The 144179-nt window shown below is 40.7% G+C and overlaps 3 protein-coding genes and 1 long non-coding RNA gene across 4 annotated transcripts in view; 2 read left to right on the top strand and 2 right to left on the bottom strand.

Moving 5' to 3' along the window:
* Positions 1-7408, top strand: part of PDK4 (pyruvate dehydrogenase kinase 4) — a 13474-nt gene extending 6066 nt beyond the window's left edge. Inside the window, exons 7-11 of the mRNA NM_001101883.1 lie at positions 598-674; positions 2669-2767; positions 2954-3064; positions 3347-3460; positions 4939-7408. Of these exons, the coding sequence (NP_001095353.1) occupies positions 598-674; positions 2669-2767; positions 2954-3064; positions 3347-3460; positions 4939-5082 (545 nt within the window). The 3' untranslated portion in view covers positions 5083-7408. The remainder of the gene's footprint in view (positions 1-597; positions 675-2668; positions 2768-2953; positions 3065-3346; positions 3461-4938) is intronic.
* A 21944-nt stretch (positions 7409-29352) lies between these two features.
* LOC132345180 (uncharacterized) lies at positions 29353-30380 on the top strand. The gene is made up of 2 exons (XR_009494373.1): positions 29353-29478; positions 30227-30380. It is a non-coding gene; the product is annotated as an uncharacterized lncRNA (long non-coding RNA).
* Positions 30381-35683: 5303 nt separating this feature from the next.
* Positions 35684-36488, bottom strand: LOC613363 (histone H2B type 1-C/E/F/G/I). Its single transcript, XM_002686662.6, has one exon. The coding sequence runs from the start codon at positions 36444-36446 to the stop codon at positions 36003-36005; it is 444 nt and encodes a 147-aa protein (XP_002686708.4). The 5' UTR covers positions 36447-36488; the 3' UTR covers positions 35684-36002.
* Positions 36489-61570: 25082 nt separating this feature from the next.
* ASB4 (ankyrin repeat and SOCS box containing 4) lies at positions 61571-138700 on the bottom strand. Its single transcript, NM_001192864.3, has 5 exons — positions 138503-138700; positions 127137-127436; positions 81365-81855; positions 62939-63052; positions 61571-61759 (listed from the first exon to the last, which is right to left on the bottom strand). Exons 1-5 carry the CDS (start codon positions 138687-138689, stop codon positions 61571-61573), a joined length of 1281 nt encoding a protein of 426 aa, NP_001179793.1. The 5' UTR covers positions 138690-138700.
* Between the last annotated feature and the right edge of the window lie 5479 nt (positions 138701-144179).

The raw sequence follows: 144179 nt of genomic DNA, 5'->3' as shown, positions 1-144179 counted from the left end.
AGAATAATACTTTTATTTTTCTTTTCAGAGTATTATGAGGTTTTTGTTTCTGTTTTCTGTAGCCTCTTGGTGAAATTTAAGCATAGTTAGCCTATGGGATTTTATGTTTAATTCACAAAAATCGAGAATAACCAGATGGGTTATTTTCCCATGCATTAAAAATATGAAAATTATAGCTGCTGCTGCTAGCATCAATTTTGATGTTATTGTAGACTTTTACATTTATTTTTCTTATTTCTTAAAATGCATATAATTTTAACTCTGCAAGTGTTCAATACACAAGTTTTGAAAGTAGAAATAACTAATCCATGTAATCTAATTTAGAGCATCCTCATTTTACATTTATCTGGCTTTATGTATTTGTACAGAAATGCAAACATTAAATCATAGAGCACTAAGAAGCAACTGTAATAACATTTTGAAAATAAGCCAGCTGTGTTTACTGTTTGAAAGGGAAGGTTCTAAGGTAGGATTTTAGAGGAGGATGGGGAGTATCCCAATTCTGTTCAAATCTAAAATATTAATCAAATAGATATGACAATATATTTTAATGAAATATTTGTTTCCCAATTCTAAATGAGCTTAATTTTTTTCTAGTAAAATTTCCAGGCCAACCAATTCATATTGTGTATGTTCCATCTCACCTTCACCATATGCTCTTTGAATTATTCAAGGTAAGACACTTCACAATAATTGCATTTTTAAAAAAAGTTCACTGGTTACATTTTTATTTCATTTATCATCCTCTACTGAACAGGAGCCTCACTCTCTTCTCCCAAGCATGCTTCTGTGTTCTAACAGAAAGAAGCTACAGTTAATGTTTGAAAGGGTACATGCAGTTCCTCGTAGCATCAACATGTATTTGAGAATGTACAATATGACCCACTATGTCACGCTCCCTGTTCCCATTATATTCAGGTGTCCAACAGAGCACTAGTTATTCATGCATTCATTAAGGAAGGTCATAGGGTGAATGCTTCAGTGACCGAGGCCTGTTTACCCACCCCTATGGCCGGTCCAACTCCAAATCCAGAAATTCAGGTCCAGAATTACTGGAGGTGGCAGGGCCCCCGTCTATGACTAGAATATATTCGGAGGACAGTCAGCTCTTTCAGTGATCTACTTTAATGTGAATGTACATCACCTGGGAGTTTTGCTAAAATTCAGATGCTGTGGGTCTGGGATTGGGCCTGAGATTCCGAATTTCTAATAATCTGACAGTTGATGCTGCTGGTCCACGGTCCACACTTTTCATAGCAGGACAGTACGGTGTGTGTGTGCTAAGTCACTTCAGTCCTGTCCGACTCTTTGTGATTTTATGGACTGCAGCCCACCAGGCTCCTCTGTCCATGGGATTCTCCAGGCCAGAATACTGGAGTGGGTTACCATACCCTCCTCCAAGGGATCTTCCCAATGCAAGGTTCGAACCTGCGTCTCTGGCATCTCCTGCATTGTCAGGCAGGTTCTTTACCACTAGAGCCACCTGGAAGCCCAAACAGTAGGACAGTGCTTCTCAGACTTTAGTCTGCATTACAGTTACCACAGGCCTTGTTAAATATGGGTTCTTCTGCCTATCTCAGAGATTCTGATACCCTGGACCTGAGAATGTGCGTTTCTAACAAGCTCTTAGAGGATGTGGCTGTTATAGGTCTGCGATAGTCAGGTACTAAGGATCAAATCCTGTCCCAGGTTCTAAGCCCACACTAAAACTCTATCCTTACACCAAAAGATAGAAAAACACTTGAAGCTTTGTGACGGTTCCTGAGTCTCCTGGCCTGGAGAGGAGGAAGCCTTAAAAAAAAGAAATGTGAAATCTGCCTCTGATATAACTCAGAGAACCCACTATTTCCTAACTTATTCTAATACTAGTGCAATGAGGTATTGATTGTACTACAAGCATGTGATCTATTTTATTTCACTTCAGCTAATGATTAGAACTTAACATTGTTATATAGAAACCTGAAAGCAGATAACCCAACAGAAGGGTAGGAGAAAAATGGGTAAAATAAACCAAACTTTGTATGAAATTCATCTAGCTGTCTGAAAACTTATTTGGGTTTCTTTCTGTTTAAAGGACAAAGACTCTTTTTTGTTGATTTGATTTACTTTTAAATTGAATGGTTCAACTCATAATAGTTATTTTGCCATCATAGGTAAAAGTTAAGATGATAATCAAATGCAAATTGAAATTTAATTTAGAATTATTTACTATCCTTTAACATAGTAACAGCATTTTCCCATCAAATTTTATAAAAGCCAATAAATTGGTTCAATGATTCACTGTTTATTTGTTATGTAATAGTCTTTGGTGCTAAGATGTAAAATGTAATGGAAAGTCAGAAAAGAAAGAGCCAGGAAATGGACTATAAAAACCAATTTCTACATTTAAATTAAGCTTACAAATAAGAACTTGACAGCTAGCAGAATTGTTTTTCCATTAGACATTACTCCCAAGAGCTATATTACATGATAAATGAATATTTTTCATTATACATCCTGCATGACACATTCATAAATGGCTATTCACAGAGCTATTTTACTCCTAACTTAAAAAAGTAAAATAAGAACTTTGAATTACCCTCTGTGCTTTCATTTTAAACATAAAAACAATTATTTATTGTCCCTCATCCTTCTGCCATTGAATACCTTGTGGTTTTGTTTTCTTTAGAATGCAATGAGGGCCACAGTTGAACACCAGCAAAACTGGCCTTCTCTGACACCAATTCAGGTGATTGTTGTCTTGGGGAAAGAAGATCTTACAATTAAGGTAACTATTCTGTTTTGTCTTTTGAGTCCTTCTTAAGAGAATTTTTAAAAAGGAGTCAATAATAATAAAGCTCTCTGCTTTGAGCTACAGATCAAAGTCATGTACACCAGGTGAAGACAAGACATTTTTGTATAGACAAATATACATTGTTTTTAGCATATAGCTCTGATGACTTGTTTGTTTAAGATTTCAGACAGAGGAGGTGGTGTTCCCCTGAGAGTCATTGACCGTCTCTTCAGTTACACGTACTCCACTGCACCAACGCCTGTGATGGATAATTCCCGGAATGCTCCGCTGGTAAGACCAACTAAATGGCTAAGTTCACCCCAGCCACCTAGTTCTAAATGTAGAGGAAGGATTACAAGGATGTATTTAGGCAAGTTAATCAGTTTAGTTAAACTGGGCATGGGGGATATGAGAAGGAATGATAAAGCCAACTAAGAAACAGTTATCCAAGGGGTTTCCGATTGGAAGCAGAAGATATGTGTCTAAGTTCTAGGACATCAGTATCAGGGAATACATTTTGTATTTCTATGATTGTGTTCACTTCTTTGTCAGTAACTGATCTTTCCCTTCCAGGCTGGTTTTGGTTACGGCTTACCAATTTCTCGTCTCTACGCCAAGTACTTTCAAGGAGATCTAAATCTCTACTCTTTGCCAGGATACGGAACTGATGCTATCATCTACTTAAAGGTAAACTTTAAATCCAATATTAAAAAAAAATTATATTTCTGAAAAGATTGCTTCTGAGTTCTATGGTCCATGGTGAATACCCCAAACTGAGTGAGCACAAATATTGACCACAAGCCATTACATTTTATGTTTGGTATGTGTAAATATACTGGTTAATATTTAGTATGGTAATATGCCAAAAAGGAAGTGAGGCAACCCTACCTGCCTCAATGAAGCAAAATGGTTTCCCAAGAAACGCAGTAGTTTCTGAGTGAGGAGATGCTCACGTGAATTTTTCAAGGCAGCTTGACATCTGTGAGAATAGCTGTAGTTTTGTTTTACTTAGGTTTGTGGGAAATGCATATACGCTAATAATGTTTCAGCCTAGAAGACAAGATACTCAAGACCTTAAGCTGACCTTATTAGAAATCCAGGGGGAGGAAAGCTGACAGCTAAGAAGCTGTCAATGGGGTGCCTGGCACTTCCTGTTTAAACTTTAAAACTCAGTACATGTTTTTTCCATTTGTGATACAGCCTCAATTTATTTGTTAAGGTCACTGTCCTGATTCTGGTTAATCATTTGCCAACTAGTTCAAATGAAAATACATTCACAGTCATTAGCAACTAAAACATTAAGCTTCCAGGCTCCTGTTTTGCTCAAGGGAAGTATTTACTACATGGTCATAGGACACCTGAAATAGTTAATGTATTCATTTCTTAAACAGTAAAAATGTCTTCAATGTATTGAAAAAGATTAATGTATTATAGATCTACAGTATCAGACTTTAATAGATCAATAGTATCAGGTTAGGACTCTCACTTTATTACATATACAGACATTTTGTCTGGAAAACCTATTTGTCTATTTTTATTCAACTCTATGAGAAGGAAATGGCAACCCACTCCAGTATTCTTGCCTGGAGAATCCCAGGGACGGAGGAGCCTGGTGGGCTGCCGTCTATGGGGTCGCACAGAGTCAGACACGACTGAAGCGACTTAGCAGCAGCAGCAGCATGACACTAGCAATATCCAGATAAGGGGCATGTGTAACTACTGAACACAAATACTGTTCCCTAATTTATTTTGTTGTTCAGTCGCTAAGTCGTGTCTGGCTCTTTGTGACCCCATGGACTGCAGCACGCCAGGCTTCCCTGTCCTTCACTTATCTCCCAGAGTTTGCTCAAACTCATATCCACTGTGTCAGTGATGCTATCTAACCATCTCATCCTCTGCCACCCTCTTCTCCTCTTGCCCTCTTAATTTATAATTGTATATATACTGTTTCAGCCCCTATAGGGTATAGATAATATTTATTTTTCAATTTTCTTTCATATAGTGCCTACCATACCATGGACTCTTGGTGTGCTTTTATTACTAAATTAATTAAAAGAGTGTATTTGAATGTTTGAATGCTTACCTCTGAGTTTCTTTTGAACAATAACTTTGGGTACAAATTACGCAACGAATAATTTCTCTGGTTTGATTTTTCCCTCTTTCAGGCTCTGTCTTCTGAGTCCATAGAAAAACTCCCAGTCTTTAACAAATCAGCCTTCAAACATTATCAGACGAGCAGCGAGGCTGGAGACTGGTGTATCCCAAGCAAGGAACCAAAGAACCTGGCGAAGGAAAAAGTGGCTGCGTGAGGAGGGACTCGCGGACACGCTAAGGGATCAAAGTGGGTCTGTGCCAGGGCTGCTTCCTGAACGTTTGCCCATGAACTCTCATTTCCTCAAAAACAAGCAACAGCAACAAAAACTCCTTGATCCGAACACTGATGTGACCGGAAGAGAGTTCCTTTCTGTGACCCAGGCGAGCACAGTGCAGGACCGCAGGACTAACGGCTGGCCAGCTCTTTATTCTTCTAACTTAGAATAAAGCATGAGTTTGTATCAAATCCTGAAGAAGGAATAAGCCTGTTTACCATCAACAAAAAGGGGAATGAGGGAGAAGGGAAGATGAAGGCTAGCAGTTTCAACCGACTGATACTTTAGGCCACTGATTGATGTCATCAGATATTGGTATTTACGGCAGTACTTTCCTGCCACTCAAAGGATGAGGGCTTATTTTATACTGTATGATTAGAAATGTATGTAAACATGTATTTCATGCATTTCTAGACATGAAAAGTCAGTGACTAAAATAACATTTACTTTGAATGAGGACACATGAGCCAACACGCTTTATTCAAAGTTGCAGCCAAGGCCTGGGTCTATATAAAAACTTGGAAGAAAGCCCCTTCTGATAAATACAGTGCCTTTACTATGTTGCTTTTCCTGTTCACACCTCAGATAAGAGGTGAGCACTTATTGCAAGGTGCATATGTCTTGGTTGAATTTAAAATGTGCACTGAATTCTGGATGTTGGCAGTTGGAGGGGGAGAAGAATTGCCAAAGTGATAGCAAAACCTCACCTTTCTTTGAAACAGAAGTAGATTGGAAAAACCAGTATTAGGGAAAGATATCAGGCATTCAGAATCTAACTCAGTAGGAAGGGCTGTTCTCCACCCTGCAGTGGTGGAAATCCAAAGGCATCTATTTTCTAGGCTTAAAGAGATATATATTTTTATATATTTAATTATGTTCTCTACACTCCACCATTAACATCTGATAAAAATTTGTAATTAACAAATGGTTCAAGAACATTGGAATTTAAATACTTCCTGGAGTATTTTTAACAAATAGCCTGCGGGTAAGAGGTTTTCACGCTGTGGATGGGTGCTCTCATTTCTAAATTGTTGTGAATGAGAGCTAATGCATGAAAGCCGTAAAGCGTACGCATATGGCACTTTGGGGGAGTTCAGGTGGAATGTGCAGGTGGACAGGGCAGTCTAGCACATTCCTCTCGGAGACGAAACGAAGAAACACAAGGAAAGAAGGAAGGAAAGAAGAAAGATGGAAAAGGAGGATGGAGGGAAGGCGAAGGCAAGCATCTTGCTATATTCCCCATAAATTATTTCAAGAAATGACCCATATTATCATGGATAAATTATTGACGAGGATGAATTGGTGTTTTTCAAAACAGTATGGTTTCTTTCAGTGGTTTTTTCACTCTTACAAGATAATAGGCTTTTACAAGATAATAGACTCTTTTGTGAAACCGGAATATTAAAAAAAAAAAAAAAACCAGCTAGCATTTTCTGTTTTATAAAATAATGAGTACCATCTATATGTTGGATTTAACATTTGTGTTTAATTTTCTCATGGCCTAGTGTTGTGGTGCTTCTGGTAGTGGCCACAGAAGGCTCAAACAATTTGCTGTGGATTTCAGATTTTATCATCAGAAGTCCTGGAGGTGATTTTCTTGATTATGGGACTCTGGCTCATGCATTTATTGACTATATACAACTATTTGCAATAGAATATTCGACGTTTCAAAAATCTAAACATTTTTGCATGTAAATATTTGTGTTTACCAAAAGAATTAAAGCAGTTGATTAATAGTTACCCAAATACTGTGAACTGTCTTTAAGACACTAGAGAAAAAGAAATGTTGGTATCTCAGTAACACCAAATGTGTAAATGGAGCTCTATAAAACAGAAATAGTCCATATTGGTATTTGTGAAATCGTGGAAGAGCTTTAGGATCCTAGTGGATGGAAACTGAATGTTCAGGCCCACTTAAATTATTAATGTATAAATTGTGTTTTTGTGTCTAGGTTATGTACAAAGAAATGTGATAATTTTTATAATAAATATTTTTTATTATAATGATAGATGTAATCTTTTAAAGTGCTTTTCTTAAATTAATGGAAAATACTAAGAAGAATTTGAGGTAAAAGTTTTCCTCACTTTACATCAAACTTCATTTATATATTGGTTTTGGAAAAACTTAAAATCTTAATTTTTAAATGAAAGATAAACACCTTATAGCATTCCAGAAATTTCTGATTGTCCTTTGCTTTCTTGGTTATGCCCCAATAACACATAGAAAAATATATGTTTATCTACATGAATAAATTAAATAATCAGTTTTGTAATGCATGTATTCTCTATATTTTTGGGATAAATCTACTTTAAAGTCTCACTTAGTGACTGTACTTGCAAATACAGTAGAGTATCAAAATAATTGCCTAATTTAGGTTCCCAAACAATTTATAGATTAAATATATGAACAATAATACAGTAGCAATATGACCGAAGTACTAAATTAAGTGATGACATGTTTTATCTTTGTTAAGTTCACACTCTTTCTTTACTAATTTAATTCCATTTTATCATTTGACAACCTTCTCTGCTCACCTCCATAATGCCCTTATTGCAGAGTTTGTAACAAAAAGAAGGGAGGGAGTGAAGGAGAGAGGGAGGCAGAAGAAAGGAAAAGAAGAAGGGAGGGAGGGTAAAAAGAAAAGCAATTAGAATAAAATACAATTAGTGGAATGAGTTTGCCATTACCGAATACTAATACCTTATCAGGGTAATCATCAGTTCAGTTGCTCAGTCAAGTCTGACTCTTTGCGACCCCATGGACTACAGCAAGCCATGTCCATCACTAACTCCAGGAGTTTATTAAATAAACTCATGTCCATTCAGTTGGTGACGCCCTCCAACCATCTTGTCCTCCGTTGTCCCCTTCTCCTCCTGTCTTCAATCTTTCCCAGCATCAGGGTCTTTTCCAATGAGTCAGTTCTTCGCATCAGGTGGCCAAAGTATTGGAGTTTCAGCTTCAGCATCAGTCCTTCCAATGAACACTCAGGACTGATCTCCTTTAGGATGGACGGGTTGGATCTCCTTGCAGTCCAAGGGACTCTCAAGAGTCTTCTCCAACACCACAGTTTAAAAGCAACAATTCTTCAGCACTCAGCTTTCTTTATAGTCCAACTCTCACATCCATACATGACCACTGGAAAAACCATAGCCTTGACTAGACAGACTTTTGCTGGCAAAGTAATGTCTCTGCTTTTTAATATGTTGTGCAGGTTGGTCATAACTATTCTTCCAAGAAGTAAGCATTTTTTAATTTCATGGCTGCAGTCACCATCTGCAGTGAGTTTGGAGCCTAAAAAAATAAAGTCTGTCACTGTTTCCACTGTTTCCCCATCTATTTGCCATGAAGTGATGGGACCAGATGTCATGATCTTCGTTTTCTGAATGTTGAGCTTTAAGCCAACTTTTTCACTCTCTTCTTTGACTTTCATCAAGAGGCTCTTTAGTTTTTCTGCACTTTCTGCCATAAGGGTGGTGTCATCTGCATATCTGAAGTTATTGGTATTTCTCCTGGCATTCTTGATTTCAGCTTGTGCTTCATCCAGCCCAGCATTTCTCATGATGTACTCTGCATATAAGTTAAATAAGCAGGGTGACAATATACAGCCCTGATGTACTCCTTTCCCAATTTGGAACCAGTCTGTTGTTCATGTCCAGTTCTAACTGTTGCTTCCTGACCTGCATACAGATTTCTCAAGAGGCAGGTCAGGTGGTCTGGTATTCCCATCTCTTTCAGAATTTCCCACAGTTTGTTGTGATCCACACAGTCAAAGGTGTAGGTGTAGTCAATAAAGCAGAAATAGATGTTTTTCTGGAACACTCTTGCTTTCTTGATGATCCAATGGATGTTGGCAATATGACCTCTGGTTCCTCTGCCTTTTCTAAATTTAGCTTTGAGCATCTGGAAGTTCATGGTTCACATATTGCTGAAGCCTGGCTTGGAGAATTTTGAGCATTACTTTACTAGCGTGTGAGATGAGTGCAATTGTGCGGTAGTTTGAGCATTCTTTGGCATTGCCTTTCTTTGGGATTGGAATGAAAACTGAGCTTTTCCAGTCCTGTGGCCACTGCTGTGTTTTCCAAATTTGCTGGCATATTGAGTGCAGCACTTTCAAAGCATCATCTTTTAGGATTTCAAATAGCTCAACTGGAATTCCACCATCTCCACTAGCTTTGATGCTTCCTAAGGCCCACTTGGCTTTGCATTCCAGGATGTCTGGCTCTAGGTGAGTGATCATACCATTGTGATTATCTGGGTCATGAAGATCTTTTTTGCATAGTTCTATGTATTCTTGCCATTTCTTCTTAATATCTTCTGCTTCTGTTAGGTGCACATAATTTCTGTCCTTTATTGTGCCCATCTTTGCATGAAATGTTCCCTTGGTATCTCTAAGGATAATCATATGTGAATAAAAAAATACCATCAACCTACAGCATTAGATCCTAAAGAACCTACACCTAAGCCCTTTATCATTGACACTTCCCTTCATTTGACTACCTTCATTTCTTCTTCTATCAAGGAAGTACCACACTGTGTTCAAAGAAAGCCTAGGAACACATACACACATGGGATTTAGCTCCCCACCCCAGTATTCTTGGCTGGGAAATCCCATGGACAGAGGGGCCTGGTGGGCCTCAGTCCATATGGTTGCAGGGAGTCGGACATGACCGAGCAACTAACTTTTCCGTTGAATTAAGCTACTTGGGAGGTAGGCTGTTACCATGCCCTGGGCTCAGAGCTCCATCTACATTTCCATAAAAACTGAAAGACTTTAAGTTCCAAAATCTCTGTTTATGCACACGTACATCTTTTTGAATTTTCAAGTTCAACAAAGCGGGCTGAATTTTCATTAAAACTATTTTTATAACATTTCTCCCAAATTTCAAATTTGGTTCAAAATGGTGAGAGCATTTGATCTTAACTATAATAACATGGGCAAGGAGAGATCATTGTGAGCTAATAGCTTAAGCATTGGCCTTAAAATTTATTTATTCTCCTACTACATTTTCACGTACTATATTTACATTTAGATATGTACCAATACTGCAAATGTGCATGGACTCGCCAAATCACGTTGGCCTGTCTTGATGAAAGTATTGAGGAATTTTCGTAAGTTCACAGGAGCTCCTGTAAGAGGTTCCCAAGCCCCCCACCTTGAACAGTTAGAGCAACAGGCTTCTATCTCCATTAACATTCTATCCATACATCTCTTGGGGGGATGTTTCACTTTTCACCTTACATCACAGTTACTTACGTAAAGTGAGTGAAAGTCGCTCAGTCATGTCCAACTCTTTACGACCCCATGGACTATACAGTCCATGGAACTGTCTAGGCCAGAATACTGGAATGGGCAGCCTTTCCCTTCTCCAGGGGATCTTCCCAACCCAGGGATCAAACTCAGGTTTCCCACACTGCAGGCAGATTCTTACCAGCTGAGCCACAAGGGAAGCCCAAGAATACTAGACTGGGTAGCCTATCCCTTCTCCAGAGGATCTTCCCGACTAAGGAATGGAACTGGGGTCCTCTGCACTGCAGGCAGAGACTTTACCAACTGAGCTATGATAGTTACTTAGATACTCAATAAATGTTTCCTGGATAAATACATGAATAAACACATTAAATAACCTCTGTCTTTAGAACAGTATCCCTGCATTTAAAAGTGATTAAACTCTGTGTTAAATGTGGAGAAATAACTCCAGAAAGAATGAAGAGATGGAGCCAAGCAGAAAAACCCAGTGGTGGATGTGACTGGGGATGGAAGTCAAGTCCCATGTTGGAGAGAGCAATATTGCATAGGAACCTGGAAAGGTAGGTCCATTAATCTAGGAAAATTGGAAGTGGTCAAACAGTGTTCACAAGAGTGAACACTGACATTTTAGGAACTGGTGAACTGAAATGGACTGGAATGGGTGAATTTAACTCAGATGACCATTACAGCTACTACTGTGGGCAGGAATCCCTTGGAAGAAATGGAGTAGCCATCATGGTCAACAAAAGAATCTGAAATGCAGTACTTGGATGCAATCTCAAAAATGACAGAATGATCTCTGTTCGTTTCCAAGGCAAACCATTCAATATCACGGTAATCCAAGTCTATGCCCTGATCAGTAATGCTGAAGAAGCTGAAGTTGAAAGGTTCTAAGAAGACCTACAAGACCTTCTAGAACTAACACTCAAAAAAGATGTCCTTTCCATTATAGGGGACTCGAATGAAAAGTAGGAATTCAAGAACACCTGGAATAATAGGCAAATTTGGCCTTGGAGTACAGAATGAAGCAGGCCAAAGGCTAACAGAGTTCTGCCAAGAGAATGCACTGGTCATAGCAAACACCCTCTTCCAACAACACAAGAGAAGACTCTACATATGGACATCACCAGATGGCCAACACTGAAATCAGACTGATTATATTCTTTGCAGGCAAAGATGGAGAAGCTCTATACAGTCAGCAAAAATAAGACTGGGAGCTGACTGTGGCTCAGATCATGAACTCCTTATTGCCAAATTCAACTTAAATTGCAGAAAGTAGGGAAAACCACTAGACCATACAGTTACGACCTAAATCAAATCCCTTACCATTATACAGTGGAAGTGAGAAATAGATTTAAGGGCCTAGATCTGATAGATAGAGTGCCTGATGAACTATGGACGAATGTTTATGACATTGTACAGAAGACGGATCAAGACCATCCCCAAGAAAAAGAAATGCAAAAAAGCAAAATGGCTGTCTGAGAAGAAAAAGGCAAAGGAGAAAAGGAAAGATATACCCATTTGAATGCAGAGTTCCAAAGAACAGCAAGGAGAAATAAGAAAGCCTTCCTCAGTGATCAATGCAAAGAAATAGAGGAAAACAATAGAATGCCTTATGATCCAGCAATCCCACTGCTGGGCATACACACTGAGGAAACCAGAAGGGAAAGAGACACGTGTACCCCAATGTTCATCGCAGCACTGTTTATAATAGCCAGGACATGGAAGCAACCTAAATGCCCATCAGTGGATGAATGGATAAGAAAGCTGTGGTACATATACACAATGGAGTATTACTCAGCCATTAAAAAGAATACATTTGAATCAGTTCTAATGAGATGGATGAAACTGGAACCTATTATACAGAGTGAAGTAAACCAGAAAGAAAAACATCAATACAGTATACTAACGCATATATATGGAATTTAGAAAGATGGCAACAAAAACCCTGTGTACGAGACAGCAAAAGAGACACTGATGTATAGATCAGTCTTATGGACTCTGTGGGAGAGGTAGAGGGTGGGGAGATTTGGGAGAATGGCATTGAAACATGTATAATATCATGTATGAAACGAGTCACCAGTCCAGGTTCGATGCACTATACTGGATGCTTGGGGCTGGTGCACTGGGATGACCCAGAGGGAGGGTATGGGGAGGGAGGAGGGAGGAGGGTTCAGGATGGGGAACACAGGTATACCTGTGGCAGATTCATTTCAATATTTGGCAAAACTAATACAATATTGTAAAGTTTAAAAATAAAATAAAATTTAAAAAAAAGAGAGAGAGAGAGAAAGACTAGAGATCTCTTCAAGAAAATTAGAGCTACCAAGGGAACATTCCATGCAAAGATGGGCTCAATAAAGGACAGAAATGGTATGGACCTAACAGAAGCAGAAGATATTAAGAAGAGCTGGTAAGAATACACAGAAGAACTGTATAAAAAAATCTTCATGACCCAGATAATCACGATGGTGTGATCACTCACCTAGAGCCAGACATCCTAGAATGCGAAGTCAAGTAGGCCTTAGTAAGCATCACTATGAACAAAGCTATTGGAGATGACGGAATTCCAGTTGAGCTATTTCAAATCCTAAAAGATGATGCTGTGAAAGTGCTGCACTCAATATGCCAGCAAATTTGCAAAACTCAGCAGTGGCCACAGGACTGGAAAGTCAGTTTTCATTCCAATCCCAAAGAAAGGCAATGCCAAAGAATGCTCAAAGTACCACACAATTGCGCTCATCTCACACGCTAGTAAAGTAATGCTCAAAATTCTCCAAGCCAGGCTTCAGCAATATGTGAACGGTGATCTTCCAGATGTTCAACCTGGTTTTAGAAAGGCAGAAGAACCAGCGATCAAATTGCCAACATCCGCTGGAGCATCGAAAAAGCAAGAGAGTTCCAGAAAAACATCTATTTCTGCTTTATTGACTACACCTAAGCCTTTGACTGTGTGGATCACAATAAACTGTGGAAAATTCTTCAAGAGATGGGAATACCAGACCACCAGACCTGCCTCTTGAGAAATCTGTATGCAGGTCAGGAAGCAACAGTTGGAACCGGACATGGAACAACAGACTGGTTCCAAATAGGAAAAGGAGTACGTCAAGGCTGTATATTGTCACCCTGCTTATTTAACTTATATGAAGAGTACATCATGAGAAATGCTGGGCTGGATGAGGCACAAGATTGCCAGGAGAAATATTAGTAACCTTAGATATGCAGATGACACCACCCTTATGGCAAAAATCAAAGAACTAAAGAGCTTCTTGATGAAAGTCAAAGAGGAGAGTGAAAAAGTTGGCTTAAAGCTCAACATTCAGAAACCAAAGATCGTGGCATCTGGTCCCATCACTTCATGGCAAATAGATGGGGAAACAGTGGCTGACTTTATTTTTGGGGGCTCCAAAGTTACTACAGATGGTGACTGCAGCCATGAAATTAAAAAATATTCACTCTTTGGAAGAAAAGTTATGACCAACCTAGACAGCATATTAGAAAGCCAGGGACATTACTTTGCCAACAAAGGTCTGTCTAGTCAAGGCTATGGTTTTTCCAGTAGTCATATATGGATGTGAGAGTTAGACTATAAAGAAAACTGATCGCCAAAGAATTGATGCTTTTGAGCTGTGGTGTTGGACAAGACTCTTGAGATTCCCCTGGACAGCAAGGAGATCCAACCAGTCCATCCTAAAGGAGATCAGTCCTGAGTGTTCACTGGAAGGACTGGTGTTGAAGCTGAAACTCCAATACTTTGGCCATTTAATGTGAAGAGCTGACTCATTTGAAAAAACCCTGATGCTGGGAAAGATTGAAGTAAGGAAGAGAAGGGGACGACAAAGGATGAGATGGTTGGATGGCATCACCAACTCAATGGACATGATTTTGGGTAAACCCTGGGAGTTTGTGATGGACAGGGAGGCCTGGTGTGCTGTGCTCCATGGGTCACAAAGAGTTGAACATGACTGAGCGGCTGAACTGAACTGAACATCAAATTTTATAAGCTTTTAAGCTTTAAGTGGTATTTAAAAGTTTTACAACACTGAAGAAATTCTGGAATATTTTTCCAAGCCAGATAAATTGCAACTGATCTTGTTTAATGTAGCTCTCCATTGGAGCCTTCTGGCCATTAAAAATTATCACATATTTCAGAGAAAGTAAATAATGGATAAATTATAACTACTAAGGAAATTTCTTGAGCAAATGGGTTGGTATTTCAGACTTTATTAGTATTCTTCCTTGTTGTTCACCTTGGATGAAAATAATATCACCATCCATATTTCATGGCCTCTTAATGGAAATAAGCAACTATCTTTTAATGAGATTTTTCAGTTCCTACTGAAGTGCAAATAAACATTAAAAGCCACTCAAAACCAACAGAAATGTCAGTAGCCTTGAAAACATGTTGAATCTATTAAATGATGTGAAAATGATGTGAGCTGTCTTAGTGATATATCCAGCAAGGAAATAATAAAGTTTATCAACAAATTATGAGACATCATTTTCATGTTTACTGCCATCGTTCAGTATGAGAGTAGCACAGAAGTGGTTGTCAAATAATGCAATATAGCTAGGAATTATTTATTAGCATATTATTTTCCATAAATGTAAAAGGATACTTTAATATATAAAACAAATAGCTTATTAAATGGCAAAGTCTTGAGTTTTTTTTTTTTAATCAATTCCATTAAAACTATACCTTTTAATATGTGTCTAGCCCCCAAAATGTACTTTGCTATTTGGCAGAATTGCCCTTAACTCAGTCTTTTTTTTTTTTAATTCACTTTTAAGAATAACAAAATATGTTTGAAATTATAAATTTGTGACCTAACAATGAATTAAAAATTTGAATACAAAAATGAAAATTTTATACCATGTTCTTAGGCAATTCTTCTTACCTATTTGAGTCCCAGTTTTCTCATCTACCTGTATGAAATAATAATGAATTCTAGTTGCTTAAGGAAGACACTTCTAATTCTCGAGTCTTGGAGTCTATTCTTGTAACAAGCAAAAACACTTTTGCTGCTTCTTTAATTGCATTTATATGAGATGATGGATGTTCAGTCAACTTATCATGGTAATTATTTCATGATGTATATAGATAAAATCATGATGTTGTACACCTTAAACATATATAGTACTGTATGTCTATTATATATCAATAAAACTGGAAGGGAAAGAACTCTCACAAAGTGAATGAATGAATAATAAAGTTTAAAAATACATTAATAGTGATGAACTCTATTTTTAATTTTTATCTTATATTAGAATATAATTGACTTACAACATTATGTTAGTTTTCAGTGTACAGCAAAGTGAGTCAGTTATACATATACATACAGCTATTCTTTTTCAGATTCTTTTCCATATAGGTTGTTACAGAATATTGAGTAGAATTCCCTGTGGTACACAATAGGTCCTTGTTGACTATTTTATAAACAGTAGTATACTGTTGCCTGGGAAATCCCATGGACTGAGGAGCTTGATAGGCTACAGTCCTATCACGGGGTCACGAACAGTCGGACAAGACTGAGCGACTTCACTTTCACTTTTCCCTTTGATACATTGGAGAAGGAAATGGCAACCCACTCCAGTGTTCTTGCCTGGAGAATCCCAGGGACGGGGGAGCCTCGTGGGCTGCCGTCTATGGGGTCTCACAGAGTTGGACACGACTGAAGCGACTTAGCAGCAGCAGCAGCAGTATGTTTATGCTAATCCCGAACTCCTAATATCCCTATCCCTTTCCCCTTTGGTACCAATAAGTTTGTTATATAAATCTGTTAGTCTGTTTCTGTTTTATAAATAAGTTCATTTGTATCATTTTTAAAATTCCACATATAAGTGATTTACTTCACTTAATATGATAATCTCTAGGTCCATGAGTGAATGAAGTTTTTGAATCTACATTTTCTAATAATTCTTTACTGAACAGCCTGCCTCCAATTTCTCTTCAGTTCAAAGTAGGCTTTTCATAATACTACTGTCAAGCTCAGAATCTTTTGCTACCTTCAAGTGCCTAAGAATCAGATATCTATAATTTCCTATAATCCAACCAATATAACCAATCTTACAATTTATATATTCTGTTACTGAACTGTTTAGTATATTGTCTTCTAAATATGCAACAAACATTTTCCTTTTGATCACTGTAAATGCCCTTCTTTTCTTCTCTGCCTTTTTTCTAAATGCTACTCCTTCTAGACCCAACTCGTACCCCTCTCCATGGACTGAGCATCCCAGTCCAAAGTGCCTTCTCTCCCAACTTCCTCCCCTAAGCTCTCACATGGGCAGGACCATTTCAGTATTTATGATTTAGTTCCTAAGGTTGCCTGTTAAATGTTATAGAGAGGTATAAAACCCAGGAACCCAATTAGATTGTGTTTTCCCTGCAATCCAGGACCATGTATAACACACACCTGTATAAAAACCATGATGTGAAGCCTGTCTCCTGTATTATAGATATAAAAAATATTCCTTGATTAATATATTTATGATGTGTTGGGAAGACAGAGGAAATCAATGAAACAATTCCTGATTGAGCAGATTATTCTACTGATCTAGAACCAAAGCCACCCATCTTAATATCAAGGGCCCTCAGCATTTCTTCTCAACCTGGGAACGATCCATGTTTATTTCCAGATGGATCATGGCTATAATATATACATACAAATTAACTTAAACGTTTTATTTCAGCTTAAAACTAGGTCTGTGTCCCCAGGGAGCTTAGAGTTACAGAAACACAAACACATGGGAAAGTGAATCATGACCAAAGATTTTACTAACAGTTCAAGTCAATAAGAGAGGAGACACCATAATTCCCAACATACATAGCCAGGAATATTCATTAACATTAATTACTATAGAAATTTTAAAAAGGAAAGATGATTTCAGGCCAAAGTGACTAGGTGGAAAGAGGACACTCTTAGGGGGAACAAGTGGGAAGAAGGTGCTTCCCCGATGGCTCAGACAGTAAAGAATCTGCCTGCAATGCAGGAGACCAAGGTTCAATCCCTGGGTCAGGAAGATCCCCTAAAGGAGGAAATGGCAACCCACTGTAGTCTTCCTGCCTGGAGAATTCCATGGACAGAGAAGCCTGGCAGGCTACCGTCCACTGGGTTGCAAAGAGTCGGATATGACTAAATGACTAACACACACAGTGAGAAGAAGACCATGAAAACAGAAAATCCAGGGAGAAGATAGGAAATGTATTGATATATTGGTGCTCAAGTGAATATAGTTTGAATGTCTAGATATTTGTGCCTGGGGCATCAAAGAGCCATTTACTAGGACAGGAAAGGATCAAACCAGTTCTGTTGACTGAAATCTTAAGATCATACATTTCACTGTCAGTTTATTTACAAGATAACAATGCAGTTATACATGGAATCTAGAAAAATGGTATTGATGAACCTATTTGCAGGGCTGGAATAGAGATGCAGACATAGAGGATGGATTTGGGGACACAGCATGGAAGGAAAGGGAGGGAGTGAGACAGGAGCACTGACATATACACACTGCCTTGTGTAAAACAGACGGCTACAGTTAGAACTGGACACGGAATAACAGACTGGTTCCAAATAGGAAAAGGAGTACGTCAAGGCTGCATATTGTCACCCTGCTTATTTACCTTCTATGCAGATTACATCATGAGAAAGGCTGGGCTGGAAGAAGCACAAGCTGGAATCAAGACTGCCGGGAGAAATATCAATAACCTCAGATATGCAGATGACACCACCCTTATGGCAGAAAGTGAACAGGAACTAAAAAGCCTCTTGATGAAAGTGAAAGAGGAGAGTGAAAAAGTTGGCTTAAAGCTCAACATTCAGAAAACGAAGATCATGGCATCCGGTCCCACCACTTCATGGGAAATAGATGGGGAAACAGTGGAAACAGTGTCAGACTTTATTTTTCCGGGCTCCAGAATCACTGCAGATGGTGACTGCAGCCATGAAATTAAAAGGCGCTTACTCCTTGGAAGGAAAGTTATGACCAACCTAGATAGCAAATTCAAAAGCAGAGACATTACTTTGCCAACAAAGGTCCGTCTAGTCAAGGCTATGGTTTTTCCTGTGGTCATGTATGGATGTGAGAGTTGGACTGTGAAGAAGGCTGAGTGCCGAAGAAATGATGCTTTTGAACTGTGGTGTTGGAGAAGACTCTTGAGAGTCCCTTGGATTGCAAGGAGATCCAACCAGTCCATTCTGAAGGAGATCAGCCCTGGGATTTCTTTGGAAGGAATGATGCTAAAGCTGAAACTCCAGTACTTTGGCCACCTCATGCAAAGAGTTGACTCATTGGAAAAGACTGATGCTGGGAGGGATTGGGGGCAAGAGGAGAAGGGGCCGACAGAGGATGAGATGGCCGGATGGCATCACTGACTCGATGGACGTGAGTCTGAATGAACTCTGGGAGTTGGCGATGGACAGGGAGGCCTGGCGTGCTGCGATTCATGGGGTCGCAAAGAGTCGGACACTACTGAGCGACTGATCTGATCTGATCTGACTGGTAATCTGCTGCACAGCACAGGGAGCTCAGCTCTGTGCTCTGTGACAACCTAGAGGGTCCAGATGGGGTGGGAGGGAGCGAGGCTCTTTTGCTCTTGCAAGGGGATGTGTGTATACTTAGAGCTGATTCAGCTATAGCTGATGTATACAATTATAGCTGTATAGTTATTGTACCGCAGAAATCAACATAACATTGTAAAGCAATTATCCCCCAATTAAAAAGACAAAAGATAACAGTAAGACGAGGTACAAGGCAGTAACCAGCATGATATTCTCAAATGAGAAATTAATTTAGTATTTGAATAGCTGAAGAGAGAACCTGTAGTATGATGACCGATGAATGAAAACAGAGGGTTCTTATCCAAGTTTGTCTTACGGGTCAGGCATGAAGGTTCTGGAGCCAAGCTGCCTACACTTCCATGCCAGCTTTGCCACTTAATAGCCACAGGAAGTTACATAACTTTTCTCTACTTTGGTTTTCTGATCTTTGATATGGGGATAATACTATAGCATCTTTCTTATAGGAATGCTGTGAAAATTAAAATTAGCTAATATATTTAAAACATTCGTAACAGTTCTTGGCACATAATAAAATTTACATAGATATTAGCTATTTTATCCATAATGGTTTTCAAGTAATAGATACTGAATCCTTCTATTAAGTTCTGATACAAATGAGTTGATAAAAATAAAAATAATGTTCTTCAGATATGCGTTCATACAGTATGAGCATGCAGTATCACTGATAGTAACAAATTTGCCCCAATATACCCTATTGCCCGGTTATGACGCTGGGATTAGATTTTGGAGGTCAAAGTATGGTCTCTTGACCTGAAATTGCTGAGTGAGGCTAAAATCTGGGTTCAGGTAGAGATCAAACCCAGACCTTGACCTCTTTAGGAATGCTGCCCAACCAAAACCTGGCTGGATGGTGTTGCCATGTGCTAGCTAATGAGATCCATTAACTTTTGTGGGTCCCTTTGAGAGCTCTGCACAAGACTGTCCCTCCCAGAATATGGAGAAGAGACTGGCTCACTGCACATATAAACAAGCACACAGCACTGTGCCCGAAGCACACTCTCAATAATTGTTCATCGAATGGATGAAAAGAAACTTAAACCAAAAAAATAACAATTAGGCTTCAGTTGTTCCCCAGGCAGCCTCTTTCCCCTTCTAAGTATCATGTTTCATCTTGTGAAACCAGAATTCCAAATGATAACAAAAGCAAGCACAAAACACGTTTTTTAAAAAGGTTTTGAAAACAGTTCTCTGGCCTATTGGAAAGTAGAAAATATTTTCTTATATTTTTCCTGGAACGTCTGACAAAAATAGATTTTTGTAACTGAAAATATATCCTGCATTCTGTATAGAGTCAGCTATGAGTCTTATTTTTACCTGGTCCACATAGTTACAAGCAGGATTATACTAATTTGGGAGAAATTATTTTAGGGATAAAACTTTTACCCTAGGAATAAAACTAGGGAGTGAACTTGAAGAAGCAATTTCTTAACCAAAGATAATCTGCTGGTTACAATATTGACTTGGTCTTTCAAACTATTATTCCCATTGGCTGAAAATATTTATTTCATGTATTAGAAGAAAAACTGGTTTCATATTCTTCTTTTTCTCTCTCTGAGTCCTTTTAGACTGAACATTGAAAAATGAAGGTGCCAGTTGCTCAGTTGTGTCTGATTCTTTGAGACCCATGGACTGTAGCCCACCAGGCTCCTCTGTCCATGGGATTCTCCAGGCAAGAATCCTGGAGTGGGCTGTCATTTCCTTCTCCAGGGGATCTTCCCAACCCGGGGATCAAATCCGGGTCTCCTGCATTGAGGGCAGATTCTTTACCATCTGAGCCACCAAGGAGGCCCTGAAAAAACAATCTTTCGTATTTTGCACTCATGATATGACTGGTCAACGATATCAAGAATCCAAATTCCTTTACCATGGTGAATATTTAACTCCCTGAGAAGGTATATTTGTCTATGGTGTGTGTGTGTGTGTGTGTGTGTGTGTGTGTGTGTGTGTACTCAGTCATGTCCAACTCTTTGCAACCCCATGGACTGTAGCCTGCCCCACTCCTCTGTCCATGGAATTTTCCAGGCAATAATATTGGAGTGGGTTCCCATGTCCTACTTCAGTGGATCTTCCCAACATAAGGATTGAGCCTGCTTCTCTTGCATTTCCTGCATTGGCAGGCAGATTCTTTACCACTGCACCAGCTGGGAAGCTTTAAATTGAACAATAAGTAGGCAAAAAAGAAAACTCTATAGAATTGATTATGCAGCAGATATTTTTCTAAGGATTTTACATTAACCAACCCATTTTCCCTCACAACAACTCATCATTAACTCCTTTGCATAAATGCAGTCCTTTTGTCCTCACAGCATCTGTGTATTATTATCCTACTCCATTGACACATAGGAAACTGGGCCATAAAGCAGTCCAGTAAGTTCGCCCCTATTGTGGGACAGAGCTGGAGTTTGATTCAAGGCACTCTACACACCTGAGCCTTCACTCTGGAGAAAACATTTCTTCTTTGAGAAAGAACAGTTTAGCATAGCTAATCTACAAGGCAGAGGGACACTGCCACTGACCTCATCACACAGAGCCTAACTGACCAGCTGTGGGCCACTGGATTTCTTCAGACAATATTATCAGAAGTTCCTACCTACTTGCAGAGACATTAGAAGCTTAAGATGTTAATCCAACTCAGACTTTCAACTGAATGAAACTTAATCATTCTTTAGACATTGAGGCAATGTCTAATTTAGTCAACAAGCAATCAATATTTGTTAAGCACCATATGCTGCCATGCAGGTCAGGAAGCAACAGTTAGAACTGGACATGGAACAACAGATTGGTTCCAAATAGGAAAAGGAGTACATCAAGGCTGTATATGGTCACTGTGCTTCTTTAACTTATATGCAGAGTACATCATGAGAAATGCTGGGCTGGAGGAAGCATAAGCTGGAATCAAGATTGCTGGGAGAAATATCAATAACCTCAGATATGCAGATGACACCATCCTTATGGCAGAAAGTGAGGAAGAACTAAAGAGCCTCTTGATGAAAGTGAAAGAGGAGAGTGAAAAAGCTGGCTTAAAGCTCAACATTCAGAAAACAAAGATCATGGCATCTGGTCCTATCACTTCATGGGAAATAGATGGGGAAACAGTCAGTGTCAGACTTTATTTTTGGGGGCTCCAAAATCACTGCAGATGGTGATTGCAGCCATGAAATTAAAAGATGCTTAGTCCTTGGAAGGAAAGTTATGACCAACCTAGATAGCATATTCAAAAGCAGAGACATTACTTTGGAAACAAAAGTCCGTCTAGTTAAGGCTATGGTTTTTCCAGTGGTCATGTATGGATGTGAGATTTGGACTGTGAAGAAAGCTGAGTGCCGAAGAATTGATGCTTTTGAACTGTGGTGTTGGAGAAGACTCTTGAGAGAGTCCCTTGGGCTGCAAGGAGACCCAACTGGTCCATCCTAAAGGAAATCAGTCCTGAATATTCACTGGAAGGACTGATGCTGAAGCTGAAACTCCAATACTTTGGCCAACTGATGTAAAGAACTGACTCATTGGAAAAGCCCCTGATGCTGGGAAAGATTGAAGGCCCGAGGAGAAAGAGACAACAGAGGATGAGATGGTTGGATGGCATCACTGACTCAATGGGCATGAGTTTGAGTAAACTCCGAAAGTTGGTGATGGACAGGGAGGCCTGCCATGCTGCAGGTCCATGGGGTCGCAAAGAGTCAGACACAACTGAGCGACTGAACTGAACTGAACTGAACATTCTGTCAACCACTGGGAATACTGTAATACATCACAATAATCCCTATGCTCAAGGACATTATAGTCTATTTGTGAACATAGAAATTAGGCTTGTAAATATTGATATGTTTTAATATTTTTATCATCCATATTGTCCTGAGAGTTAGATTCAAGATTTCTGGGACAGGACAAATTATTTATACATATTTATAGTAAAAACTGGGCTTCCCTAGTGGCTCAGTGGCAAAGAATCTGCCAGCCATTGCAGGCGATGCAGGCTGAAGATCCCTTGGAGATGGAAATGACAACCCACTCTGGTATTCTTGCCTGGGAAATCCCCATGGACCGAGGGGCCCGGTGGGCTACAGACCATGGGTCGCAAAGAGTCAGACACAACTTAGCAACTAAAAACACAGTAAAAACCATATCAGCTCCCCTGGCCACAACCCTTCTCCCTTCTAAGGTGATTTTGTAAGAGCAGATGTCACCTTATACTAATTGGGATCTGTGCTATAGATGAAGAACCCAAGGAATCTTGAGAGTTTATCAAGAAGAGGAACAGCTGTACCCCCACCCACCCCGTCCTCCCTTTGTGAGACAGTGAGAAAAAATTTTTCTCCCTAATATACACAAACTCTCCTTCAGGGAAGAATAGGAAGGATCCTGGGTTCTTACCTTCGGAAGGTAAATAAATACCTCTGGGGGAGATATGACAAGTTTTGTCCTAGCAAAGCCCACTAACAATTCCTGGGAAATAAAAATAGGATCTGGATAAAAAAGTCTGACCCCTCTTTTTTTTTTTTTCCCTTTCTTTGTGCTTCATCCAGTGTCACTTACTCATGTAGGGCTGGGTGCAGAGGTCTCAACCTGAGGCTGTACACAGCTCCGCAATTCCAGATGGCAGCAGCAGGCTGTGTGCACAGACCATGCACTCAGCTCTGCTATCTGGAGCCACAACCAACCTGCCAGAACTCCATACCTTCCCCTCTGCTGTGAACCCTATAAGGTAGCCCCACTCCTGACCTGTCCAGGAGAGCATGTGCTCTAGAGTGACAGCTTGCCCCTCTCCATTCTTTGGTCAAACAACAAAGCTTTCCTTTGCTTCTGAATAGAATTCAGTCTCATTCTATTGACTCTAATGATACCAGGCAGCAGGACCCATTGTTGGGGACATTTCTCTGGAGTGGACTCAGTGTAAGCGTCTTATTCCAGAACAACTCCTGGAATGTCTCCAGATCCAGCTTTGATCAGATGCCTTTTTCAGAATCAACTTCTGTAAATATGGAGTTGAAATGTTCTAAGCATCCAAGGCTCAATCATGTGCCTATCTATGGGGCTAGAGGAAGAGGGGTGTGGTGATAATTATTCCAATTTAAGTCATATAGAGGCTTTCCTAATGGCTCAGACAGAAAGAATTTGCCTGTAACGCAGGAGATCCAAGTTCTATCTCTGGGTTGGGAAGATGCCCTGGAGAAGGGAATGGTTACCCACTTCAGTATTCCTACCTGGAGAATTCCATGGACAGAGGACCCTGGCAGGTTATCGTCCATGGGGTCAAAAAGAGTCAGACACAGCTGAGCAACTAACACTTTCACTTTTCAAGCCATGTAGACTGGGAAAGATAACACAAAATGGGTAGAGGTGTTTCCCCAAAGGAAAGGATGGTAGAAACATAGCAGGAAAGGATGAGTCAGAGCACTGGTGGCAAAACTTTCACTAGCGAGGGGGACAAACGTGTCCTCTGTTACAAGAGGGAACCATGCGAGTGGTAGATAGATCATGTTTGGTTGTTAAAGTGGGCCAGGTAGCAAATATTTTAGGCCTTGTGCATTACATACGGCCTCTTTCATATATTTTTCTTGGCTTTTTAAACAAATATTTAGACATGAAAAAAATTTTCTTAACACCTTGAATGGGCTGCAGTTTTCTGATTTCCATGCAGGTAGGGAAAACATGGAGAGTTACAGTCACCTACGGTAGTGAGTTCACCCAACAGGTAAAATAAAAATAAAGAGGCAATGAAAGCTTGGAGTATTTATGAACAAATGACTGAAATCTAGTCCTCTAGATGCTGAAGTCACAAGTAACTCATTATTTATAGATAAATTCGATGAACACATATCTGTCTTAGGAGACCTTCAGAAGAAGTGATTTGGAAAAGTCCAGTTTGTATGAATGTAATGAAGTAAAGAAATGTCCAGTTAGCCAGTGTGTAGGGCTGAGTTCCAGAAGACATAACAAGAGTTTGGGAAAGAAGTGATATTGTCAAAGGAGGTGAGTTCTGTAAAGGTGAGCACACAGTGTTGCCTCAAAGGATGACAAAGAACAATACAGATTTGAAGAAGTACTATTTTAGTTTTGATTATTCCATGAGACTGAGTCTCACAGAATTCAGGCTTGGAGACAGAGGAAGTAGTTACAACATTGGGGAGATCCATTCCTACTCTTCTTGATCCACAGAGATGGTGATGGCTATAGTGGCCTAGTTGCCTTGGCCTACCCAAGAGAAGAGGTATTTTGGCAGGTAAGACTCCTCACACATGGGTGCTTTGCATCAGGTCATTGCTGCAGCTCTCTATGGAGAGGTAAAAAGGGAGCTGCTGAAATTGGATATACGCTCTATCATTGTTCAGGACCATGAAAGATGCAAAGGAAGCTTGAAAATTATAGCAGCCTGTATATTCACAACAAAAATTAGAAAGCACTCTGAAGTAGCATTTAACCAAGCAGCAGACAGCATCAATCTAAATCAGAAGCAAGGATGAGAAAATGGATGTCCAAATGTAGACAATCATTATCCAAAATCATTGAATAAAGAAAATATCCTTTTTCAACAACACAAGAGACGACTTTACACGTGGACATCACCAAATGGTCAATACAGAAATCAAATTGATTACATTCTTTATAGTCAAAGATGGAGAAACTACGCAGTCAGCAAAAACAAGACCTGGAGCTGACTGTAGCTCAGGTCATCAGCTTCTCATAGAAAAATTCAGGCTTGAACTAAAGAAAGCAGGTAAAACCACTAGGCCAGCCAGGTACAATTTAAATCAAATCCCCTATTAATATGCAGTGGAGGTAATGAATAGATTCAAGGGATTAGAACTTGTAAATAGCGTGCCTGAAGAACTACGGATGGAGGTCCATAATATTATACAGGAGACAGTGAACAAAACCATCTCAAAGAAAAAGAAAAGCAAGAAGGCAAAGTGGTTATCTGAGGAGGCCTTACAAATAGCTAAAGAAAGCAGAGAAGCAAAAAGCAAGGGAGAAAGGGAAAAGTATATCCGACTAAACGCAGATTTCCAAAGAACAGCAGAGAGATAAGGCCTTCTTCGATGAACAGAACTAAAAGAAAACAACAGAAGGGGAAGGACTAGTGATCTCTTCAGGAAAATGGGAGATATCAAGGGAACATTTTGCCCAAAGATGGGCACAATAAAGGACAGAAACTGTAGAGACCTAGTAGATGCTGAAGAGATCGAGATGGAAAGAATACACGGAAGAACTATACAAAAAATATGTTAATGAACTGGATTACTACAATGGTGTGGTCAGCCACCCAGAGCCAGACATTCTGGAGAGCAAAGTCAAGTGAAGGAAGCACCGCTGTTAATAAAGCTAGTGTATGCGACGGAATCCCAGTAGAACTATTCAAAACACTAAAGGATGATGCTGTCAAGGTGTTGCATTCATTATGTGAGCAAATCTGGAAGACCCAGCAGTGGCCGCAGGATTGGAAAATGTCAATCCTCATCTCAATTCCCAAGATGGGTAGTACTAAAGAATGTGTTAACCATCAGAAAATCACACACATATGCTATGCTAGTAAGGTCATGCTTAAAATCTGGCATGCTAGGCTTCAGCATTATGTGAACCAAGAATTTCCAGATGTCCAAGCTGGGTTTAGAAAAGGAATAGGAACCAGAGATCAAATTGCCAACCTTCACTGGATCACAGAGAAAGCTAGGGAATTCCAGAAAAACATCTATATCTATTTCATTCACTATGTCAAAGCCTTTGACTGTGTGGATCATAATAAATTGTGGAATGCTCTTAAAAAGATGCAAATACCACACCATCTTACCTGTCTCTTGAGAAACCTGTATTGAGAAACCTGTCAAGAAGCAACAATTAGAACCCTGTATGGAACAACTGACTGGTTCAAGATTGAGAAAGGAGTACGACAGGGCTGTCTGCTGTCACTCTGTTTGTTTAATCTATACGCTGAGCAAATCCTGAGAAATGCCATGGTTGGATGAGTTACAAGCTGGAATCAAGACAGGAAGGAGAAACATCAACAGCTTCAGATATGCAGATAATACCATTCTAATAGCAGAAAGCAAAGAGTAACTAAAGAGCCTCTTGATGAGGGTGAAGGAGGAGAGTGAAAAAGCTGGCTTAAAACTCAAATTTTTAAAAACTAAGATCACTGTATCTGGCCCCATTACTTCATGGCAAATAGAAAGGGAAAAGGTGGAAGTAGTGACAGATTTCCTCTCCTTCGACTCTAAAATCTCTGAGGATGGTGACTGCAGCCATGAAATCAGAAGAAGGTTGCTTTTTGGCAGGAAAGCTATGGCAAACCTAGACAGAAGAGGCTGAAAAGAAGACGCTTTACTCTGCCGACAAAGGTCCGCAGTCAAGGCTGTGGTCTTCCCTGTGGTCACAACAGGTTGTGAGAGCTGGATCATAAAGAAGGCGGAGCACAAAGAATTGATGCCTACGAACTGTGGTGGTGGAGAAGACTCCTACACATTACTTGGACAGTAGAGTTCAAACCAGTCAATCTTAAGGGAAATCAATCCTGAATACTTGTCAGAAGGACTGATGCTGAAGCTGAAACTCCAGTATTCTGGTCAGCTGATGCAAACAGCTGACATTGGAAAAGTCCCTGATGCTGGGTAATATTGAGGGCAGAAGGAGAAGAGGGTATCAGAGGATGAGATGGCTGCATGGCATCACAAAAGTAATGGACGTGAACTTGGGCAAACTTTGGGAGATGGTGACGGACAGGGAGGCCTGGTGTGCTGAAGTCTATGGGGTCAGAAAGAGTTGGACACAACTGGGTGACTGAACAAGAACAACAATATAGATAAAGGTCATAAGAGGTGCTTCCTAGAAGGAAATGGAGCTTTTAAAGAAATTCAGGATCCAGCTAGGAGAAAAAGGTACAAGCAGACAGCAGAAAAGAAGAAAAGTGTTAGTAAAAGTCTGAGGACCAGAATATACATGGAGCACAGGCGGGTGTATGTGTGTGAGCATCTTGTTTATAAACCCATATGTGTTGGAGTTGACAGAGGGAGAGAAAGGCCATAAGACAAAGGTGATGAATTGTATGGTGAGGTAAAATGAAATAAAGATGGGTATACATATCAAAGATCTTGAAAAGTATAACACATGATCTGAAAAATAGTAGGGAGCCATAATCAATTTGACCAAGGAACTGAATGATCAAAGTAGCATTTTATAAAAATTAGTGCTGCCTTTGCATACAGGATAATCTGGAGAGGAGACAGGCAATTTTACAGCTCTGTAAAAGTGCCTTTGAAAGTCAAAACATTTTTAAGTCTTTGTAGAGCTAAACTGAAGAACTCCCAACAAAACATTTTCTTTCTTTCCTCTCAAAGGAATGCTGACATGGCAAGAAAAATAGTTTCACCATGTGTTTGTACTTTCTTTTATAAGGAGTATAAAAGAATTGCTATACTCTTTTAATCTGAGCAGCTCAGTCTACAGAAACTTTAACTTCTATCTAGAAATTTTACTGTGGGAAGCTTTCCTCTCGACATGCATACTAGATATTTTTTCTTGATGCCTTAATAATTCATCTCCAGTTTGGTGATTTTTATCTTAACATGGAGAAATTGATGAGGGCTCCCTGCCTACGAATTCAAATAACTAAAAGTTGAAAGCTAAAATCTTTAAGATTAGAGGAACTATGGTTATTTAGTGAAGACTAGAGAATAACTTAAAAGTTTCCCCTCAGTGGACATAGTTGTATCTTATTACATAGCTTTTAATCTCTTACTAAGGATAAGCAAGAATAAACACATTTGTTTTGAAATATGGTTTCAAGGGGAGCCCAGAAAGAATTTTTTATACAGTGGAGCAGATATTAAGGAACGTGATAGACTTTCCTAGAAGAGTTTTGCTAAGGTTATGGAGGTCCACTTTGAGTTTAGGCAAGACCCAAACATGTTAAAGGCAGAGTTGGCAGAGGTCTAGGGAAATTAGGATCAAAGAAATATTAAAATAAAATACCTTTTGACTTTTACATTTAAAAGAGAAACAAATTTCAGGGAATGAATGGCAGTCTAACAAGGTGGACATTATAAAAACATGTTCTGCAGGGTTAATCCGGGTGTAATAAACCAGTTAAGGAGCATGGAACCTCAATAAAGAAAGATGTGATTATGAAATTTTGAGTATAGGATGTTTTCTTTCACTCAGATTTGTTTTCTAGCTCAGTTCCCACCCATATTAAAAATTGTATTAGAAATACATTTTTATTCCTAAATAAATTAGAAATATATTTTTAAAAGATAATTGTTTAAAAAAATACTACAAGTGCATTGACTTTAACTTTTGTTAAGCACTGGGTTCCATGTTGCCCTGGCTGGAACTCTTCTATCAGAATGGTGAAGGTCTTCCTCCATTCTATGAGTTTCCAGGGTCAGCTATAAGAAAAGACAACAATCTGGGTGGCTTAAGCAATAAAAATTGATTGTCTCGTAGATCTGAAGGCTGGAAGTTCAAAATCAAGGTGTCAGAAAAGTTGGTTCTTTCTGAGGAAGGTGAGGGTAAGTCTGTTCCATGCTAGTCTGGTCCTAGCTTCTCGTAGCCTTGGGGGTTTCTTGGCTTATAGATGCATGATCGCTGTATCTTCAGATTATCTTCCTTCTGTCTCTATGTTCACATTTCCGCTTTGTATAAGGATACAGTCATACTGGATTAGAACCCACCCTATTTACTTTATATTAACCTGATCATCGACAAAGACCTTATTTCCAAGTAAGGGGGCATTCACAGATGCTAGGGTTTAGAACATCAACATCTGTTATGGGAGCACTATTCAATCCATGACACCCACCAGCACTGACCTCACCATTCACCTTAATGCAACTCTGGCACCAAGAGAGTGCCAGTGCTTCTGAGGCGGAGCAAATCTAAGTGTAGGACTGTAAGGTGGACAGAAAACAGAGGAGTTGCTGGCAACAAACTCAAATTCTTTAAAGCATTAGGTGGATTAAAACCATTTGGTGTCTATCTAGGGACTATCAAAGCTTACCAGTTTGAAAAGTCTGTAGCAAATTTTACCTAAAATCTACCAGACATAAAAGACATGGAACGCTAATCTGGTACTTTTCTCAAAATGTTCCTATTTTCCTAACAGGACCTAGCTGTGACTTTTTACATCCTGTATTTAAAACATGATATGAGGAAGTAGGTCTTGAGTCCCCATAACAGTTTGTCTACCTGAGAAAAGAGGGCTATTGCTTTAAAAGAAAATCTTCCTAAAGTTTTACTTTTCTCTTTCATCCCCAAAAGAGAAAGAAGATCACCATGTTCATCAAAACACGCACCTGGGAAGATACTATAATTAAGCCTAAGCTTCAGGAAACAACGAATAACAAGGAAAACATCTCTCTGGCCAGTTTTATACAACCTCATACATTTACATAAAAAAATCTCCAGAACTTAACCAATTTTTTTTTCTTTTCCTTGACTTCTTTCCTTTTCTTTTGCTAGAAAAGAAAGCACTGGGAGTTGACACTCACATTGTAAATAGCAGAGCCAAAGTTTCTGTAAAGCAAGGCTGCAATTTCTCACAGCTAAAAGGGGTAGAGGCCAACAGCAGAATCTAGCTCTTCTAATCCTCTGTGTTGCCTCCCTACATAGTGCCATAAGCCACAGAGGGAAAAACCATTTGCCCTTACAAAGTAATTCTCTGACTCTAGCGCCTGCATGAGTGCTAAGTTGCTTCTGTCATGTACGACTCTGTGTGACCCCTTGGACTGTAGCCCACCAGGCTCCTCTGTCCATGGGATTTTCCAGGCAAGAATACTGGAGTGGGTTGCCATGCCCTCCCCCAGGGGATCTTCCTGACTCAGGGATCTAACCCATGTCTCTAGAATTATGTCTCTAGAATTGGCAGGTGGGTTCTTTACCACTAGCACCGCCTGGGAAGCCCCCTAACTATAGTAAGCCCTCCTTATCTGTACCAGTTAGGAATACTTTCAATCGCAAATAACAACAGACAAGACTAACCAAATCTTAAGCAGACGGGGTTTGGAGGCAGGAGTGGGTCTTGTTTTGTTTTTCCCTTTGTTTTGTTTTTCCATAACCCACACCCTGAAATTGAGTCCAGGACATGAGTGTTGATTCAATCTTGTCAAGAGGAACTGGGCTCTTTCTACTCTTCCTCTCTACCATTCTCAGCAAGTCTTATTTTTATCACATCACGGTTTCAAAATGACACTCATAGCACTAGGCATCTTGTCTTTTAGGTTAAAAGAAGCAATTACAGGGCCCAGCAAGCTACCTTTTCACCTTTGTTGTTTTTATTAGGGAACAAAGGCTTTCCTATAAGCCTCCAACTTTTCCCTTTCTGGTCAGGTCTCAGTCCTGACCTTAGTTATAAATAAGGATGGGAAGGAAATTCAGAATATGGTAAAGGGACACAAGACCATCATGATTTGCTTAGATTCGGGCTAAAAATATCCTGACACTGAAACCAATCATGGTTCTATAAGCAAGAAGGAACAGAGAAAATGCCTCTGGGTCTGCCAGAACAAACGAGGGCATTTAGTAAGACTCTGGGGAGTCTTTAAATGACAATCCATCATTGGAAACTGAAAGAACAACAAAAAAATGAGAAAAACAATTAGCTACAAGAGTAAGTTAAAAAAAAAAAAGGACTGTTTCTCACTCTAAGAAGCTCAAGAAACACCAATGAATAAAACAGAGTCCTCGTGATAACAACAAAAGCTGACTAAATTAATAATCCACACACAATAGCATTGACAGGGACACAAATAAGTATTTGCTGATCCTTAATGGACAGGGAGGCCTGGCGTGCTGCGATTCATGGGGTTGCAAAGTCGGACACGACTGAGCGACTGATCTGATCTGAACTGAATAGACATTTATGGTTTCCCTGGTAGCTCAGACAGTAAAGAATCTGCCTGCAATGCAGGAGACCAAGGTTCGATCCGTGGGTCAGGAAGATCCCCTGGAGTAGGAAACGACAACCCATTCCAGTATTCTTGCCTGAAGAATCCCATGGAAAGAGGAGCCTGGCGGGCCATAGTTCATGGGGTTGTAAAGAGTCAGACACAGTTGAGCGACTTTCACTTCACTTTACTTCAATGGACATTTGCCATTTTAGACATTGGACATATTTAAATGCTGCTAAGTCACTTCAGTCGTGTCCGACTCTATGCGACCCCATAGACGGCAGCCCACCAGGCTCCCCCGTCCCTGGGATTCTCCAGGCAAGAACACTGGAGTGGGTTGCCATTTCCTTCTCCAATGCATGAAGGTGAAAAGTGAAAAGGAAGTCGCTCAGTCGTGTCCGACTCTTAGCGACCCTGTGGACTGCAGCCTACCAGGCTCCTCCGTCCATGGGATTTTCCAGGCAAGAGTACTAGAGTGGGGTGCCATTGCCTTCTCCAATTTAAATGCTAAATGGAATCATTTCAACAACTGGCCTTATGAACAATTCTACAATATCAAAAATGGGACTTTGAAAACTCTAATGTGCTTACAAGTCACATGGGAATATTGTTAAAATGTAGATTCTAATTCAGTAGGCCTGGAAGGGGCCAGAGACTGGATTTCTCACAATTCCCAGATGATGCTAATGGTTCTGGCCCATAGACTATACTTTGGTAAGGATCTGGAAAACAATGCATACCTTTTAAATTATTTCAGCATGATATGAATTTTACTTTTGGTGGTTGTTGTTGTGCAGTCGCTCAATTGTGTCAGTTGAGATTTTTGCAAATAATCATTCTTGCTTTGGGTGAGAAAGTTTTTGTAAGGAAAACATTTTCTGGAATGTTGTTAAAAACCATTTTGAATACTTGGTTACATACATCACTTTTGCTTCTTGCACATTGCTTCAGTCTCAAACAAGCACTAGTCTCAAATGCTTTTTCCTCTTAACATTATTGGGAAAAAACATTTTCTTTGACCACATGGCATGCAGAATCTTAGTTCCCCAGCCAGGGATTGAATTCATGCCCGCTGGCGGGCTAGAGTCCATGGGGTTGCAAAGAGTTGAACACGACTGAAGCAACTTAGCACACACACGAAGAGCTAATGCCCATGAAGAAACACAGAACCTTGAACGTGCTTAAATGAATTTGATTTCTTGGTCATGATCACACATTAAAAGAACCTTAACAAAATGTGCAACAACTTCTCCCTAATTTCATATTTTATCTGGAAGGTATGCTGAAGGTAATAGACCCAGAAGCATCAAATAATTGGCCTACATCTAAAAGGCTTTTGGCTAAAATCTTAAAGTCAGACTTATCAAAATGCTCACAAGACAAAGAGGGCATCAGAGTCCATTTCTAAGGCTTCTCTATCCTAAAAGGCTATATAGAAGAACTATACCAAAAAGATCTTCATGACCCAGATAATCATGATAGTATGATCACTCATCTAGAGCCAGACATCCTGGAATGCAAAGCCAAGTGGGTCTTAGGAAGCATCACTACTAAAAAAGCTAGTGGAGGTGATGGAATTCCAGTTGAGCTATTTCAAATCCTAAAAGATGATGCTGTGAAGGTGCTACACTCAATACACTGGCAAATTTTGGAAAACTCAGCAGTGGCCACAGGGCTGGAAAAGGTCAGTTTTCATTCCAATCCTAAAGAAAGGCAATGCCAAAGAATGCTCAAACTACCACACAATTGCACTCATCTCACACGCTAGTAAAGTAATGCTCAAAATTCTCCAAGCCAGGCTTCAGCAATATGTGAACCATGAACTTCCAGATGTTCAAACTGGGTTTAGAAAAGGCAGAGGAACCAGAGATCAAATTGCCAACATTGTTGAATCATCGAAAAAGCAAGAGACTTCCAGAAAAACATCTACTTCTACTTTATTGACTATGCCAAAGCCTTTGACTGTGTGGATAAGAACAAACTGTGGAAAATTCTGAGAGAGACGGGAATACCAGACCACCTGACCTGCCTCCTGAGAAATCTGCATGCAGGTTGAGAAGCAACAGTTAGAACTGGACATGGAACAAAAGACTGGTTCCTAATCTGGAAAGGAGTACAGCAAGGCTTGTATATTGTCACCCTAATTATTCAGTTTATATGCAGAGTACATCATGAAAAATGCCATGTTGGATGAAGCACAAGCTGGAATCAAGACTGCCAGGAGAAATATCAATAACCTCAGATATGCAGATGACACCACCCTTATGGCAGAAAGTGAAGAACTAAAGAGCTTCTTGATGAGAGTGAAAAAGTTGGCTTAAAGCTCAACATTCAGAAAACTAAGATCATGGCATCCGGTCCCATCACTTCATGGCAAACAGATGGGGAAACAGTGGAAACTGGTTGACTTTATTTGTGGGGGCTCCAAAATCACTGCATATGGTGACTGCAGCCATGAAATTAAAAGATGCTTGCTCTTTAGAAGAAAATTTATGACCAACCTAGACAGCATATTAAAAAGCAGAGCCATTACTTTGCCAACAAAGGTCCGTCTAGTCAAAGCTTTGGTTTTTCCAGTGGTCATGTATGGATGTGAGAGTTGGACTATAAAGAAGGCTGAGCACTGAAGAATTGATGCTTTTGAACTGTGGTGTTGGAGAAGACTCTTGAGAGTCCCTTGGACTGCAAAGAGATCCAACCAGTCCATCCTAAAGGAAATCAGTCCTGAATATTCATTGGAAAGACTGATGCTGAAGCTGAAACTCCAATACTTTGGCCAGCTGATGCAAAGAACTGACTCATTGGAAAAGACCCTGATGCTGGGAGGGATTGGGGGCAGGAGGAGAAGGGGAAGGCAGAGGATGAGATGGCTGGATGGCATCACTGACTTGATGCACATGAGTTTGGGTGAATTCCAGGAGTTGGTGATGGACAGGGAGGCCTGGCATGCTGTGATTCATGGGGTCGCAAAGAGTCAGACATGACTGAGTGACTGAACTGAACTGAACTTCAGTCACTCAGTTGTGTCCGATTCTTTGTGACCCCATGAATCGCAGCATGCCAGGCCTCCCTGTCCATCACCAACTCCCAGAGTTCACCCAGACTCACATCCATCGAGTGAGTGATGCCATCCAGCCATCTCATCCTCTGTCATCCCCTTCTCCTCCTGCCCCCAGTCCCTCCCAGCATCAGAGTCTTTTCCAATGAGTCAACTCTTCACGTGAGGTGGCCAAAGTACTGGAGTCTCAGCTTTAGCATCATTCCTTCCAAAGAAATCCCAGGGCTGATCTCCTTCAGAATGGACTGGTTGGATCTCCTTGCAGTCCAAGGGATTCTCAAGAGTCTTCTCCAACACCACAGTTCAAAAGCATCAATTCTTCAGTGCTCAGCTTTCTTTATAGTCCAACTCTCACATCCATACATGACCACAGGAAAAACAATAGCCTTGACTAGACGAACCTTTGTTGGCAAAGTAATGTCTTTGCTTTTGAATATGCTATCTAGGTTGGTCATAACTTTCCTTCCAAGGAGTAAGTGTCTTTTAATTTCATGGCTGCAGTCAGGGGCGGCGACAAGAGGAGTTACCCTGCGTCTGAGGTCAGGGGCGGCGGCTGGGAGGAGCTACCCCACATCCAAGGAGCCATGGCTGCGCAGGCGCAGGAGGGCCTAGAGGAGCTATCCCAAGTTCAAGGTCAGAAAGGGCGGCGGTGAGGAGATACCCCTCGTCCAAGGTAAGCAGCAGCGGCTGCACTTTGCTGGAGCAGCCGTGAAGAGATACCCCATGTCCAAGGTAAGAGAAACCCAGGTAAGACGGTAGGTGTTGCAAGAAGGCATCAGAGGGCAGACACTGAAACCATACTCACAGAAAACTAGTCAGTCTAATCACACTAGGACCACAGCCTTGTCTAACTCAATGAAACTAAGCCATGCCTGTGGGGCAACCCAAGATGGGCGGGTCATGGTGGAGAGATCTGACAGAATGTGGTCCACTGGAGAAAGTGAAAGTGAAGTCACTCAGTCATGTCCAACTCTTACTGACCCCATGGACTATAGCCCACCAGGCCCTCCGTCCATGGGATTTTCCAGGCAAGAATACTGGAGTGGGGTGCCATTGCCTTCTCCGTTAACATCGGCAAGGCATATTATATTTACTTGGAGCTGGTATAGTTGGTGACAGCCTTAGTGCCCCCGGACACGGCGTGCTTGGCCAGCTCCCCAGGTAGCAGCAAGCGCAGAGCGGTCTGGATCTCCCTGGATGTGATAGTCGAGCGCTTGTTGTAATGCGCCAGGCGCGATGCCTCACCAGCGATGCACTCGAAAATGTCGTTGACAAAGGAGTTCATGATTCTCATGGCCTTGGACGAGATGCCAGTGTCCGGATGGACTTGCTTCAGCACCTTGTACACGTACACGGAGTAGCTTTTCTTTCGGCTGCGCTTGCGCTTCTTGCTGTCCTTCTTCTGGGCCTTGGTCACAGCTTTTTTAGAGCCCTTTTTAGGGGCAGGAGCAGACTTAGCCGGTTCAGGCATGTCTATAATGACAACACCCAACAAATGGCAAAACACTTCAGTATTCTTGCCTTGAGAACCCATGAACAGTATGAAAAGGCAAAATGATAGAATACTGAAAGAGGAACTCCCCACGTCAGTAGGTGCCCAATATGCTACTGGAGATCAGTGGAGAAATATATCCAGAAAGAACGAAGGGATGGAGCCAAAGCAAAAAGAATACCCAGCTGTGGATGTAACTGGTGATAGAAGCAAGGTCTGATGCTGTAAAGAGCAATATTGCATAGGAACCTGGAACGTCAGGTCCATGAATCAAGGCAAATTGGAAGTGGTCAAACAAGAGATGGCAAGAGTGAATGTTGACATTCTAGGAATCAGCGAACTAAAAATGGACTGGAAGTGGCTCGGTCGTGTCCAACTCTTTGCAACCCCATGGACTGCAGCCTACCAGCCTCCTCCATCCATGGGATTTTCCAGGCAAGAATACTGGAGTGGGTTGCCATTTCCTTCTCCAGGAGATCTTCCTGACCCAGAGATTGAACCTGGGTCTCCCACATTGTAGGCAGACGCTTTACCATCTGAGCCACCAAGGAAGCTCTCTTGTTTTGTTTTAATAGAGCATTAAAAAGCTTATAAATTAATTAAGAGAGAAACAGTCTCAGTTTGAGCATCCAGAAGAAATTTCCAAAGCTACACCACACAATCGAGCCAGCTGGAAGCCTTAGGCAGGGCCATGATAGGAAGTCTGATCCTGGCTCCTGTCTACACACTCAATTCCTGCTACAATTGCATCATAAATACTTTAATTGCCATCTCCTTCAGTTCTGAATTCAAGTGCTTCATGACTGCATCTTTTAGACACAACCTGAATCATCTCCAGAACTCTAGCTGCATCAGAATCTGAAAAGTGTTAGTTTTACCCTTCCAGCCTCTGAAATTTAGGAAGGAAGTTGAAAAGATTACTGAATAATTTAAATTATACTATCAATCATAATAAGCAAAACAAACTGGGAAAATCTTAAACTCAGATCAACTCATAAATTCTAGCTTCCTGAAATGTCATCCAAAGGATACCATAAATCATCCATCAGCCTGGGACCTATTCCCCTACACATGCTTATTTTTTCACCATCCATTTTCATCCCTGGACCAGACCAAACTCCTAAGTCTCTTCACATTCACAAGGCCTTGAGCATGCATGGTAAGTCACTTTAGTCATGTCCAACTCTGTGCTACACCATGGACTGTGGCCCACCAGGCTGCTCTGTCCCTGGGATTCTCCAGGTAAGAATACTGGAGTGGATTGCCATGCCCTCCTCCAGGGAATCTTCCCAACCCAGGGATCAAACCTGCGTCTCTTTAGTCTCCTGCATTACTGGTGAATTCTTTATCACTGGGCCACCGCAGAAGCCCCCCACAAAGCATCATCTGTCCCCAACTCGAGTGCTGCTTGATCCAACTTCTGGTTGAGAGCAGGCCAAATGGCTGACTGGCTCGTGCCATTGCAAAAGTTATAAAACCTTGAAGGCTCATCATTTAACCCTAGTTATCAGCCTCACTGCAAATCCTTGAGAGCAAAAGCCAGACTCTGATATGACCTCCATCACTCCTATCATGGCAGAAACCACAACAGCTGTCTGGTGGGAAGACGGGAAAGTTAACACTCTGGCAAACCAGCGATGAGAAAGAGTAGGCAGAAAGGCGTCGGTAATAGACTATTCACCCTTCTCTCCTCCTTTTCTGAGATGCTGTGAATTCATGATGCAGATCACTCTCTGGAGGTGTTCTGCATAACTGAGCAACCATTTGAATGTTCTATAACTAAATCTCCCTGACATTATTTTTTAATTTATTTTTAGCCTTCCTTGTTGTCTCTCTCTGCTTCTCTGGGATTGCATTCCAAAGGAAAGCGAACGCTCATAAGATTAACCTCAGACCCTTTCTCAGGAACCCAAGCTAAGATAACACTTTCGTATACACCAGTCCCTCAGTGTAGAAAGACATTTTCTTCCTGCCAACAACGTTCAACTTTTCAAAACCCGGCTCAAAATATTCCCCTTTAAGGAAACCCATATTTCACTAATCATTTTGTTACTTCTTACCCAACCTCATTTATTCTTAATTTTTTCCTAAATATTTTCTGATTATATACATTTGTGTGTTTCTTCACTTCTTTTGTGCACGTTATCACCGGCAAAGCCCACTGCTGTCCCAGGAAAAAAATAAGATGGCATCTAGGTGCTAAAATAAGGTCTAACCTTCTCTCTTGTGCTTCATCTAGTTTCACGTGCAGAGGTCTCAAACTTGGCGCTTTGGACCCAGAGATCCTGGTGAGAAGTGGCCTCGGGGACATCTCAGCACCTGTGTGGCTCAGGCACAGACCGCTGCGCAAGGCACCGACAGTCAAGATGGCGGCGGCGGGCCTGCGCAGGTCTGAGCCGCACACCTGTGCCGACTGCGGGAGAACTCCGTCCCCTCCCCCGCCGGCAGGAGCCCAGTAACGCAGCCCCGCCCACTGCGGTCTGTCCAGGTGCGCGTGTGTTCTAGAGGCAAGCTGGCACCTCTCCGTTCCTTGATCAGAGTATAGCTTTCATCTGTTCCTCATACAAACTGGGTCTTGTTCTGTTGGCCCCAGTGACACAGAGCAGGACTTCTGTTGGAGACTGACTTGGGAGGATCAATAACAATATCAGGTCTGATTTTCTCCCTTCCTCAAGCTGTTAAAAGCCCGGACTGTCACTTTTTAAAAATACATTTTCTCGGCCACACTTAATACAGTGGCTTTGCCACAAACTGTGCCCAGTGTAAACGTGTTGGAGGAGAGGTGTCTGGCTACCCTCTGACCCTTCCCTGCCTGCATCAGCATTGCTTCCAGGCCCCCTTTGTCTTCCTGAGGCAGCCCCAGGCTTTCTAGGGCCAATCTACTGCCCCTCCCTCCTGGGTCTGACCCTCCAATCATAATTCTCTTCCTCCTACCTGCAGTTCTCTGTCCACTGCTCAGCTTTGAAAAACAACAGACTTGGTCTGCATCCCTCTCATTAACGACTAAAGTGAGGACACCTGGTCGTTGTTCAGTCGCCCAGTCGTGTTTGACTCTTTCACCCCAGAGGTTTGCCCAAGTTCATGTCCATTGCATTGGACTTGGAATGGACATCTTAGGTGTATTCATGTATTTAAATAGACCCTGTAAACATCTGCCTTACATCAATGTGGTCTTACTCTAAAAATGGAATTTAGACACTTAACCTTAATGAAGGAAAATTTTCTGAGCAAGATGATTTAAACTAGTGACTGTAATGTTGAATTGCAATATTCTAGAACTCCAGTATATCATGCTTTGATACTTTGTCAAGTATCAAAGACCCAATCTGTTTGTTGGTGTGATACCATTATTTCAGTGTTTTAAAAATCTGAAATCTGAATTATTTATGTCTTGAGAAGTACCTAAAGAGTTAAACCCAGCATTTACATGGAGGCTTTATGATCTTTCAAGGTATTTGGGCTTGTAAGTGAAAAAGAGTATAACTCTTAGCACAGATTTTCCCAGATCAAATTCTCTCTAGGTCTACTTCTTGAAAGAGGTATTTTTAAATTTTATTTTTAGCATTAATCTGAATATATAAAGAAGGAGAGCTTCCCTAAAAGAGAATTATAAAGAACAAAGACTTAGTCTTACCCTCAAGATATCTACACTTCGAATGGGGCCAAGTTGACAGCAAAAACAGTCAGTGTTCAGTGGTGGAAACTCCTTATCTGTTTGATTGATTTGTTTTGTTTGTTTGAACAAAGGCTGTTTGTTTCATAGCAGAAACTAAGAACCAGGGATCTTGCAAATCAACTGCTGGGCCTTAGAAACAAAAACTACAGCTTGCTGTTAATAAAAATATTGAAGTCTTTAATAAAAGTAAAAAGTTTTAAAAGATTAGCACACAGAAATAAGATTGTGTGTGTGTGCTAAGTCGCTTCAGTCACGTTTGACTCTTCCCTATGGATTGTAGCCTGCCAGGCTCCTCTGTCCATGGGATTCTCCAGGCAAGAATACTGGAGTGGGTTGCCATGCCCTCCTCCAGGGGATCTTCCCAACCTAGGAATCAAACCAGAATCTCTTATGTCTCCTGCAGTAGCAGGGCGGTTCTTTACCCCTACCACCACCTGGGAAGCCCAGGAAATAAGATTAGTTGTATGTAAAAGATGCTGAGAAAGAAGTTTGGATTTAGTTTATATTTATCTCTTAACTATTTATCCAGCTAGTATAAAATATGAAAAAGCTTTTCTAGTGGCTAGAAAAATTTGCCCCCAAATTTGGCTCACCATCAAAGATGATACCATTGATACACATGGTTCTTAAGATCAGACCTGCAAAAAAGTCAAATAACTCATTGTTAATTTTCAGGATTTATTTTCTTCACTTTTTATAATAGTAGTTTATTTAGTATAAGTATATTGTGTTTCTCTTGCTATTAATTCAAATTAGAATGATAATGTATATTTAATATTTAATTTTTGGAATCTAGTTCATATTATATGTTTATACATTTTATAGGGGAAATCTACCAAATATTTAGTTTCAATGATTTTTGAAAATTTTGCTGAATTCTGAACATTGTTTTTGAATAAACAAGATATTAATACCAGGATATCAATACATTATGAAATAAATATGAAAATACCAGTATGTCATTCTACTCCAATAGTGTCACTATGATATTCTGCAGTTCTTCTTAATCATGGCACTTAACTACTAGCTCTAGTTGACTATACAAGTGAAAGTTTAGGATTTTTCCTGATACTCCCCTTCCCAATCCCTCTCTCTCTGAGTAACTCATTATTTCTTCTTCCCAGGGGTGTCTTCTAACCCTGCAACTGCAGAAAGGGGGAAACAGCTACTTCTTGAGCCTCAGCTGTGTTCCCAGCCCTGTGTTCCATGCTTTACATAATCATCTCACTTAATCATCATGATTTGGTGTGGTCCTTGTCGCAACCCCCATTTTATAGCTGAGGAAGTGGGTGCTAAGCAGGGTTGATGGCACATGAACTGTAACATTGCTGGAGTCTTCTGGCTCTGTGCCTAGCAAGCCTGGTGTCCTCTTCCTTCTGCTTCACCACATCAGGACTTTCGATTTCCTCATTGTGTACTAAGTCTGCAGAAATTGCTTTATTGCACCCCCGTACAAGATACTTCATTTTTAAGAACTTGAAGTATCTTTCTAATAATTAAATAGTATTTTATCTTCACCTAAGTTGGAGGTGGGAATAGATGACCTTTCAGTTCAGTTCAGTCGCTCAGTCGTGTCCGACTCTTTGTGACCCCATGAATTGGCAGCACGCCAGGCCTCCCTGTCCATCACCAAATCCCGGAGTTCACTCAAACTCACGTCCATCGAGTCGGTGATGCCATCCAGCCATCTCATCCTCTGTCGTCCCCTTCTCTTCCTGCCCCCAATCCCTCCCAGCATCAGAGTCTTTTCCAATGAGTCAGCTCTTCGCATGAGGTGGTCAAAGTATTGGAGTTTCAGCTTCAGATGACCTTTAGGATCCTCTCATTCCCTGAGAGGGTCTATGAAATATAAAGGCAAATGCCTAAAATAGCAAAAGGAATGTGGTGAAACAATCCAGAAAACATCCTGAGAAGAACTTCATGAGGAAAGCAGAAGACATCATGAACATACTATGTCTCTCTTAAAGCAAAAATACAAATTGAGCATCTTACTTGCTCTTTGATATTGAAACATATGGACATTTTCTGAGTATTTATTCTCTTTAGGTGACTAGGAGTAATGATATCTTTCATTTGTGAAGCAGTGACTGTTTGCTAAGCACTTCACATTTGTCAGCAGTTTATTGAATACTGTGAACTCAGCAGGGTTCAAACTTCATAGGGTTTTATTTTTCTTCAATCACTGCTTTAAAACATGCTCCATTGAATCCCCCCTTCCCAAGACTTTATGGCATCTCCAGCAGATGCCAATTTCCTGATCTTTTCAGTTTCTAAAAGACATACCCCAGCACTTTCCACTTCCATTTTCATCCAATTTAAATGTCCATCTCCTCTCTGGATCCAGGGACAATGCTGAGGCATGAATGTGGGCAAGGAGAGGGGGCATCTCTTCCTGATCCCCACCCCCTGTTCCTCAACCCCCCCAACCTGCCCCCCCACATCTTCTGAGTCCTTTGCTGTGTTGAAGGCTGGGAGGCAGCATTCTCAAAGGGAACAGAAACTTTCTTTTTTAATACTTACTGGGTGCCATTGTGAGTTCTGCCGTCCCTCATGGCAGCCAACCAAATGCTGCACCTCTTGAGGGACATCTGATGACTCTTAGGAAGATCCTCTGGCAGGCTCATCACTGAGAGGCCACCTCTCATGGGAAAACCAGCTCCAGGGGACCTTTTCCAATCTCCCTCAACTCCTGTCCCTATATAATCCACCCTACAGACTTTTACTGTTGGGGTCTCTTCTCCTAGTCACACTTCAGGGTGTGGTTCCATCACAGTAACTCATGCTTTCCATGGTATCCACTCCTGCCAGATAATGAAAATGTGCCCTATTCCCCTCCTGCCCATTTTCTTTACCCCGAGTTTTCCCCATAAACCTCTTTCCCTTTGCTCAAATAGGCACAAAGTGCAGTTTAGCAAATCCATTCATTGCATAAGTAGGTATCCAACTGAAAAATGAGATTCCAGGCTCAACTTCTTGTGGGCAACCCCCTCCCCAATCTCTACAAATCACTCTTGAGGCAACCCCATTGGCTTATCTTAGAAGGACCACCCTCCAAGGGAGGAAGGAAAAGACATGGAATTCTTTCTAAAACTGAAGATTAACAATTCAATCGTTCTCTCAAGATAAATGAGTTGAGAGTGATAACGAGGGCAGCAGAATTTGCATCTTAATAAATCCCAGTCATCTCTTTGTCCTCTATCATCTATTTGTCCCCAAATTTGGAGCCAAGTTGCCAGTTAGAGACAATAAGTCCCTCTTAGTATCTTATCATACTTACAGAGTTATGTGTGAACTCCACACAGTTCTGAAAGATAGCTATTGTTATGCCTTAGGAGAGTGAAGCCCAAAAAATAATCAGTGTTATGTTGTAAAGGCAAGGATATTTCCATCACCTCCCACCATGCTCGGCACATGTGTGTGCGCTCAGTTGCTTTAGTGGTGTCTGACTCTTTGTGACCCTATGGACTGAAGCCCGCCAGGTTCCTCTGTCCAGCGGCTCTTCCAGGCAAGAATACTGAAGTGAGTAGCCATGCGCTCCTCCAGGGGATCTTCCCCACCCAGGGACTGAACCTGCGTCTCCTTCGTCTTCTGCATTGCAGGCAGATTCTTTACTACTGAGCCACCACCGCTGGGGAAGCCCATTTGGCACATAATAGGGCTCAGTGAATACTTACTGAATAAATAATGTGAAAAGCCAAGATCACACTTAGGAAGTAGAGAAATAGCATTCAAGGTCAGTTCTTTTTGACCATCAATACCTCCCTAAATAAAGTGTCATCCTCCCACCAACCCTGATTATAACCACAACTCAGTGTCATAACAGCTCCTTCAGTCTGACTCAGATGTATCTTTCAGTGAATTACCTCATTTCTCTCCCCATATTGGAATCTAGCCCCAGGAGGGTTCCGTGCACATACATGTGAAACCAATTAGCAGGTCCTAAGCACAGAATGAACTTATCCTGCCTGGGCTTGGCTTTCTATATTTTGCAGTTGCATATGGTTGGTGAAATCACTCCATGGCAGGATCTTTAACTCTCACACAGATCATTCTCTCCTGAGCTTTTCTATTTTAAGTTGCTTAATAAGCAATGAGGATCTGTGTGACATTTATCATCTCTTAATTACTGTAGGTTCTCAACTTTAGCACTAGAAAGGCTGATGAGTTACTTATTAGGATCTTCAAACTCAGAAAGTATAGTATGAATGAATGAGTGCACGGATGGATGGATGGGTGGCTGGGTGGGTGCATGGATTGGGTAAATGCCAAAATTTCAGGTAGTTGACGCCATGCAGTTTTATCTTGGTTAATCCGAATTCCATAGACCAAAAAGCAGTTGAATTTTTTAAACTTAGAGAACTCTGCAAGCAGATTTTAAACAAGAAGCTATATCCTATACAAATATAGGGAATATATTAAAAAACTCACTTTAAAATATTTATTTTAAAATGGACACTTCCCTCTTATAGGCACTTCAGAGAGGAAAAAAAATTTTAATATTTGACTATAGAGTTGAACCAAATGGAGACACTGAGGATTTAGGAAGACTCTGGGGAGGAGTACCTCTGAGAGAAGATAAATGTTTTTTCAACACTTTGCCTGCACTGGTTGAATTTCAAGTAACCTTTGTGTTCCTTGCCAGAACTACAGCAGAGGGCTAGTGTGGGAGCGCAGTCTGTACCTTTTATGAAATGGAAAAGACTGGTGGTTATTCTCCTCGGATGTTGCCTCTAAGGTTCACAGCCTGAGGCTAAGAGAAGCAAAACAAACGAAGAACAAGGAATATATTTGCATTTGCCTTTGAATTGCACGACTACAGTGGCCCAGAGATATGTACTAGTCTCTAGTAATTATTTAAAAACTACCCAAGGGGTTGAGAAGTGCAGGGAAACAGTCTGTAGGCTAGGTCTGGAAGGCTTGATGAGCAGGGATGGGGTGGTGGTGGCCACCCAGCACCACACAGGGTCCCCTTCTGGGGCGGGAAAGAGGCCTTGGTGTCTATTCTTGGCAATGAGCTAACTCTCTCATAAGTGTCTGGCAACCAGCCAGAAAGAACAGGGTGTTCCTGCTGAGTGTATACAGGGCTTCAAAAACATGTTTTGTGTGTGCAGCCCAGTAGGCACAGCCTGGCTTAGTCACTCCTTGTCAACTACTGCCTCTCTGGACTGTCAAGAGGAAGAGTTTGGCTCAGACCTGCTGTGCAAGTCCTGATGTTTCTGACATGCCCAAATATTCAGTGCAGAGATGAATTTTTAGGGAAACTGAATGTGCCTTGTAGCCCATGGTTCAGTAAATATTCTGTTGCCAGGAGCAAATATAGACTGACTTTCAGCTAACCTCCCATTAAGGTCACAAAGGCCTCCTTTACATATGTGCACCTGTTTTTCCAGGGTTAGAGCATCTGGCTTGGCATGGTTACTTACCCTGTGGGAGCTAAGATAAGGCCAATTAAGCTCCAGCCCTGGGCACTGCCGGCTTGACGGGACTGACTCACTCCTTGCTCCTCAGATGGCCTTTTCAGGGGAGTGAAATCTGAGCAGAAGGAGAAATGAGTCAGCCTGACTTAACAGACACTCGAGGGGGTGTTCGAGGTTTCCAGTAAAAAGAAAAGGGTGATCAGAATGGCTTTTGAGCTCCTGGGCTGTGTGGGCAGGTAACCCAGGTCCACATGCCTCAGATTCTAACAGCAAACAGCAGCCAAAATATTGTGGAATATCTTAGGGACAAACTATTGCAGATTATAAGACTTCATCATTATAGGCCTCTCCTTGTAGATAAGGCAGGTCCATAAAAAATGGGGGCCATGATAGAACTTTCTGGAATCAAACTGTTAGAATTTGTCCATCTTTGAATATATTCAGCACTTTCTCTAACCACTCCTAACACACCTTTCCTAGAATGGTCTTGCCCTGTGGTTTACTGAACACACAGGCACAGTCTTACCATACTCTCCTCTCCGGTCCCCCCACCCCCATCTCTGTCAATAACTTTCTCCTAAGTGTCATAACTCTGTTGAACTTCTCTATCCTGCCGTTTCACTAACCCCTCAAATTCAACTTGTCCAAAATTATTCTTGTCATAAGAAACAGTAGAATATTACGGTTTAGAAGCAAAACAAAACACCTGGGTATTGATATGGGACCAACCAAGCCTGAATCCTGCCTGTACCTCTTAATTAGCTATGTGATTGCATAACATCTCTGTGCTACAGTTTCATTGTCTAAAATAAATATAATAGTACTTTCATCACAGGATTGTAGGATTGTAGTGAGAATTAAATGAGTTAAATTAAATCAGTTCAGTCACTCAGTTGTGTCTGATGCTTTGTGAGCCCATGGACTGCAGCACGCCAGGTTTCTCTGTCCATCACCTCCCGGAGTTGGCACAAACTCATGTCCATTGAATCAGTGATGCCATCCAACCATCTCATCCTCTGTCATCCCCTTCTCCTCCTGCCCTCGATCTTTCCCAGCATCAGGGTCTTTTCAAATAAGTCAGTTCTTCGCATCAGGTGGCCAAAGTATTGGAGTTTCAGTTTCAGCATCAGTCCTTCCAATGAATATTCAGGACTGATTTCCTTTAAGATGGACTGGTTGGATCTCCTTGCAGTCCAAGGGACTCTCAAGAGTCTTCTCCAACACCACAGCTCAAAAGCATCAATTCTTCATTGCACAGCTTTCTTTATGGTCCAACTCTCATATCCATACACGACTATTGGAAAAACCATAGCTTTGACTAGATGGACCTTTGTTGGCAAAGTAATGGCTCTGCTTTTTAATATGCTGTCTAGATTTGTCATAGCTTTTCTTCCAAGGAGCAAGTGTCTTTTAATTTCATGACTGCAGTCACCATCTGCAGTGATTTTGGAGCCCGAAATCATTGTGTTTAAATGAGTTAAATACAAGTAAAATGATCAGCACCATTGTATTTGCAATAATAGATGTGCTATAAGTAACAGTCAAGAGAAAAATGAAGTAACACATTTAATGGTGAATCCTATATTTAAATGGTCAAGCTATTAATAACAAAAAATAAAAAAGTGAAATTACAGAACCCAGAGTTGAGGAGCGTTTTTGACAGTTAGTAACCAGGTAACCTGGGTTAAGTCACACAATATTTCTGATCTCCAATTTCTCACAAAAAATAGGGATGGTATTAGTAGCTGACAAATGTCGGCTGCTGCCTATGTGTCAGGCATTACTGAAGCACTTTAGAAGCATTATAAATAACTGGACAAAGATTTAATAATCATTTCAGAATAATCACTGATAATAGAGGATATAATATTCTTCTATTCATTCATTCAATAGTTGTGTAACTCCTACTAAATGCTACCATTTGAGACTCAAAAGGAACAAATCGCATAATATTTGAACAGGCAGTCCACGAAAGAAGATAAACAAACACCCAGTAGGCACAAGAGAAGCTGTTTAACATGATTAGCTCTCAGAGAAATGCAAATTAAAAACTACAAATACATATCCATGCACATCCATTGAAACAGCTAAAATTAAAAAGGCTGATACCACTAAATGTTGATAAGAATGTGCAGCAGCTAGAACTCTCATGTATTGCTGATGGGAGTGAAAAAATGTCCATAACTTTGAAAAACCATTTGGCACTTTCTTATGAAGTTAAACATATGCCCACGGACTGACCTTTCGATTCCACTCCTAGATATTTACACAAGGGAAATGGAAACATGTCCACAAAAAGACTTCAGCAAGAATGTTTATAGCAAGTTTGTCCATTGTGTTGGTCAAGGTTCCCCAGAGACACAGAACCACTAGGCTGTGTATATGTATTCAGAGAAAGATTTATTTGTTTGAAAGAACTGGCTTATGTGATTGTAGGAACTCTCATCTGAAGTCTTCAGGGCAACCTGGAGACCTATATAAGAGTTAATGCTTTAATTCTGAATCTGAAGGTAGTCTGGAAGCAGAAATCCTTCCCCTGAGGACCTCAGTCTTTTTCTTACAAGGTCTTTAACTGACTGTATGAGGCCCACCAATATTATGGAGGATAATCTGCCTTCATAATATGGAGTATAATGAGTATGAGTACACTCTAAGCCTGTTGATCACTTCTAAAAAAATACCTTCACAGTTGCATCCTAGATTGCTGTTTGACCAAACATCTGGGTATCATAGTCTAACCAAGTTGACACATAAAATTAACCATCATCCATTATTACCTCAGACTGGAAATAACCCAAATCTCTATCAACAGGAGAATGGATAAACATATTGTGGTGTGTGTGTGTGTGTGTGTGTGTTTTAAGTCGCTTCAGTCATGTCCGACTCTGTGTGACCCCATAGACTTTAGCTTGCCAGGCTCTTCTATCCATGGGATTCTCCAGGCAAGAACACTAGAGTGGGTTGCCATGCCGTGCTCCAGGGGATCTTCCTGACCCAGGGATTGAGCCCAAGTCTCTTCTGTCTCCTGCATTGGCAGGTGGGCTCTTTACCTCTAGCACCACCTGGGAAACCCAAACATATTGTGGTATTTTCATACTGTGGAATTACTACTAAGCAAGAAAGGGGTACAAACTACCGATGTGTGGGAAAATCTGGATGAATCTCCAAAATACTCTGTTGAGAGAAAGAAGTTAGACATCAAGGAATACATACTATATGATTCTATTTCTATGAAATTCAAGAACAGGTAAATCTAACGTCTGGTAATAGAAATAACATGATGTTGCCTATGGGATGTGAGGATTTATTAGAAAGAGGCAGAAAGGAAAATTCTGGGGTAATATGTGTTCTTTATCTTTATTAGAGTATTTATTACACAGCTATATATGTTTATAAAAATTCATCCAATTATATAAAGCTTGTGTATATTGATGTATGTAAATTTTACCTTAATCTTTTGAAAAACAGAAGTTCTTTCCTTTAAGAAGCTTATAGCTTAGTTGGGGAGAGAGTAGGCAGACTGATGATATGAGGCCCTTAACATCACTCATATGTATAATTAACCTAGTTAGCTTATTAAGATTTTTTCAAGAATTGGTGGGGAGTGGGCACTAGTATTTCTTAAAATGACCCCATGAGGTCTGGGACTTTGACTATTATTATTTACCTCTGAATCCCCAGCACCTGCTACAGGGACCAGCTCAACAAACACTTGAAAAAAATTCTGTATTTACACACACACATACACAGAGAAAAGAAACAAAAAATGAAAACAAAAAATCCGTGCCAGGAATTATCACCTTCTTTCTATCTCTTCCAGCTTTTTATCTACATAATATATGACCGTGAGTCGGTGAGAATCTGGAAAATAGAACCCAGAGATGACAGAAGCTTAATCTTGCCTATCAACCGTGGGCACTGGCGGTGGCCGTCTACACACTGTTGAGGAGGATTCAGTGGCTGCGTCTGTGTTCAACAGGAGTGTCTCAACTGGTTAGACCTGCCTGCCGCAGATGGGAAAAGGACATGCCACCCTTCTGCTATCTCAAGAGAGTTCAAATTTAAGCACCAGATAGAGTGAAAAAGTTGGCTTAAAACTCAACATTCAGAAAACTAAGATCATGGCATCTGGTCCCATCACTTCGTGGCAAATAGATGGGGAAACAATGGAAACAGTGACAGACTTTACTTTGAGGGGGGGGGGCTCCAAAATCACTGCAGATGGTGACTGCAGTCGTGAAATTAAAAGATTCTTACTCCTTGGAAGAATAGTTATGACCAACCTACACAGCATATTAAAAAGCAGGGATATTACTTTGCCAACAAAGGTCTGTCTAGTCAAGGCTATGGTTTTTGCAGTGGTCATGTATGGATGTGAGAGTTGGACTATAAAGAAAGCTGAACTGAAGAATTGATGCTTTTGAACTGTGGTGTTGGAGAAGACTCTTGAGAGTCCCTTGGACTGCAAGGAGATCCAACCAGTCCATCCTAAAGGAGATCAGCCCTGAATATTCATTGGAAGGACTGATGCTGAACCTGAAACTCCAATACTTCGGCCACCTGAAGCAAAGAACTGACTCATTGGAAAAGACCCTGAGGCTGGGAAAGATTGAAGGTGGGAGGAGAAGGGGATGACAGAGGATGAGATGGATGGCGTCACCAACTCAATGGACATGAGTTTGAGTAAACTCCTGGAGCTGGTGATGGACAGGCAAGCCTGGCGCACTGCAGTCCTTGGGGTCACAAAGAGTCGGACATGCCTGAGCAACTGAACTGAACTGCATATCTAAATAAGAAAGGTAAACTATACATATAGAGGCAGAACTTGTTCAATGAGTTAGTCAGCCCTGTCCCAAGGCAGAAAAAAAAATGTAAGGACTATTGAAGACCATCTCAAATATCAACACATTGCGAGAGGACCCATAGATTTATTTAGATGTGTCCTGTGTTTAGAAATGCGCAGATTTCCTCCTGTGCGCTGCAATGCATACTGATGGCATATTCTTGAATAGATGTATCCATGCATTCTACTTACCTGTTTGCTAGACCTGTGTGTGTCTAAACGTTTCTAACATGTGTGGGGCCTACAAGTCACTTTGTTGTTGTTGTTTACTTGCTAAATTGGGCCTGACTCTTTGGACCCCATGGACTGTAGCCTGCCAGGCTCCTCTACCCATGGGATTTCCCAGGCAAGAATACTGGAGTGGGTTGCCATATCCTTCTCCACGGGATCTTCCTGTCCCAGGGATCGAACATGGGCATCCTGCATTGGCACGTGGATTCTTTACCACTAAGCCACCAGAGAGGTCCCACAAGTCATTTATAAACTTACAGAGTTCAGCTGGAAAAGACAAGCAGGATAGGATTATGATAATAATCACCACTTTATAAATGTTAAGTATGTGCCTGGCATTGTACTAAACATGCTCATTTCTATTTACTTTCCCATCAACTCTACAATGAGGTGATTACTGCCCCTAGTTGCAAAGAGAGAAACTGTCCCAGAGGGAGTGAGTGGCAGAGAGGAATTCTGATCCAGTGTGGCTGACTTGCTTTGTTCATCCATGTGGCCAGCTAGCTGCTAGATGATCTCGGGAAGCAACTCTTCTGCTCTTTCCGAAAGGAAATACAAGATTTCACTGAAGAGTTGTCTGATGGTGCAGCAATATGTGGGTTTCCTGGGTGGTGCAAGTGGTAAAGAACTTGCCTGCCAATGCAGGAGACGTAAGAGATGCGGGTTTGATCTCCTGCCAATGCAGGAGACATAAGAGATTGGCAGAATTTTCCTGCCAATGCAGGAGACGTAAGAGGTGGGGAAGATCCCCTGCAGGAGGGCATGGCAACCCACTCCAGTATTCTTGCCTGGAGAATCCCATGGACAGACGAGTCTGGCAGGCTATGGTCCACAGGGTTGCAAAGAGTCAGACACGACTGAAGCAACTTAGCAAGCACACACACAGCAGCATGTGGGATGCTAAGAACCGAGACTGGTGACCAGGCCCCTTCTCTGGCACTGCCAAGGCAGACAGACCTGAATCATGCAGGTCTCATCTTGGAAACTTTTCTCATAACCTCTTTGGTAGTTTTTGCTTCAAGCTTGACCCTTATCTCTAACCTGTAATCTATTGCTAAGAAGAAAACAAATTCCTCCATAATTGTGGCTTTCAGACTGAGAACAAGGAATCAAAGAATTAGACAGGGAGAAAGAAGCATAAAATGTCCCAGTTTCTGCATGACTTATGTGTCACCTTCATGCATCCCGAAGCAAAGTTGCAGGAGATACTGCTCTCATCAATGACTGACAGTCACAAGACTTCACCAGCATTGCCCCGGCATAGCCCACACTGAGATCCTGGCCAAGCAGAGGCAGCAAGGACACTAAAAAATGAGGATAAGAGACAAGAAGGGAAGGGAAAAGGAGAGAGAGAGGGCGAGAGGGAAGTAGGACAGAAAATAGAAATCAGACAAATGGAATTACTAATGACATCGTCCATTTCCATGCCACACGGAGAGAAACTCACTGTAATTTTTTTTCCTCCGGATTATGTAAAACAGGATAGAAAACTGTGGTTTTAAGATCTCTTCCTTATTCGCAAATCAAAGGGCAGAGCAGGTTTCTTTGAAACTGTAACCAGGAGATTAATGAAACTTGCTGTGGATCTTTTTGTCTTCTTTGAGCTTTCCAGTTTGGTTTTTTTTCAGAGATGCATTTTTTATTTTTATTTTAACTTTTTAAATTGAATGGCATTGAAACATGTATAATATCATATAAGAAACGAATTGCCAGTCCAGGTTCGATGCAGGATACAGGAAGCTTAGGGCTGGTGCATTGGGATGACCTAGAGGGATGGTACGGGGAGGGAGGTGGGAGGGGGGTTCAGGATTGGGAACACGTGTACACCCGGGGTGGATTCATGTTGATGTATGGCAAAAACAATACAATATTGTAAAGTAATTAGCCTCTAATTAAAATAAATAAATTAAAAAAAAAATAAAACTGGAAAAAAAATTGAAGTATAGTGGATTTACAATGTTGTTAGATTCTGGTGTACAACAAAGTGATTCCGTTTTCAGACTTCTTTTTTCTGTTACAGTTTATTACAAGATGTTGAATATAGTTTCCTGTGCTATCCAGTAGGACTTTGTTGTTTCTATGTTCTGTATGTGTGTCTGCTAATTCCAAACTCCTACTTTATCCCTCCCCCTCCTTCCACTTTGGTAATGAGCTTGTTTTCTACGTCTGTAAGTCTATTTCTATTTTGTAAATGTGTTCATTTGTAACATTTTTTTTAAGATTCCACATGTAAGTGACATCATATAATATTTGTCTTTTTCTGTCTGACTGACTTCACTTAGTAATGGTAATTTCTAGGTCCATCCATTGTTGCTGAAAATGGCCTTGTTTCCTTCTCTACGTGGCTGAGTAATATTCCATTGTGTACGTATACCACATCTTCTTTATCCATTCATCGGTTGATGAACACATAGGCTGCTTCCACGTCCTGGCTATTGTATACAGTGCTGCTGTGAACACTGGGGTGGCACGTATCCTTTTGAAATAAAGAGTTTTCTCTGGATATATGTTCAGGAGTGGGATTGCTAGATCATATGATAACTCTATCTTTCCTTTTTTAAGGAACATCCATACTGTTCTCCATAGTGGCTGCAACAGTTTACATTCCAACCAACAGTATAGGAAGGTTCCCTTCTCTACACACCCTCTCCAGCATTTATTATTTGTAGACTTTTTGATGATGGGCATTCCGGCTGGTGTGAGGTGATACCTCATCATACTTTTTATTTGCATATAATAATTAGTGATGTTGAGCATCTTTTTATGTGCCTGATGGTCATCTGTATATCTTCCTTGGAGAAGTGTCTATTTAAGTCTTTTGCCCACTTTTTGATTAGGCTTTTTGAAAAAAAAAAAAATATATATATATATATATAGAGAGAGAGAGAGAGAGGGAGAGAGAGCTGTTTACACTATCTGTATATTTTGGAAACTAAGCCCTTGTAGGTTGCATCATTTGTAAATATTTTCTCCCAGTTCATAGGTTGTCTTTTTATTTATGGTTTCCTTTCCTGTGCAAAAGCTAATAAGTTTGATTAGGTCCCATTTGTTTATTTTTGCTTGTATTTCTTTCGCTTTGTGAGACTGATCTAGGAAAACATTGCTACAATTTATGTCAGATAATGTTTTGCCTAATGTTCTCTTCTAGGATTTTTATAATGTCATACCTCATCTGTAAGTCTTCAAGTCATCTTGAGTTTATTTTTAGAATTGAGACCTGATGGTAGTTCCAAAGCTCGGATTCACAGTAGGGAGAACACTCTCCTACACTACCTCTTTCAGGTCAAACTGCCAAGAGCAGAGAACCATTAATGAAGTCAGATTGGAACAGTTTGCTTCAGAGACTTGGTACCACAAGAAAAAAATCATTGCAGTAAAAATGCAATAAAAAAAAAAAAAGGCCATGGTCCATGCCACGCATGTCTTAGAAGCTCTACGTGTTCTCAGGTATATTCTAGATAATGCCTCCCACTAAGTAGACTCATGCACCATCTGAACATTGATTAGGGTTCAACTGAACACCAGACACTTAAGATGCTTTACATTTAGTTCCCAAATCAGATAGTTAATCACTAGTTAATCAAATAAAGAAATTGACCCATGGGTTAAGAAACTAGCCCAAGTTCACACAGATATTAAGTAGCACAGTCAAGATTAAAACTCAACTACTGGATTCCAAAATTCAGATTTTTCCTCCCATGTCACCCTGTTTTGCTAATGCATGGGAACAAAGCTTGGCAGTTTCTTTGTATGTATCTTTATCGTAGAATCAGTCAAAGTTACTTAGAAACAAGTCAGTGCTACCTGAGCTCTCCCTGATGGATCACCTTACGGAAGAGGCCTTTCGTTGTTCCTTTGACTTCAGCAGTACTGGGAGTTCTGGGGTTCCTGAAGGGCTATAATTATGCCAGTGCTTCTGTAAACAATTTACCAGTTGAACACTGCTGTGGCAAGAATTGTAAACAGTGCTCAAACTCCCAATTTTGTGTCTGTTCCCTTTATCCTCTTTTGCACTGGAAAAAAGGTTTCCCTTTTTAAAAAACGTTTCCCAATTTAAAAAATTCTTTAGCTTTTTGATATTTAAAAAAATGAAAGGCTATCATTCCTTTCTGCTCCAGTAAAGTATTCCATTTGATTGGAGTGTCTTACATGGGAAGAAAAGAGTTTATTAATCTCATGCTTGATTTTTTTTTTCACAGCTAAATCTTCAGAATTGTAAATTTTTTTGTCAAGGAAGAAGAGTTGAAGGTAATGGTAAAGGCAGTTATATTTATTAAGCATCATGAAGATGCTCTGAAAATCATAAAATATATGTTATGTAGTTGTATCATAATTATTATTACTGTTAAAGCTATAGGGGTGGAAAAGAATAATTATGATAATAATAATATTCCATTGATTTCCCACGGTGCTTCCACATGGTTAAAGATATCTCCTGACTTGATCCCACCCACCCCTGCCAACCTCACTCTCCACTCTCTACAACAAATGTTCATCTTTTACTTGCACCAAGCTTGTCTAATTGATAGTAAATGCTCACTGCATGTTACAGTTCTACGCCTTCACCGAGGCTACTCACCTTAAGCTCCACCCCTTCCACTGCCCTGTTCTTACTCAAATTATTACCCAACCCTCCCTTTCTTCAGGTCACAGCTCAAGACCACTGGCCTGACCACTGGTCCCCAGTGACCCCTCTCTTCCCTCAACACTGACAGCAGTTCTCGGCTGGACCACTCCCTGAGACCTCACTGACTTATCACGGTCTTATGCATGGTTTATGCATTTGCCAAAATCCCAACAAGAAATGAACTGCACACTCAAGGGTGACTGAAGAGAATTTCATCAAGGAGAATAGTAGCTTAGGAGAAGGGCTCATTACAGGAAGTGTGGCCTTGAGGAAGGAATTCATCCACCATCAAGAGAGGCCCAGCAGGGAAGGAGCCAGGAAGTGTCCCCATCTCCATCTCCTCCTGCTCTTCAGCCTCCTGATGGTTTTCCCATTGAGTGAAACCACCAAGAAGACAGGGGGAAGGAGACTGGCTGATGCAGCCCATTAAAGTCATCCTGCCGGACCCTGAACAGGGGAAAGAGAGAATTTGTGTTCTGAAAGGCAGCTGAGTTTATTTGTCTTGCTTCCTAAATTAAATTGACTATAATCTCCATTAATTTCCACCTCTTCTCAATCAGAGACTTTCAGGTTCCCTGAAATCTGATATGGGGCAGTGAGTAAACATCTTCCCTTGTGACTCTGGGCAATGACTGGGCACTGGGAGCTTGAGAAGACCTCTGGTACCTAACTTCTACTTCAAAGCCACCCAAAACACCACATGAGGACAGTTCTGCTTTGTCAAATCTTCCACGCTTGATTAAGCACTAAGAGCGAATCCACTGGTGTCTTTAATTTAAGAAGTACAAGGTAGCATCATTATTTTATTTCCTTGGCTGGATTAGCATATATTTGCATAGTTGTTATACAATATCATTGAGGCATACCTCTATGTGAGAAAACCTATTACTAAATCAGATATTTCAGCACACCTAATCAACTCAGTGTCACTAAAATTAAAAAAGAAAGAAAGAAAAAGGAAAAAAAAAGAGAAAAGAATCAACTGCTTCTTGGAGGTTGTTTCTTCATATTTCACACACTGCTTCTCACTGGTGACAAGTGTAACCAAACATAAAGTCAAGTCACTCAGTTGTGTCCGACTCTCTGTGACCCCATGGACTCTATATAGAGCCCACCAGGCTCCTCCGTCCATGGGATTCTCCAGGTAGGAATACTGGAGTGGGGTTGCCATGTCCTTCTCCAGGGGATCTTCCGACCCAGGAATCGAACCTGGGTTTCCCGCATTGCGGGCAGACGCTTTACCCTCTGAGCCACCAGGGAAGCCCAAATATAGGAGGAAGGCAATTTGCCACTGAAATACAGGTTTTGAAAATCATTTCTAATCAACCATTTTATGGCAGGTTGACAGAAAAACAGCTCCGTTAGATAGCATCTAACTTTAAAAAACCCACTGTATACCTTTTATTCTTACTACTCAGTAAAAACACAAACAAATAGACCAAAACGACACACAAAACCTTGAGCTACTGAAAGTGAACCTTGCAGGAATCCGGTATCAACACTCCCTTCTTCTGTCCATATTTTGCACAGAACCATATGTGTATTAGTACTGAATAAACCCTTGAAAGTGAAAGATTAAATTAAATACTCCAACCCTTCCTGTGCATTCACTCTGATGTGCAGTAACCCTCACTGCTGGGAATCTGAATTGCCAATCTATACTCCTCCTGTTACCAAGATAACTTCCTCCTCTTCCCTCAGTGAAGATGGAAACAGCTGATTGACACTCTTTATCCACATGATAAAGTGATTCCGCAGCCTTCAGGGAATGGCAAAAGGAGTCATTGCATCCTTGATAAACCCACTTTAAAAAAGGGCAAAATTTCACAAATTAATCATTTTGCCTGTTTGCTAATCCTCCACATCAGTGTCAGTTCCATCTCTGGCCCCCAACTCAAAAAACCCCAAGAAGGTCAGGGACCTGGTCTGTCTGCTCGTCCGTTGATTCCCAGCTGCCAGCAAAGTGCCTGGTACATAGAAGAAGCTCAACAAGCAATTCCAAAAGTGAACAGAAAGCTAGCACATGTCACCTTCAGCTGCAGCTTCACTCAATCAAAGTGTTACTCAGTGGTAGGTAGCTCTCCCTAAATGATAATGAATATGACAGTAACAAGGACAACAGTAATATTAAAGTCCTTACTGAATGTCATACCCTGCTCTGTGTTCTTTAATGGACTAAAGATTTAACCCTCTGATGCGTTAGACACGCCATTCCCATATGTGGCACCTTGGCATAGTGACTGTTTTAGACTGAAGGAGTTCAAGGAAACGGCAAAAACAGGCAGATCATGCTGACCATTCCTGCCCCTTATTCCCTGAAATAGGTCATAAAACCCTCCTTCAGGAGGTGTTCTTCCTAAATCTGGAGGAAAGGAGCACCCTTATCTTCTAAGACAAAGGGACATCAAGAAGACTCGTAACGATGCAATACTGCTCAGCCATAAAAGGGGAATGAAACTGGGTCGTTTGCAGAGACATGGATGGACCTAGAGACTGTCATACAGAGGGAAGTAAGTCAGAAAGACAAAACCAGATATCGTACATTAATGTATATAGATAAATGGAACAGATGATCTTATTTGTAAAGCAAAAAGAGAGACACAGATGTAGAGAATAAATACATGGATACCAAGGGGGACACAACTGAGAGACTTCACTTTCACTTTTCACTTTCATGCACTGGAGAAGGAAATGGCAACCCGCTCCAGTGTTCTTGCCTGGAGAATCCCAGGGACGGGAGAGCCTGGTGGGCTGCCGTCTATGGGGTCATAGAGTCGGACATGACTGAAGTGACTTAGCAGCAGCAGCAGCAGCAGCAAGGGGGAAAAGCGGTGGTGGGAGAAATTGGGAGATTGCAATTGACACATATATACTATCAATGCTTGTATAAAGTAGGTAATTAAGGAGAACCTGTTGTATAGCTCAGAGAGCTCTACTTAATGCACTGTAGTGACCTGAATGGGGAGCAAGTCCAAAAAGAAGGGGACACGTGTATATGTATGGCTGATTCACTGTGCTGTACAGTAGAAACTAACACAACATAATAAAGCAGAAATTAATTTAAAAAGAAGAATCCTAATGAATAGTTAGGATTCCCAGGCGTTCCCTAGTTTACCACACTGACCTCATAGTCCTTAATCTATCATATTTCTACACAACTACCCACTTACCATCAAACCTAGCATGAAAACACTCAAGGTTGTTTCTTCAGGGTCTTCATTTCCTTATAAAGGCTTCCATGTCATGTGCAACATATTAAATGTATGCTCTTTCCTCCTGTTAATCTGTCTTTATCAGTTTAATTTTCAAGACCCAGTCAGGGACCCTAAGAGGGTCAAGTAAAACTTTTCCTTCCCTGCACTTCAAAGTGATCATATAAAAGTTTTATGAGGTAGGTGCCACTACCATCTGCATCTTTACAAATGAGGAAACTGAGGCACGGAGCAAGCATGTCATTTCCCCCAGATAACAGGTCAAATTAGGCTGAGAGTCAGGATAAAAACTTAGGCATCAGAGCCAAAACTTCTAACACTTCACTGTAGTGCATCTGTTCACACCCCAAAGAAAATGACAATGAATTCCTTCCGTCTACTAGATCTGATGTCTGCGTTTCAAAAAAAAATAGATCATTGGATTTTTCTAAAAAGTTTTGAAAGTGTGTAGTTGAAAACAATCAATCAGCTGAGTAACAAAAATATAAGGCTCAGCTGTTTTTTTTCTTGTATTGATAAGCCACTGCAAACGGTCTGTTACTTTTTTCATCCTTAGAGTCGGCTTTGACTGCCGTGTTTTTTATTGGAGACCACTGGGTTCGGGATGGAAGGACAGTGACAGTGTAACGCTGGGTGAGTTAAAAACAGAGCCTGTGTGTCTAGCTAAGAAGGGAGAAAACAGAAAGGGTGGTCTTTCCCTCATCTCAAAGACTCTCTTTCACGTGAAAGATTCTTTTTCAATTATATCATGAGGATATCATTTCCTCTCTTGCTCCTGCTCATGGTTGCTTGAAGGATGAGAATGAAAAGAAATCAGAAACCCAAGAGGACAGAGGACTACGCTTCAGCACGATTTCTTTATTATCGTTAAAACACTTTTTTTGTTCTCAAAGCAATCACCTGTTTTTTACTTGTGTTTACCCTTTACTTTCTTTTAAAATATTATTTATTTACAGGCATATCTTCTCATTCTTTTTTCTCAATGTGGAAGAAAGCAATGAATCATGTAGAGTTCTTTAGTCTAACTGCTGAGGAGTCCGTTAGGAGAAAGTCTTATCAACAGATAACTCACAAAGATGAAAGGAAAGGGAAGAGCTTTATTTAAGTCCTCTAAATGAAGGTTCAAAGGTGAGGAGAAACAATTTTAAATCTACAAAATAAACCATCCAAAACAAGTTGTTCTGTATCATACACCAGATTAACAGACCGTCTAAGCACAGCAGGCAGCCGGAGAAACGTTATTTCCCCAGGCAAGGAACATCCTCTCTCCTTTCGTCCTCAGCCTCAGCATTACCGTTTAAGTCAGCATCACAAATATTTCTCCAGAATACTCCTGAAACTGGGTGGGGGGTGGGCAACAGCTCCACCTGGCATTCTAGAATGTGTTCTACACCACTTGCTGCATGCAAACTGTTTGTTCTTTTTAAGGATCATGTTTTATATGACTAGTTCACACATATACAGTATTCTAGTCCATAATACAGATCTCAGTTTTGTACAAAATATTCCTCCCAAAATATCTGAGTAGAACTGATACTTTAGAAAGATTATTGCATCTACATTATTTTTCCTACACAGCCCCAGGAGGATGCAAATCCCAAGATGTGAAGCCCAGTCTAGATGGCAGGCTAGTGGAATATTTGACTTCATCTCTACTCAAAACTCAAGCCTGTAAACTTCAACCAGATGGAGACACATACACATGTACATACGCCCCAGCCCTGGAAAAAAAAACTCTGCTCACAGCTGGCAAATAGGTTTATTTGTGCTTAATTACTTCTGATCTAAGCTCTAAAACGTAATGCTGAAAGTCTCTGAGCATATCTAAAAGTGACTAGCAAGAACAAATACGTGAAGTGAAAAGTAGCCTCATAAACCATGAAGTCCAAAGGCTAGCCATCTACATTTCTCTTTCTGCAAACCGTTAACAAACCTGATTGACACACTAGCATTTCCAAGTTTCTCAAACTTCTACTATTTTCAAAGTGTTTCTACGTGCTTTCTGCACGCAGCCATCACCAGCAAAATTCTCATCTTCTAGCTAAAATGCTCTGAAATGTCAGTCTCTTACATGAAAAGACTAAAGTAACCAGACTAAGTCCTTTCATACATTTCCTCGCACACATGTTCTAAAACTTCTTTGTCACATACACGGGAGCCATTGAGTGTGCAATATTTTCCCCAAGGAACCTGGGACAGTACAAGGCAGCAAATGATACGAAAATAGAAATATCTAGATGTGCCAGGAAACTGAGAGTGAGTCCTTTTCCATGCACACTCACAGCAGCCAGAGATCCCCTCTGCTTCACACTATCCCTTCACTCTTCATCGTCAGGCTTCAAAGAAAACCACACTTCATATCAGAAGCACGACTTACAAAGGGAGGCACTGAGAATGAACCTGCATCTGTGCTCGCCCCCGACACCTGCCACTGCAGCTCCCAGCTGAAATGTCTGGATCCTCTGCTAAATGACGACGTTCTGGAAGGCTGGAGTCCTTGCTTCGGATTCACCTTTGCATCTCCGGTCTTTGGCTCAGTGAGAGTGCGTTAACATGAATATTTTGACTTTCAAGTGGATACGTCTTTGTTTTTCACTTCTAATTTGCTTCTAAGAGCCCCTTGTTTTGACTCTGCTCACGCTTTCTTCACTGAAAGTAAGTTGAGGAGCTCAGTATGGGGAAAGGGGTTGGCAAAACTAGCAACAGTAATTTCTGCTAAGTGGGAGAGGGTGGAGGACACAAAGATTAAGAGGCCTATCACGAGCCTTGCTTGTTGGCAACTGAAGGGTGATGTAAACTTACTACTGATATGGGAGAGAAAATGAGATTGGTTGTAAGAAAACCTGGGTCCCCTCTCAAATGAGATAATACGAAAATTTTTACAACATTATAGCAGGTACCAAGTAAGTGCACTGTACGCATTATTATTGTTACGTCAGTACCTTCTGAATCTGCTCTTATTTTTGAGAATACCTTCACTTTACCTCTGTTTATTTCCCCTCACCATGATACCCTAGGATTAATGACACAGTGTTTGCAAAGTGTTTTGACATCCCTGAGGTGTTATAATCAACCCAAGTACCATTTTATTTATGCAAACTGTGTCTACCCAGCGAGTCCACTTGAAGATCTAGGATTGGGAACTTCTGCCTCATAAGGCTTAATAAATGATTCCCTCCGGCTCTAAAAGCAAGTACTTTTTCAATGACAATGGGAGGGAAAGCAAAGGAATTACTCTGTGACATCTGCTGTGTAACGTTCTTCGAATGGCGCATCTTGATAAATGCATGAGAGTCCTTGGAGAGTTACTGCACACGGTGAAGAGAGAGTGGTAAAAATCCCAGTGTCTCTGAAAAGGAAGGCAAGACATGTTAAAGTCAGAAAAGCCTCACTGTTTACATCAATAGAAATCAACAGTGATGTGTTTAGTCCCTACTTTATATCTAATGGCAGCTTTCCACAGTCTCTGACGGTGAGGCAAAATTAAACATGAATAATAAAGCTAAGACAGGTTAAGCAACTTTTCAAAGCTACAGGCAGCTAATAAGTAGCAGAATAACATTACATTTAAGCCATTGGCCTCTAAGCCCAGTGAGCTCTGCCCTCTGTGGCCAACACCTCTCCCATGCTGGGGACAGCTGTGGTGGCTAAAGCCAAGAAAAGAAGGCTAATGAAACAGCTGGTTCACAAAGGCAGCAAACTTCATGTGCAGCATGAGGACTCAGCTTTGCAAAGCTTCCTGCACGAGTCATCACAAAGTTGTTTTTTTTTTTAATCTTATGTTATACACATTTTTACCACAATTTTATCCATCTATCTATCTCTCTATATATTGATGGCTGCATTGGGTCTTCTTTGTGGCGTGTGGGCTTTCTCTAGTCACGGTTCAATAGCTTTGGCTTGAGGGCTCTGGAGCTGGGGCTCAGTAGTTGCGGGGCACAGGCTTAGTGGTCCTGCAGCATGTAGGATCCCAGGGATCCATCCCAGACCAGAGATGGAACCCATATCTCTTGCATTGGTAGATGGACTTTTAACCACTGGACTACCAGGGGAGTCCCACCGTTTTTAATACTCTGTTACCTGCTTACTAAAGACTTTAGGATACTTAAAAGTGAATGAAAATAATCTATACAAAGCAATTTATTAAAGTCAGTGACATAATCTATACAAAACAGTTTAATCTTCTGGTAAAAATGCTATATGAGCAATCCCAAATGATGTTGTTGTTGTTAAATTCATCTAAATTGATGGGGAAGAAAGTAAAACTGTCAACTTTATATAATTGTTCAACTTGCCCCTTAATGGAGAAATTCCCAAGATGCTCCCAAGTGTTACATACCTATTTATTTATCTATGCTCACACCTGCATTTTAGAATCCTTTGTCTCATATTGGAGTGGCATTCTCAAATTCTTAAAGCATTCTCAAAACCCTTTTTTTTTTTTTTTAAATTAGAATTTCCTGTACTTCCATTGTGTTCTGGAAGTCCTGGGGAGTGAAAACCCAGAGGAAGTGAATGGATGCTTTACCTCCAAGTCATCATCAGGTATGGCTCTTTTCCACTTCACGTTCCACTTGATGTGTTCATAGGCATTCACAACAACTTCAATTGCTTTGGGATATGAATGGCAGGCCTGTATCACCTACGGAGACACCACAGAGTTTTATTTGTTCAGTGCACATATATGACCCATCCATTCCACTCACAGAGACATCAAGGCTTCATGGACCTATAAGCCTCCTTTTAGCCCTGAAATGCTCTGACAAAGTCTCAAGCTTTTGAGTATTCACACACTGCCAGCTCCTGTGGTAGATGGGAGGATCAGAAACATAAGACTTATTTCCTTCATCATTTGGGACAAAGTGAAAAAGAGGTTGCTAACAAACAAGATGGAAGTCTGATGAAATGCATGTCCTGCCTGTAACTGAAGCAATTTTGAGAGAGGCTGATCTCAAAATATACTTCCAGAGGTCTGGGAAACTCTTCTAGTTCTATAGAAAGTTTTATCAGCAAAAAGCTGAATATTCATAAACCAAGAACTTAAGCCTACTGGTGACTATGAGGTAACGCAAACTATAGAGCAGCGTGAATGTTGATCAAAGGCATCTTCCCAGCACAATGCCTAAAGAGGACCTGTGTCATATTCCAAACTACACTCACTGCTATTTTCACCTTCATCAGCAATAAACGAAAGACTGAATGAAGATTAGCTCTTTCATTAGCATGCTCTGTTCAACAGTTCATTGGGCAACCACCACCAACAACAAAAACAGAAAGCTGAGTCAAGGAGCCAGCATTTCCACCAGGAGACACGAAGATTGAGCTTTAGGTTTTAGCTGTGAAAAGAAGAGAACCGAAAAGCAAAGGAGAAAAGGAAAGATATAAACATCTGAATGCAGAGTTCCAAAGAATAGCATGAAGAGATAAGAAAGCCTTCTTCAGAGATCAATGCAAAGAAATAGAGGAAAACAACAGAATGGGAAAGACTAGGGATCTCTTCAAGAAAATCAGAGATACCAAAGGAACATTTCATGCAAAGGTGAGCTCGATAAAGGACAGAAATGGTATGGACCTAACAGAAGCAGAAGATATTAAGAAGAGATGGCAAGAATACACAGAAGAACTGTACAAAAAAGATCTTCACGACCCAGATAATCACGATGGTGTGATCACTGACCTAGAGCCAGACATCCTGGAATGTGAAGTCAAGTGGGCCTTAGAAAGCATCACTACGAACAAAGCTAGTGGAGGTGATGGAATTCCAGTTGAGCTATTCCAAATCCTGAAAGATGATGCTGTGAAAGTGCTGCACTCAATATGCCAGCAAATTTGGAAAACTCAGCAGTGGCCACAGGACTGGAAAAGCTCAGTTTTCATTCCAATCCCAAAGAAAGGCAATGCCAAAGAATGCTCAAACTACCACACAATTGCACTCATCTCACACGCTACTAAAGTAATGCTCAAAATTCTCCAAGCCAGGCTTCAGCAATATGTGAACCGTGAACTTCCTGATGTTCAAGCTGGTTTTAGAAAAGGCAGAGGAACCAGAGATCAAATTGCCAACATCTGCTGGATCATAGAAAAAGCAAGAGAGTTCCAGAAAAACATCTATTTCTGCTTTATTGACTATGCCAAAGCCTTTGACTGTGTGGATCACAATAAACTGTGGAAAATTCTGAAAGGGATGGGAATACCAGACCACCTGATCTGCCTCTTGAGAAATCTGTACACAGGTCAGGAAGCAACAGTTAGAACTGGACATGGAACAACAGACTGGTTCCAAATAGGAAAAGGAGTTCGTCAAGGCTGTATATTGTCACCCTGTTTATTTAACTTATATGCAGAGTACATCATGAGAAACGCTGGACTGGAAGAAACACAAGCTGGAATCAAGATTGCCAGGAGAAATATCAATAACCTCAGATATGCAGATGACACCACCCTTATGGCAGAAAGTGAAGAGGAACTCAAAAGCCTCTTGATGAAAGTGAAAGTGGAGAGTGAAAAAGTTGGCTTAAAGCTCAACATTCAGAAAACGAAGATCATGGCATCCGGTCCCACCACTTCATGGGAAATAGATGGGGAAACAGTGGAAACAGTGTCAGACTTTATTTTTTTGGGCTCCAAAATCACTACAGATGGTGACTGCAGCCATGAAATTAAAAGACGCTTACTCCTTGGAAGGAAAGTTATGACCAACCTAGATAGTATATTCAAAAGCAGAGACATTACTTTGCCAACAAAGGTCCGTCTAGTCAAGGCTATGGTTTTTCCTGTGGTCGTGTATGGATGTGAGAGTTGGACTGTGAAGAAGGCTGAGTACCCAAGATTTGATGCTTTTGAACCGTGGTGTTGGAGAAGACTCTTGAGAGTCCCTTGGACTGCAAGGAGATCCAACCAGTCCATTCTGAAGGAGAGCAGTCCTGGGTGTTCATTGGAAGGACTGATGCTGAAGCTGAAACTCCAATACTTTGGCCACCTCATGCAAAGAACTGACTCATTTGAAAAGACCCTGATGCTGGTAAAGATTGAAGGCAGGAGGAGAAGGGGACGATAGGATGAGATGGTTGGATGGCATGACCAACTCAATGGACATGAGTTTTCGTAAACTCCAGGAATTGGTGATGGACAGGGAGGCCAGGCATGCTGCAGTTCATGGGGTCGCAAAGAGTAGGACATGACTGAGCTACTGAACTGAACTGAACTGAACTGAGAGAGCTTCGAGATGTAGACTGGTTACTGGAAAGACCAATCCTTGATTAGAGGCTTGAAACTTTTACACACCTTGCTTTCTACCACCAGGGAAAGACAGAGGGGCTGGAGATTGAGTTCAACCACCAGTGGCCAATGATTTCATCAGTCACACCTAATGAAACTCCCTAAAAGATGGTGTTTCAGGCAGCTTCTAGGTGGGTGAGCACATCAAAGTGCTTGGAGGGCGACGTGCTCCCAAAGGGCATGAAAGCTCTGTGCACCCTCCCCATGCCTTGCCCGATGTATCACCTCTAATTGTCTATTCCTGAGTTTTACCCTTTATGATAAACCAGTATGCCTACCGTTAGAAAGTGGGCATGGCTCTGCACTTAATTAACTTTTTGAAGGAAATTTTCTTCCTAATTTCCTGGTCCTTCTGAACCTCCAGCTATTGTTATTGGGCAAAAGTCACAAAACTGGTTTTTCCCACCTCCTTTACAAGTCCTTCTTAGGTAGTGTAGCATTGCATTTTTCAGTGTGAGGTGGTAAGTACCCAATGTCTTGGGACTTCAAACAAAACTACAGTGGAAGGATGATCATTTTAATACCCAGTTGTGTGTGTGTGTGCCAAGGTCACCTGACTGAAGGGCCCATTTCAGGAAGATAAAGTTAAGAGCAGGTAAGATGGGGCCAGCTGACAGTATAACTAGAAGGTCGGCTTGAAGAGCTTGGGACCGACCTAACAGGCATTAGGAAGCTACATATTTACATCTAGCTATGTTATCTAGAAAACTACATATTCCTAGAAAAGGAAATGGCAACCCCCTCCAGTATTCTTGCCTGGAGAAGCCCATGGACAAAGGAGCCAGGCAGGCTACAGTCCTTGGGGTTGCAAAAGGGTCACACGTGACTTAGTGGCTAAAACAAGCAACAACAAAAAACATACTCTTAATAAGAAAGGGTTATATTCAATCAATTCATCCCATGGGGAAGCCTTTATTGAGCACTGGGTTAAGCACTGTGACAGTAATTCTGAGTTCGTATCCTGCTTTTGTCCTCAAGGAGCTTGCAGCCTAGTTGAAGAGAAAAAGACATAGATATTTCAAAGAGTTCAAAAGCAATGCATGCCAGTAAATAATAAAAGACTAACTTATTAGTTAAAAGATCATCAGTGTCTCTTGAGCACCATGACCACAAAGGGAAAAATGAGGCTATCAAGGCATGGGAGTGCACCAGATGGCTCGTCAGCCAGCCTCCCTGTTAGTCATGAGCAGCAAGGGTAACTGAGGCTGCGAGAAAGAACAAGTAGGGTTTAATGACTCATCAGATACAGAGAGTATAGAATGCAGCTTTGAAACCTGAGATCAAGCACAAATAGGGTACCACCCATGGAAATGAGGAAACGGGAAGGGCATTCTAATCTGAGGATGGTCAGACAATGAACAGAAGGTATGTCCTGTGTTATGTCCTAGGTTGGTTTAAAATGTGCATGAATATATACCCTAATGAGAAGGTCAAGATGGAGGAGGAGATTTGTGAATCACCACAGAATGTGCTGGTCAGGCTCAGTTACACTGAGCCTGTTGCTGCTGCTGCTCCTAAGTCACTTCAGTCATGTCAGACTCTGTGCGACCCCATAGACGGCAGCGCACCAGGCTCCCCCGTCCCTGGGATTCTCCAGGCAAGAACACTGGAGTGGGTTGCCATTTCCTTCTCTAATGCAGGAAAGTGAACAGTGAGAGTGAAGTCGCTCAGTCATGTCTGACTCTTACTGACCCCATGGACTGCAGCCTGCCAGGCTCCTCCATCCATGGGATTTTCCAGGCAAGAGTACTGGAGTGGGGTACCATTGCCTTCTCCCAGTTACACTCTAAATGAATATAAACAGAAAAGGTAGAGGACTGTGGTCTGAAGCTTGATGAATCCTATTAGGCAGGAGAGAGGACATAGGAAAAAAAATTACAGTTACCATTTTTGAGAACTTAAATGTGCCATGGCCTGTGTTAAATATATGCTGAATTTTCTGACAACCCTATGAGGTTCAGTTCAGTTCAGTTCAGTTCAGTTATTCAGTCATGTCCGACTCCTTGCAACCCCATGATTTGCAGCACACCAGGCCTCCCTGTCCATCACTAACTCCTGGAGTTCACTCAGACTCACGTCCATTGAGTCAGTGATGCCATCCAGCCATCTCATCCTCTGTTGGCCCCCTCTCCTCCTGCCCCCAACCCCTCCCAGCATCAGAGTCTTTTCCAATGAGTCAACTCTTCGTATGAGGTGGTCAAAGTACTGGAGTTTCAGCTTTAGCATCATTCCTTCCAAAGAACACCCAGGACTGATCTCCTTTAGAATGGACTGGTTGGATCTCCTTGCAGTCCAAGGGACTCTCAACCTAGACAGCGTATTCAAAAGCAGAGCCATTACTTTGCTAACAAAGGTCCATTTAGTCAAGGCTATGGTTTTTCCAGTGGTCATGTATGAATGTGAGAGTTGGACTGTGAAGAAAGCTGAGCACCGAAGAATTGATGCTTTTGAACTGTGGTGTTGGAGAAGACTCTTGAGAGTCCCTTGGACTGCAAGGAGATCCAACCAGTTCATCCTAAAGGAGATCAGTCCTGGGTGTTCTTTGGAAGGAATGATGCTAAAGCTGAAACTCCAGTACTTAGTCTTATAATTATCTCTGCATGACAGACTTAAAATCAAAGGCAGAAAGAATATAAACTCAAGTGTATTTAGCTAGTAAATGACAGAGACAGGATTCAAACTCAGGTCTGTGTGACTCCAGAAGTCAAAACTAAGTTGAATGAAAGTGGTGAGAGTGGCCATCCATGTCTTGTTGCTTATCTTAGAGGAAATGCTTTCAGTGTGTCACCATTGAATATGATGTTAGCTGTGGGTCTGTCATATGTGGCTTTTATTATATTGTGGCATATTCCCTCCATGCCTTCTTTCTGGAGCACTTTTCTCATAAATTCATATTGAAATTTTTTCAAAAGCTTTTTCTGCTTCACATGGTATGGTCTTAGGAAGCATGGCCTCACCTGAGGACTGTGTCAGTCCCCACAAACAGGCTAACCAGAAGGGGCTCTACCAAGTAGAGGTTTAAGTCAACTGTGTGCTAGAAAATGTTCAACAGGCATTTTGTAAAAAAAAAAAAAATTGTACACATATCTATATGTATATTAGTTTATGTTTTGCTAATATAAAGAATGTAAAGCCTACAATTTACAAATAATAAAATATCCAATATGATTTATTTTCTATTCCATAAGGCCAACTGGTGCTCTCAAAATGCTTTAACTTTTTTTATATAAATTTTGTATAGACATAAGTTGTGTTCAGAGCTAGTCTGTGTCTGCAACTGGAGAGTGCCTGTTTGCTTCACAAATGGGAAACAATGAAGACATATTGGAAAGTCACTCATTCATCAATGACATAAGGACTTTTATGTGGAAGCATTTAAGGGTTTTTTGAATACTGGAAGCAGATTTTCTCAATTTTTTGTACTATTCACAATGTAAGAGCTACAGACACCACACACTGCAAAGTTTTAAGTTTAATCTGCATTAGTAACATTCTCTCCATTAATTTTGGAAACTTAGACATCAACAAAGAAATAAGTCAAGGTCTGAATGGTAACATTTGCTGGTTTCTGTGATGTAAACACTTCATCATGGCCTATGTAAAGTGACCAACATGAGGTCTCTGAATATATGGTAGGGAAGAGGTGTACAGTTGCATCATCATATGTTTTCATCAAACAGCTCCCATATATGCAAATAATATCAAGAGCATAGACATGCAGAGTAAAATAATCAGGAGGTGTTAATAATACATTTTGAGTTTTTGTTTTTAATATGCTTTATTTGTTGTAGGTTGGTATGACTTGATTTTTAATAATGGTTGCATTTAACAATCAACTCACAAAACTCATGGTAATTTAATAATCAATTTTCGCAAGCTACAGCAAGCCAATTCGAGCACACAATTGCTTTCAACCATCCCTGTATTTAAGAACTGCAGTGCAGACTAAATGTGCATACCGAAACTCCAAACCAGCTAAGGCATCAGAATCATCCTGCCCAGTGGTGAGCTCCAAATGTGCACAACATAAATACTAGTTTTATGAAAAGATCCATTCACATACATATTCTGGGTACAGTGCACAAAGTTGAGCTGCTGACAATATTTCAGCTAGGTCTACGTAAATAAAGAATAATCCTATATCATCAACGCCTAAGGGTTGGAGTCAGACATCCATTGCTATGGGACCTCTGAAGAGTCAGCATTTCTGAGTCTATGGAAAATGTAACCAGAAGGATTTCTCTATGGGTACATGGCTGTCAAGGTGGGGAGGTAATTCTTCCAGGACCTTGGTCTTGGGGAATTGAGGCAGACGTGGTGACTCTTTTCTGTAGTTGGGATGAGAATGGCAGATATGCAGCTCTATGTAAAAGAGACAGACAAAACCTGAGGCTGACTGACTGCTCTGAACACTAGTTTATAAGCTACCATAACAGCATCAGAGACTGTGAGGGTTGCAAAGGACCCTAGGGATTATCTAATACCTTTAACTTGAAGATAAGGAAATTGAAACCCCGAGAGGCACACAAAGAGAAAGCATGGTTTTAGGCCTTCATCTGAGTTCAGTGCCCTTTCAAATGTAGTGTGATAACCTTATTTTAATCCTTAAGTAATGACCAGTGAAATGAATGGTTTAAAGGTACAAATCCTATTGCACAGATATTTGGAACAAGAAACATTCTGTATTATAATCATTACAGTAATTATAGGCTGGATTTTGTTGAAATTTCAAAATAACTCCCTTTTTAATGCAAAGATGTTAATAATAATAATGAAAATAGCACCCTTCAAGACCTCTGTATACATCCTTCTCTAAAGACTCCCAGATACTTCCTTTCTGGAAGAATATACCATGGTGAAAAGTACGCAGGTCATCAGATGAGTAATCCATAATGAAGATTTAAATTTAAGAGTTACCAGGATGTAGACGCCAGCTGAAATCAACCCAAGGCCCAAGTCAAAAATATACTTGTACAGGAATGCCGAAAACAAAGCGCATGGGGAAGTCAGGCAGCTTGTAGTTCAGGTGCCCATTCATAACACTGACTTCCGCGCTGCATGAATTCCCAGGCTACACTCACTCTTCATGGAAACCACACTGGTCATGCTTAAAGACACAGTGCTCACACGCCCAGTACAGGTAATCCAGCTTTAGGAATTCCTTACCTCCCACTGCCTGCCAACACGTTGAATACAAAGGAGATGTGGCCAAAAGTTAACTCTCCTCTTGTAACACACACTTTATCACCTAGGGTTTCCTGATTTAGCAAATAATAATAATAATGTAGGGTGTTTTTAGGATAAATATGGCCTCGGTAGTGCATGGGACATATTCATACTAAAAGTTACTTTTTACTGATGAATTTCAAATTTAATTGAGCATCCTATATTTTGTCTGGCAACCCTATTCCCAGCCTCTATTCAGAAACAGTTCAAACAAAGTTAGGTATGCTGTGCTAATTCACTTCAGTCATGTCCGACTCTTCGTGATCCTGTAGACTGTACCCTGCCAGGCTCCTCTGTCTATCGGACTCTCCAGGCAAGAGTACTGGAGGGATTGCTGTGCCCGCCTCCAGGGGATCTTCCCGACCCAGGGATTCCAGGCCTTTGGTGTCTCCTGCACTGGCGCGTGGGTTCTTTACCACTAGCGCCACCTGTATACAGGAATACAATTCATTCATAGTTCAGGAGCCTAACTTCATACATTTGGTGCTTCAGTTTGCACCTGGCATACTCCCATATATCACACGGAGATAACTAACCTTTCATTAGGATAAAAAATTTCAAGTAGTCCTTAAACACCCATCTTGAGACACACAACGTCTGAAGCTCCCACTGCCTGCCATGTTGGGTTTTGCTTACATTGACTAGTAAGTTTTCTGCTGACAGAAGATGGTTCTCACAGTAGGAAAGGCTCCTTTTAGCCTGACAGCTTCCCAACTCTGTGAGCTGACATGTCTAGCTTCTTCCACAACTAAGACAGCTGGACATGCCTTCTTTAAGCCTCAGTAATCATTTCACCAGGCAACAATAAAAAAGAGATGCTTGAGAAAGCAAACTCTAATAAATCATCACTCTACGGTGACTCCCAGGAACCTTGATCACCAAATGAGGAGGGGCTGGTGTGGACCCAGAAGGTAGAAGCTTCCGCTTTCTCTTTGCAAACCCGGGAGACTTCACCTTTTGCACATCTCTGGGGTCTCTATTCTCCCTTCTTAGAAGAAGAGTTGGACAAAAGGTGTCAACTGGAGAGACCTTAAGGCCCTTCCCTTCATCATCTGACCCCTAAAAGCGTAAATCAGAAAACAGATTCAAGGTAAACCCCCTGCCACCCTTCCAACACAAGTACCACCTGTAAGCCACTTCAGCAGAGAAATTCTAAAGCTACGTCTGCCCTTTTATACTGATATCTTTGTGTGCAGAAAGGTACCTGATGATCAGAGACTGCTTATACCCTGGGCTTCATATGCAGAATGGTTCAATGGCAGAAATCTTCTTTGCCTTCCCCAAACTTTGACACACCTTTTCCTTCCCCAGAAAATGTCTTTCTTGCCCAAAAAGAAAACCCAGTCTTGGCTCCCTGGGGTATCACTTCCTTCTGAATTATGCTGAAGGGAAAAAAAAAAAAATCAAATGTCCTTCTGTACCCTGGAAAGCAATTACAGGCCCTATAATTCTCCCCACCCCTTATGTAATTTATACATAAATTACATACGGGTGGCTTTCAGTGAAATACACCCTCTACAAATTTGTTTTGTATTTGGAAGACAGCATCTTCAGCTCTGACCTTGTTCCTTGTAAATAAGGAAACCGAATTCCCCATCCACAAGAGAACAAATCACTTTATCTTCTGGATAAATGAGTCAGTCATACTTGTTGTAAAGATGACTTTCTCTTTGGAAAGTCAGGCTGTGGAGTAGTTGCTCTAAATCACTTTGAAGCATCTGCATAGTAAATTGAATAGTTTTTCTTTAGTTTTCCTTTGGAAAGGGGCCAGTTCTCTTATTCAGTCTATTGGGTAGCAACAAAAATGTTTAAAATACCAACCATCTACTAGTAGCCAACTGAATCCTTAAATCTCTTTAGCATATGGCCAAATTAGAGGAACTCAGAGGAGCAAAACAGAACTGAATAAGATGGCAACCACAGACAGTGTTCCCTGGAACATGTATTTTATTCTACAGGTGAGTGAAGCTGCTAAAGTAAGGCTGGTAGGGAAGACTCCTACAATGGACCAAGAGTACATTTTGGGAGGAAAAGGAAAGGAAGAAATTTTGTTGTGCATCTACTAGCCTCAATGATTTACATGCCTTACTCACTGTTCAGACATTCCTGGAAAGCTGATATTTTTAATCTTTGTTTTCTCTTGGTTCTGAAAGATCAAGGGACTTCAAAATCACACGGCCACAATGAGAACTTATACCCACAGTTACTAAGCCCCTCTTCCTACTTCCCTTGCTGTTATCTCTCAGAAAACTGCCTTTGTGAACAGGACTTAAGATCTTCTTCACATTTGGAAGATTTCTTGTGGGAGAACAGAAACTCCATTTAAAGACCTGTCCCCTCTAGTCTGGCACTTTTTAAAAAAGCATTAACTTCAGTTTCAATACAGTTTGTCATCATAATTGTCTTACCAGCCTCAAGAAGTTACATGTCAAGGAGAGGGATGTTCTACTGTCCAGAGCCGTAGGCAGATCCGGATAGCTACCAATCCTTTCTGCACCACAAGCCAAGGGGGGAATTCCAGAGGGCAACATCTCAATTTCAGGGCTTTTAGTATAGTCACATTCCCTTCCTCCACGGATAACATTCTGATAGGATTTCTTTCTAAAATTGAAATGCTCATGATCTCCAATCCCAGAAGGAAGTGCTTTCATTCTCTTTCATCAGAGGTCTAGCCAAGAAAGTCTGGCAGTAACTGAAACAAATCTTTAGGAATCAGGCAGAATGCCTTTTTTTTTGAAGCAGCAATTGTTTGACGTTGGAAATTTTAAAGACCTTTCCTAATTGGTGAAGACCACTTTGACTCTAAAATTGAAGAGGAAGTTTGGAAGGGGAGGCGGGTGTGTTTCTAGCTTGACCACTGCCGATGTCCAGACCAGCAGCCCCACAGGAAACCTTTCAGAAGCCACTTCCCTCCATTTTGAGCCAGGAGGAAGAAATTCTATGGGACCAGGTTCTCCCTCCACCATCTGGAGTCACCTGTGGCTCCGCCCCACCAGCACCATGCTCCTGGGGGGATGGGAAGCAACTCAATCCCTAATGAGATTCTTACCAGGAAATGAGACAAGGATCTTTTACTTACTTTTGATGCTTTCGAACTTTGGTGCTGGAGAAGACTCTTGAGAGTCCCTTGGACAGTTAGGAGATCAAACTCGTCAGTCCTAAAGGAAATCAACCCTGAATATTCATTGGAAGGACTGATGTTGAAGCTGAACCTTCAGTACTTTGGCCACCTGATGCGAAGAGCCGACTCATTGGAAAAGACTCTGATGCTGGGTAAGATTGAAGGCAAGAAGAGAAGGCGGGACAGAGGATGAGATGGTTGGATGGCATCACCAACTCAGTGGACATGAATTTGAGCAAACTCGGGGAGATGGTGAAGGTCAGGGAAGCATGGCATGCTGCAGTCCATGGGGTCACAGCGAGTCAGACATGACTTAGCAACCGAACAACTTAATTTTGCAGAGACCTGTTTTCAGTTCAGTTCAGTTCAGTCACTCAGTCATGTCTGACTGACTCTTTGTGACCCCATGAATTGCAGCACACCAGGCCTCCCTGTCCATCACCAACTCCCGGAGTTCATGCAAACTCAAGTCCATCGAGTCGGTGATGCCATCCAGCCGTCTCACTCTGTCGTCCCCTTCTCCTCCTGCCCCCAATCCCTCCCAGCATCAGAGTCTTTTCCAATGAAGTCAACCAGCAGGGGGGTTCAGAATAAAACTCAACATTTAGTCTCTAGGTATTCTCATACATTGTCTCTCCTGGGAAACCCCTGTGGGCAAACCAGGCATAGGGAAACTGATTCTACTGCTCAACAGATAAGTAATGGTAACAGCAGTTACAGTTACTATTTATTTAATGGTTGCCTGGCAACCCACTCCAGTATTCTTAACTGGAGAATCCTATGGACAGAAGAGCCTGACGGGCTACAGTCCAGGGGGTTGCAAGAGTTGGACATGACTGAAGCAACTTAGCACACACATATGACCAGAAATGATAAACACTTTTTAAATATTAGCATGTTTTATTCTTAAAGCAACCTTAGGAGAAGGCTATAATTATTCACGGATAAAGTGGCAAAGTATGTCTCCCTGGCACCTCCATGTCCTCAGTCTCTCTCCATCCTCTTCTCTGGAAGGAAGATGGCCTTAGAACATAAATATACACAAAATTATGCTTTATGAAATGAGTCATTAGAAAGACACCGATTTTTGTGTGTGTGTCTTCTAGAAGTCCCACTATGAAGAGAGAGATGTGGGTGGAGATAAAAAAATGGAGGTAGTCCAAGGGGAAGATATTTATAGATGCAGGATGAAGGTTGGGTGAGGAACTGGGGGAGGGACCTTGCAAGAACTGAAATTGACTCCAGAAAAAAATACAAATATGTTTGGCACCATCTTCTGGGCTCTGAGCATATTTGTGATGTACTGTAAGTAAGGTTCATTACTTTCTAGTGAAGGAATCAGTCTGCGTATTATTGCCAAGGCATAGAGCATATCCATTTCACAGGGGAGGAAATTGAGGCTCAAGAAGTAAGATATTCATTCAAAATCACACTCACGTGAGTGGCAGTCACAAATTTATCTGACGTCCCTCCCCCCCAAATTCTATGCTTTCCTGATATGCATAGCATGGCAAAGTCTAGAATGAATTTCACTAGTTATGAGTGACAAAGCAGAGGTAAAAATTTTAAATAGGAACCTTTCATATGTGGAGAAGGAAATGGCACCCCACTCCAGTACTCTTGCCTGGAAAATCCCATGGATGGAGGAGCCTGGTGGGCTGCAGTCCAGGGGGTCGCTAAGTTGGACACGACTGAGTGACTTCACTTTCACTTTTCACATTCATGCTCTGGAGAAGGAAATGGCAACCCATTCCAGTGTTCTTGCCTGGAGAATCCCAGGGAGGGAGAAGCCTGGCGGGCTGCTGTCTATGGGGTCGCAGAGAGTTGGACACGACTGAAGCGACTTAGCAGCAGCAGCAGATACCAGTGTGTATGATCCAGAAAAGGGGTGCAAACTAAGAAGTAGATATTCATAGCTAAAAATTATGGATCACTGTACTTTGAATAAAAGTTGTTCAATTTATCATAGAATATGACCAATTGACTTTATTTCTAAGGTGCTTGCATCAAAACTTATCATAAAAAAGTATTTTTTCATTCCAAAGCCCATTGGTCAATGAGGAAATTGCAAGGAAGGTAAGAATTAACAACTGAGGCCAACCAGGTGTCTTCAACATTAGATTTTATGAGTATTTTTCCAGGCTGTTTAGGCAGCAGTCTTTCTTCAAATTTTATAAAGAAAATATAAGGGTTAAGCATTGTTCTAATTCTTGTATTTTCAGACATACCTTGACCAAGATCCCCAGGCAAAAATACGTAATAGCTAAAAACTTGCGAGAAATACAAACTTTGATGTGGGAAAAGGGAAGCCTTAGGTACAAACTGATTGTTCAGCCGCTAAGTCATGTCTGACTCTTTGCAACCCCATGGACTGTAGCACACCAGGCTTCCCTGTCCTTCACTATCTCTCAGAGTGTGCCCAAGTTCATGTCCATTGAGTCGGTGATGCCATCCAACCATCTCATCCTCTGTTGCCCCCTTCTCCTCCTGCCCTCAATCTTTCCCAGCATCGGGGCTTTTCCAATGAGTCAGCTCTTGCATCAAGTGGCCAAAGTATTGGAGCTTCAGCTTCAGCATCAGTCCTTCCAGTAAATATTCAGGGTTGATTTCACAAAGATGTAAAAATTTACTAGGATGCATATGAATTATTCCAGGTAAGAAATAAGAAGTAGAGAATTAGTTTAGATGATTTACCAAAAAAAAAAAAAAAATAGAAGGGATGCTGGAGTAGGGGCAGGAGTCCAAAACCCATGAGATACCCAAGGAAGGGAAGGCTGTAGAATCTGCCTTCATGGAGATTTGCAAACACAATAAGAACACTAGTTCTCCTTAAGGTCTTGAGAATTAAATATAATGACCTCTTTAGGTCTCTTCTTGTGTTGTGATCCTTCAGGTTTAATTACACTTCGTGGGTAATATCAGAAAACACAGTGGAAACTGCTAAATCTAAGGGCTTAGGCTCAGGAGTCAGACAGACCTCAGTCTGAATCAAACACATGACTATTAACCTTTAATAGGCTTGAGCCAACCAGCAACCCTCCTATATTTCCCAAGTCCATTTGCTCCCCATGATAAACATCTCACACCTTCACCTTTGCCTTAAGCCTTCAAACCTCGTCTCCATCCACTTCTCATTTTTCATTGAGAAAACAGGAGCAATTTTAATAGAACTTGTACAAACTCTTATTAACATATCTACCAACATCTGCACATCTGGGTACACAGGCACTGCTTTTCCTTCTACTATCATGGGAAATAGATGGGGAAACAGTGGAAACAGTGACAGACTTTATTTTTCTGGGCTCCAAAATCACTGCAGATGGTGATTGCAGCCATGAAATTAAAAGACGCTTACTCCTTGGAAGGAAAGTTATGACCAACCTAGATAGCAAATTCAAAAGCAGAGACATTACTTTGCCAACAAAGGTCCATCTAGTCAAGGCTATGGTTTTTCCTGTGGTCATGTATGGATGTGAGAGTTGGACTGTGAAGAAAGCTGAGCACCGAAGAATTGATGCTTTTGAACTGTGGTGTTGGAGAAGACTCTTGAGAATCCCTTGGACTGCAAGGAGATCCAACCAGTCCATTCTGAAGGAGATCAGCCCTGGGTGTTCATTGGAAGGACTGATGCTAAAGCTGAAACTCCAATACTTTGGCCACCTCATGTGAAGAGTTGACTCATTGGAAAAGACTCTGATGCTGGGAGGGATTGGGGGCAGGAGGAGAAGGGGACAACGGAGGATGAGATGGCTGGATGGCATCACCAACTCGATGGACGTGAATCTGGGTGAGCTCTGGGAGCTGGTGAAGGACTGGGAGGCCTGGAGTGCTGCAATTCATAGGGTTGCAAAGAGTCGGACACGACTGACCAACTGAACTGAACTGAAGTGATGATGGATGAACTGTCTGCGCTAAGAACAACACCTCCATTTGGGCCCTAGACCCCATCTTCTGTCTCCAAATCAAGGTGGTGCTCAAGTAATCGCCTGCAAAAAGTTTTTCTCCCTTTCCTAGAGCACTCCCATCAGTCAACAAACATATCAGCCATCATTCCCTTGTAGCTACGCTTCCATTTTAAGAAAATGCCTCCAATTCTTCACTGGTTTCACTTCCGTTTATCCCTTTTTCCTTTGAATCCACTTTGATTAACCTTTTCTCACCAGTGTGCCACCAAAATAACTCTTGTGGAGGTCCCCAGTAAAACTAGACTAGTTGTCTAGTCCAGGGGCAACTTAGCCCTCATCTTATTGGAAATGCCAGCTATATTCAACCAGTACATGCATGCTAAGTCGTTTCAGTCATGTCCAACTCTTTACAACCCCATGGACTGTAGCCCGCCAGAATCCTCTGTCCATTGGATTCTTCAGTCAAGAATACTGGAGTGGGTTCCCACTCCCTCTTCCAGGGGATCTTCCTGACCCAGCGACGGAGCCCAGGCCTCTGACGTCTCATGCATCGGCAGGCGGGTTATTTAGCACTAGCACCATCTGGGAAGCCCATCAGCATAACCTACAAGGCCACATAAGTGGTCTGCAAACCACCTTCTCATGTGCCCCTCCGGCTTCGCTTCCTCTTTCTCACCCCACTTCAGGCACTCTGGCTTCCTCAAACATGTTTAGTCCTCTTACCTCAGAATCTTTGCACCTGCTTTTTTATGCCTAGAATGCTCCCCTCCCACCTCTGCCCACCCCTAGGTATCCACATGACTTGCTTCCTCACATTCTCGTTTTCTCTAATCAGCCTTTGTAAAACAGCACGTACATAAACCAAAGAAACCCCACAGTCTCTTACTTTATTTACCTTGCTTTACTTATCTCCATAGCACCTAACATATCAGAGTGTATTTATTTCATTTGTTGTTTTGTTTTTCCCTACCTCCCACTAGAAAGTAACTTCCATGAACACCCTTGTTTGATTCATGGCTCTGTCTCCATCTCCTAGAACAGTTCCTGGCACATAATAGGTACTCAGTGAATCTTGTTAAATAAATGAATGTATCTGATTCACTCTGCTATACAGCAGAAACTAACACACTATAAACCAACTGCTACCTGCTGCTAAGCCACTTCAGTCGTGTCCGACTCTGTGCGACCCCATAGACGGCAGCCCACCAGGCTCCCCTGTCCCTGGGATTCTCCAGGCAAGAACACTGGAGTGGGTTGCCATTTCCTTCTCCAATGCACGAAAGTGAAAAGTGAAAGGGAAGTCGCTCAGTCATGTCTGACCCTCAGCGACCCCATGGACTGCAGCCTACCAGGCTCCTCCATCCATGGGATTTTCCAGGCAAGAGTACTGGAGTGGGGTGCCATTGTCTTCTCCGATAAACCAACTATACTCCAATAAAAAATAATTTTTTAAAAGGAAATACACAGTTCAGTAAAAAATTAATGAGCTTGACCACTTACTCTGTGTGACTTTAGAAAAGTATCTGAATTACATCACCTTTTAAATGAGGATAATATCAACGCCTACCTCAGAGGTTATTATAATAATAAAAGTGAATAATCTGTATAAAGCCTATCTAGAAGTCAACAAAAGATATTATTGTAACATTATTTATTATCTTATTTCTAATCACCATAATCTTCTGGAAGGAGAAAGTCAAAGTCGCTCAGTCGTGTTCAACTCTTTGTGACCCCCATGGGCTGTACAGTCTATGGGATTCTCCAGGCCAGAATACGGGAGTGGGTAGCTTTTCCCTTCTCCAGGGGATCTTCCCAACCCAGGGATTGAACCCAGGTCTCCCGCATTGCAGGCAGATTGTTTTACCAGCTGAGCCACAACCTCTTGGAATTCTCTATAAAAGTTTGATAGAGTTCCAGGACATTATGAGAATTACATACAATTTTAAAGAAAAAAAAAAAGTCCTCCATTGAAACACCGACAACCAAAAGAAAATTCCTTCCTGAGAGCTCAGGAATCATCAAACTCATCACATCTGTGCTGGGATGTCTGTGGGTTGTCTGCATAGAATGTGCTGAGTGCACCTCCCCTAAATTCCTTAGGGGAACTTTTCTTCCAACTAACCTTCACACTGCAGGACTTCAGACATTTTACCGAGGTAGGAGGTAGAAGCCGGCTGTGAATTTGGTAAAACTTCTGTCTGCTAGCTTTCTGCGACCCTGCATTCGTGAGCACACAAAACTCCTCTGCTGCCTGTTAATTCTTTTAGATGAGTGGGGTCCTAGGTACATTATCATTCGATTTATTTTAGGTGAAAGGCATTTTGGTTTCCAGATTAATTACCATCATCAACTTAATGCTAAACTCTCCCATGCGCTATAGAACCCTTCACTCCTCTACTTCGTCATTTACCATGAAATATTAAAGTTACCTCTTTACGTGTTTGTCTCTCCAGCTAGATCCTAAGCTAACTGAGAGTAGTGACCATGTATTAATCTTGCCAATATTGTTAATATTTGGTCCCTACTAGCCCATGAGACGGAGAAGGCAATGGTACCCCACTCCAGCACTCTTGCCTGGAAAATCCCATGGACAGAGGAGCCTGGTGGGCTGCCATCTGTGGGGTCGCACAGAGTCTGACACGACTGAAGTGACTTAGCAGCAGCAGCAGCCCATTAGAAATTATCAATAAATACTATTTAAAATAAAGGTTGTGTAGTATATTATAAAATTAAAGACTAGCACCAAGTGAACTAAGGTTGAATACCTACAGTGCCACTGTGTGAGATCAAATTGCTTAACTCCTCTGTGCCTGAGTTTCCTCCTTTATAGAATAATAATATAATCTACCTTATCAGATTATTACAGAATTAAATGGATTAAATTAAGAAATGTAAGATGACTTATAAGTGTGCTTAATAAATATAATTTATTATCTATAATAAATATTAACTATTAGTTCTTAATAAATGTTAGTTTTCATTAAAGTAGAAAACTGAGCCGCCCTTTCCTGTATTCAAACCGGTTCCAAAGCAGGCTCTGTCATCTATAGGCAGACATTCTGTGGAAGAGCCGCGTGTGCAGTGTGGCGCCTTTCGCCGCTTCTGCAGAGGCACAGTATCCTTCTGATCTTGCCCATTCAGTCCCCCAGGAAGCCACTACCAGTTCACTGGTGTTCACACAGGCCATGGACAATTACCTGCTATTCTTGCTCTTTCTCTGCTCTCAGCCCAGATTTCAAACAAACGTGGACTAGGCTGAGATAGCTAGGGGTAGATACACAAATGAAAGGTCAGATCGAAGGTCAGAGGCAGTTAGCCAGGCCTCCAACAGGCTTGAGTGACTTGGAGATTTCAGACTGAGCCACCCTCTGAGTCCCCATTACCCTGCTGCCCATCCGCCCAGTTCTGCACGTGGCAGCCTCACCTTATGGAACTGTGGCGGGTATATCCGAGCAGCCCCATGGTTCAGCAGCAGCTGGTAGCAGATCTCAGGCCGGGCGGCGGGTCGCACGGAGGTGACCTTCAGCACATACTGGATGGCAGCGCAGCCGTTGATGTCCATGAGATTGGCTTCCGCGCCGGCCTCCAGCATCATGTCCATGAGCACGTGGTCGCAGTTCCAGGCTGCCTTGTGGAGCGGAGATTTAAAGTCGTCATCCCGGGCGTTGACCTCCGCCTTGTAGTCCAGCAGCATGCGGCAGATGAGGTGATGATCCCGGCTGTACTCCTGCTCTTTGAAGCGGAGGGCCCAGTAGGTTGCGATGGCCAGAGGGGTCTCCATGTGGGCGTTCACACTGTCCACGATGGCCCCGTGCTCCACGTAGAAGGCCACCAGCTCGGGGAGGCCAAAGTGGGCAGCCGTGTGCAAGGGCGTCTCCTCATCCTGGTTGTTGGTCTTCATGTTCACATTCGCCCCTAGAAAGCGAGGTTGAAGCAGACAATTATTTAAACATATTTTACCGTTACTCACAAGGCTCATTAAACAGGCCTTTTCTCGCTGCTTCCGACTACCCATTTTTCCAAGTACCATTTCTGGACCCCATGGGAGCCACTGCTTTGAAACGACAGTGCCACCTTCTGGGCAAGCAGTAAATATATGGGGTGATGGGAGAGTGGGCCTGAGAAGGAAGATTGGGACTGTGCGACGCAGCATTGTTAGTTCAGTTCTAGTTCCTACTCCTAGGTGTATTGGGAAATACAAAGTGATTCTGATAACCAAATAGCTTTTATCAATAAAATATCAAGTATTAAAAAAATAAATAAAGGTTATATCACTATCTTTGAGGCTTATATGTTATATGTGTGGCTTCAAAAGTCATCAATTTCTTGATGAGATTTCTTAAATATCATGTCATTTTTTTTTTTCTTCCCAAGCAGCTAAACCTAAAAACTTGGTACAAGGGAACTTTAGTGGTATAGAAATTCAGTCTTCTGACTGGACACTGACAGTATCAAGCCGCTGAATTCTTTGAGGCTCCTTTGGAACACACCTGGAGCAAAAATAAATACTCTGATGACCAAACTAGAGTAAAGGTCACATTTTGAAAGGAAAATAATAGAAGCTGGGAAAATAAAACACTCATCAAAAAAAAAAAAAAAAAATTAAAGATTGTATGTAATATGTGCAATTTATTGTCGACAATGGCTATTTAGAAATGCAAATTATGAGTGCTTGGAAATCTCCTTAGAAATTACTTAATCCAACCACTTATTTAACAGACAAAGAAAATGAGTAAATTTTATTTTTTCTGATAGGAAAGTTAAGTACTAGAATGATCAATCTGAGAAACTGAAATTTTCCTCTCATCCTAGTTTAATTGGGGTAAGCTAAATGACCCCAGAGGGTCTACTCTATAATCAGTTTTACTGGAAATGTTTATAGTTACTTCAAGGATAAATCTGGGAAGACTTTTATCATTATTATTATTAAGGTAGCAACTAATATTTATTAAGCACTTGCGATGTACAAAATTCTGAGCTAAATGCTTTTCATATTCCTCATGGAATCTTCCTAGCAACTCTTTGCAGGAGGTGCATTTTTATCCCAATTTTACAGATGAAGAAATTTGTACTTAGGCTAATAACTATAGTAGGCTAAGAAGCACTAGAACAGAAGTTTGACAGCAGACAGCCTAGCTTCATAATCTCTCACCACTGTGCCATTCTACCTCATTATTTTTCTTTAAATTTTTTTTTGTTTGCTTTGCTGTCTTTGGATATTTGAAAATTTGAAAGTAATGGAGAAATCATGTTGCATTTTGTTAATTTTAAAAATCTGTTCTCCATGTGTTGCTCCTTTATGCCATTTTTCACGGCATCCTCTGATCATATGGAACACATTTAAGAAAGGGGATACTCCTACCAGCTTGCTGGCTGTCTAATACAAAACCCACCCCCTAGTGAGGTTTCTGAGAGCACATTGTTCTGTAAACTCTGAGACTGTCTCTGCTCCTAACTTCAGACAGCAGAATTATAAGCAAAGATAGTCCCTCATGAAGATCTGCCATTCGTGTTCATCAGGATTCCACCCTGGAGCGGCTCTGGGTCAGATCTCCCTTCAGGTCAGCCCTTCTGTGCTCTGGAGTGAAATGAAATGAATGTCTTCCCAGAAGCCAGTGGGGGGTCACTTCAGACACAGGAGAATTTCCAGTAAGAAAGGGATCAGAGGGTCAGGGTGAAATTTACAGGCCAACTTGGAACAAACCACATCCTTTATTTTTTTTTAATGTATTTGGACATTTACAATGGATCCTTGACCTCTTGCTACAACTAGATATGCGGAATGGTTTGTTTTCCTGAATAGGAGAGCCTTATTTTATATTTGAATTGTGTCTTTGAGTGAACTTTTCCACGAGCTACATAGGAAGTAGAATGATTTGACTCCTTCTACTTTAAATTTTGTGATTTATTCAAGAAATTAGAGACCATAAACAAATTCTTGGGAATGTTAAAAAAAATACACATCTTTAATGTGAAAATGTGTATTGGCTTCCTAGAGCTGCCACATCAAATGCCACAAATTGGGTGGCTACAAACAACAGAAATTTGTTCATGAGTCTAGAGATCAGAAGTGAAATTGAAGTGTTGATAAAGGTGGCTATTTCTGAGAGAGTTTAAAGGGGGACTCTCTCTCGTGCCCCACTCTGAGCTTCTGGTGATGGCAGCAATCCTTGGTGTGCCTTGGCTTGCGGATGTATCCTCCCGGGGCCGCCGCCATGTTCACGTGGTCCTGTCTGTGTCTTCACAAGGCTGCCTTCTTACAGAGACACCAGCCTTCTTACAGACACACCAGTCTTCTTACAGACACACCAGTCTTCTTACAGAGAGAGACACCAGCCTTCTTACAGAGACATCAGACGTACTGCAACAAGGGCCCATGCTGCTCCACTCATCTTAATGAATTACATCTGCAATGACCCCGTATCCAAACAAGGTCACATGCTGACTTGCCAGACATTAGGACTTCAGCATATCTTCTTTTTAGGGGGCAAACAGGGAATACAAGTCCACCCATAATATATAATATTATGTATTATACACACAAACACTGTGTGTGTGTTTGTGTGTACGCCCAGTCGCTCAGTCAGTCCTGTCTGCCTCTTTGTGACTCTTCATGGCTCATGGACTGTAGCCCACCAGGCTCCTCCGTCCATGGGACTTTCCAGGCAAGAATACTGGAATGGGTTGCCATTCCCTTCTCCAGGGGATCTTCCTGACCCAGGGATCAAACCCATGTCCTTGCGTCTCCAGCACTGGCAGGCAGACTCTTTACCGCAGCCCCACCTGGGAAGCCCACGACATAACATAATATATAACGTGTATTGTGTCTGTGTGTGCGCAGTTGCTCAGTCCTGTCTGATCTGTAACCCGCTAGGCTTCTCTGTCCATGGATTCTCCAGGCAAGAATGTTAGAGTGGGTTGCCATGCCCTCCTCTGGGGCATCCCCTCCGATGTCATTAGATGTTTTTAAATAGGTATTGACTCGATGGACGTGAGTCTGGGTGAACTCCGGGAGTTGGTGATGGACAAGGAGGCCTGGCGTGCTGCGATTCATGGGGTCGCAAAGAGTCGGACACGACTGAGTGACTGAACTGAACTGAACTGTACCAGTCTGCACTCCCATAAGCCATGTGTGAGGGTTCTCATCAACATTTGGGGTTTTCAATCTATTTAATTTTAGCCAGTATGGGAGTGCATAGTGATACCTCATTGTGTTTGAATGTTATGTTTCCCTAATTAACAATTAGTTTAGATATATTTCAATATTTTTAAACAAACATTGCTTTTTATTTACTATTATAAAGCATTTCCGTATTATTATGTTATCATATAAAATATCATTTTAAAATAATGACATAATATTCCACAGAGTCAGTTTACCCTACTGTTAGATGTAAAGGCTTTTTCCAAAGTTTTGATCTTATGACTAATGCTACAATTGATAAATTTATGTGTAAATTTTAAGATTATTTCCTTAGCATAAACTCCCCCAAAATGGAATCATTAAGCTGAAACATCTGAGCTATTTAAAGGGAGACTTGATCGACATGAACTTGAGTAAGCTCCGGGAATTGGTGATAGACAGGGAAGCCTGGCGTGCTGCAGCCCATGGGGTCACCTGACTGAGTGACTGATCTGAACTGAACGGTCTCTCATTGATGCATGAATGCTGTTTTACTCACCTAGTATGTAGTTACGTAATTAAAATTCTTTTGCAATTTTGGAAGTAAAAAATGGTATCAAAAAATCCCGTTGTATTTTTTTGTGCGTTTGTTTTTGGTTTTGGTATTAGAATGCCCTACTCCTCTCAGAGGTTTCAACATTAGCCAGATTAATTACAATTTAATTTGTATATATTTTAAAACATTTAACATTTAATTCACGTGGAAATTATTGTGGTGTGCTTACCAACTTAGGAAGAATTGACATTCTTACAAGATAGAGTCTTTTCATGTGGGAACACAGTCTGTTTCTTGAAAAGTTTTCTTTATATTTCTGTAAACTATAGCCCCACAAAATTTGTAGCAATTTTCATTTTAGGGAAGAACAGTAAGTTATTTCTGGGGTAAAGTAACTTCTAATGAGAGAAAGACCTTCATGAACTTTCTAATTTATGCAAGATAGACTCCAGAACTAGTCTGAAATGGTAGCAAATGAGACAGAGACAATTTTTAATTTGCATTGCTTTATAAAGAACCAGGACTTTTTAGATTTCATCGGTAGGCAAAGAACAGATTTGTGTGCACTGAGAATAAGATGCAGAGTGGACATAGGGTAAGAGTGCCACAGAGAGGACACTGGCCACCGGAATGGCACTCTGATACCCCTGAAGCCAGGAGAGCAGGGACACAGTCCCACAGGAGGAACACAGTGTCGGTCAAAATTAAATGTTTTCTGTTCTCCCATACTGTATGATAGTCTCCTTTCCTGACCCTTCAACAGACAGAATCAATTACATGAATCCTAGTTATGAGACCTCACATTTCCTTTTTTCCAAGTAAAATTAAACTACCTCCAAGCACCCACTTGTTGCTGGGCTGATCACCTGTGATCCATCATCGTATGGCTCCCTCTGCTGGGCTCTGCTACTTCCTACAGGCCATGAGTTGGCCCTCAGAAGCGTGCTTTCCAAAGAACCCACCTTCCCGCCAAGTTCTACCACCTCCGAAACCACGTGGGAGCCGGGGCAGGCCTCGGTTACTGCAGAAACTGTCACTGCTTGATCTTCCCAGACTCAACGAAGCCACCTCTTGACTCCATCCCTAAGCTGGCGCCTGCCTCCCTCCTTGTCCTGATGGACTTGATTTCTTGCCGATTTTTTTTTTTACAAACTTCTGTGTGTAAGTGGGGAGATGGAATTTGAGGCCAGACCAGTGCTTCGCAACCCTCTGAGACGTGCCTTTTCTATTCCACAATGAAATTCATAAATAATATACATTATCCACTTTCATATGTAATCTTTTAAAAATAAATCTAGTACCTAGCTAACAGGTAAAGGCAAAATAAAAGTAGTTTCTGATAATCATAACTATATAGTTATGATTGTTAAAAATAATATAAATTACAATGATGTAGTATACATTTTAATAAGTTATTGACTAGCCTAGATGACCTCATGAAATGGTTATTTGTTTGAATCCATATGTAGACTCCCAGCAACTATATCGTTGAATTGACACAGGGGTTTGTACCATAACTCAAATACCACACATATCATTGCCATAACGAATGGTGTTTCAAATGAGAAAAGAAATCTTGGTTTAGTTTTGCCTTGATTAGCTGCATAGCTCTATTCCTGGAAATTTCCATGTTTATTTACAATTCAAAAGTATTTTACGTTTATATATGTAAAATGGAGTTAGGTTAGAAATCTACTGTGTTACTACATCTAAATATCTATTTTTACATCAGTGCTAAATCTAAGCTTTTTAAAAAAAAAATTATGAAAGAACTTAAAAATACAATCTCAGAAAATATAATCAGATCAGATCAGATCAGTTGCTCAGTCATGTCCGACTCTTTGCGACCCCCATGAATCGCAGCACGCCAGGCCTCCCTGTCCATCACCAACTCCCGGAGTTCACTCAGACTCACGTCCATCGAGTCAGTGATGCCATCCAGCCATCTCATCCTCTGTCGTCCCTTCTCCTCCTACCCCCAATCCCTCCCAGCATCAGAGTCTTTTCCAATGAGTCAACTCTTTGCATGAGGTGGCCAAAGTACTGGAGTTTCAGCTTTAGCATCATTCCTTCCAAAGAAATCCCAGGGCTGATCTCCTTCAGAATGGACTGGTTGGATCTCCTTGCAATCCAAGGGACTCTCAAGAGTCTTCTCCAACACCACAGTTCAAAAGCATCAATTCTTCGGCACTCAGCCTTCTTCACAGTCCAACTCTCACATCCATACATGACCACAGGAAAAACCATAGCCTTGACTAGACGGACCTTTGTTGGCAAAGTAATGTCTCTGCTTTTGACTATGCTATCTAGGTTAGTCATAACTTTCCTTCCAAGGAGTAAGCGTCTTTTAATTTCATGGCTGCAGTCACCACCTGCAGTGATTCTATATACCTCTATCCATATTTGACAGATACTAATCTTTGCTATATTTGCTTTGATTTTCTTTTTTCTAAGAAAAAATTTTACAGAAAAAAAGCCAGCCCTTTTCTCCTTTCTTCCCTCCTTTTCTTTCACCTCAGAAGTAACTATTCTAAAGTTGACTTTTGTCATTCCTTTGTAAATTTTTGTTCTTTTATTATTCACGTGTGTGTGTGTGCGAGCACGTGCTCAGTCATGTCTGACTCTTTGCAACCCCATGGACTGCAGCCCACCAGGCTCCTCTATCCATGGGATTTCCCAGGCAAGAATACTGGAGTGGGTTGCCATTTCCTTTTCTAGGGCATCTTCCTGGATCAGCGATCGAGCCCTTGTCTCCTGCATTGGCAGGTGAATTCTTTACCACTGAGCCGCCTGGAAAGCCCATTACTCACATACGTATCCATAAACAACATAAACACTTTTATTTTGTTTTCCTAAAAACCATATAAGCGGTACTCACTTTTGCAACCTCCTTTGTCAGCCATTTTCTGTTTCTGAGCAGAGAGCTGATTTTTTTTTTTTTTCCATTTCAACAGCTGAACAGATTTATATTGTGTAATTAAACAGTTTAATTACAGTTTAGCCATCTCTCTGCTAAAGACACTAAAGTTGTTTTAGCATTTTATAATAACACATATCTTTTAAATCATGCAGGAGTTTCTTTATAGAGAGAAACTGAATTAGTAGTAATAGCATATGAACATTTTCAACCATATTATACTCATCAGTATTATATCAATTTATATGTCCATCAGTAGAGTTTAAAAGTTCAACATCATTTCCAACACTTGATACCATTGCACTGTTTAATGGTTGCCAATTAGTATGAAATGGTATTTTGATTTAATTTGCATTGCCCTTGTTAGCAGTAGTGTTTTCTCATATGTCTACAGGCAACAAGATTTTAGCTTATATGAATTGCCTATTCATAGTCTCTGCCATTTTTCACTGAGTTGCTTATGTTTTTCTTGTTTACTTTTTAGGATATAGACAAAATCACTGTGGAGAATATGATAAAAACTTTACTGAAGGCAAAAGACTTACATGTAAAGTACTGCTATGTTCATTAATAGAAAGATTCAATAGGGTAAAAGATGGCAATTCTCCCTGAATTAACCTATAATTGCAATGTAATTCAAACATTTTTTACATAATTTTTCAAAAAGTAATGAACAAATCAATTTTGTAAAAAAAAAAAAAAGAAGAAGAAGAAGGAAAGAAGAGATGATGAAAGGGGTGTACTTATCCTACCAGGTATTCAAGCAAACTGTAATCAACACCATGTCAGTTCAGTTCAGTTCAGTGACTCAGTCGTGTCCGACTCTTTGCGACCCCATGAACCGCAGCACGCCAGGCCTCCCTGTCCATCACCATCTGCCGAGGTCCGCCCAAACCCATGTCCATCGAGTCGGTGATGCCATCCAGCCATCTCATCCTCTGTCGTCCCCTTCTCCTCCTGCCCTCAATCTTTCCCAACATCAGGGTCTTTTCAAATGAGTCAGCTCTTCGCATCAGGTGGCCAAAGTATTGGAATTTCAGCTTCAACATCAGTCCTTCCAATGAACACCCAGGACTGATCTCCTTTAGGATAGACTGGTTGGATCTCCTTGCAGCCCAAGGAACTCTCAAGAGTCTTCTCCAACTCCACAGTTCAAAAGCATCAATTCTTAGGCACTCAGCTTTCTTTACAGCCCAACTCTCACATCCATACATGACTATTGGAAAAACCTTAGCCTTGACTAGATGGACATTTGTTGGCAAAGTAATGTCTCTGCTTTTTAATATGCTGTCTAGGTTGGTCATAACTTTCCTTCCAAGGCATAAGCGTCTTTTAATTTCATGGCTGCAGTCACCATCTACAGTGATTTTGGAGCCCCTAAAAATAAATTCAGCCACTTTTTCCACTGTTACCCCATCTGTTTGCCATGAATTGATGGGACCAGATGCCATGATCTTAGCTTTCTGAATGTTCAGCTTTAAGCCAACTTTTTCACTCTCCTTTTTCATTTCATCAAGAGGCTCTTTAGTTCTTCTTTACTTTCTGCCATAAGGATGGTGTCATCTGCATATCTGAGGATACTGATATTTCTCCCATCAGTCTTGATTCCAGCTTGTGCTTCCTCCAGTCCAGCATTTCTCGTGATGTACTCTGCATATAAGTTACAGGGTGACAATATACAGCCTTGACGTACTCCTTTTCCTATTTGGAATCAGTCTATTGTTCCATGTCCAGTTCTAACTGTTGCTTCCTGATCTGCATATAGGTTTCTCAAGAGGCAGGTCAGGTGGTCTGGTATTCCCATCTCTTGAAGAATTTTCCACAGTTTATTGTGATCCACACAGTCAAAGGATTTGGCATAGACAATAAAGCAGAAATAGATGTTTTTCTGAAATTCTCTTGCTTTTTCCATGATCCAGTGGATGTTGGCAATTTGATCTCTGGTTCCTCTGCCTTTTCGAAAACCAGCTTGAACATCTGGAAGTTCACGGTTCACGTATTGCTGAAGCCTGGCTTGGAGAATTTTGAGCATTACTTTACTAGTGTGTGAGATGAGTGCAATTGTGTGGTAGTTTGAGCATTCTTTGGCATTGCCTTTCTTTGGGATTGAAATGAAAACTGACTTTTTCCAGTCCTGTGGCCACTGCTGAGTTTTCCAAATTTGCTGGCATATTGAGTACAGCACTTTCACGGCGTCATCTTTCAGGATTTGGAATAGCTCAACTGGAATTCCATCACCTCCACTAGCTTTGTTCGTAGTGATGCTTCCTAAGGCCCACTTGACTTCACATTCCAGGATGTCTGGCTCTAGGTGAGTGATCACACCATCGTGATTATCTGGGTCCTGAAGATCTCTTTTGTACAGTTCTTCTGTGTCTTCTTGCCACCTCTTCTTAATATCTTCTACTTCTCTTAGGTCCGTACCATTTGTGGGAATGTAAATTGGTGCAGACACTATGGAAAACAGTATGGAGGTTCCTCACAAAAGCAAAAATAGAACTACCCTATGATCCAGTAATTCCACCCCTGAGTATATAGCCAAAGAAAATGAAAACACTAATTTGAAAAAATACAGGCATTCCAATGTTCGTAGCCGCACGGTTTACAATAGCCAATTTATGGACAGAACCTACGTGTCCAACAACAAAAGAATGAATAAACAACGTGTAGTGACTGTGTATGTATGTGTGTATATATATATATATATATGTTATCACTTATATGTGGAATCTAAAAAACAAATCAATAAATAAAATAAAACAGAAACAAGACTCACAGATACAGAGAACAAACTAGTGGTTACCAGTGGGAAGAGAGAAGAGGGCAGAGGCAAGGGAGTAGAGGGTAGGAAATTAAGAGGTACAAACTACGATGTGATGTATAAAATAAATAAGCTACAAAGATATACTGTACAGCACAGGGATTATGGACAATATTTTTAACAACTATAGAGTGTAACCTTTAAAAATTGTAAATCACACTGTTGTACACCTGAAATTTATACAAATTTATACTGAAATTTATACAAATTTATACTGAAAATCAACTAAACTTCAATTTTTAAAATAGAGTATGAGAAAGAACGTACAGCCTAGAAACAAACCTACTTATAGAAAGCATCTGGAATGACAGAAGGGGCAGTGCAGTCAGTGGAGAAATAATGGAATATCTAATAAAATATTGGGACCAAAGACTAACAATGCTGTGGAAGCACAAACTGGATCTTGTGTCTGAGTGTGTGTATGTTTGTGTATGTGCGTGTTAAATTTCAGGTAAATAAAACTCAAGCAAAAAGTGAAATAATAAACTTATAAAACAAAAGCGCAGGAGTTGGTATCGGAGGGGAATGGACAGTCATCCACATCCAGTCATTGTATCTACAGATTACTCTCTTAGCTTATTAACTCTTGATGGAGACAGTTTTATCCAAGCCTTCTATTAAATGCAAACCTTTTATTACAGTTGAAACAATAGAGTGCAATCTCCTTGAGTCTTACTCTTCTCTGACTTTCCCTCCACCAGTTTATTTTGTTTTCTCTCCTACTGCTGCTAAGTCACTTCAGTCGTGTCTGACTCTGTGCAACCCCATAGACGGCAGCTCACCAGGCTCCCCCGTCTCTGGGATTCTCCAGGCAAGAACACTGGAGTGGGTTGCCATTTCCTTCTCCAATGCATGAAAGTGAAAAGTGAAAATGAAGTCGCTCAGTCGTGTCCGACCCTCAGTGACCCCATGGACTGCAGCCCACCAGGCTCCTCTGTCCATGGGATTTTCCAGGCAAGAGTACTGGAGTGGGGTGCCATTGCCTTCTCTCCTAGAAACCTGAATTTGTACAGTGTTGACTGTCTTCACTTTGTTCAGACCTTCAGCCGGCTGCAAGAGGTAGAGACAAGCTGAACACTGCTAGTTCTATGCTTTGTTTCTGCTCTCTCTGTGCATAACTTCCTTAAGCACCCTACATTGGAGAGCCAACCACCCTCTGTCAAGGGAACACTCTCGAATTCTGAATTATCTCTCGACTTAGGGCTGCACCTTATTATTTGATAAAATACTGTGGCATAAATTTCACTGGGAAGTGGTTTGTCTCGTTTCTACATTAAAGTGTTCTCTTTTCCTTATCTTCAGTCCAGCCTCTTTCATTTTCCTTTAGGTCAGAGGAGCAAAAATGAGAAATCCTACCATGCTTTCAGAATTCTCTGGGGTTCTGACTTCCCCCTTAAGCTACTACACCTTTGGTCCCAACAGTGAACATTTCATCCATATTCTTTGAGATGCTTTCTTTGCTAACAAGGATCAAGTGTTCATCTCAAGATTCATCCATTCATTCACGCAGCCTGTTCTGTGTCAGGAACAGAGACAGACTAGTGTGAAAAAGGATCAAGACCCCTACCACCAGGGAATTTCCATACTAGTTGAGAAAGAAAAAAGAAGCACAGGAGTAAGTACATGACAAGACCATTTCAGACAGTGACAAACACAACATAGAAAATAAAACAGGTTGTAATGATACAGGTTACATGTAATATAACCACGAGGCCTGGCTACTGGCTTCCTTCCTTCTTTCCTACCTTTATTTATTGGCTTACAATATTTTTTAGTTTCAGGCATGCAACACACTGACTCAATCGTTCCATAGATTATACACCATACAAAGTAACTATAAAATATTGACTATACTCCTTGTGCTATACATTACATCTCTGTGACATTTAGTTTGTAACTGCTGGCTTGTATTAATACCTCTCAATCCCTTTCACTTACTTTGTCCCTTCTCCTCTCCTCTCCCTTTTTAACCACTAGCTTATTCTCTGTATCCCTGAGTCTATTTCTACTTTGTTATATTTGTTTTTTAGATTCCATGTGTAAGTGAAAAGTGCAGTATTTGTCTTTTTCTGCCTGACTTATTTCACTAAGCATCGCTCTCATACACACACACAACAATACTACTCTGCCATAAAAAAGAATGAAATTTCCATTTGTGACAACATGGAGGGTATTATGCTCAATGAAACAAGCAATTTACTTTTTATTTATTCACTGTTTGTGTACTTGTACTATTTTCATTGTTGAAAGCTGATGTTTTATTGAAGATATCTCTAGGCTCAGGTTTTATTTTTCATTTATTTTTACTAGGAACCAAATTCACCTATTTCATCTTCACATAAATAACTGGCTTTTATACAAGAAATTTTTTTCTACTACCTGTTTTAAAGTTTTGGTCAGACTCAAAAAGGAAACATTTTTATATGTATTGAAAGCTATAAATTTTTTTTTGCTCAAAATGTTCATCACCCTCTAACAAGTTATGGTCAATGATTTAAAAAAAAAATCCCTTCATGGTTTTTTAAATTCCTATCCTAAATGCAGGAGTGAAAAAGTGGTAAGTTACTCATGGCATTCTTCTTAATATCACCTTTAAATATTACACTTTTCTTAGACAAACTGTGGTAAAACAAAGTGAACAGTCATTAGTCTCATTGGTTAGAGAGGCCTGCAGTATATTTAAGAAGAGATGGAAATGTAGAGAAAACATTCTTATGGGTTATAGTAGTAAGGATTTGAGAAGGAATTTTCTTCAGTTTATTAACTGCAGGTAGAAATTTAGAATCCTAAGTAGCTAATAGTTTTATCTGAGACACTTTCTTCCTCATTAGCTTGAAATTCACCAGCTTCAGTTTAAAACCATGCTAGGGTTTTGCATAGGCTTTTATGCAGAATAAGACAGCATATTTGTTCAGTGTTTTTTTATGAAAATATTAATAATGTCTGCTATTTTTCAAGCACTCACTAGGATTTTTACATATATTGTCTTGCTTATGATTAATAGTTATCATTTTTTAGAAACACCTATTATTCAAAGATGAGATTTGTTCATATTCAGGGCTTTTCACTTTCTGCAGGTTCTGCAATTGTTTCTCAAGTCTGCTTCTTTGTCAAGGATGCAATTTTGTGCAGTGTCGAGTTTGTTATTAACTGTCACCAAAGCACATTTTCAGCAGCCTGCTTTGTTCTAGTTTCAATTTTGCCCTTTCAATCTACAGTCTATGGCAAATTCATTTTCCTGTATCTTTCCTAGTCTTATCTTAAATGAAATCTTAAATGAAACGGCATTTCCCCTAAAGCCCCATTTCTATATACTTACATTCTCCAAGGTCTGGAGTTGAGACCTGCCTTCTTCTAGATCAACAGTGGTGCTTCTGAACCATCACTCTCTCAGCCTTGTGTGCAACCCCTCATCGATCAAGGTTTATGTCACCCAATGAGGTTACTCTTTATACTCTCACCTACCATTTCACAAGCTCCCAGTCACTCTCCCATTTTCATCAGATACAGGTATCAGGCTCAGTCTTTATTTTATCTGTCCTGACATCACTCTGCAATATCTTTGCAGATGACTGATCCAACATGACGGCACTCACAATTCCTATATCTTCTGGAGCAAATTGTGTTAATATCACCATTACCAAATATCTTATTGGTCCTGCCTGCTGTGGCTTCCCTGTTGAAGGTTCATATACCTCCACCCTGTTGAACTCAGTTTGAAATACTGGTTCTTGTTGCCCAGTCACATTTCTATCCTTCCCTTAGTGAAGCTACTCAACTCTTTTTTGATTGCCAATGTATTCTTAATTTTCCTTAGGCTAGGATTTAATCAGGATAGACTAAATTATAGTGTTATAAGAACACTCCTGGTAGCTAGAGAGCTTCCCTGGAAGCTCAGCTGGTAAAGAACCCAGGTCTTCCTCCTGCAATGCGGAAGACCTGGGAAGATCCCCCTGGAGAAGGGAATGACTACCTACTCCAGTATTCTGGCTTGGAGAATCCCAGGGACAGAGGAGCCTGGCCGGCTACAGTTCATGGGATCGAAAAGAGTCGGACACGGCTGAGAGACTTTCACTTTCTTTCACTTTCACATTCTTAATAATGCTCAAATTTCAGTGGCTGAATATGGTAAAAGTTTGTTTATCACTCTCACATTGTCCACTGTAGTTACAGAATACCAGGAATCCAAGCTACCTTGGTCTTCTGGCTTCCCCATCGCTATCTGAGGTTTCCTCCAATACCACAACAACATGGAGAGAAAGGGACTTTAAAAACCCTATGTGGGCTTTACATTGCCTACACCTAGAAGTGACTCATTTCTTCTATTCACATGACACTAGTCAAAAGGCTCATCTGATCTTGCTGAACTGTAAGAGGACTAGACGAGAAAGTGTGGTCTTCCATGAGCCTGGAGGGAAAGAGATATAGATGAGCAGTAGTTACTTCTCGGAGAAGGCGATGGCACCCCACTCCAGTACTCTTACCTGGAAAATCCCATGGATGGAGGAGCCTGGTAGGCTGCAGTCCATGGGGTCGCTAAGAGTCAGACACGACTGAGCGACTTCCTTTTCACTTTTCACTTTCATGCATTGGAGAAGGAAATGGCAACCCACTCCAGTGTTCTTGCCTGGAGAATCCCAGAGATGGGGGAGCCTGGTGGGCTGCTGTCTATGGGGTCACACAGAGTCGGACACAACTGAAGCAACTTAGCAGCAGCAGCAACTGTACATTTCAGTGGCACTACGTACTCTCACATTATTCTGCAGCTGTCACCATCATCAGCCTCCTGAATTTTTCACCTTCCTAAACTAAAACTCTGTCCACATTAAACACTAAGTCCCCATTCTTCCTCCCCATCCCACCACCCCCTCCCAACCCCGGGCATCTACTAGTGTAGTTTCTGACTATGAATTTGAATATATCATGTGAGTGGAATCAAACAGCATTTGTCTGCACCAACTGTATATTGGAATGAATTTTTAAGATTAACTTATGTCCTACAAAGATTGTCCCTTCCTTTTTTTCTCCTGTGCTATATAGTAGGTTCTCATTAGTTATCTATTTTATACATAGCAGTGGGAGATACAATTCCTAGGTATGTTGATAAGCAGTCTGGGGTCCCCAAGAAGGAGAGAGCGGTCTGGGGCTCTTGAGAAGGAGATAGGGGTCTGGAGTTCTCAAGGAGGAGAAAAGGACAAACATTTCCTTTTTTTTAAGCCTAGAGCTGAAACAAAACACTCAATTTAAACTCTACTAAGGATTATATAACAACAATGTATCACAACAAAACAATTTATCTTAAACTCTGTACTAAGGATTATATAACAACAATGTGTCCTACTTGAGGACATGTTTCTCCTTCTTGAGAACCTTCTGCCTAATCCTGTGTCATCTTAAAATGTATATTATAGGAGTGGGTCTGGTAAGATCTTTCTGTTAGTTCTAATCCCCTTATTTTAAGACTTGTGGGAGTGGGTCTGGTGAGACCTTTCTATTGTTAGTTCTAATCTTGTTAATTTAAGATGTATGTTAAGGGAATGGGCCTGGTAAAAGTATATAAGGCCTTGATAAGACCAGAGAGAGAGGCACTCTCCGTTTCCCTTCTGATGTCTATGTCAGGAGCTTTCCCTGTCCCCTTTTATACTTCAGTAAAACTTGGCTACACAAACGCTCTTGGGTGATCAAGCCTGGTCCCTGGTCCCGAAGCCAAATCTTCTTCTTTGGAGATCATGCGTCTGACGTGGTTCACCGTAAGCTATCAGTAGTGTCTCTATGTCAATCCCAGTCTCCCGGTTTATCCCTGCCTCTCCCCTCTTTGGTGTCCACATGTTTGTTCCCTATGTCTGTGTCTCTATTTCAGCTCTGCAAATAGGTTCATCAGTGCCATTTGTTCTAGATTCCACATATATGCATCAATGTACAGTATTTGTCTTTCTCTTTCTGACTTACTTCACTCTGTATGGACACTCTATAGGTCCATCCACATGGGTGGACCATCCATTTGCCTTTCTGCAAATGGCACAATTTTGTTCCTTTTTTGGCTGAGTAATATTCCATTATATGTACGCACCACACCTTTTTTATCAATTCATCTGTTGATGGGCCTTTAGGTTGCCTCTATATACTGCCTATTGTAAATAGTGCTGAAATGAACAATGGAGCACATGTATCTTTTCAAATTATGGTATTCTTCAGGCATGTGCTGAAGAGGGGGGTTGCTGGGTCATATCGTAGTTCTATCTTCAGCTGTTTAAGGAAACTTCATACTATTATCCATCGTGGGTATATCAGTTTTCATTCCCACCAGCAGTGTAGGAGGGTGCCCTTTTCTCCACACCTTCTCCAGTATTTACTGTTCATAGATCTTTTTGACGATGGCCATTCTGACTGGTGTAAGGTAGTAACTCATTGTAGTTTTGATTTACATTTCTTTAATAATTAGTGATGCTAGGCATCTTTTCATGTGCCTCTTGGCCACCTGTATGTCTTCTTTGGAGAAATATCTATTTAGCTCTTCTGCTCATTTCAGATTGTGGCTTTTTTTTTTTTTTTTTGGTATTGAGCTTCATGAACTGTTTGGATATTTTGGAGGTTAATCCCTTGTCAGTTGCTTCATTTGCAAATATTTTCTCCCATTCTGAGGGTGGTCTTTTGTTTATGGTTTCCTCTGTTGTACAAAAGCTTTTAAGTTTAATTAGATCCCATTTGTTTATTTTTTTTAATTTTCATTATTCTGGGAAGTGAGCCAAAAAAGACCTTGCTGTGATTTATGTTAAAGAGTGTTCTGCCTATGTTTTCCTTGAAGAGCTTTGTAGCGTCTGGCCTTACACTGAGATCTTTAAGCCATTTAAAATTTATTTTTGTGTATGGTGTTAAGGGAGTGTTCTAATTTCATTCTTTCACAGTTAGCTGTCCAATTTTCTCAGCACCACTTATTGATGATTTTATAATATTTTATAACAATAAATGGAGTATAACCTTTATAAACTGTGAATCACTATATTGTACACCTGTAACATATAATATTGTATATCAATTATACTTCAATGAAACAAGCAAAAAGACAGTACCAATTGTTGTCAGAAAATAGAAAAATGAGAATTCTCATACATTGACGGTAAGAAATGTAAAACGGTACAGCCACTTTGGAACATAGTATGGCAATTCCTCAAAAAGTTAAAACACAGAGTTACCTTATAACCCTGCAATTCCATTCCTGGGCATTTACTCAATAGAAATGAAAATATATGTCTACACAAACATTTACATGGAACTATTCATAGCAGCATTCTTCATAACAGCCAAAACATAAAACAATCCACACACGCAGCAACTGGTAAGCATATGAACAAAATGTGGCCTATCGATACAATGGAACATCATTCAGCAATAAAGAGGAACAAAGCAGTAACACAATGTTTCATTTCATCGTTTCAAAACTGAAAACACTAGGCTAAGTGAAAGAAACCAGATACAGAAGACCACACGTTGTATGACTCCACGCATATGAAAAGTCCAGAACAGGCGAGTTCATAGAAATGGAAAGTAAATTAGTGCTTGCCTAGGATTGAGGTGGTGGGGAGTGGCGGTTGAAGGAAAAGGGGGGATAACTGCTAAGGATACAGTTCTCTCGTTGGGTGATTAAAATGTTCTAAAATTGATTGTGGTGGTGGTTGCATAATTTTGTGAAAATACTAAAAGTCACTGAATTACACACTTTAAAATGGATGAATTGTATATAAGCAAATTATATCACAATAAAGCTGCTAAAAAATAAATGACCAGTCTTAGGACTTCCCTGGTTGTCCAGCAGCTAAGACTCTGGGCTCCCAATGCAGGTGGCCTGGGTTTGATTCCTGGTCAAGAAACTGGATCCCACAGGCCGTGACTACGAGTTTGCATGGCTAAACTAAGACCTGGTACAGCCCAATAAATAAATAAATATTATATATATATATAACCAGTCTTGAGCTAACCCCTGAGTTTCAGATACAACTGCATTCTGAACAAAAACAGTTGGAGGTTCATTGAGCACTAAAACTTAACATGTCCCAAACTTGTTTCCTTCTTACCCTGTTATTCATATAAGCTATATTTCAATAAATAGCAATGCTTTGGCCCCAGTGAATCAAAGTGAAAGTCAGAAATTCACACTCCATTCCCTGTCCCTTCTCATCCCCCTGACTATTCGTTCCAACCCTGTGCCCACTGCCTGGCTTGTATATCTGCATTTGCCCTCTTGCCTGCCATGTGCTCAGACCCACCCTCCATAATCCCGAGAGTAAGGTATTCAAGGTACATATCTGACTGTATTGCTCTGTCTCATAAAAGCCTGTGATGGCTTTCCATTTTCTGTACGATACAGTCTAAGCTTGTCATCATACGAGATAAAGCCGTCCACAGTCCAGCTTCTTCCTCTCCAGGCTTCTTTCCTGCTGTCTTCTGCCTCACGCTTTGCCTTAATTACTGAGCATCCTGCAGTTCTGTGCAAATACCTACGTGCCTTTGCTTATGTTGTTTCCTTGACCTGAAATGACTGAATTTCTTCTTTGACTGATTAACTTTACTCCTCCTTAAAGGCTCAGCACTATGTCTTCTAAAAAAACCTTCCCTTACTCCTGACTGTGCTGGTTGTCCCTCCGCTATAAAAAATGTATCTAGAGTGCTAAGGAACAACAAGTTTGGGTTCCTCACTTTAAGATCCGGGAAAGCAGATGCTCTTTTTATTTGCCTTTGTGTTCCTACTGCTTGATACATTCATTAATGCAACAAATATTCATTGAGACTCTACTATGTACCAGCTTCTGTTCGAGGCTCTGGGACATAAGACAGGTAATGTCCCTAACTTCATGGACTTCACATGCAAGTGAAGCAGACAGACAAAAAGTAACATATATATATGATAAAATTATAGGTAATGATATATTATGAAGAAAAATAAAGCTGGGTAAAGTGATGGAGAATGATGAGGGAAGAAAATGAAAATTTTCACTTAATGCCTCTGGTAGTACCTGACTTTTGTGTAGCAAGAAAGTATACCATATGAAGATCGTGAAGAAAAGCTTTCCTGGCAAAGGGAAGGCAACAAGGGAAAAGGCTCTGGAGTAGGTAAGAACAACCGTGACGTGTTCAGAAAACGCAAGGACAAGCATCAGAAGAGGCGTATTGGGATCCATATACACACACCACTATGTGCTTCCCAGGGGGCACAAGTGGTAAAGAACCTGCTGCCAGTGCAGAAGACGTAAGAGATGTGGGTCCAGTCCCTCGGTCAGGAAGATCCCCTGAAGGAGGTATGGCAACCCACTCCAGTATTCTTGCCTGCAGAATCCCATGGACAGAGGAGCCTGGCGGGCTACAGTCTATAGGGTCACAGAGTCAGACACGACTGAAGTGACTTAGCACGCACACATGGACAAAATAGATAACTGATGCAAACCTACTGTATAGCACAGGGAGCTTTACACAATGCTCAGTGGTGACCTAAAGGGGAAGGAAATCCAAAAAAGAAGAGAGATATGTCAATGTATAGCTGATTCACTTTGCCAGACAGCAGAAACTAGAACAACATTGAAAAGCAACTATACTCCAATAAAAATTAATTAAAGAAATAGTGGATGAATCAGAGATTTTAAAAAAAGAGGTGAGTAACAGAGGGAGCAGTAGGAACTAGCATTGGTGAGGCAAGCAGGGATCAGATGAGGTCAGGCACAGAAGGCCGCAGGGAAGACTTGATATTCTAAATATGGGAGGAAGCACTGGAGAGTGAAACGATCTGATTCATCTTTTGTAAAGATTACTCAGACTGCCTGTGTGGAGGGTAGGCTGTAAAAAAGGAAAGTGCAAAGGCAAGGAAACTATTTGAAGTCTGCTATTGTAGCCAACAAGAATGGCATGGCTTTGGTTAAGGTGGTCCCAGTGTGGGTGGTTTGAAGTGGTCAGACCAGAGCTACAGCAACAGGTCTTGTAGGGTATGAGGTGTGATGGAAAGTCAGGAAACACAGATCTCTTCTAACGCTTTTGGCTTGAGCAACTTGCAGACTACAACTGCCATTTATAAAAATGGCGCGTGTTAAGATGGGCTAAGACCCAGGTGCAGTATGGACATGGTCAGCTTGAGGCGCTTATCCAACACCCAGTGGAGGCGGGTCAAACATGTAGGATAGGCGAGCTGATTTTCAGAGGAGAGAGTCAGGCTGGGAGATACGAACCTGGGAGGGAGCACCACCAGATGATATTCGAAGTCATGACACTAGATAAGATCACCAGGGTGAGTTTAGATGAGAAAAGTTTGACTGAACCCTGGCCCACCCCCCCGCCACCACAAACTTTTAAACATGAAAAAGAGAAACAAATCCAGGAAAACAGGACTGAAGAAAGGCCAGTGAGGGAGTAGAAAAACAGCCTGGCTTTATAAACAGCCAATAAACCAAGTCATTTTAAGACACAATCTGTTCTCATAAGAAGTTGCTTCTTTTTTAACAGCTACCTGTTGTTTTTTTTAAAAAAAAACAAACTGAAAACAGGAAGCAAATATCATGAACTATTTCCTTCTATCTCCTGAAGCAAATCTTTTTCATATCAAAGCTTATCTGCTGATGCATCCGATTATTGCTTCTCATCCCTTGGGATGTAGACTTCTCATAGAGCCTATGTTTATTTATTCTTCAGTTTATTTTTAATTTACTCAGCCTTAAGGAAAAGATATCTTTCTAGATGTGAGCAATCCACATGCAGGTACTGAGCTCAGTTACCTTAAACATGTTTTAATTTTTTATCCTTTTTATTCCCCCCAAAAAAGAAAATATTGATTAAAATTTAGTAAAGTAGCCATAGATAAGATTGAATAACTCTGACTTTGGAAAACGTACTATTATCATACTACTTTGCTCTAATCTTGTGCTCATGATATCAGACCATATCTTATGACTGGATGGTGTTTTCACTTAAAAAAAAAAAAAAAACTGCATGCTGCTACTGTCATTCAACTGTTCAGTTCAGTTCAATTCAGTCGCTCAGTCGTGTCTGACTCTTTGCAACCGCATGGACTGCAGCATGACAGGCCTCCCTTTCTATCACCAACTCCTGGAGTTTACCCAAACTCATGTCCGTTGAGTAGGTGATACCATCCAACGATCTCATCCTCTGTTGTCTCCTTCTCCTCCTGCCTTCAATCTTCCCAGCATGAGGGTCTTTTCAAATGAGTCAGCTCTTCACATCAGGTGGCCAAAATATTGGCGTTTCAGCTTCAAAATGAATCCTTCCAATGAATACTCAGGACTGATCTCCTTTAGGATGGACTGGTTGGATCTCCTTGCAGTCCAAGGGACTCTCAAGAGTCTTCTGAAACACCACAGTTCAAAAGCATCAGTTCTTCAGCACTCAGCTTTCTTTATGGTCCAACTCTCACATCCATACATGACTACTGGAAAAACCATAGCCTTGACTAGACGGACCTCTGTTGGCAAAGTAATATCTCTGCTTTTGAATATGCTATCTAGGTTGGTCAAAACTTTCCTTCCAAGGAGTAAGCGTCTTTTAATTTCATGGCTGCACTCACCATCTGCAGTGGTTTTGGAGCCCCCCAAAATAAATCCAGCCACTGTTTCCAATGTTTCTCCATCTATTTACCATGAAGTGATGGGACCAGATGCCATGATCTTTGTTTTCTGAATGTTGAGCTTTAAGCCAACTTTTTCACTCTCCTCTTTCACTTTCATCAAGAGGCTCTTTAATTCTTCTTTACTTTCTGCCATAAGGGTGGTGTCATCTGCATATCTGAGGTTATTGATATTTCTCCTGGTAATCTTGATTCTAGCTTGTGCTTCCTCCAGCCCAGCATTTCTCATGATGTACTCTGCATAAAAGTTAAATAAGCGGGGTGACAATATACAGCCTTGATATACTCCTTTTCCTATTTGGAACCAGTCTGTTGTTCCATGTCCAGTTCTAAGTGTTGCTTCCTGACTTGCATACAGATTTCTCAAGAGAAAGGTCAGATGGTCTGGTATTCCCATCTATTTCAGAATTTTCCACAGTTTATTGTGATCTACACAGTCAAAGGCTTTGGCATAGTCAATAAAGCAGAAATAGATGTCTTTCTAACACTCTCTTGCTTTTTCAATGATCCAGTGGATGTCGGCAATTTGATCTCTGGTTTCTTTGCCTTTTCTAAAACCAGCTTGAACATGTGAAAGTTCACAGATCACGTATTGCTAAAGCCTAGCTTAGAGAATTTTGTGCATTACTTTCATAGCATGTATTTCATGCAAAGATGGGAACAATAAGTGACAAAAATGGTATGGACCTACAGAAGCAGAAGATATTAAGAAGAGGTGGAAAAAAAAAAAAAGAAAAGGTGGCAAGAATACACAGAACTATACAAAAAAGATCTTCATGACCCAGATAATCATGATGGTATGATCATTCACCTAGAGCCAGACATCCTGGAATGCAAAGTCAAGTGGAGCTTAGGAAGCATCACTACAAACAAAGCTAATGGAGGTGATGGAATTCCAGTTGAGCTATTTCAAATCCTAAAAGATGATGCTGTGAAAGTGTTGCACTCAATATGTCAGAAAATTTGGAAAACTCAGCAATGGTCACAGGACTGGAAAAGGTCAGTTTTCATTCCAATCCCAAGAAAGGCAATGCCAAAGAATGTTCAAACTACCGCACAATTGCACTTATCTCACACACTAGCAAAGTAATGATCAAAATTCTCCAAGCCAGGCTTCAACAGTACGTAAACCGTGAATGTCCGTATGTTCAAGGTGGTTTTAGAAAAGTCAGAGGAATCAGAGATCAAATTGCCAACATCCTCTGGATGATCGAAAAAACAAGAGAGTTCCAAAACCACATCTATTTCTGCTTTATTGACTATGCCAAAGCCTTTGATTGTGTGGATCACAACAAACTGTGGAAAATTCTGAAACAGATGGGAATACCAGACCACCTGACCTGCCTCCTGAGAAATCTGTATGCAGGTAAGGAAACAACAATTAGAACTGGACATGGAACAACAGACTGGTTCCAAATAGGAAAAGGAGTACGTTCAGACTGTATATTGTCACCCTAGTTATTTACCTTATATGCAGAGTACATCATGAGAAATGCTGGGCTGGATGAAGCACAAGCTGGAATCAAGACTGATGGGAGAAATATCAATATCCTCAGATATGTAGATGACACCACCCTTATGGCAGAAAGTGAAGAAGAACTAAAGAGACTCTTGATGAAAGTGAAAGAGGAGAGTGAAAAAGTTCCCTTAAAACTCAGCATTCATAAAACTAAGATTACAGCATCTGGTCCTATTGCTTCATGGGAATTAGATGGGGAAACAGTGGAAACAGTGACAGACTTTATTTTGGGGGGCTCCAAAATCACTGCAGATGGTGAGTGCAGCCATGAAATTAAAAGATGCTTACTCCTTGGAAGAAAAGTTATGACCAACCTAGACAGCATATTAAAAAGCAGAGACATTACTTTACCAACTAAAGTCTGTCTAGTCAAAACTATGGTTTTTCCATTAGACATGTAAAGAAAGCTGAGAGCCGAAGAATTGATGCCTTTGAACTGTGGTGTTGGAGAAGACTCTTGAGTCCCTTGGACAGCAAGGAGATCCAACCAGTCCATCCTAAAGGAAATTAGCCCTGAATATTCCTTGGAAGGACTGATGCTGGAGCTGAAACTCCAAAACTTTAGCCACCTGATGCAAAGAACTGACTCATTTGAAAAGACCCTGATGCTGGGAAAGACTGAAGGCAGGAGAAGGGGACGACAGGATGAGATGGTTGGATGGCATCACCTACTCAATGGAGATGAGTTTGAATAAACTCTGGGAGTTGGTGATGGACAGGGAGGCCTGGCATGCTGCAGTCCATGGGGTCGCAAAATGTCAGACATGACTGAGTGACTGAACTGAACTGAACTGGGGATGATGCATGAGGGAATTATTACCCCCAGTTCCCTTTGTATTTATCCCTTTTTCACTGCTTAGGCTTCTTAGAGGCCACTTCCCCTTCAAACTTTAAATGGAGCTAAAGCAGAAGGCTTCAATCTTTCTATTTCTTGTGGGGAAGCAGTTGCAGAATTATCTTTTCCTGAGTTGTCAGGGTAACGTTCCTTCCCCGTGGGCCAGTGTATTTTTCATAGCCTCCCAGTTGGACTTCTTGTTACTGCCTTCACACTTGAGAGCTCTGTAAGACAGGTAGTGACTAATCAACTGAGAATACAAGATATTCTCTAATTCCTGACATGTGGCATGCTGTGAGTTTGTATTCTCAGTGGATATAGACTGATGAAGAAATTAAGGGGGGAAGGAATCCATGAAGCCAAATAGTGAACATTAGAGTCAACTTCTCTCCCTAACCTTAAAGGGGGGTGGTACCTGTCCTATTCTGTTTAAGAGATAGTATGTGACAGCTTATCAAAAATGTATATCCCAATCCATTTCCTCTGATGATGTAATTAGTAGAAATTTCATTCAGTTTTTCATTTACAGTTTGCTGATATATTTAGTTTATATAGCTGTGGCTAAAAGTTTTCTTTTTCTTTTTTTTTTTTTAGCTTTGAACATATTGTTGTAGATAGTTAACATAAGCAGAGATTAGGTATATTTGCTCAAAAGAGCCCTGCTCAAAAGAGCCCTGCTGTGTCAAAGAAGGCATAATGTTGGTGAGACAGTAGTTCCAGTCATCAATCAGGACACACAGGGTAAGGAAAAAGAAACAAAGGTAGGAGGGTTGGCAGGCCTGGATTAAAGCGAGGTGCAAGGAACTGGAGTGACTACATCACTGAAGAACTGGGAAGGTGTAACTGAGGGAGTGACGGTTGAAAAGACAGGGAGTGAAAATAACGGAGCAATGTAAAGAGCCAGGATGCCACAGTAGGAATGGGTGGTTGAACTGGAGTGAGATGAAGGTCTTTATCATTGAGGAGGTCCAGGAGCCGAGGCTGAATTTGGATTGGCAATCTATGTCAGAACTGAAATCCATCCCTGTTGAAGGAACTTGGAAAATGGACAAAAACAGAGACAAATGATCAGGTCCTCCGTAGGAAATGACTAGCATTACAGTTGATGGCAATGCTTAATGGGTAGTAGGTGAGTGTATCAGTTCCTTATTGCTGCAGTAACAAATTACCACACATTTAGTAGCCCAGAACAACACAAATGTATTTTCTCATGGCTTCGTAGGTCAGAAGTCTAACACAGGTCTTAGTAGGTACAACAGTTAATTTTATGTGACAGCTTAATTGGGCCACAGCGCTCAGACATTTAATGCTCAAAGACTATTCTGGACATTTCTGTGAAGGTGTTCTTTTCAGGTGAGATTAACATTTAAGTAAGTAGACACAGGAGATGTGGATTTGATCCCTGGATGGGGAAGATCCCCTGGAGGAAGAAATGGCAACCCACTCCAGTATTCTTGCCTGGAAACTTCCATGGACAGAGGAGCCTGGAGGGCTACAGTCCATGGGGTCACAAAGAGTTGGACATGATTGGGTGGTTAAGCACACAGGAGACTCAGAGGAGACTCTGAGTAAAGCAGATTACTCTCCACAATGTGGGTGGGCCTCGTCCAGTTAGTTGAAGGTTTACAAGAAAGGACTATGGGCCCTTGAAGAAGGAGGAATTCTGCTCCAGACTGCCTTGATCTCAAACTTCAATTTTCCTTGTACTTCTGCAATCTCATCAGTCAATTCCTTAAAACAAATCTCTCCTAACCCCTCCCACCCAACACTGGTTCAGTTTCTTTGGAAAACTCTAATATAAGTCTGCCAAGATTAGGAGTCAGTGTGATAGTCTTTAGGAAAATCTGTCTTCTTGAATTTTCCAACTTTTAGAGAACATCCACATTCCTTGAGTCATAACTTCTCCCTCCATCTTCAAATCTAGCAATGATGTATGTAATCTTTTTCACATAAAATCTTTCTAAACTTCCTACCATAGTTAGGTTTCCTCTGACCACAGCCAGAAGAGAAATTCCACTTCTAAGGAGATGAGCCAACTCAGACAATCCAATATCATCTCCCCATTGCAAGGTTTTTAGTTCAGTCACATCTACAAAATCCCTCTTGCCGTGTAAGTTTACATATTCATATATTCCAGGGATTAGCCTGTGGACAACTGTGGAGGGTCATTATCTGCCTACTATAGTGAGATAGGATTTGCCCTCAGAAGGGAAGCTGGAGGGGAGATTGATGTACACAGGGCTAAGTCAGTGCCTTATGTACCAAATATGAGTTCCCCTTCTAGCTATAAACCCCAATCTCACTCTTCTAAGCCAGTATTTCCCAAAACTTGTTCTGGGGCATTTTTAGTAAAAATGAAAGCTCTTAGTTCAATAAATTAGTAATTTTGTGCCCCTTGGTATAGTCACAATTTATATAAGCACATGAAGGATTCTGAAAAGTCCTATGGTAAGGAAAACTGTCTAATTTAACATATATCTTCCCAAACTTTTGGACCCAGAATCACCTTGGATTATTATCAATCTCCCCATTTAGTAAATGAGGGCTGAGATTTGAAGAGGTTAAATCTGGCCCTCTCTCAGGCAGGAAGTGAACAGGAAGGAGGTCAGAATTTGAATGCAGGCAATCTTACTCTGGGAGACTATGAAGAATAGGGAAGCCTGGTGGGCTGCAGTCTGCTGCTGCTGCTGCTAAGTCGCTTCAGTCGTGTCCGACTCTATGCGACCCCATAGACGGCAGCCCACCAGGCTCCCCCGCCCCTGGGATTCTCCAGGCAAGAATACTGGAGTGGGTTGCCATTTCCTTCTCCAATGCATGAAAGTGAAAAGTGAAAAGGAAGTCGCTCAGTCGTGTCCGACTCTTAGCGACCCCATGGACTACAGCCTACCAGGCTCCTCCGTCCATGGGATTTTCCAGGCAAGAGTACTGGAGTGGGGTACCATTGCCTTCTCCGGGGCTGCAGTCTAGGGGGTTGCAAAGAGTCAGACACAACTTAGCAACTGAACAACAACAAATCTTACTCCAGAACTACATTCTTATGCACTATATTTGAGTTCATCTTTATATATCAAGTTGTATTTGAATTCCCTGGCTTGCATACCACCCTTGGTCTAATGGGCTGTGGCGGGGAAGGATCCAGTGTTACTGAACTTAACAACTTAAGCCCTCCCTTCACCAGGGGCTGTGAACAAGGCAGTTCCGGGAGGAGCTGAGGAAGCAGCTGGTTTACTGACTGACACGTCCAGCCCACAGTGGAGACAGATTCACACCTGGGCAGCAGGGCTGTCCCCAGACTAGGTTCTGTGCTTGGCAGGATTCTGAGTAGCAAAGGAGAGACAGCCCCACCTGGTGGAAAAAGCAGGTGCTCTGCATTGAGGTCATCCTGCATTCAAAACCCGGTCTTAGCATTAAGCAACTCGTCTAAAGCACAGTGTTGTTTAATTTGTAAATGAAAACAATAGTATTACTCTCATAAGACAGTTGTGAGGGTTAATTGAGAATATGGATAAAATGCCAGGCATGCAAGAGAAACACCATATCCAGTTATTATTAAGTCCATGCCGATCTTTCCCTAGGGCTCTTATTCAGTCTGTTCCTCCTGCCCCAACCCAGGTTAATTCAACTCTGTTTGCAAGAAGTGTATTTACTTTCTGCCTTTCCCACTTGGTTCTTTGCTCGGCATGGCCCTCTTAATTGAAGAGAGTTGCAGAGGGCTGATGGTACTTCTAAGGCACAGGGAAACAGAGGAGAAGGGTGCCCCAGGGGCCTTGCCACAAGTATTCAGCCATCGGTGGCTCTCAGTGGGGGTCGGCAATACCTTTTGTGATTGCCAGGAGATGTTTTATCTCAGAAAAGAGGGGGTCCACTCTTGCTCCCTTCCCATTAGCTTTCTAATTAGTAGGAACGTCTTCAGGAAGCTAGCTTATGCTTGATTCTTAGCCTCCAATTCTGCTGCTTTTGCTATTTTCTCTGTTTGGAGGTTTTCTTGGTTAGCTTTAATGGAAAATTGAGATGGAAGCACCAGGGTCTTGTTTGATTTAACCGTTTCACCTCCGGATCTGGCGCCAGGAGTCTCCTATTAAAACTGTTTAGGTTACCCTCCATAAATTATTACTTAAGGAGATTACAAAGAAAATACTTACATTCTTGTTTATAAAGCTGATATCTTTTGCTAAATGGTGTTTAAACTGTTCAGAAGATAATAAGATCCAGCCTCCTCTAAGTAAGAAACAAATTAGACAAGTGCTGATAGGAAAAAACAAAAATAAAGCAGGGGAGGCCCAAGGAAATGTCATTCTTCAATTTCTGGGTTCTGATGCTTCTAGTTACAAAGCAAAGATAAAATAACCAGACTGAAAAATTACAAGTCAGGTCACATATGGCCTTCCCCGCCCCGCCTACATATGGCCTTTGATAGGAGAATTTAAAGTAGAGAGAGCCAGTTGAAGAAGGAAAACTCTAACACTAATGGGAGAGAGGGCCAAAATTAACACTTTCCCTCTGAAGAAACATTTGGGAATAGTCTGGGGCAATTACCCAAATTTAAGACAATAGACACAGGATAGTCATATAGTTGAGACCAAAACAATTAGTATTTGAATTAAAAGGAAGTGCTAACAGCTAAGTTCAGCGTCAGGGATATCTAACTTGGGCCCAGCTGTTTCCATTTATTTTAAACCTTGCTGTATTAGAAGCAGAAATTAGAAACTGATCAAAGTGTTGTTTTAAATAAAAGACTTTAATTTTAAGGAAAATGAATTAAGGATTTTTAATATATCTTTGTCCATCACTTTATCTGTACCTTTGCTGGAGCCAAGCCGGAAAACCCACATGAAGGCATGATGCTGAGAAGAAAAACATCAGCTTCTGTGTTGAGGATCTTGCAATTCCAAACCTTCTTTTTTTAATTTCCTTTTTAGCATATATATAAACATATGTATGTACATGTACCTTCCATGGACTTGCAAATAGCAAAGTGGGATGACTGATTACTTTGAGGAGGCAAGGGGGCGTTTTGGAAGAAATGTTCTTCACCACTTTTAATTAAATATGTTTAACATACCCAACTACCTTCTAATTTTTTTTTCCAACAAGAGCCTTTAAAATCATCTTATGATAGTGAAGGGTTTTTTTAGCTAATGGAATTCTAATACAGCATTTAAAGTTCTCTTTTATATAGGCCGTGTCACCTTAGCACAAACTTTTCTCCTGACTTTTTAAATAGCCCAAAGTCCCAGAAGAATCAACAGTACACAATTTTTAGCAAGGCACCGCAGGACCACTATGGAGCCAAATCAGATAGAGTTAGGTCTGGTCATATTCTACCGATTGTGTTAACTGTGGCCTTATTTAACTGCTCTGAGTTTCCAGTTCCTCATCTATAAAATGAAGAAAATAATATGAATAATAAGAACAATCTCACATGGTGGTTGAGAGGATTAAATGAGACATTTTATTTTAAAGTACCTGACATTCCACATCACAGACACTTAATATATGTTTTTTTCTTTCCATTTTCCCCTTCATATGCCTATATACCAGCAACATCAATTTCCTTTTTATGTAAAGCTGATGCTGTTAACTTTATTAGGCTAGATTTTCCATTAAGCATTTATCCTTATTCATTAGCTAGGAGGACTGACGCACGAAGATATTAAATTATTTACTCCAGTTTAATGAATGAAATTGAAAACCTTTTTCCCCTGCTTAACATGAATGTGCCCTTTTCAGTATGCAGAGCTTTGTTGCATTTATTCAGAACCTATCGCTAAGTGCTTAGTTTGGAACACAGGATTAATGAGCCCAGAGACAGGGTGTTGGTCACCATGGCAACCAAAGGAGCTTTGCCTGGTTCCAAGCTGAAAGAAGGCATGCGGGATGCTTAACTCTGGCCTTCAGTATACAGCTGGGTGTTTTTTCATATATCTGACTCCCCATTGCTACTTCCAATTATTCTCTAATACTTTTGAAAAAACAAAAACCAAGAAAAGGAACACCACTGCTTCTCTGGGGCTCTGCTTTTTTCATCGATACCACCTACCTTCCTTTCTGAATACATTTATCTCCCCATCAACCTCTGAAGATTTCAGCACCTAACTCACATGACCCCTCCACACAAATTCTGGGCTGCCTTAACAATCACTCAGATGACCATTTAATGCCCTGTGTCTCAGTTTCTGGATCTCATTCTCTCCTATGACTTTCTCCTCCTTTCTGATGTGGTGACTCCTACCTATAGTCGTACCTGGATTGAGTCATTTTCAGTTTCCCCGGATTCCCAGTTGGCTCAGTGGTATAGAATCTGCCTTCCAATGCAGGAGATGCAGGAGATTCAGAAGACATGTGTTTGATCCCTGGGTTGGGAAGATCCCATGGCAACCCACTACATGGGAAATGGCAACCCACTATGGTGTTCTTGTCTGAAAAATTCCATGGACAGAGGAACCTGGTGGGTTAGTCCACGGGGTTGTAAAGAGTCAAACACAACTGAGCATGCCCACAAAAAAAATCACAAATTCCCCAACCCAATTCTCTGATCATAACTGCCTATCTTTGCATCTTAGTTTCGCTGGAACCCCTCTCCATGGTCTCTTTGTCCATTAGACATTCCTTACACGCCTCCCCCCACCACTTCCTATCCAGCTGAGTTCCATTCCCCATCATTTTAATCACTCTTTTGCCAAAACCTTAAACTACCTCCTACTCTTCATAGTGTCTGCCTGGTGTTATGAATGAACTTAATCCTGAGTGAACCCAGTTATCTACACTCTCAGCACCTGCACCCAAGCAGCTGAGAGTATGTGGCAAAAATCACACCATACAGATGCAGTGCCACCTGTACAAGACTGGTATCACCTTAAGGTCAAACATAAAAACTCAGCTGGGTCCTTGAGACTGCCCAGCAAGTCAGTATTTCTCTACTCAGTTTATTCCCCCACTCTTCATAATAATTACTTCAAACCTTTTTAAGTTGCTCAACCTTTCAACCCTTTGCCCTCTCTCTTCACTCTTACATTTCCTCACCTCTTTTTTACATAAAGATACCTTTCAGAGAAAACTTCCAAGAAGCCTGACTACCCCATGTCAACTTTCATTCTCTCTCTTTTCTTGCCTCCAACTACAAGGCAAGAAGAGGTGTTCTTCCCTTTAGAGTCATATGCCTCTGCCTGGTTCTCAACATCATTCCCCATACCTATTGGGTTCTCACACCATGAAATATCCCTCCTCTCTCCTTTGTCCTCAGTGTCTGATTCACCAGTGAATTCTGTCATCAGTTTTTTAAATTTTCCGTTTTCTATCATCTAGAAGAAAAAATTTCTCAGCACCATCTTCTTCTTTATCTGATGTCTTGCCTCCTCCTCACAAACTCTCTTTAAAAGTTTGTTCACACTCAGACTCCTTTTTACTATCAATCCCCTCCATCCTAACTTCTGCATCCATACGTCACTCAACTGCTTGCTACAATCTCCAAGTCCTCGCAGGTCACTGAATCCAAAGGAACTTTTAAACTCTCAACTTACTAGATTTCTCAGTGATACTTGACAATTCTGACTTTTCCCTTCATCCCAACTTGCTCTCTTCATTTGGGAAAACAAGCAGTGAGTGCAACAGACCATAAACTCAGAGTCATTTTGACAGTAATGGTCATGGAATTTGCATGGTTCAATCACACTGTCCTCCCTTTCTAGTTCTAGTATTTGTTCTTTATTGATCATTCAATGGAAGGACTGATGTTCATTGGAAGGACTGATGTTGAAGCTGAAACTCCAATACTTTGGCCACCTGATGTGAAGATTTGAAAAGATCCTGATGCTGGGAAAGATTGAGGGCAGGAGGAGAAGGGGGTGACAGAGGATGAGATGGTTGGATGGCATCACTGACTCAATGGACATGGGTTTGGGTGGACTCCGGGAGTTGGTGATGGACAGGAAGGCCTGGCGTGCTGTGGTTCATGGGGTCACAAAGAGTTGGACATGACTGAGCGACTGAACTGAACTGATCATTCAATAAACATTCAACAATCAATATGTATTATGCATAGGCTGTGCTGCGGGGAGCTGCCCGTGAGAACGGGGTCCTTTGTCCGAAGGACACAGCTCTGGGAGCTGCCTCAGTCCTTGAGGGTTTGCTTGCAAACATAGCTCTCTGTCCCGCCACCCCAGAGATTAGGCGCTTATTTACTGCAGGCACCTGGAGTTCTGTGCAAACTTCTCACGCACAGAGAAATGTTATCTGGTGTAAGAAATAATAACAGGGAGCCATTCCCATGCTCTCAAGATTTCTTGTGACTGTTTGTAAGATGTATAGGCTAACCAAGAAAAATGTCAACTGTTTTGTCTCTCTCACGCTTTTCTGTATAAATATGAGATGTTGAATAAAGTTGGTGTCAGACTGCGTCCCTTCGTGGTGACGTGTCTGAACCTCTCGACCCCATCTTTGTAGTCTCTTGCTTTAGTTTCTTTCTTAGCCCCGCCGTGCACGTTCTCGGGACCTGATCGACTTTGCCGGCTGGCTCCGGCACTGTGCTGAACAAAACTCTGTTCACATGAAGGTCACTTTTCATTCCAATCCCAAGAAAGGCAATGCCAAAGAATGCTCAAACTACCACACAATTGCACTCATCTCACATGCTAGTAAAGTAATGGTCAAAATTCTCCAAGCCAGGCTTCAGCAATATATGAACTGTGAAATTCCAGATGTTCAAGCTGGTTTTAGAAAAGGCAGAGGAACCAAATATCAAATTGCCAACATCCGCTGGATCATTGAAAAAGCAAGATAGTTCCAGAAAAACATCTATTTCTGCTATATTGACTATGAAGCCTTTGACTGTGTGGATCACAATAAACTGAGAAAAATTCTGAGGAGATGGGAATACCAGACCACGTGACCTTCCTCTTGAGAAATCTGTATGCAGGTCAGAAAGCAACACTTGGAACTGGACATGGAACAACAGACTGGTTCCAAATAGGAAAAGGTGTACGTCAAGGCTGTATGTTGCCACCCTGCTTATTTAACTTCTATGCAGAGTACATCATGAGAAACGCTGGACTGGAAGAAGCACAAGCTGGAATCAAGATTGCTGGGAGAAATATCAATAACCTCAGATATGCAGATGACACCACCCTTATGGCAGAAAGTAAAGAAGAACTAAAGAGACTCTTGATGAAACTGAAAGAGGAGAATGAAAAAGTTGGCTTAAAGCTCAACATGCAGAAAACTAAGATTATGGCTTCCGGTCCCATCACTTCCTGGGAAATAGATGGGGAAACAGTGGAAACAGTGGCTGACTTTATTTTTTGAAGCTCCAAAATCACTGCAGATGGTGACTGCTGCCATGAAATTAAAAGATGCTTTCTCCTTGGAAGAAAAATTATGACCTACCTAGATAGCATATTAAAAAGCAGAGACATTACTTTGCCAACAAAGGTCCATCTAGTCAAAGCTATGGTTTTTCCAGTGGTCATGTGTGGATGTGAGAGTTGGACTATCAAGAAATCTGAGTTCTGAAGAATTGATGCTTTTAAACTGTGGTGTTGGAGAAGACTCTTGAGAGTCCCTTGGACTTCGAGGAGATCCAACCAGTCCATCCTAAAAGAAATCAGTCCTGAGTGTTCCTTGGAAGGATTGATGTTGAAGGTGAAACTCCAGTACTTTGGCCACCTGATGTGAAGAGCTGACTCATTTGAAAAGACCCTGATGCTGGGAACGATTGAGGGCAGGAGGAGAAGGGGGCGACAGAGGATGAGATGGTTGGATGGCATCACCTACTCAATGGGCATGAGTTTGGGTAAACTCCAGGAGTTGGTGATGGACAGGGAGGCCTGGCATGTTGCGGTCCATGGGGTCGCAAAGAGTCAGACACGACTGAGCGACTGAACTGAACTGAACCACAGTGAAGGCCCACTTGACTTTGCACTTTAGGATGTCTGGCTCTAGTCCAGTGATCACACCATGATGGCTATCTGGGTCATGAAGATCTTTTGTGTATATGTGTATTCTTGCCACCTCTTTTTAATATCTTCTGCTTCTGTTAAGTCCATACTGTTTCTGCCCTTTATTGTGCCCATCTTTGCATGAAATGTTCTCTTGGTATATCTAATTTTCTTGAAGAGATCTCTAGTCTTTCCTATTCTATTGTTTTCCTCTATTTCTTTGCATTGATCACTGAGGAAGGCTTTCTTATCTCTCCTTGCTATTTTTTGGAACTCTGCATTCAGAAGCTTATATCTTTCCTTTTCTCCTTTGCCTTTAGCTTCTCTTCTTTTCTCAGCTATTTATTTGTAAGGCCTCCTCAGACAACCATTTTGCCTTTTTGCATTTATTTTTCTTGGGGATGTTCTCCTGTACAATGCCATGAATCTCTGTCCATAGTTCTTCAGCCAATCTGTCTATTAGATCTAATCCCTTGAGTCTATTTGTCACTTCCACTGTATAATCATAAGGGCTTTGATTTAGCTCATACCTGAATGGTACGGTGGTTTTCCCTACTTCCTTCAATTTTAAGTCTCAATTTTGCAAAGAAACTATGAGGAAATAAAATGGCAATGCAGAAATGCCTTCATCATTCTAAAGGAAAATGATTATCAATTTATAATTCTGTGCCAAGTCCGGGTGGAATAAATGTATGAGCAGTTTCTTGCACCTTTTTTCAGAAACCTACTAACAGAGGTACTCAACCCAAACAGGCAACAAACCATGACCTAGAAAGACCCAAAATCCAGGAAACAGGAAATCCAGCACAGCAAGAGGCAAAGGGACTCTCCAGGACATTGAAGAATGGAGATCCAGGATGGCAGTCTTTGGAGCAGATCTGTTGTCTCCAGAAGGAACTTTTTCACAAAAAAATAAAACCGATGAAATACCCGTTGAATTGAAATATTTTCAGAAAAAATTAAAGCTATTGGCAAAAGGTTTGGGGGTTAAAATAGTGATGATTCGTAGGAAAAAAAAAAAGGAGCAAATGCAGAAAATAATACACAAATCCAGGGCAAAATGCTGTAAAAAGAAGAAATGGCTATCCTAGTTTACTACAAGCCTCACAGTTATAATGCAATTATATTATAAGAATGGAGACTAAGAAATGTACGTGTACGGGAGGGCAGTGAGAAAAAGGAGCCAGATCCTCAACTTCCATCATGATAAATCAGTAGACTATCAGAAAACTGCTTATGTTGCTATTTACTCTTTTCAATTTTATGTATAAATAAATCGTATTTATTTAGCAATATGGAGATAAATATCAGACTAATCAGCTAAAAGAAGTGAAAGTGGTTGCCTCTGAGGAGGGAGTAATCAAGAAATATATTTTTCATAATAAATGTAGTATCCTCTTAATGTCTTTTAATCAATTGTTATGTTTGTTCCACCTTTTGTTGAATATATTTCCTAGGCCCCTTACATTTCTTGTGATTTTATAAATCACATCTTTTCTTATAATTTCTCACTGCTTGATTCTGGTGTACAGAAATGTGACTGATTTTTGTAAATTGATCTCAAAGGCAGTACCCTTTCTGAACTCAATTATGAATTCTAACCATTTGATCTTATATTTTCTTTTTTTTTTAATCTAGACAAACATATTGTATGAAATAAAGGCTGTTTTACTTCCTTGCTTTCCAATCATCTTACATCTTATTTTCTTTTCTTTTTGTGTCAGCTAGGACCTCCAGGACAGGGGTGTGAGATGTGAGAGCAGCAAATTTATTTCACTCCTGATTCTAAAGAGGAGGCTTCTAAAATTTGCTTCTAAATAGACCACAAACTTTACAAAGCCCTGTGTAAGTCAATGTATTCCCAAGTGTGCCATGATTTCACATGGGACATTCTTTACTGGGCTGGAAAGGCTGCTGCTTGACTGGGTGTGAGAGACAGTCTGCAAACAAATTTCAAGTTCACTCATTCAGAGCAGAAGGACTGAAGACAATGCTTCCAGAAAGACAGCACCCAGAAGATGTGGCTTTTTAAAGCCATTCTCTGTTAGCTGAGGAAGAAAGTCTCTGGGTAGACAGAGGTCAAGAATTTGATTGCCCACTATTTACTGTTACTATTGAAAGTGAAAGGGAAAAGTGTTAGTCACTCAGTCATGTCCAACTCTTTGACACCCCATGGACTGTAGCCCGGCAGGCTCCTCTGTCCGTGCGATTCTCTCGGCAAGAATACTGGAGTGGGTTGCCATGCCTTTCTACAGGAAATCTTTTAGACTCAGGGTTTGAACCCAGGACTCCTACATTGCAGGCAGATTCTTTACCATCTAAGCTACCAGGGAAGCCCTGTTCCTACCACCTTCTATATTTGGCAAGGGGTTTTGGCATATTTTTTACAATGACAAATCAATTTTTATAGTGATATAAAGGTTCCTTTAAAATTAAACTTAATAATAATGTCAATTTAAAGAAAATATTAAATTCATGTTGTGCAGGTGGTACTAACCATGCAGCAGATGGGACAAAGATCCCCAAGGTTGTTTGCAAGTGACTAGGAGGGTCAGGTTTCTGCTACTACAATGTGTAACCCGAGAGATGGAAAGACAGAGGTGACGGACGAGTGAGCGCGGTGTGTGTCAAGCAGGCATGTCTATTTCTTGACTAAAGTGAGGTCCAATGACACCTTGTCGTCCTGTGTTCACATCGCTGAACAGGGAGTTTCCTAATGTGCGGGCAACTGTGTCACCGTCACAGCAAGTAGCCGGGGACAGTCTTTTAAAAGGCATGGTCTCCTTTACATTGCCCTCATGCTACATTCTGCTAGGAAACATTTGAATTTTTATGGCTTTCCTGCAGTAACAAATTTTCCTGCAACTGTCAGGATTTGCTTCATGCAGAGAAAAGCAAGCAGCTTTCATTTTCCTCTTACGAAAGGGAATAGGTAGAAATAATATGCTACTTTTCAGCCAGCTAAACCTGACCTGACTCTCTTTATTCGTAGGGGAAGGCAGGATTCACAGAAAGGACATTTTCACTGAGGTAAATAAGCCCTCTCAACTGATGAACACTTATACTAATACCAAAGGAAACAAAGGCCAGAAGATGGGGGGCATTAAGTAGGAAGGCAAACAGAAAAATAGCAGACAAAACCCAGCTTGAGAACAAAGCCAGCTCTGCAACATTGAAAAAATCGGGGAAAATCCTTTAAGAGAAAATTGCATGCGATTTTTTGGCCTCAATTAGCCTTTTCCACAAAGAGCACTTCTCTACAAAGAGCCCATTAAATAGCAAATGAAATTACATGGGTTTTCAGTTGCCATGGCATTGGTTTTCCTCTAATGGACTTCTCTGGTCCCAAGTTTAATGTTAGCCTGACTTATTTTCCTGCCTGTGTGCTGTCTCAATTCCCTCTGTCCAGCTACAAAGTGATGTATGTGACTTTTCAAAGTGCCTACACCACATAGTCTGGGAGAGAGAAAATTCTATGTCGATGTCTCTAGAGACCGAAAGGCTAAAACTGACCAATAGCAGCACTTCAGTAGCCGGGAACATAGCAGTCTCTGTTTACCAGATGGGCGTGGTTTCCCTCCGTGCACTCAGGGCTCCTGGAGTCCTTCCCAGATGAGTCAGAGACCATTTACTCAGTGCTTCCCATGTGCCAAGCACTGCCCAAGAGACTGAAGACATTCAAATGCAGAAGAAAGGCTGCAAGATGCTGAAGGTTTTCTAGAATTTCCAGATTAGAAGATCTACCTCCAAGCACTTTTCCTTCTCCTTTTCTCTGCCATTCATAAAATGGGTGAAATGTTTCTCAGTTACCTGACTTACAGTTTTAGTTTGTTCTGATATATTTTCCAGGTACCAACTTTAAAACATATTTATCATGGGAATTTGAATCTGACAAACAAAACAATTTTTTTGATGTTGCTTAGCTACAGCTAAACATTAGTCACGCTACCAAATTTGACTCATAATTTGGATATTATTTTCTGATATGCATAATCATATCTAATTTTTAGAAACATAAGTTTATGGAGTTCATACTGTCTTATGAACTTATTTTTAAAAATCTTTCTATGTTAATAAACATTCTTTTACAACATCATTTTAAAATGTCTTTATGATATGGAAGTAACACAGCTTATCAAGGAGATCAAACCAGTCAATCCTGAATGAAATCAGTCCCGAATATTCATTGGAAGGACTGATGCTGAAGCTGAAACTCCAATACTTTGGCCACCTGCTGCAAAGAACCGACTCATTGAAATAGAACCTGATGCTGGGAAAGATTGAGGCAGGAGGAGAAGGGGACGACAGAGGATGAAATGATTGGATGGCATCACTGACTCCATGAACATGAGTTTGAGCAAGCTCCAGGAGTTGGTGATGGAGAGGGAAACCTGGCATGCTATAGTCCATGAGGTCATAAAGAGTCAAACATGACTGAGCGACTCACTGAACTGAATTTTTTCTATTACATATGCAAGTATTTTTAAGTTTTTCAGTAATATAAATGACTACCTGAGGGCAAAAAAAACAATTAGGCAAATTTTTTGAGACATTAAGTATCTTAAAAAAAATGCCAACATATGTCTTTTAAAATTGTGGCATATTTTAAATGTATTCCTTAACCAATCATGGCTTTCATTGAAAAAATATACAATAATATACACTGTAACCACACTATTTTGAAGACTCATAGAATTAGGAGAAGGGCTGAATTTCTAGTGTACTACAGATCATGTGACCGAGCACAACAATTCTGTTACATGGTAAGTGTCTTTTTTCTCATCAGTTATCTCTTGGACTCTGTATAATTTTGTTTGGAGATATACCCAGAGTCTGAATCTGAGGCCCTACATCAATGAAAACAATGAGTCAAAAGGTGCTGAACTAGTCCCTAATCCTAGAGGCAGAATTTCTCAGTTAGAAAAAGCTGTGAGTTTTTGATATTCCCCTCAATCATACATGTTTTCACTCCACTTAGCCTGTGTAAGCGGAGAAGGCAATGGCAACCTACTCCAGTACTCTTGCCTGGAAAACTCCATGGACAGAGGAGCTTGGTAGGCTGCGGTCTATGGGGTTGCTGAGGGTCGGACACGACTGAGCGACTTCACTTTCACTTTTCACTTTCATGCATTGGAGAGGGAAATGGCCACCCACTCCAGTGTTCTTGCCTGGAGAATCCCAGGGACGGGGAGCCTGGTGGGCTGCCGTCTATGGGGTCGCACAGAGTCAGACACGACTGACTTAGCAGCAGCAGCAGCAGCAGCCTGTGTAAGAGCACTGCCCCATGTGCTTGTCAGCACATGTATTAACATCTTTGGTATCTTTGTTAACACAATAAATAAAACAAAAGCATCCAATTCTTATTTTAATTGACATTTTACTGATCACCAATACAGATGATTATTGTCTCAGCTTTATTTATTGTTCATATGCCTGTCTTTTTCTGAAATGCCTATTCCTGTTCTTGATCCCTTCGGTTTTCTTTTTTCTCTTAGTTGCTCTCCTCCTAATTTTAATTTTTAAAGTTTCTTTATATATTAAGGGTATGAGTCCTTTGTCACATTGTCCCAAATGTTTTCCTCAGTTGTAGGACTGCCTTTTAACTTTATAATCTAGTTGCCACACGGATGTTGAACATTTTGTTTTTCCTAATGTATCTTTCTTGTTGTGGCTCAGCCTTTGATGCAGTGGTGGTAAAGAGTGAGCTATCTTTGATGGACTTCCTTCTGCTGTTTCTCCAAGATTGTTATCAATCTAATTCTTTGCTTCAGCCTACAGGAAACCAGGCTCAGTCTCCTCCTACCTCTCTAGATGGGTCTTCTTCTGTCCACAAGGATGAAGGACATGTGGGATAACTGTGTCAGTAACTCAGAGGAGAGACAGTGTTGACAGCTTGCTATTAGTCTGTAGTTGATGAAAACACAGCAATATAAAAGGTCAATAATTAAACAAATATATTTATATATATATATATCAGATCAGATCAGATCAGTCGCTCAGTCATGTCCGACTCTTTGTGACCCCATGAATTGCAGCATGCCAGGCCTCCCTGTCCATCACCAACTCCCGGAATTCACTCAGACTCACGTCCATCAAGTCAGTGATGCCATCCAGCCATCTCAATCTCCGTCGTCCCCTTCTCCTCCTGCCCCCAATCCCCCCCAGCATCAGAGTCTTTTCCAATGAGTCAACTCTTCGCATGAGGTGGCCAAAGTACTGGAGTTTCAGCTTTAGTATCATTCCTTCCAAAGAAATCATATATAAATATATTTCTTAACTTTTTTTCCAAAATTTGTGAAAGCAGCTTAAAAGTTTAAATTAATTAAAATATAGATAAAAATAAAAACTAAAAATAAATGTACAAGTAACTATGAAAACTGGTGATAGCCCCATGCTCCAACAGATGCCTGTCCTTCTCTGAGCATCTCTGCACTAGGCCCTTCCTCCCAGGGCAGGCAAGAAGAAGAATATGCCAGGTTGATTTTTTTTCCTTTTAATCCTCACAGGTTGAGAAGATCATAACATCTTCAAGCATATTCTCCCATTCTTTCCCCTTGATCTTTCCATATCTTCCCCCTCTCAGTACATTTCCAGTCTTTCTACTCTCACTTTGGCTGATGACTTTGCGTCAGAAAGGGACCCCCTCATCTTACAACAACCAAATATGCGAGTGCCCTGGCATTAAAGCCATATTTTACTTTGGCTTGCCCACTGAAAATGAGGATGTGTCCTATGGTCTCTGGATTCCACACCATCTCAATTTCTCTAACATTTAGACCCTTCAGTTATCCCGTCTCATGCATCTTCAACTGTTGCTTTCTATAAATCATTTCCAGCATATACACATTTCCTTTTATCTTCAACTGCAGATAACAGTCTAGTATGATACACCCTAATCCCCGTCAGCAATCATGCTACTTCTATGCTCACATTTGCAGCCATAATTAAGAATTGCCAGCATATGCCATCTCTACCTTCTAACCTCCCATTCATACCTTCTTCTGATCTGGCTTCTGCACCTACCATTTCACCAAAACTATTTTTTTCAGTAATAACTCTCTTAATCCAATGAACACCTAATTAAACCTCCCAGTAGCTATCAGTACAGCAGACTATTCTTCCATTCCCGAATCTGCCTGTTTCTTAGTTTCTTTGATGCCAAAAATGCTTTTGAGTTTTCTCCAATTTCATTTGCGAATCCCTTTTCCTCTTTATTTTCCAGTGTGGAATATGTTTTAATATACTCTTAGAAATAAAAAATAGAGAGAGAGGAAAGTGGTTATCACAAGGAAAAGAAATCAAAGGTAGAATCATTCCACTCTCTTTTATTGCCTCCTCTTCATCCTGCTAACATCTAAACATAAGAATTTGTCAGAGCTTGGTCCTAAGTTCTTTCATCTTTCTACCCTATTTTCCCAGGTGAGTTCATTGATTTTCTTGGTTTCAAATACAATCTATAGGCTAATGGTTCCTAAACCTAATGCTTTAGTCCAGAGTTCTTTTCTGAAATCTATACTTTTATATCAAGTACATCCTTGACTTATTTGCTTTGTTGTCTCAAAGAGGTCTGAAACCTTTCATGTTTAAAACTAACCTAGAAGGACTCAGTCTATGTGCTTTTTAGATTAGATATAAAGCAACCAAGTCAGAGGAGGATTAGCAAAAAAATAGATATATAGATCAGTGGATCATACATATTTGGCCAATTGACTTCTGAGAAAAATATCAAAACAATTCAATGGTGAAAGAATAGTCTTTTCCACAGATGATGTTGAAACAACTGGCCATCCATACACACACACACACACACACAATGAGCTTTACCCTATACTAAAATTAATCAAAGACATAAAAGCAAAACCTAAAATTATAAAACTTCTAGAAGAAAACACAGTAGAACATCTGTTACTTGGGTTAATCAAACATTTCTTAGCTAGAACACAGAAAGCACAAACCATAAGACGTAAACACTGAATTTATCAAAATTTTAAAAGTTCTGCTCTTTTAAAAACACCATTAGAAAATGAAAAGCCAAAGAGTGAATTAAAATATTTGCAAAACACATATTTATAAAGGGCTAGTATCCAAAATACATAAAGAATTCCAACACATTATGGAAGACAGTATAGAGATTCCTTAAAAAAAACTAGGAATAAAACCACCATATGACCCAACAATCCCACTCCTAGGCATATACCCTGAAGAACCAAAATTGAAAAAGACATATGTATCCCATTGTTCATTGCAGCACTATTTACAATAGCTATAACATGGAAGCAACCTAGATGTCCATCGACAGATGAATGGATAAGGAAGTTGTGGTATATATACACAATGAAATATTACTCAGCCATAAAAAGGAATGCATTTAAGTCAGTTCTAATGAGGTGGATGAACCCAGAGCCTATTATACAGAGTGAAGTAAGTCAGAAAGAGAAAGAATAATGTTGTGTTCTAACACATATACAGAATCTAGAAAAATGGTACTGAAGAATGTATTTACAGGGCAGCAGTGGAGAAACAGACATAGAGAATAGACTTATGGACATGGGGAGAGGGGAGGAGAGGGTGAGATGTATGCAGAGAGTAACATGGAAACTTACATTACCACATGTAAAATAGATAGCCAACAGGAATTTGCTGTATGGCTCAGGAAACTCAAACAGGGTCTCAGTATCAACCTAGAGGGGTGGGAGGGAAGTTAAAAAGGGAGGAGATATATGTATACCCATGGTTGATTCATGTTGAGGTTTGACAGAAAACAACAAAATTCTGTAAAGAAATTATCCTTCAATTAAAAAAAATTAATTAAAAAAACAAACTAACAACAACAAAAAGAACTTCCACAGATCAATAACAAGAAAACAGCCCATTAAAAAAAAAAAAAGAACTGAGCAGATTGTTCACCAAAGTGAATACTTAGCTAGCAGATAAATATACAAAAACATATGCAATGTGTTTGGTCAGTGTGTGTGTGTGTGTGTGTGTGTGTGTGTGTGTGTGTGTGTTGTGTCTGAGTTTTTGTAACCCCATGGACTGTAGCCTGCCAGGCTCCTCTGTCCATGGGATTTCCCAAGCAAGAATACTAGAGTGGATTGCCATTTCCTCCTCCAGGGGATCTTCCTGACCCCAGGATCAAACACACGTCTCTTGTGTCTCCTGCATTGGCAGGAGGATTCTTTACTACTGAGCCACCTGGGAAGCCCCTTTGGTCATTAAGGGAATTCAAATTAAAATCATGAGATGCTACTATATACTTATTAGAATGGCTAAAACAGTTTTAAGAAATCTGACATGATGAAGTTCTGCCAAGGATGGAGAGTAACAGGAACTCTTATACCCTGCTGGTAGGAATGTAAAATGGTACAAGTGCCTTGGAAACCAGTTTAGTAGTTTCTTATAAACTTCCCATAACAACCCATCACCCCGCCCCTAGGTGTTTGCTCAAGTGAAATGAAACATGTCCACACAAGAATGTGGATGCAAATGTTTATAGCGGTTTTGTTTTCTAAATTACCAAAAACTAGAAGCAATCCAAATGCCCCTCTTCTGAGGAGTGAATAAACTGTGTTACATGTATACATGGAATACTATTCAGCAATAAAAAGGTCTGATTTGCTGGTGAGTGCAATCACGTTGATGAATCTCAAATGCATATGCTAAACTGGAAAAATCAGACTCAAAAGCTTACATTTTGTATTAATTAATTAATATGATATTCTGAAAGGATGAAGTTAAAAGGACAGAAAACAGATCAATAGTTGCCAGAAGTGGGGGTAGAGTGAGGCAATGAACTACCAAGGGCATCAGGGGATTTTCTGAGATAACTGTGGTGAACGGCTTCAAGACTCTCTATTTCTCAAAAACAGTAAATTTACAGCTTATAAATTATTACCTCTGTAAATTTGACTTTAAAAAAATGATATAATGAGACTTCCCTGGTGGTTTAGTGGTTAAGAATTTGCCTGCCAATGCAGGGAACATGGGTTCAATCACTGGTCTAAGAAGATGCCACATGGTTCTGGGCAACGAAGCGACAAATCACAACTTCTGAGCCGAGGGCTGCAGCTAGTGAAGCCTATGGCCTGAGAGTCCATGTTCCACACGGAGAGAGGCTAATGCGAGCCAAGGGCTGCAGCTAGCGAAGCCTGTGGCCTGAGAGCCCACGCTCCACACGGAGAGAGGCTAATGCGAGCCAAGGGCTGCAGCTAGGGAAGCCTGTGGCCTGAGAGCCCACGCTCCACACGGAGAGAGGCTAATGCGAGCCAAGGGCTGCAGCTAGCGAAGCCTGTGGCCTGAGAGCCCACGCTCCACACGGAGAGAGGCTAATGCGAGCCAAGGGCTGCAGCTAGCGAAGCCTGTGGCCTGAGAGCCCACGCTCCACACGGAGAGAGGCTAATGCGAGCCAAGGGCTGCAGCTAGCGAAGCCTGTGGCCTGAGAGCCCACGCTCCACACGGAGAGAGGCTAATGCGAGCCAAGGGCTGCAGCTAGCGAAGCCTGTGGCCTGAGAGCCCACGCTCCACACGGAGAGAGGCTAATGCGAGCCGAGGGCTGCAGCTAGGGAAGCCTGTGGCCTGAGAGCCCACGCTCCACACGGAGAGAGGCTAATGCGAGGCTCAGGCACCACAACCGGAGAGGAGCCTGCATGCAGCAATGGAGACCCAGAGCTGCCAAACGTGAATAAATAAAGAAATCCCATAAAATCTGTTTTTTTTAAAGATATAACAATCTTCCCATATGATACATTTCTTCTTCAAGTTTCTCCATCTTAAAAATGGCATCACTATCTACCCATTTTCTAAAGCCAGAAACCTGGCAATGATTCTTGAAATTTCTTTTTCTGTCACCACCCCCTGACCAGCAACCTAAATCTAGTCCATGTCCAAATCCCACCAATTCTGCTTCTAAAACATATTGCAGATCCATTTCCTGATCCTTCTATGTCCCTCAGTGCAAACCATCATCCCCTCTCACCCACAGTATTGCAAGAGCTCCCTTGCTAGTCTTCTTGCTTCCACTGTTGGCCTTCTCCAACCCAACTTCGGAATAAGTCCAGATGACTTTAAATGTCAGTTAATCTATGTCATTGCCTTGCTTTAAACTTTTCAGTGGCTCCATTTCTGAACCCCATACACGGCCCCCAGCAGGCCATATATAATCTCATATATCCCATGTCATGCTGTAGCACTTCCTCTACCTTCATGCCTCTCCCGCCCCACCACACACACTCATGATGCTCTGGCCATACTGGCCTTCTTCCATTTCTGGAATATTCCAAGGTTTTTGCTCCCTTAACACTCTGCACTTGCTATTTCCTATACCTAGACTTTTCTTCTTTGTTCTTGTTTTTAAAGGTCAATTCCTTCTCATTATAAAGTTTCAGCTTACATATTGTATCTTTAGAGAAACCTTTATGCATTTTATACTAGCTTATTCCTGACATTCTCTCTCATACCACCTTGTTTTACCCTTTCCCAATTTATAATTATGCACTTATGAATTTATTTCTCAATATTCACTTCCCATACTAGAACATAAGCTCCAAGACAGCAGAAACTGTTTTCTCTTTTTACTTACTTATTAGCACATTACCTGACATCACAGGAGCTAATAAATATTTGTTAAATAAGTGTGTAGATTAACAAGACTCCTACAGTTAAAACAGTAGTAAGATTTCAATGCGATCATCACTGAAGGACCTGGGCAAACACAACCATCCATCTCTCTATGTATTTTTAGGGCCCCCAGATTAGGCTTTATGCATAGAGATATGTACTATTAATTACATTGCCTGATGTAAGTAAGGATCACCAATTTCCAAAATCATAACCACACAAGTAGACGACAAGGTCAGCCACCCAGATAGGCTTACCTCTCCAAACCAGCTGCTTGGCACAGAGGATGGAGTTTGGAGTTGTACAGAAGTGTAAAGCTGTGTGTCCACTTAAGGAGTAGCAGTTGAGCTTTGCTCCACGATCACAGAGGATCTTAACACAGTCCAAGTTGGCCATTTCACAAGCCACGTGAAGAGGGGTTTTCCCATTGGGTCTACAGTTGATCGTGGCATTGTGGTCCAGGAGCACCAGAAGACATTCCACATGACCAAACAAGACAGAGAGGTGCAGGCCCGTGGCCCAGGAAGACTTTAATTTGTAACTAGGCAACCAATAACCTGAAAAAGAAAGGGAAAGAAAGCTTAGCCTCGGATTAGCCTAGGATATCTCCCTGCTTAGTGGGGACTTCTACACATTTATAAAACTGGGGGAACGATTTGGAACTTGTAACTAGCACCTGTTGGATCTGCTAACGTTTAGCTTAGTAGCCTCTTTGGGTTATTTAAACAGGACTGGGGCTCTCGAGTTCTCACTGTCTTTACTATTCCCTATTATCTTGTTCCTTTGTTTACTTTACCTTCCTGCCTGTCCAAAGTATTTCTGTTTGAGACTGCATTTATGTGATTGCATTTTATCTTACATGAGATGCTTATTAAAGAATTTTTTTTAACTCCCAATCATTATCTTGAGCGATTTCAAAGCTGTTACAAGCTTGTAATTTTCATTCCACCACAGTGCTTTTCCCCTCTAGTTGTTGCTGCTGTCAAGCTAAGGTGTGAATGTATTTGATGTCTTTAGAATATTTGTCACACCAAGATTTTATTTGCCTATCAGTTTATACAACACCTCTTTCCAAAGAAGAATTAAAGAATTTACAGCAGCTTACAAATTTTACACAAAAGATTTTTTAAAAGTGATCTACAAAATAAGAGCAACAGGAAAAATAAGGTAGGAAAGTAAAAAGAGATCCTGGGTCAGATAGGTGCCCAAAATAAATATAAACTGTGTTAACTGTGTTCCATATGCTAGAACCACACTGTAAATTTTCCTCTGAACTTCCCCGCAGCCAAAATAAACAGGAAAACATGATGTGTTACATAATTAACTATGTCTGCAAGCACAAGCATATACACAAATTAATTGGTCAGGAGAACCACAGTTGTTTCTAGAACTGAGATCTTAAATTTTTCCCATTAGTTATTGGAAATCTCCCACCCCGCCCCACCCCAACTCCTCTCTCTCACCTCTTCTTTCTCTTTCTCTTTCCTTTTTCCCTCTTACCTCCAACTTCTTGACAAGCTGTAACACAAATAACTTTGTGTGTCTATGTTTTTTGAATTTATTTATTTAAATTGGAGGATAATACTTTACAATATTGTGATGGTTTTGGCCATAGATCAACATGCACTGGCCATAGGCATACCGAGTATTCTCTCCCTTCTAAACAGCCCCCTACCTCTCTCCCCACCCCATCCCCCCAGAGTATCACAGAGCCCTGGCTTCCCACATCACACTCCCTCTGGCCATCTATTTCACACGTGGTAATGTGCTATTCTCTTAAATCATCCCACCCTCTCCTTCCCCCACTGAGTCCAAAAATCTGTTCTTTATGTCTGTGTCTCCTTGGCTGCCCTGTACACAGGATCATTGGTACCAGCTTTCTAGATTTCATATATGTGAGTTGCTGCTGCTGCTGCTGCTAAGTCGCTTCAGTCGTGTCCGACTCTGTGGGACCCCATAGACAGCAACCCACCAGGCTTCCCCGTCTCTGGGATTCTCCTGGGATTCTCCAGAGTGGGTTGCCATTTCCTTCTCCAATGCATGAAAGTGAAAAGTGAAAGTGAAGTCGCTCAGTCATGTCCGACTCCTAGGGACCCCATGGACTGCAGCCTACCAGGCTCCTCTGTCCATGGGATTTTCCAGGCAAGAGTACTGGAGTGGGGTGCCCTTGCCTTCTCCGATATGTGAGTTAATGTACAATATTTGTCTTTCTCCTTCTGACTTACTTCTTTCTGTGTAATAGGCTCTAGGCTCATCAGAGATAACTTTATAAACATTTTTTTTCAAAGTCAATACCCAGAGCCGTGGCATCATGCTCACTGTGAGTGGGGAATGAAAAACAGGTACAGAAAGATGAAATATTTCATGGCAATTTGAAGATGTAGACATAACCTGACAGCTCAGAAGACACTTAGGGCTGAAACAACAAAATACATTTTAACTTCAGTAAATCAGAAGTTTGCTTTTAGGTTGTAAAAATATTCCACTATACAAGTACAAGATAGGAAGATTATGATTTAATGGTAATTTATTTGAGGAAAAACCTAGGGGTTTGAGTTGACAATAATCTCAAAATGAGCCAACACTGAGATAAAGCTGCCCAAAAGCAGGTACAATTTTTAACTACATTAATAAAACTGTAGCACCCAGAACAAAAGAAGTAAAAGTTGTACTCGTCACTGATAGATGAAGTCAGAATAAATCTAAAATATTGTGAGTACTTCTGGGCAACAAAAATGAGCATTTGCAAGGCACTCAGAAGATGATGACCACCTTAAAGGTGAGCCTGGTGATCAGGTATTAAAATCCTCTCATATCAGTGGAAAGTGCTACCTGTGTGCCACTCCTGGGTATTTATCCTGCAAGTACATTCATTCACGTGTGAAATGCCATATAAGGGCCACTGTATTACACAACCCCCAGCACCACGACTTGCACTGAACTCTTTACGAAGAGTATGAAGTCCCTGGGAGTTATGAATCTTGGCAGCCTGACCCAGGACAACATGCAGTGCCCTACAGCATTGTTCTTAATGGTTAGCGATAGGAAACTGCCTCAATCTTCATCAATAGGAGACTATTTAAGTAAAGCATGTACATCCACACAATGGAACACTATACAGCGATCATAAAGGGGGCAGTCCTATGTATACTGATATGGAAAAATCTCAAGATACATTATCAAGTGAGATAAGCAGGGAGCTGAAGAGTGTGCATAAATGCTAATATGTAAGAAAATATTTATAAACACCCAACACAAGGAACTGGTTGCACTGGTGGCCTCCAAGAACTGGGCTGGGGTACAATAACATAGATTTACTTGTCCTTGAATGCTCCCTTTGAGCTTTTCTATTTAGTCCCTTGTGTGTGTACTACTATTTATAAAAATAAAATTAAAACAAACTAGGTGCCCCTGTCCGGGGGGGGAAGTAATTTAAAGAGGTCATGTACAATGCTGATTAATCCTGAGGGAATGAATACTCTCAGCTCATTTTGTTTTTCTACAGCCTTCCCTCCAACCTAGACAGACACATACACACACACACACATACACACACTCACACACACTCCCTCTCACACACATTTTAATCTCTTCATCTTATTTGAAATTCTAGGATCATTTCACTTTCTCTTTCTCCATCTCTTCCCTTAACCAAAGATGTTCTTTAAAAAGAAATCCAAAGTTAATTTACACGAAGGTCTAATAGACTGAGGATTGTTTAAAGTATGACCTTCTTAGGATTATCTGAATTTATGTAGGAATCTGTATTCATACAAAAGAATTAAGTTCTAAGATACTAATTCCAGATTTCAGACACTGAAAAGGGAAGGTGTTTGGTGATATGGAATTTCCCTGGCAGAGGCAAATAGTGTCACAGACAGTCTGGGCTGGGAAGGATCAACCCTGTGCCTATGTTTGTGTGTGTGTGGAAACAGACATGCACATACAGATATGCAGATAAGTATATACAATACATTTGCATGTATCCATATATACATTTCCATTTAATTGTGTATGCCAAATCCATGCTCCAAGCATAGTTATTAAGCTATAATGGTATGCAACCTGCTTTTGATAAGGAATGAATCACATAACACCAATATCTAGTCATCTTTTTTTGTGATTTTTTTTTGCCGATGACATGATTTAACTTTCCCCATTTTAAAAAAGTTATTTATTTTTAATTGGAGGATAATTGCTTTACAATATTGTGTTGGTTTCTGTCATACATCAACATGAATCAGCCATAGGTATACATATGTCCCCTCCCTCGTGAACATCCCTCCCACCTCCCACCTCCCATCCCCATCCCACCCCTCTGGGTTGTCCTAGAGCACTGGCTTTGGGTTCCCTGTGTCATACAGCAAATTCCCTTTAGAGATGGTGAAGGACAGGGAAGCCTGGCGTGCTGCATGCAGTCCATAGGGTTGCAAAGGGTCAGACACAACTGAGTGACCTAACAACAAGTCTATTTTACATATGGTAATGTATATGTTTCAGTGTTACTCTCTCAATTCACCTAGTCATCTTAATACTCAAATTTCCTCTACAAGCAATTTGCGAAGGACAGCCTCTTCTAACTCTCTTGCAAAGAAGCTGGTTCTGGATCTGAAAACCAGAGTGTGTTTTGCCTGCCGATTAGCAGCAAAGATTAGGCAGCTCTACGCAGCAACTGATTGGAAACTCATGTCTGCTTCTGCAATGGGAAGAAAAATGATCTCAGAAAGGAAGCAGCAGAGAGCTGATTAAGAAAACACCATTTTGATGTAAAATCAAAGAAACACAGAATGTTAGCGCTGGAGGGAGGGTTATCCAGTCCAAGCCTTTCATTTTCCAGATGAGAAAACTGCCACTTTTTCAGCCTCCTAGAGCCATAAGACATCTGCTTCAGTCCAAGCTAACGGACTCAGGGTATCTGTGATGCAGGTATTCCATCTGTCTTTGTCCTTGTGGAATCAGACTAGGTGTAGTGCCAACCCAGCTTCACAAATCATGAGGAAAGAAAGAAGATTCTGAATTCATCTGTAGTATGTCACACTTTGATATGGAAATACATTTGCTTGTTGATTTTTTTTCTCCCCCCTAAATTCCCAATAGCACCTAGAGAATCTATCCTGCCTGTTTACTACATGAATCTGCCATCCTTGGCCTCTCAGTCAGTTACATCTGTGTCTCCCATAATCATACCCATTAACCAGTAAATTGGGCTCAGAGAGGGCCAGGTCTTACAATTCAGCTGACTCTTTGAATCGAACTGCACCTACAACTCACCTCTCTTAGAAAGGAACATGGGCGTTAAGAATGTTCCTGTAGGTGGGTGACAGCAAGATGCCTGAGCTGGTACCCCAGGGGAGCTTAGTGGAGAGATTGGGAAGAAGACAGATGGTCAGATACAGACCAGGGTCCCTCGCAGTGTATCTTGAAGTTGCATTGCAGAACTTTGGTGGGGGAGGGCCTAGTGGGGCAGAATTTCTGGATAATTCAAGCCCTTGCAAAGCAGGAAAGCCCACTTCAGAGAAAGCAGCAGCCCACAGCAAAGAGGTCACCCACATACAATCACCACTTTCAATGAGGCTGCGGCCACGGGTCACTGTAGCAACAAACAGGAGTATGCTTTCCCCCATACCCACCCTCACAAACATGATGCGATGCCATCATCAAAAACCACAGTGATGCAGCACTTATTAACACCCTTGTGTCAATGCTGATATGTCAAGAGATCAAAATCTCTCCTCCAAAATGTAACCCCCAATGGTCACAGCATGACGGAAATACAGTTAACTAACTGGGCAGAGTCTCTTTCACACTCTTTCTTCTTTCCACAGCAGAATTGTCCTAGGGCTTCAGAACTCAGAATGTGATTCACTCTCAGCACTTGTCTTTCAAAAGGCCCCCTCTGCTCACCTCTGCAGAGGCCAGGCTGCCCTCTGACTGTATGCTCAGACTGCACACAGGATGAGGTGTTGGGGGGGCGGGGAGGAAAACCCAGGAACAAAGCCCTTGATAGGGCCAGAGGTAAGGAAGGTACTGTCTCCCCTTAACGTAAGCCACTTGGTTCTCACCCCAGGTCTGCAGTCTATGTGCAGTGATGCCCTCTGCTTTGCTCTGCCTGAGCAAGGAGCTTAACTGAGAAGGAAAGAGATGAAAATGCAGATTCTTTCTCCAAGGCAAAAATCCCAGAAAGAACTCTCAAATACCGGCCATGCCCACTTGGATTTACAGTATCTATGGTTACTTTTTTACCTTTCCCAGACCACGACACATAATCTACTTATATAATTTCCCCTTCATAACATTGTAGATAATCAGCATGCAGATTAAGAGGGCGTCTTGACAAAGCTTCCCCTTTACAGATGAGGATAAATATCTTGCAGAGATTAAGTAGCAGGAGGTGCCCATGTTTGTATAATTAATCTCCCCAAATCTCAAACCAATCAATCCTAAAAGAAATCAACCCTGAATATTCATTGGAAGGACTGATGCTGAAGCTCCAATACTTGGGCCACCTGATGCGAAGAGCTGACTCACTAGAAAAGACCCTGGTGCTGGGAAAGATTGAGGGCAGGAGAAGGGGACGAGAGAGGATGAGATGTTTGGATGGTATCACTGACTCCATGGACATGAGTTTGAACAAACTCCAGGGGATGGTGAAGGACAGGGAAGCCTGGTGTGCTACAGTCCATGGGGTTGCAACAAGTTGGACATGACTTAGCAACTGAACAGCAACAACAAATCTCTAAGTTGCCATCAATGATCTGAAAGCTACATGCAGTCCACCTCTAAACCGATACACTTTTAGGCAAAAATTGTAAAGGAATGGAGTTATGCTGCTACAAAAATATGCAGACCAATTCTCACGTGTGTGTTTGTATGTGTGTTTAATTTAAATCAGAAACCAGAGTCATTCAGTAGACAACCTGCTGGCTCAGGAAAGAGGGTAAGGAGCAAAATATTTGGGCCATCTTTTGAAGGAGGGGTTTGGTTCTGCTCCAGTGTTTGGGAGGATGTACACACTTCTGGTAAACCTTCAGCTAAGCCCTAGATCTGCCACAGTTTTCAGCTATAATGTTATCTGAGTCCAAAGAACCCCACACATGAGAAGCCTCTGTTATTACAGCCAAAGGTTACACACGCTGCTTATGGCTGGATTAGCAGACATTTGCTCTGCTCTGTCCACGTATTTACACAGTCCTGATGGATTATAGACGGGAGCACAATTCTTGGCTATTTTTTAATAGCTAATATTTTCAGGATAAATCTCAGAGTTCCCCCCGGAGAAGAAAAAAAAAAAAAAAGTAAGCTTGCAATGTAAAATTTAAAAGAAAAATGTTTGAACATCTAAGAAAGGAAAAGAACCCTAGGATGATAATAAGAAAGCAGGAGAGTGAATTTCTAGCAGACAGGAAAATGAGGTGATAAGAAGATTACTCATTAACAGAGTGAAAATAAGAGCTTTCAAGATATTTGAAAGGCTCTTGCTACTTAGTAGATAGATTACCTGCCAGAAAGTTTTTCGGTGAAATCAGTCATTGGCTATTTTAATTAAAAATATGACTATCAACCAAAGAACCTGTGGCTGTGGGCCATAAATGAAGTACTTAAAGTGCATTATACTGATTAATAAAAGGATTCTGATTAACCTTGCTGACTAGGGAATTTCATACCAAAGAGATAAGTTTGATACTCCTCTTGTAACAGTAATGAGCCAAGGCTCATACACCTGAAGGAGAATCAAAACATGCAGTGAGAAAAATCTCTGGAAACAGCTTTATGGATATTCATGTTTCCAGTATGGAGATCACCAACTGAGAATAACTCTGAGTTTTCTTAGAGGCCTGTTTTCACTATGAATGTTGTGTGCTTCGCTCATAATAAAGTATATCATTGACATCTCCTAACTATTCAACTGTTTATTGTATTTGGGAGTTAAGAGTTGTTCGTTATTTAACTTTACTTCACATCATTCCCATTTTAAAGTGGTCAGCTGGTAGATGTCATTTCGCTTCCTTGTTTTCATTTTAAGACCCATATATCTATCATTCTCCAGGAGATAATGCAAATGCCAACCAGAATGTTTGCTTTACAAAGTGTTAGACACATATTTTTAATTGATAAAACATAATTTTATCTGAAGACTTGATTATGAAGTTTAAAATACTTGAAAAAATAGAATGAGATGTCTCCAAGAATCATTATTGGGCTTCCCTGGTGGCTCAGTGCTAAAGAATTTGCTTGCTAATGCAAGAGACATAGGTTCCACCCCTGGTCTGGGAAGATCCCACATGCTGCAGAACAACGAAGCCCATGCACCACAGTTACTGAGTCTGTGCTCTAGAGCCCCCGAGCCACAACTACAGAGCCCCTGTGCCACAAGTACTGGGGCCCACAAGCCCTGGAGCCCATGCTCCACAAGAGAAGCCACTGCAACGAGAAGCCCGCACACTGCACCTAGAGAGGAGCCCCTGCCTGCTGCAACTAGAGAAAAGCCTGTACAGCAATGAACACTTAGCACAGCCATAAATAAATAAATACAATCTTTCTTAAAAGAACCATTATTAGGGGCTGGGGCTAGGTGGGATCCACCATCTGGAGCTAGAAGCTAGCTTCTAAATCTGTTCTCAGTCTCACAGGTGAGAGAAGCTGCTCAACAAGACAGGGCAGCAGAAGTGAATTTCCAGACACTTTATTCTACTTTCCTCACCAGGTCCATATTTTACACTTGCTTAGTAGGTCAATTTTTGATTACTGGTATACCATTTAGATTGTGGATCTGGAGTTGCAATGTTAAGATTCCAAGTTGATTTCTTCACCAACAGATTTCTGAGTTGCCTTTACAAAAAATGTAAATTGACTTTCATACTGGCTTAAACATACCATAATTTAGGTGAAAATGTGGTCACTTTAAAAAATCTTATGTAAAGTGCTACAATATATCCTAAAAGAAACAAAAATTATTTGGGATTAATTGTACCACTGTTGATCTTCCCCAGGACAATCAAATCTTGAGTATAGATTCCATTACTAGTTACACAAACCAAATTTAAAGGAAGCATATTATGTTCTAGATTTTATACACTGTCATGCCAATTAAGCCAAAGATAACTAAAAGCTGTGGAGAAGGAAATGGTAATCCACTCTAGTATTCTTGCCTGGAGAATCCCAAGGACAGGGGAGCCTTGCAGGCTACAGTCCATGGGGTCACAAAGAATCGGACATGACTGAGTGACTGAGCAGCTAAAACCTGAAGACTGCCACACTTTAAGAGTAAGCCGGTAACATTCTATTTCTTCATCTGGATGCTGGCTGCAGACCTTTGTTCATTTTGTGAAAATTAATCAAGCGCACAGTTACAATTTGCACACTTTTCTGTTGCAGAACTTTTCAAAAGTGCTTTAAAAAATAAAAAACTGATGCATAAAAATTCAACAGCATTCAACATCTAAGAAGTCTGCTGTGATTTAATAAAGTCTCACAAAGTTTAATCCAGTCACATACCACTCAAGGCCACACAGAAAAGGGTCTCATTCATCAGAATTATTCAGAAAGGAACTAATTCTAACTAAATAACAGACGACCAGTGTAGCCTGCTCAGCACTACACTAGTCCTTGGAATTCCTCTGTGACTTAGAAATTGATATAGCCACTTAGGTCTACTTTGCTTGGCTAGCAACTAGGATTCTATGCTTCACTTCCATTCGTGACTAAAAGCAAAGGTTTCATAATTAGGCTGGAAGCCAAGTGAAAATATCTGAAGAAACTTTGAAGAAAATGGGATTAAGATTGAAGAGACAGAGTCTTATACCCATATTCATATTAAACAGAGAGTAAGTGGATTTCTTTCTATAGGTACACGTGGACATGCGCACATGTGCACAAACACTCATGATTTTCTGCATAAACTCTGAGGATATGACCACAAATTCTATCATTTCTTGCATTCACCTGGCATGCATAGGAATGGAACGGCTCTGTTTTTTTCCCCAAAACCAGAGAGTATAATTTGCTTTCTGTCTAATTGAAAGCCCCATCCCCACAGTCCTATGAAAACACCCATTAGATCGAATGAAAATTTAGCTCTACGAAAACCATAGAGAGTCGGCTCATATTGACAGAAAGATTTTAAAGTGCATTTTTTTTCTCATTCAAGGATGATGACACCATTGGAAGCAAGAGAAACAGCATCCTTCTCTGTAAACTGCCTCTAAAACTCCCTTCCTTACCACCTCAGAACCTTTGCATGATCTACGCAATTTGGCATGCTCGGGAGATAAGGAAAGGCAGTCTTCACGACTTAGGGTCACACAAATTACCTGCTGACTTGGATGTAAGTTATTTTACTCTAGGCTTAAATATAAGTTTTTAAAAATACCTAAAACATATTTGGTATTCAGAAAGTCTTTCACTAAACAAATACATAAGATGAAAGTAGTCTAAACATATAGCATACACTTTTTCTTCTCGACAGAGCGTCTATCAACCACTTTTGAAAACACAGACCCCTTCCTTATTTTCCAGTCAAAATAGCAATGCCAATTTATAATAAAATCCTCAAGTAAAAATTATAAACACTAACTTGCCTCAGCTATTCCATGCTTCCTTCAGAACTGACAGTGTTTTAATATAGAAATATATACCATTAGTATTCATTTCTGAAAATTGATCATGCTGATGATTTATATATAAAGTATTTTAAACATAAAAAACCAATTGCTATCTCTCTCTCAATGCTGCACACAAGACCTTATCCTCTATTTTGTTTAAACAGAAGTGATGTTGAACATGGTGTTTATTTGCAGTCTGCTCACCAGATGGCCTCGCTACTCAAATTCCCCCATTAACTAGCTGATTTGGGAAATCAGAGTCTGCTCACTTCTAATTTATTTCTGAGTTATTAAGCATGGGTTACAGAAAATCCCTTGATAAAAGAAATTTGGTTCTAATTTTTCTTATCCCTAGTTCTTCATAAGGTAGGTACTCTGTAATAAGTAAATCTACAATTTTAAGCTATCACTATAGTCACGGAAAAAAAGTTAACTTTTTGGCTTTTCTGGTTTTACCTTTTCTAGTTGAACTGAAAACTCATTAAAATGACAAGGATCATAAAGGTGCATCAAGGTGTAGCCTTACCCAGTTAGTAACCCTCCAAATGGGGCAAAAATCCTTTTTCCTTCAAATGCACATAGAGATGATATATCTTTAAGGGCCCTGTTAACACAAAGTTAGTAGCCTGTTCCCAAGCCAGTCATAGTGACTGAATTAGATTTCAGCAATCTATTTAGCCATAATCTAGAGAAGCTTTATGCACTTATAGGAAGAAGAAAAGCTAGAAATAGAAGAAAACTGCATTACTAAATATTTTTATCCAAGATTTCAAATTCTAGGCACAGGGATATAGAAAGAAAAGAGAAGGAAAGTAAAGAAAACAAAATATTCATATATACATATATCAGCTCATGATTTGGTCTAGTTTAAAGAGAAAGAAATTATTACATTAGAAATATTTTTTAACATATATTTAAAGAAACAATAAGAGCTACCAGTTTACCTTGGGTGACTAATGGTGCACATTAAAACAAAAAATCCATTTTCTATCGATTCTACAATTACACCTATAATTTTTTACCTTGTTTATAAGATGCCAAAACCATATTCTCATCTTCAACTTCAAAAACTGTGTCCACATCTATCTGTCTTTGGATTAAAATGGCCTTCAATTTTCCGAAGTCATTTGACTTTAGAGCCTCAAGGAAATTTCTCTTAACTAACTTGGCAGCTGCAGATTTCGTGATAGGGGCAGCCGTGCCGTCCATCCTTCCTGTCTCTCTGGAAGCTTTGTTGTGCTTTATCAGGCAAGCAGCACCAACCAAACAGGCACATGCTACAGAGCCCACAAACTCTCAGCTAATTTTATCCCAAAGTTATGCTGATCCGTTCTATTTATATAGGGATCATTTCAAACTTCAAAATATCCTTCTTGGCTGTCACTGCACTCACAGGTCTTTTAAACTGGTTCTTTACTAATTCATTGAATAACATGTCGTGTCAATATGAAGGAAAATCCTGGCAATGTATTTCAGAGACTGAAATGTCATCATTATTTCTTGTACAATCAGAGTAATAGTGTAAGATTTAAAGGCTCTTAATGCTTTTTTCCCCCTTTGTAAAAACATCTGGTGCCCAACTGGAGATTCAGTGATTAACCAATAGCCACAAATGAAAATTTATTACAGTTGCTGATACATGTGCTTCTGAAAACCTATAATAATTTTGCAATATGAGCCTGCAAAATCAAGCACAGTCATACACATTTGAAAGCCAACAGAAGGTTATCAAGTGCCGTAGACTTTAAAAATTCCAACATCATGCAAGAAAGCTGGGAAGGGTAATGGTTGTAGGGGACTATTTTAGGTAAAAAGAGACTAAAGAGACAAAGCCGCTAAATGCAATGAGTGAGTAAACTTTATTTAATCTTGTATTTTTAAAAAATCAGTTAGAAAAAGTATCTTGGTATGGTTGTGGGACTATATGGACTAAATGTTACTTGACAATAGAGTTATTGTTAATTTTTTAAGGGGTGGTAGAAGTATTGTGGTTATGTAGAAGAATATTCTAATTCTTAAGGGGTAAACTGTCATGGTGTCTAAAGGTTCTTATCAAATAATTCAGAAGTATAAAATTAAATGCATATATATGTATATATACACACATACATACATGCATAGATACATGAGTGAGCAAGTGAAATGAGTGTGTAAATAGAGACAGAAAAAGCAAAAGTGGCAAAAAATTAAGAGTTGGCAAACCTAATGAGGGACTTAAGATGACCATGATTTTTTTTTTACTATTATATAATAAAATTATATATTTCAGATACTGTTATATTATTTCAACTTTTCTATGAGTTTGAAAATTTTCCAAACATAAAGTAAGAGAGAAAAACACTCAATTTTTAAATGTATGCATCACTACAAATTAGAAAAATTATGATAGTGTTAATCTGAACACAAAGAAATCACATTTTATATATTGTCTGTGAGAGTCAGAACTAGTGTAAACTTTCTGTAGTATAATTAGTAACATAAATTTAAAAAAATTTAAAAAGGTAATAGTATTCACTTCTTAGAATTTATGTATAAGTATATAAATATGGATGCAAATCATAACATAATACTTTTACTTATTTCATTGATGTACAACATAAATGTAAGAAAGTAGAAAGTGACAAGTCATAAGTGTGTTGAATTTTTCAAAGTGAACACACCCCTGTAACCAACCTTCAGGTTCAACCAAAAAATAGTATATATTTGAAATAGTATACACTTGAAACCCCCTTTATGTCACCTTCCACTCACCTGACCCCCAAGAACAACCATTATCTTGACTTCTAGTACTGTAGATCAGCTTTGTTTTTTTAACATTTAAAATTTCTGTTAATATTCTTAATTTTAAATCTTCAAGGAGATAAAATTTCAATCTTTACATAGTGTAAAGTATCTGTCCTGAAAAAGCAGATGGACAAATTAATAAAACTGTATATATGGATGATTGTATTGTTAATAATAGTAAAAAATACAGAAGCAATATAAGTGACCAACAGTAAAAACTCTGATAAACAAATTATGGCATATCCATATAATGGAATATTTTTAGGTCATTATGACTAGATAGATAGATATTTACTTTAAAATATCTATGAGATAACAATGTATAAAATAATAAATGTAGTATAAATGTCTTTAAAAATATCTATATTTATATAAAGTATTAATATATATTTGTATATACTTATATAATTTGTATATATGTATTTATATATAAAAATGTGTACTAAATGCACACATGGGAAGAAAAATCTGTATGCATGCATCATTTTCCAAATATCACTGGCTTTTATCTCCTAGTGCTAAAATTACACCTGTTCCTTCTTTATCTCTTTATTTTCTGAAGTCATCTACAATGAGCACAACTTGCATTTGTGATAAAATGCATTTCTGTACTGAACATATTAATAACAATAACTTGGTAATTCAGAGTAACCACAGAATTATAGATTCCATAAAGTAGGGAACAAAATCGTTCTTCTGCCCTGAGTGCCCAGCTTGAATGAATAAATGAATAAAGGGTTATTCACTGATTGTTTACAATGTCCTTAGCACTATGCTTGGTTGCAAACAAGAAACTATACCTTTTATGTCCACAGAGGTGACTCAAGTAGAATTACAGTAATTCTTGATTGATATTGGCTGCTGTTGTTCAGTTGCTCAGTCATGTCCAATTCTGCAACCCCATGGGCCACCGCACACCAGGGTTCTCTGTCCTTAACTGTCTCCTGGATCTTGCTCAAACCCATGTGCATTGAGTCTGTGATGCCATCCAATCATCTTGTCTTCTATCACCCTCTTCTCCTCCTACCTTCAATCTCTCCCAGCATCAGGGTCTTTTCCAATGAGTCAGTTCTTCACATCAAGTGGTCAAAGTATTGGAGTTTCAGCTTCAGCATCAGTCCTTCCAATGAATATTCAGGACTGATTTCCTTTAGGATTGACTAATTGGATCTCCTTGCTGTCCAAGGGACTCTCAGGAGTCTTCTACAACACCACAGCTCAAAAGCATCAATTCTTCAGCACTCAGCTTTCTTTATAGTCCAATTCTCACATCCATACATGACTACTGGAAAAATCATAGGTCTGACTATATGGACCTTTGTTGGCAAAGTAATGTCTCTGCTTTTTAATATGCCATCTAGGTTTGTCATAGCTTTTCTTCCAAGGAACAAGCATCTTTTAATTTCATGGCTGCAGTCACCTTCTGCAGCGATTTTAGAACCCAAGAAAATAAACTCTTTCACTGTTTCCATTGTTTCCCCATCTATTTGCCATGAAATGATGGGACTGGATCTTCGTTTTTGAATGTTGAGTTTTAAGCCAGTTTTCTTCACTCTCTTCTTTTAGCTTCATCAAAAGACTCTTTAGTTCCTTTTTACTTCCTGCCATAAGGGTTGTGTTATCTCCATATCTGAGGTTACTGACATTTCCCCTGGCAATCTTGATTCTGACTTGTGTTTCATCTAGCCCGGCAATTTGGATGATGTACTCTGCCTATCAGTTCAATAAGCAGGGTGATAACACACAGCCTTGATGTACTCCTTTCTCAATTTCGAACCAATCTGTTGTTCCATGTCTGGTTCTAACTGTTGCTTCCTGACTTGTATACAGATTTCTCAGGAGGTAGGTCAGGTGGTCTGGTATTCCCATCTCTTTAAGAATTTTCCATAGTTTGTTGTGATTCAGTCAAAGGCTTTGGCATAGTCAATGAAGCAGGGTGTTTTTCTGGAATTCTCTTGCTTTTTCTAGATCCAATAGATGCTGGCAATTTGATCTCTGGTTCCTCTGCCTTTTCTAAATCCAGCTTGAACATCTGGAAGTTCTTGGTTCACATACTGTTGATGCCTCGCTTGGGGAATTGTGAGCATTACTTACTAGCATTACATTACTAGCGTGTGAGATGAATACAATTGTGCGGTAGTTGGAGCATTCTTTGTCATTGCCTTTCTTTGGGATTGGAATGAAAACTGACCTTTTCCAGTCCTGTGGCCACTGCTGAGTTTTCCAAATTTGCTGACATATTGAGTCAGCACCTTAACAGCATCAACTTTTAGGATTTGAAATAGCTCAGCTGGAATTCCATCACCTCCACTAGTTTTGTTTGTAGTGATGCTTCCTAAGCCCCACTTGACTTCGCATTCCAAGGTGTCTGGCTCTGGTCCAATGATCACACCATCGTGGTTATCTGGGTCATTTAAGATCTCTTTTGTGTAGTTCTGTGTATTCTTTCAACCTCTTCTTAATATCTTCTGCTTGTTAGGTCCATATCATTTCTGTCTTTTATTGAGCCCATCTTCCCTTGTTAATTTTCCCTTCTCTAATTTTCTTGAAGAGATCTCTGGTCTTTCCCATTCCATTGTTTTCCTCTATTTCTTTGCATTGACCACTGAGGAAGGCTTTCTTATCTCTCCTTGCTATTATTTGAAACTCTGCATTCAAATGGGTATATCTTTCCTTTTCTCCTTTGCATTTCACAGCTACTTCTTTTTCTTTTTTTTCCCTCAGTTATTTGTAAGGCCTCCTCAGACAGCCATTTTGCCTTTTTGCATTTCTTTTTCTTGGGGATGGTTTTGATCACCGTCTCCTGCACAGTGTTATGAACCTCCATCCATAGTTCTTCAGGCACTCTATCAGATCTAATCCCTTGAATCTATTTTTCACTTTCATTCTATAAAGGATCTGATTTAAGTCATACCTTAATGGTTTTCTCTACTTTCTTCAATTTAAGTCTAAATTTTGCAATAAGGAGGTCATGATCTGAGCCACAGTCAGCTCCTGGTCTTGTTTTTGCTGACTGTATAGAGCTTCTCCATCTTTGGCTGCAAAGAATATAATCAATCTGATTGTGGTATTGACCATCTGGTGCTGTCCATGTGTAGAGTCTTCTCTTGTGTTGTTGGAAGAGGGTGTTTGCTATGACCAGTGCCTTCTCTTGGCAAAACTCTATTAGCCTTTGGCCTGCTTCATTCTGTACTCCAAGGCCAAATTTGCCTGTTACTCCAGGTGTTTCTTGACTTCCTACTCTTGTATTCCAGTCCCCTATAATGAAAAGGACATCTTTTTTGGGTGTCACTTCTAGAAAGTCATACAGGTCTTCATAGAATTGTTCAACTTCAGCTTCTTCAGCATTGGTGGTGGGGCATCAACTTGGATTACTGTGATATTGAATGGCTTGCCTTGGAAACAAAGAGAGATCATTCTGTTGTTTTTGAGATTGTACCCAAGTACTGCATTTTGGACTCTTCTGTTGACTTTTAGGGCTACTCCAATTCTTCAAAGGGATTCTTGCCCACAATAGTAGATATAATGGTCATCTGATTGATATGCTTTATCCCTTTTTGACAAACTAAGAGAAAAAAAAAAAAAGCATGCCCAGTAGACAAAACAGAGACATAGAGTTTTACATATCCTCCAATAAGGAGGATAATTAGTGCTGGATATTCCCTGGTGGCTCAGACAGTAAAGAATCCGTCTGCAATGTTGGAGACCTGGGTTCAGTCCCTGGGTTGGCAAGATCCCCTGGAGGAGGGCATGGCAACCCACTCCGGTATTCTTGCCTGGAGAATCCCCATGGACAGCAGAGCCTGGCGGGTTACAGACCATGTGGTCACAAAGAATCCGACACAATTAAGTGACTAAGCACAGCACAGCACATATATATGTATGGCTGAGTCCCTTTGCTGTCCATCTGAGACT

The sequence above is a fragment of the Bos taurus genome, chromosome 4 (genome assembly GCF_002263795.3).
Source record: "Bos taurus isolate L1 Dominette 01449 registration number 42190680 breed Hereford chromosome 4, ARS-UCD2.0, whole genome shotgun sequence".
Taxonomy (NCBI): domain Eukaryota; kingdom Metazoa; phylum Chordata; class Mammalia; order Artiodactyla; family Bovidae; genus Bos; species Bos taurus.
Note: the sequence above shows the minus strand (reverse complement) of the source record. Positions and strands in the feature narration are given on the sequence as shown.

Coding starts and splice junctions, on each gene's coding strand:
- LOC613363 (XM_002686662.6), bottom strand. CDS start 36,446: ATGGGTTCTCAAGGCAAGAATACTGAAGTGTTTTGCCATTTGTTGGGT.
- ASB4 (NM_001192864.3), bottom strand. CDS start 138,689: ATGGACGGCACGGCTGCCCCTATCACGAAATCTGCAGCTGCCAAGTTA. Junction 127,437..138,502: donor TTTGGCATCTTATAAACAAG/GTAAAAAATTAT, acceptor TTTCTTTTTCAG/GTTATTGGTTGCCTAGTTAC. Junction 61,760..62,938: donor TACCTGATGATGACTTGGAG/GTAAAGCATCCA, acceptor CTTCCTTTTCAG/AGACACTGGGATTTTTACCA.